Source organism: Mercurialis annua, linkage group LG5 (assembly GCF_937616625.2).
Source record: "Mercurialis annua linkage group LG5, ddMerAnnu1.2, whole genome shotgun sequence".
Lineage (NCBI taxonomy): Eukaryota > Viridiplantae > Streptophyta > Magnoliopsida > Malpighiales > Euphorbiaceae > Mercurialis > Mercurialis annua.
In genome coordinates this window covers 1,556,177-1,678,479 of record NC_065574.1, presented here as the reverse complement: position 1 = coordinate 1,678,479, position 122,303 = coordinate 1,556,177, and the positions used below count along the sequence as shown (strand labels likewise).

General features: G+C 31.4%; 14 protein-coding genes across 17 annotated transcripts; 7 read left to right on the top strand and 7 right to left on the bottom strand.

Moving 5' to 3' along the window:
- Positions 1–14,420: 14,420 nt before the first annotated feature.
- LOC126681096 (V-type proton ATPase 16 kDa proteolipid subunit) lies at positions 14,421–16,718 on the bottom strand. The gene is made up of 3 exons (XM_050376475.1): positions 16,486–16,718; positions 15,599–15,884; positions 14,421–14,885 (listed from the first exon to the last, which is right to left on the bottom strand). Exons 1-3 carry the CDS (start codon positions 16,562–16,564, stop codon positions 14,753–14,755), a joined length of 498 nt encoding a protein of 165 aa, XP_050232432.1. The 5' UTR covers positions 16,565–16,718; the 3' UTR covers positions 14,421–14,752.
- A 993-nt stretch (positions 16,719–17,711) lies between these two features.
- Positions 17,712–20,532, top strand: LOC126681092 (NADP-dependent D-sorbitol-6-phosphate dehydrogenase). Its single transcript, XM_050376471.2, has 6 exons — positions 17,712–17,956; positions 18,260–18,354; positions 18,466–18,583; positions 19,055–19,187; positions 19,542–19,761; positions 19,857–20,532. Exons 1-6 carry the CDS (start codon positions 17,821–17,823, stop codon positions 20,085–20,087), a joined length of 933 nt encoding a protein of 310 aa, XP_050232428.1. The 5' UTR covers positions 17,712–17,820; the 3' UTR covers positions 20,088–20,532.
- A 535-nt stretch (positions 20,533–21,067) lies between these two features.
- On the top strand, positions 21,068–24,056 carry LOC126681091 (protein BASIC PENTACYSTEINE5-like). Its single transcript, XM_050376470.2, has 3 exons — positions 21,068–21,274; positions 22,760–22,919; positions 23,014–24,056. The coding sequence occupies exons 2-3, from the start codon at positions 22,848–22,850 to the stop codon at positions 23,890–23,892; spliced, it is 951 nt and encodes a 316-aa protein (XP_050232427.1). The 5' UTR covers positions 21,068–21,274; positions 22,760–22,847; the 3' UTR covers positions 23,893–24,056.
- Positions 24,057–31,320: 7,264 nt separating this feature from the next.
- On the top strand, positions 31,321–34,647 carry LOC126681086 (bZIP transcription factor 29-like). Its single transcript, XM_050376466.2, has 5 exons — positions 31,321–31,527; positions 31,618–33,013; positions 33,089–33,221; positions 33,308–33,392; positions 34,071–34,647. The coding sequence occupies exons 2-5, from the start codon at positions 31,725–31,727 to the stop codon at positions 34,301–34,303; spliced, it is 1,740 nt and encodes a 579-aa protein (XP_050232423.1). The 5' UTR covers positions 31,321–31,527; positions 31,618–31,724; the 3' UTR covers positions 34,304–34,647.
- A 594-nt stretch (positions 34,648–35,241) lies between these two features.
- LOC126681084 (tRNA-dihydrouridine(47) synthase [NAD(P)(+)]-like) lies at positions 35,242–39,034 on the top strand. The gene is made up of 9 exons (XM_050376464.2): positions 35,242–35,692; positions 35,788–36,036; positions 36,166–36,463; positions 36,545–36,801; positions 37,049–37,321; positions 37,519–37,800; positions 37,940–38,060; positions 38,338–38,507; positions 38,601–39,034. Exons 1-9 carry the CDS (start codon positions 35,357–35,359, stop codon positions 38,697–38,699), a joined length of 2,085 nt encoding a protein of 694 aa, XP_050232421.1. The 5' UTR covers positions 35,242–35,356; the 3' UTR covers positions 38,700–39,034.
- Positions 39,035–39,801: 767 nt separating this feature from the next.
- Positions 39,802–41,935, bottom strand: LOC126681085 (amidophosphoribosyltransferase, chloroplastic). Its single transcript, XM_050376465.2, has one exon. It carries the CDS (start codon positions 41,787–41,789, stop codon positions 40,044–40,046), a length of 1,746 nt encoding a protein of 581 aa, XP_050232422.1. The 5' UTR covers positions 41,790–41,935; the 3' UTR covers positions 39,802–40,043.
- Positions 41,936–44,133: 2,198 nt separating this feature from the next.
- LOC126681095 (uncharacterized) lies at positions 44,134–45,925 on the top strand. The gene is made up of 3 exons (XM_050376474.2): positions 44,134–44,294; positions 44,392–44,457; positions 45,557–45,925. Exons 1-3 carry the CDS (start codon positions 44,247–44,249, stop codon positions 45,605–45,607), a joined length of 165 nt encoding a protein of 54 aa, XP_050232431.1. The 5' UTR covers positions 44,134–44,246; the 3' UTR covers positions 45,608–45,925.
- Positions 45,926–46,464: 539 nt separating this feature from the next.
- Positions 46,465–49,292, bottom strand: LOC126681093 (probable ribosome-binding factor A, chloroplastic). Of its 2 annotated transcripts, none has more exons than XM_050376472.2 (4): positions 48,879–49,292; positions 48,518–48,691; positions 47,429–47,637; positions 46,465–46,695 (listed from the first exon to the last, which is right to left on the bottom strand). In XM_050376472.2, exons 1-3 carry the CDS (start codon positions 49,197–49,199, stop codon positions 47,494–47,496), a joined length of 639 nt encoding a protein of 212 aa, XP_050232429.1. In that variant the 5' UTR covers positions 49,200–49,292; the 3' UTR covers positions 46,465–46,695; positions 47,429–47,493. The 2 variants fall into 2 exon arrangements, with proteins under 2 accessions (XP_050232429.1, XP_050232430.1); XM_050376473.2 differs by having other exon boundaries at positions 46,465–46,692.
- An 8,261-nt stretch (positions 49,293–57,553) lies between these two features.
- LOC126681088 (purple acid phosphatase 2) lies at positions 57,554–60,817 on the top strand. The gene is made up of 8 exons (XM_050376467.2): positions 57,554–57,885; positions 58,040–58,240; positions 58,514–58,625; positions 58,902–59,131; positions 59,326–59,464; positions 59,655–59,875; positions 60,162–60,283; positions 60,369–60,817. The coding sequence occupies exons 1-8, from the start codon at positions 57,706–57,708 to the stop codon at positions 60,565–60,567; spliced, it is 1,404 nt and encodes a 467-aa protein (XP_050232424.1). The 5' UTR covers positions 57,554–57,705; the 3' UTR covers positions 60,568–60,817.
- A 620-nt stretch (positions 60,818–61,437) lies between these two features.
- Positions 61,438–67,973, top strand: LOC126682551 (uncharacterized). Its single transcript, XM_050378268.2, has 12 exons — positions 61,438–61,761; positions 62,496–62,605; positions 63,504–63,573; positions 64,450–64,594; positions 64,703–64,840; positions 65,597–65,736; positions 66,423–66,470; positions 66,706–66,816; positions 66,886–67,067; positions 67,150–67,271; positions 67,382–67,458; positions 67,545–67,973. Exons 1-12 carry the CDS (start codon positions 61,579–61,581, stop codon positions 67,671–67,673), a joined length of 1,455 nt encoding a protein of 484 aa, XP_050234225.1. The 5' UTR covers positions 61,438–61,578; the 3' UTR covers positions 67,674–67,973.
- Positions 67,974–70,361: 2,388 nt separating this feature from the next.
- On the bottom strand, positions 70,362–73,326 carry LOC126681004 (chromatin remodeling protein SHL-like). The gene is made up of 5 exons (XM_050376353.2): positions 73,202–73,326; positions 72,768–73,113; positions 72,608–72,676; positions 71,176–71,311; positions 70,362–70,711 (listed from the first exon to the last, which is right to left on the bottom strand). Exons 1-5 carry the CDS (start codon positions 73,272–73,274, stop codon positions 70,685–70,687), a joined length of 651 nt encoding a protein of 216 aa, XP_050232310.1. The 5' UTR covers positions 73,275–73,326; the 3' UTR covers positions 70,362–70,684.
- Positions 73,327–76,144: 2,818 nt separating this feature from the next.
- LOC126681001 (beta-galactosidase 3-like) lies at positions 76,145–83,053 on the bottom strand. 2 transcript variants are annotated; one of them, XM_050376351.2, is made up of 18 exons: positions 82,780–83,053; positions 82,596–82,691; positions 81,836–81,948; positions 81,671–81,737; positions 81,495–81,587; positions 81,011–81,154; positions 80,826–80,914; positions 80,643–80,748; positions 80,198–80,285; positions 79,993–80,111; positions 79,638–79,802; positions 79,374–79,552; positions 78,497–78,609; positions 78,138–78,250; positions 77,632–77,742; positions 77,123–77,236; positions 76,819–77,021; positions 76,145–76,287 (listed from the first exon to the last, which is right to left on the bottom strand). In XM_050376351.2, exons 1-18 carry the CDS (start codon positions 82,951–82,953, stop codon positions 76,176–76,178), a joined length of 2,199 nt encoding a protein of 732 aa, XP_050232308.1. In that variant the 5' UTR covers positions 82,954–83,053; the 3' UTR covers positions 76,145–76,175. The 2 variants fall into 2 exon arrangements, with proteins under 2 accessions (XP_050232308.1, XP_050232309.1); XM_050376352.2 differs by lacking the exon at positions 82,780–83,053 and having other exon boundaries at positions 81,671–81,726; positions 82,596–82,686.
- A 16,261-nt stretch (positions 83,054–99,314) lies between these two features.
- LOC126681245 (uncharacterized) lies at positions 99,315–105,872 on the bottom strand. 2 transcript variants are annotated; one of them, XM_050376738.2, is made up of 18 exons: positions 105,706–105,872; positions 105,546–105,606; positions 105,024–105,060; positions 104,698–104,828; positions 104,438–104,521; positions 104,260–104,338; positions 103,527–103,660; positions 103,114–103,253; positions 102,807–102,857; positions 102,635–102,717; positions 102,496–102,550; positions 102,291–102,405; positions 101,662–102,172; positions 101,370–101,583; positions 101,185–101,255; positions 100,413–100,581; positions 100,203–100,326; positions 99,315–100,120 (listed from the first exon to the last, which is right to left on the bottom strand). In XM_050376738.2, exons 1-18 carry the CDS (start codon positions 105,823–105,825, stop codon positions 99,411–99,413), a joined length of 2,889 nt encoding a protein of 962 aa, XP_050232695.1. In that variant the 5' UTR covers positions 105,826–105,872; the 3' UTR covers positions 99,315–99,410. The 2 variants fall into 2 exon arrangements, with proteins under 2 accessions (XP_050232695.1, XP_050232696.1); XM_050376739.2 differs by having other exon boundaries at positions 104,438–104,509.
- A 6,315-nt stretch (positions 105,873–112,187) lies between these two features.
- LOC126680661 (uncharacterized) lies at positions 112,188–113,795 on the bottom strand. Its single transcript, XM_050375818.1, has one exon. It carries the CDS (start codon positions 113,793–113,795, stop codon positions 112,188–112,190), a length of 1,608 nt encoding a protein of 535 aa, XP_050231775.1.
- Positions 113,796–122,303: the final 8,508 nt, after the last annotated feature.

Genomic DNA, 122,303 nt, shown 5'->3' with positions numbered 1-122,303 from the left:
AACTAGCAGTTATAATTTCATCGTTAAAGTCCCTGATCGCATCTTCTGTCAAATATCTTTTCTATTGAACATTAAAGACATCGTCTATATTGATGCAAAACATATCTATATTTGGTGAAATCCGTCGTAAGATGGTGACTCTAATTGTTTTAGGGATCCAAGTCGCGTGGACCGCAAAAAACAATTTCATCTCCAAAGATAAAAAAATAGACTATTCTTAATTTTGATTAGATCAGATCTAATAAATGAAGATAATAGGGAAGAAAATAATTTATAGATCTAGACCAAAAATAGCCAAGAAATAAACTGTATTCAAAATTAAAGACATAAACTATGAAAAAACTAAAAAAAATTAAAAAAAAACTGAATTTAAGAGATTGGTGAGATGATTTATGGCAAATTAACCAAAACCACCTCTCAAATGAACAAGGAAAAAAACTTACTAGAGTTTGAAAGATTGCTCAAAGCGAGAGACTGCTAGGATTTTTTTATTTTTTGTCTATCACACGATTTCTTTTAAGTGTGTGAATGTACTCTATTAGAGAAAAATGAAATGATATAAAATGAAAAGTATTGAAATTTTGTGATCGATTTTTTTAAAATAATTTTCATTATATTTCATATTAAGTTGAGGGGTGAATTGATACTTTGTTCCACAAGAAACAAAGTTGGAACGAAAGTATAAAAAAAAGAGGATATGTAAAAGAAGCGGCGGAATCTGAGGTGGCGTGATATGATAGGTCCGAAGGAATCTAAAAACACATATCTCGTTGTTGCTTTTGGCTAGGTGTTGGGACCAGAGAAGCGAAGCGGTTAATCCGGGTTTATGTAATGAATCAAGATGATGATGGACCCCATCTTTAGAACAGATTGTCTACTCTATGAATAGTCTCATTATAATAACGTACACTCATTTTTCATATAATAGTACAACTATTTCAACACCTAACCACTCTTGGTAGACCACTAATTTTGAACACTTGACTATAAAATACTAACACTTCTAAATTTTTCACGTTTTTAATTTTAAAAGTAGAATTATAGCTTAAATTTTGAATGGCTACATAAATAATCTAACTTTTAGATTACAAGAGCATTTTATCGATTTATTTGTGCCTCACAAATAAATACTAATCAATTTTAATATATGTAAAACTATTTTCCCCCTCCTAAAATAATAGTTCACTTTCTTATTTTTACACGGTTCAAAAAATACAATTAATACTATAATTTTTTATAATTTTTATTTTATTTTTTTTGCCATACCCTTATTAAATGCTATGACCAATTTACTTTTTAAACTAATAACAATAAAGACCTAATGCCTCAAAAAACCCCGACTTTTAGTCCTTTTTCAATCCTACATGACGTTGAAAACTGGTCAATTTTACTCTATTTTGCATTTTTATGTTTCAATTGTACTTAAAATATTAAATTGACGTTTTTTTGTTTGGAAAAAAATTAAAAAACGTTCTCCATGTCTAGCATATATTAATTGTATATGTTGAAAATTTATTTAAATTTAGTTAAATTAATTAAGAATTTAAATTAGTTTTAATTTGATTATGATTTTTAGTTAGTTTTTAAAAATAAAAGACTTATTTGCACTTTTTTGAATGAAAATAAATTTAATTTTTTCTTCAAATTTAGTTAATTAAATGATTTTATTATTTAAATAAAAAAATTGTAAAAATTTTAAAAATTATGGTACAATTAAAACAAAAAAATGTAAAATAGAATAAAATTAATTAGTTTTTAATATCAAAGTAGAATTGAAAAGGGGATAAAAGGTCGTGATTTTGTGAGGTATTAGGCCAGCAATTAGTTGCAATCTATTATTAGTCACTAAAACAAGTTGGACCAAAGTTAATATATATTTAATACTACGACTCCTTTTTCAAGCGCCGAACTATATACTTATAATTTAACATAAGACAGCGCCCTCTGTAGAAAAAGAAAAAGAACACCCATTAATTCAATGTTGATATTCATCAAAAAAAAAAGAATATCAATGTTGATGGCCATTCGTTTACTTTTAGACCCTTTAAGATTTTGAAATTGTCAGTTTAATTTTTTAAAAACAAGATAATACGAAAATGACATAAAGTTACAATAAAAATGTACATCTTACATTAGTTTATAAGAAAAACGTATTATTCACATCGTCTTATATTAATATTGGTAAGATAATATTTCACGCTGATATCTGAATTACTGTTTTTTTTCAGTGCGATACTTAAACTTTAATTCGTAATTATAATAAATTTGAACTACAGTTTGTAGCAATACCAAGGAGTTATAACTTAAATAATATAAGTGTTAGTAGCAGTGGCGAAGCCACATAAAGCAGAAAGTGGTCAATTGACTATCTTTTGCAAAAATAATTATATATACTAAAATTTTATATAATTGATTAGGAGTATTTTTTTAGATGTCACTTTAGGTAAATTTATTTTTTCAACAATAGTTGTCTTTTTAGGAATTTAAGATAACATTGTGCCTCCCCTAATAAATGACTTTATGACACAATTTCAAAAGAATTTATTTATAGTAGGGTTATCTTAGTATTTATTTTCATAATTTAAGGCGAAAATCTTACGTTCTTAATATGTACAATTTTAGTTAAATGGATAAAAAAAATGAGGCAGTATATTTCTTTTTAATGCAAAATGATTCCCTTATCTTTTTATTTTATGCTAAAGTATAAAATTTAACCCTCTTTAAAATAATTTATGGCTTCGCCCCTGGTTGGTAGCATTCTGCCGAAGTCGTCGGTTTATTTTTTCCAAAAACATTTTTTTCCTGATTGTAAAAAAATTATAGCAATAAAATAACTCTTATTAGTAAATATATATATTTGAACAAAGGATCAATGCGTCTCTGAACTTGTGACACATGGTCAGTTTTTATTTTTTTAATCAATTAACCCAAAATTCTTTATTTTTGGATCAGATTATTCCATAATTGTATTTTAAAAACGCGTGAAATACAAATCGGAGTTGAGAGATGCGAGAAAAAAATTAGAATGTTCCCTAATTGTTGCGATAAAATTATCCTAAACCTATTTTTGCAATAAAAATATAAATTATGTGATAATTTGACCTAAAAATAAAGATTTTTTTTGGGATAAATCGCTTAAAAAAGTAAAAACTGAATTAAAAGACCCTATAACATAAATTCAGGAGGCCTGTTGCCCCTTTATAAAACACATACAGATCTCTAAGTAATGCTAGTTTATCTAATATTTATGTATCAATCTAAAATGGATCTCCATTTTATTAATGAATCAAAATTATTATCATATTGTAAAAATATACTTAAAAGTTTAGAATTTTAGTTTTTGCAGCTTTTTATGGCTTTTAATATACATATTATTTATAAAAAAAATTGCTGTAAAAATAAAAAAGTACTCAAAGACCTAGACATATTACTATATTAGGTTACGTCGTATAATTATTCTACGTCGTACTATGTAGATAAAGATGCTCAGACATGCATCAACCATTTCCAATGCAATAATTAATTATTATGACAACTGTATATTAGGTCATGTCATATTTTTATTTTTATTTTTTTATTATTATCTAAAATTCTTGAAATATATGTGCATTTTTTATAAAAAATATAAATATATAATCTATTTAATAAATTATTAAGAGCGGGGACGGATGATGAATTTTCTGATGAAAAAGATAAAACAATTGAAGTGGCTCGATTCATAAAAAAGAATTGCAAATTATCAATCATTATTTAATCATGTGTATTATTAATAATCGAATTTTAGATAATCGTCATTTATTATGACATCTTAACTAGTTGACACCCTTTTTTATATATCTGTGTGTCCTTTCCTTGATGAAACTAAAAGTAGAATACACACACCAAATTCTGTTGTCAAAAACTAAACAACAATTTAAGAGATGTCAAGCTATTTTATCGACTGAGCTCAAACCTTAAAAATTAAACATTTTGATGGGTACTTTGCATTTGCAAGCAAATAAAACAAGAAGAGAATATGTACATACCAAATGCAAGTAAAAAATATATAAAAAATAATAATCGATCATTAATATGAGAAACATAAGTTTCTTTTAAATAATTTCAATGCATACAATACAACATTAACATGGTCGACCCTTTTTTTTTTAATATAAGAAAAATAAGTTCTGAGAAATTGCTTTTGTATAATGTTTTATTATATGTGGCATATAATCTTGACCTTTGGATGAGGCAAAGCTTGTTTATAGTTGTGGCCTTAAATTGTGTGTGTATATATGTAGTCAAGTGGTAATTAAAAGTTTTGATAAAAATGAGTGGTAATTAAAAGAGATAATAATTGTATTACAAAGTTAAATTATCTCCGTCCCATTTAAGAAGGGACATATCCCATTTTTACTTGTCCCACTTAAAAAGGTCATATCGTGTTTTTTGTGCCAATTTATATGGATTTTCTTTTTTTACCCCCTTTTCTCTTTCCATAATTAATGACCATTAATCTATACACAAAATACAACACTATCATAAATAGGGATAAAATAAGAAAACACTATAATAATTAATGCTTTCTTAATATATGTGAAAAAGTCATTTGTCCCTTCTTAAACGGGACGGAGGGAGTACATGATAATTGTTATCCCTTCTTTAACTAGCATTACTTGCTCTTAGATTTTAGATTATACTCCCTCCGTCCCAATAGAGTTGTCCACTTTTATAAAAAAAATTTGTCCCAAAACTCTTGTCCACTTTCAAAAAGTAACTAACTTTTACACTCAATTTTTCTATATTACCCCTATTTAAAATCCACTAATAAATAAAGTGAAGTAAATTGCATGTGGACCCTATATTAAATAGGGGTATTACAAGAAAAGTAAGTAAAATTTTATAAACCCTATATTCAATAATTGTTTTTCTTAAACTGTGTGATAAAGGCAAAGTGGACAACTCTATTGGGACGGAGGGAGTACAATTCTTCTAAAAAGGTTAGTTTCGTCCATGAACACATGATATTAGTTAGGAAAATGAACTATCCACCCACAATATTAAGTTTTTTTTTTTCAAATATAACGCTATCTCTAAATCTTATCAGTTAGATCTATCATCTTTAAAATCTTGCCAAATATATGCACAACTTTGAGCTGATGTGGTAGAAGATTATATACCATATAGGATAAATTTTATACATGTAAACTAACAAATATGGTGTCATATTGAAAAATTAAAATAAAAGATAATAGATTAAATTGATAAGATTTAAAAATCGTGATATATTTAACAAAAACACTAAATTGAGGATAGATAAATTTATGCCTGGTAATTATTTTTAGTATGCATACATTACATATTGATATGCAGGCATGGAGCTAAGTGACAGGACGAATGTCATCTTCTGCAGACTACTAATCACCGGCTGTTTTCAATTATTAATTATTTTTTATAATTCTTCTCTATTATTATTATTTTCTCGTTAAATATCACATTTTTCACTTCAAATCACACAGTTGTTTTACTTATTTTTTACTTTATTTTATTTCCATATTCAGTATTTCATATATAAATTTTATAGGAATTAAGTGATCTATATCCATTGAAACAATTGCATAAGGTGTTATTGTCATCTAGATGTTGTAATATTGGTTTCCAACGTAAGAGCTCTTTAAGTCTTATCTTCATATCCTTGCATTACATGTCGTATTGTGCTATACTTTTAACTTTTAATACGCTGCTTAGAAGTACCTTAAAATTTTCAAAATACGTTGCATGGTATTACTTTTGTACAATTTAACATTAATTATATTATTTTAAATCTTCAAGAAATTATTGCTGATGAATTTTTTTTTTGAACGAATTGCTGATGAAATTTGTAGCATATAATTTACAAATTACGAACCTGTAAAATAAATATGTAACCTAATTTAACGTGAAAAAACAAGGTTATCCAAGTGCACATACTGCATGGTGACCAGAAAGATGACGACGCTTCTCACTCACAGAAGAAAAATAAGACAGTGATACTTGTTGGATTATATATATCACATCATTTGTAGATAGAAATAATTTTTTCCTATAACATTATTGTATTACATCATATATAAAATTATGATTTGGTGGAACTCATATCACTGCGTACTTTCGAACCCCGACTTTCGTTCAGGCCGTGATTTGCCTAGTTAAAAATGAATTTAGTACCAATTAATTCCGCTAACTCTGCTAATAAATAACATAATATAATTCCACCTCTGCTAAAAAAAATATATTACTACGTACTTAATTTCATAATAATAACAATAATAATGGTAAAATAAATCAATATATTTAAAATTAAAACAAAATGGTAAAGTGTTTTATAAATAAAAAAATTGTCACTTTGATCTAGAAACACTATAATTTATACAGATAATATCCAAACATTAAAAAATAAAAATTTAGTTGATATATATAAAATATTTTTCAATTTTTCATTTTACTTTTATGGCAAATTAGTTTATAAATAAAATTCATAAGAGTTAAGAAATCATCAATAATTAGTTGAATTCTTTTAAATAGAATTGAAATATCAAATGATATATAGAAGAGTTAATTACACCAAAAATCATGACCTTTACATCTTTTCACGAAAATAACATAATTTCTAAAACGTGGCAAATAAAGGCAACACCTTTCATTTTGTTGCAATTTCAACATTTGAGAGCGTTTTCACTGACGTGGCAGGACACACGGCACACCCATCAAGTGTCCAAGTCAGTGAAATTCCACCGAAAAATGTGCCAATGTTGAATTTGAACATAAACGAAAGGTTGTACCTTTATTTGCATGCAACGTTTGAAAGTCATGTTATTTTCGTGAAAAAGTGTAAAGTTCATGATTTTTGGTGTAATTAATCCTATATAGACACAATATCCTTCACATAGCAAAAGAAATAGAGATAGAGATTTCCTCAAATTCACTTTAATTTGAGAAGTTATGTTTAATAAATCTACTATCATTCATTGTAAAATGATTGGTGTAGATCAAAAAATCAAATTTAATTAAATTTTTCTGCACTATTCCTTTTACAATGAATGGTGTAAATTCGTCAATATGACCCTTCAAGTTGAAGCGAAATTGAGAGAATTTTAATCAAAAAAATAGCAGCCACTTTCTTTATTTTTTTGTCCCAAATTTTTTGTCCATTTCGACTAAATAATAATTTTTTAAATTAATTTTATCATGTTGTTTATATTTAAAATTTAATAATAGGCTAATCTTTATTGTTATCTATAAATAAAAGGGGACAAATACACTGGGACGGAAAAAACTATCCCAAAATGAAGTTCATAGTGAATGGAGAAGCTCAAAGCTAAGTAAAGTGGCACAAATCGCAACTCACATTTGCACAATCAACTCATTCATGACATAATTAAGATTTTCAAATTATTAAAAGCAGGTTTTTCTAAAATTTAAAATCTATCTAAACCCTTTAAATAAATTAAATTACATCATCTTTTTTCCCACTTGAAACAACATTAACCACTAAACACAAAAGTGCATAAAAGTTTCGGTATTAAATAATAACTGCCATAAAGTTTTAATAAATTAAAAAAGAAGAAGAACAAAAGCATGTGGAGAAGAGGCAATATAACAATAATGTCACAAAACACTACGTATAATTGAGGTCACTTTATTTGCAATTAAAAACAAAGAAGGATAATTGGACTTATAAGATTCCAAAAAACAGACCTAATTTTTTCAGGTAACCTACTACTCTCTCTATCAGTATTTGTGTTGTGTTGATCTATCTTTTAAATAATCATGTGGGTAAGAACACGATACGAAAATTAAACAGATTATGCATATCACTCGGTGTAATAACTTGTTTAATACCGATATCAATAACAACATGATTTGTTTTTAAAAATACGAATTCATTTATTAATAAAAAAAGTTGACTATATGAGTTTCAACTTTAACCACACGAACCGAGTTAGATATTATAGCAGATCAGAGATTTCTGACAATATAATATGTCATCCAATATAAAATTTATGTGTTTAAAAATTACAATAACAATTATAGATCTATAACAAATATAAAATACAATATTTACATTGTAAAAATTAAATCTGTAAACTAATCTTCCAAATAGAAATGCGAGATAATTCAAAATTTGACAATACGCCTGTTCTGTTTGATTTATTAAGTTAATCCTAGTTTGAAATTTGTTGATATTAATGACCACTATTTTTATTTGTATATTTGTATCATTTCAATAAATTAATAGGAGGTATATTTGAAAAATATAATTAATGTTTTTTTAATATTCTAAAATGACAAATATTAATGGAATAATTTTTTTTTTCCAGAAGTGATAAATATTATGAACCGGAGACAAATATTATGGAGAAGTATTTTTTTTAAAAGATTAGTAGTAGTTGATTAATTTAATCAATGTATTTAATCAATGTATAAGTCATAAGGGTTTAGTGCAAAGTCATGAATGAATGTTTGCATTGATGAAGATAATGTAATAAAGTTGGTTAATAGATCACAGAATTTGAGAACTACGTCAACAACTTGGGAATTTCATATGATGACCTTTTTGCTGTTCCAATGTTTGTCATCCACACACATATACATACAACAAATTAGTGATAGCATTAAATTTTTGGAGAAATGCAAAAATCCTTGGACCATTTCTCAATACCTAACCCAAAAAGATTTTACAATACTACTATATCCTAGTGAAAAATGCTTTATATTATTCTCACATAGTGTTAAAAGAAAAAACAAATCGAGTTAACTCGACCTGAAATGCTGATCTCATATAACTGGTACATCGCGTCATTTTCACAAAATGATAATATACATTTGCGATATTTTTTTAAATTTTTTTTTATCATTTAATTTTCCACATGACTAACACACTATTAATTTGTTATATGAATGACATGAAGCAACAATTATATTGTATAATTAAAATGAAATATATCGAAAAAATTATTACACAAACTCGTGTAAGCATATAAATTATATTAGTCAATTTAGCTAACAACTAACAATAAAACTATTTCTTTTCTTGAGGAGTGAAAGAGCTTGCGGAAAAAATAAACCCGCATTATTAATACAATATTATCTAATACTCACCGTTTGAACTATGGCTACCTGTAATACAAATAATATAAAAAAATATTGGAAGGCAAAAATTTCACTGCAATAAACAAGGTTGAATGTGATACTCCCTCGTTTTATTTATTGTCCATCTAGCAAAATATATTTGTTTCTAGTTACTTGTCTTTTTAGGATTTTGATTTTAACTATTATCTTTCAAATTTATCCCTTCTTAATGATTCTATGAGTCAATTTACAATGTATTTATTAACTAATCGGCTTATATTAGTATTTACTCTTATAATTTTACTAGAATTGGAACAGAGTGACGAAACTTTACTGAAACTTGTAGATTACAAACTTAGTTTAAACAATTAAGCTTCAAACTGTATTTATAGAAGAAAAAGCTAACACAAATGGAATGTTATCCAGATGTTCATGAGCTGATTACAGTTGTATATAATTATATTCTACCTGGCATGACATATCATCAGGGAGCTTCAACTTGGAGTAGCAAATGCATACCCAGATACTCTAATGGCCCGCTCAAGCTGGATATATGTATTGAATATGCCAGCTTGATAAGAGAGCATCTTCAGCAATTCAAGCGCATACTGATGCAAGCTTGATAAAGGAGCATCTCCAGCAATTTATTGGCAACAACAACGGTTTGCAGTTCACAACAATATGTATCAAAAAATTTGCATCATAAAAATCAGTTTGGGCACGTCAATACGCTTTCGTTAATCATAACAGAATATCCTTCAATTTTTTTTCTTCAAATTAAAGCCAATTTAACTTGTAGTAGTCTTGAAAATCAATACCAGCAGCAGTCATCAACATCAAAGAAACCAAAACTTCTCATTTGAGGACTTTTTATCGAACATAAAGTGTGCGAAATTAGGTATCAATTATTTCAACAAATAGCAGAACTAATCCACTCCGAAAATAAGATTCAATCAAATCTCAATACTAAAACGAAGAGATATAATCTCAACAAATATCAAACACAGAGAATGACAATTGGTATAAAACTCACAATCTGAAAACAAAGTCTCAAAACATAGATTGAGATTATGATAAAGGAAAATTTAAAATTTTGAGAATCAAAGACAAATCGAATAAGATAATAATCAAATCAAACATTGATTTGATTACAGAACTAGGATAAAAAGAGAAATTTGAATAGTCGAATATAAAAAATTTGAGAGAAGTTGAGATTACATGTGAATGAGATTTTAATATTATAAAAAAAGAGGAAAAATGAATTAGAGAATAAGAGAACTGATCTCCACCGATGAACTGATTTTGCTTAACAAATAAGAATTAATACCGATAACGGTTTCACTGAAAGTATAAACTTCAAAAGAAAATCATATGATCAAGGAGTTGAAATCAATGAATTTGAGATTGTAGGAAGTGAAACTGAATAATAGCTATAAATTTATTAAAAAACGATCAGAAACAACCTGAAATTGAAGCCGAAAGTAATTGATAGCAATGATAAGAATCAGAAATTGAACTTCGAGTCACCGATAGCGATGCTCATACGCCAAAATTAAGCTCAACCCGGATCGCTGGGGCTGGACTTCCAGATCGATACAATAGAGAAGAAAATCATCAAATTTGAAATCACGGAACTGCTGGGACTGGACTTCCAGAACAGTTAACCGGAGAAGAAACTAATAACGCGGCGGCAACTCCGGCAGCAATGCTTGATCCCGGGCTCGGACCCGCTTTGATACCGTATCAGAATTTGAACAGAGTAACAGAACTTTACTGAAGCTTGTAGATTACAAATTTGGTCTAAACAATTAAACTTTATATTTATAGAAGAAAAAGCTAATCTGTTCCTAGATATTAATCCTCACACAAATGGCATGTTATCCAGCTGTTCATGAGCTAGATTACAGCTGTATGCTGTATATTCTAGCTGGCATTACACATCAGCAAGAAGCTTCAGCTTGGAGCAGCAGATGCATACCCATATACTCTAATAAATTTAAGACAAAACACCCATTATTTTAATATATAAAATTTTGATTAAATAGTCCATTAAAAAAACGGAGGGAGCATTCTTTTAGAAATTGACTCATTTGACCTAGATAAATTAATTTTTTTTAGTATTTATGTTTGTCTTAAACTTTAAATGTAAACAGCCGGAAGTCTTTTCATTTTAATTTTAAAGTTTATCCTTTTCTCTTTAATTATTTGTTTTTACATTTTTTCTATACATAACTCTTTATTTTCTCTTCATTTATTTTAACAATTTTTAAAAAATCGATCAAATTTCATGGTCTTTTTTAAAAGACTATGCTATATGAAATAGTATTATTTTAGCAGAATTTGAAAAATAATATATATTGACTATATTTAATATTGTTTGATAATTTTTTCATATTTCTATTTGTTCTTAATTGATCATTCAAATGATGGTTTATTTGTTCTCAATTGACCATTCACGTGGTCCAGGAGTGACCATTCAATTAGTTTGATTCAGAACTAATTCTTATAAAATGATCGAATCAGAAACCGACAAACTCAAAATTAAAACTGGACGACATTACACTTAAATTGATTGAATCCAAACCGATCGAAAAATTAAAATCAAACCGAATCAAATATCATTTTTTTTGGAATTTTATTATGTTCTGTTAAAATCGACATGAACACATAAAATTGTATACATCCGAAAAGTAATCGGTTCGATTGGTTGAACCGAACGGCCGGGCATTTTGCCTACCCATGGTGTGCTCTCATTTCTATAGTAGGAGCTTTGGCGAGAGACTACTTGATTGGAATAAAATGAAAAGCAACAAACTCACATACACGGTGACGTATGAGGCATTATTAGCACTATTTTTGATACATTTAATGCATAGAAACAAATTGTATAATGGAATATATCTCCTTCTCCTATTATGATTAAAGGTTTATATCCTTATAAGTTCTTATTTAATTAGAACTATTGTAGTTATATATATATATATATGCTTGTAATCAACCTATCATCATTCGATTCAATAATATATTTTCTCTTCTCTAATTATTTCACATGGTATCGAAGCCAAATCGATCCTTCATCTAAACACAAACCTTAAACTATCACTTTTAGGGAGGTGATTTTGGCTATTTTTATGGCCAAAATCACCTCCCATCCCTTTTATATTTTCGTACATAACTCTAAATAGATGATTTATACTACTTTATTGTTATTTCCGCCGCCATATCCGAAGCCGCCGCCGCCATTATCCGCCGCCGCCGCCGCCATTATCCGCCGCCGCCGCCGCCGTACCACACTTCTAATTTATCATATGGACAAGGAAGATGTCGCCGCCGCCATACTCGCCGCTGCCGCACTTCAAGTCTACAATGATTTTTTTTCATATGTTATCAGTCTGTTTTTTTTTCTTTTCAATTTTTCTACTCTATATGGAAAGGGAAGATGTCGCCGCCGCCATACTCGCCGCCGCCGCACTTCAAGTTTCCATGAAAATTATTGATGGAGACCATCAAGTCTTAAAACTGAGTATTATTTATTGGACCGACGCAAGTCCTTAAACTGCAAATATTAAAGGAGACCATCAAGTCTTAAAACTGAAAATTATTGATTTGGACCGACGTAAGTCCTTAAACCTGCCAATTTTGAAGGAGACCATCAAGTCTTAAAACTGAAAATTATCGATTGGCTTAAACACAAGTTTAGTCTTATTGATGGTCGAATTGTTACTATGTTATTGTCCAAGTTGGGCATGATCGATCCTCATGCTCCAACTTGAGGGGGAGTATTGGAATATATCTCCTTCTCCTATTATGATTAAAGGTTTATATCCTTAGAAGTTCTTATTTGATTAGAACTATTCTAGTTATATATATATATGCTTGTAATCAACCTATCATCATTCGATTTAATAATATATTTTTTCTTCTCTAATTATTTCACATTGTATTAATTTGGATAAAATATTACAAATCATATCTAAAATGGATTTTATAGTCATATAATTTATTCATTTGAATTATTAGAAATTATTGGTTCAGCAGAATGTGATTTCCTTTATCATTTCTATTAATTGAATCATTGTAGTTGAAAAATCTTATTGATTATATTGAAGATAAAGTTGTAAAATTTTTTATTGCATCAGTATATCATCATAAGGCATAAGTCTCTATCTACTGAGCTAAGCTTGGGCTACTGAGGCAAGCAAATGTTGTACATTTTCTAGGCTTAAAGTTATTTGGGTTGTGATTCTTAATGTACTCTTTACAAATATCAAACTCTTCAGTTTGATAAAAAAAATTAAGAATTCAATAAGAAATTTATAATTTAAATTTAGAGTATAAAGTGAATTTAACTATGCACATGTAGTGAATGTAGTGAGACAAATTCACTTTCTATTTCATATCTCATCAACTAAATTTCAAATTTTAGAATAATTACAATTACTTTTGCTCTTAAAAATATGATGATATTTCCTTTTATTAAAAATCTTATCCATTTATCTTCGTGCCGTATCATGACACTCGTTTAAAATTCGTGTCATTGTTAGGGTGAACATTTTAACGTGATTAGTTATAAAGGCATGTTCGTATTAACCTTGGTAGTATTAACAAAGTGGCTGGGCACGATCCGCCAACCCATTTTGACAACACTAGTCTAAAGGTAATAAATTTGTATTTAAACAATTGCGATTCAGCTCAAAGAAACTTGTAGAGGGCGAAAACTCCCCATAGGAGAAACTGGAAGCTTCCTATCAAGCCTGTGGTCCTAAAATTCATGTCTCACATTCATGTCTCACATGGTTAGAGGTCTTTGACAAAAAAAAAACATATGGTAAAAGGTAGATCCAAAATAAATACTACTCTCCGTTCTAGAGTTGTTCACTTTATCTTTATCACACAGTTTAAGAAAAATAATTATTATTTATGGAGTTTATTAAAAAAAAATTACTTTTTTTATTATACCCCTATTTAATATAAGGTCTACTTGCAATTTACTGTCAACTTACTAATTAATGAATTTTAAATAAGAATAATATAGAAAAAATTAAATGTAAAAAATTATTTTTTGAAAGTGTACAAGAGTTTTGGAATACATTTTTTTTTTTTAAAGTGGACAACTCTATTGGGACGGAAGGTGTATTACTTTATCCATTCATTACTGATGAGTTACTGAATGAATTACAATCATTTTCAACCAATAACAAAATAACCCTAAAAAAGCTAATGACCCGACGCATAAATGGCCAAGAGAAACACCATTTAATACCCATATCAATGGTAATTCATTTTTCTGAATTGTTCTATCCCAACAAATAATCCTACAAAATCAAATCTTAAAAAATAACCGTTCATTCAGCATATTCAATAAATAAGAAATCCATGGATGAATTAATTAGAATTACAACTAAAGTTTCTATACCAGTTTCCAGCAAAAACACATTGATACATAAAAAAAATAAACCAAAAGTTTAACAGCTTCACAAACTTTTATTCCGCAGATAAACTCGATCCTATTTCAGCAAACAGTACAAAGAAACCACCCACTAAATGCATGGCAGAGCAGGCACTTCCATAACGAGAATTTTTCAAAATCCTGCAAGTGCTTCCCCTGCAGTCACACATTCGGAAGCCATAAAAGAATAATGAAAGGTATTAACCTCCCCGCTTATTCAGCCCTAGACTGGCCAGCTCGGGAAGACAAGATGATGCCAACAATAAGCCCGTACAGTGCCAAGGCTTCAGCAAAAATGAGGATAAGGATCATACCAACAAAGAGTTTTGGTTGTTGTGCATTAGCTCTGCAGAATAAACAGATAAAAGATCAAGACAAGATGCAATATATTTTCATGAAACAACGTATTCTACAATCAAATTGTCCCAAAACAGATTTATAACTATGGCTTCCTATTCAAATTATCACAAAACATTTTAGTAATTTTTGCTACACATAATCTCAATCCAAATGTCCTGACATTGCATTAGAAACAAAAAACAGAGTGACAACTAGAGCTGCATGTCAACCATGCATAGCACGGATACGGAGAAACAAGTTTCATGTTCAAAACGCCAACTTTCCGACACGTTTCCGAAACGGGAAACATTGATTGAATGAAGTGTCCGTACTACTTAGCATGTCGATAGCCAACAGCAGAGAACTACTGCTGACCATTGAGTTACAGATGAAAAAGCATATTGACATGACACCCCAAAGAGTAAACTTAATTGAGCTAGGAAGATTAATATCAAAATAAAGTCTAAAAATTTCTACAATCATATGTTTGAGAATTAATATAGAGTTAAATGTTCATATGTATGTTCAAGCAAAATTCAGATTACAGAGAGCAAAATTTCAGCCATTACATTCAAAAAATTCAAATCACGAAACTGCAAGTAAATGTCATTGAGACACAATTATTAATCCAAATTCACAGCACAAATTGATTGATAAAATAATATAATCATATGATATCAAAAATTATATACGACACATCCATGTATAGAGCAAATATACCTGACACCAGCGTCACCAACAATTCCAATAGCCATACCAGCAGAAAGACCAGCAAGGCCACAGGAAAGACCGGAAGAGAGATGTGCGTAGCCATCGAAAAGGTAATACGACTTAGCCTTAGGGTTAATACCAGTACTAATAATAACTGCAATAATCAAACCATATATACCCAACACACCAGCCATAACAACTGGCACAATTGACTTCATTACAAGCTCAGGCCTCATCACACCCATAGACGCCACTCCAACACCACTCTTGGCTGTTCCATACGCAGCTCCCATACCTGAGCATCCAATACAAGATCAGCAATTCAGCACTCAGCTCATAAACCTAAACTTCTGCTCGTTCGTATTAAAACTCGATCTCTATTTTATGCTTCTAAACCGCTACACCACAATATTTTAATCACAAAACTGGTTCTGTTTTCCATTCAACCTAGTTTCAAACAGGTTAGGTTTTTGATTCGACATAATTTTAAACTAAGTACAATCAAAGGATAACCTAATTTTCATAGGATCTTAAAATGTAAGCAAACCAGCGTAAGCAACAACATATTAACATCATTAATTCAGATCAACAAACTGCTAAGTTATCTAATTCGTTTCATTAATTATTATCAAGCGTAAACAGCATATTAAAATCATTACCAAGATAAATAAACTGCCAGGTCATCTAATTCGTTTAATTAATTGTTATCAAAAATCAAATGCGATCATTAACAAAAACACATAACTGAATCAGATCGATCTAAATTCAAACAATCAAAAACCAAAACACATTTAAAAAACATTTAATTAACGGATTTCAACAGCGAGATCTTCAAATTAAAAGAAAAAATACAAATAAATTGCAAAATTAAAAGTGTAAAGAGAAGAGAATGATACAGGAGAAGACGAGAGCAGCGGCGGCGCCGAGGAAGCCGAAGAACGGAGCAGTTTCATCGCCGCTAAAGGTAGAAGACATGATTAATTGATGAGATGTTGAGTTGAGAACGGTGTCGTTTTTTTTAGATCTGAGAGGTTCTTTGAGTTTGGATGTCTCTCTCCTCTCTGAATAATTTTGATTGTGTCGTGAGATGACGGAAGGGAAGTAGGAAGGAACGTGTGGAAGATAATAAATTGTTTCGTTGTCTTTTTTTCGTACCAATTATAAAATAAAAATATCTCAGCCCTATGTTTTTTCAGGTTTTATTGGGCCTTTCTAACATATTTTAATTGGGCTTAGTCTGAGAAATAAAGTGATTCAGCTCAAACCCATTCAAGCCCACATGTGAGCTTATTTTTCGGAATAATTCTTAAATTTATATTGGCTAAACCCTTCTTTAGACCCTTCTACTTTCAGAATTTTCATTATCTGGTCTGTTTTTTTATTTAATCTTTATTTAGCCTTTTATACTTTATTCATTTTGAAGTTTTAGGCCTCTTTTTTGGACGGAAAAAGAGCGTACGTTACGCTTACTCTGAAACTCACATGAGACCATATCTAACTGTCCAATAAATTTGATACGTTGGCAAAATATATCACATTATTATACTTCAATAGAGATCTAATAAATAAAAATTTAAAAGTATTACGATTTGTTGAATAATATTTTTTAAAAATGACTAATTAAATACAAATTTAAAAGTACGGTTAATTGCAAATTAATTCACGAATTTCACCTTAATTTATATTTAAAACACGAACTTAAAAACTTGGTAGTTACCATATTAACTTTCATTTATTCGGTACAACGACCAATCATACAGCAACACGTGGCTATATATTACAATTTATACGTTAGTGTTTTTCTAGTTCAGTGTACCAAATTACTAAAAAATGAAAGTTGGCGTGGTAATTATAAATCAGGGTTAAAGTTCATGTATTAATTTACAATTAACCTTTAAAAGTATAAAAAGTTTTTATCATTCTCGACGTGAAGATTACTTAACGCAATTGAACCACTTGCTCACAACTTCCGCAAAAAAAGACCTATTTAACAAAAAATAAATAATATACGAATTTTTTGAATAACAAACTTTTAATAGGAGTGGATGAAAAATTATAAAACGCAACTATTGTGCCATGTCATTTATATAACAAACAAATAGTGGGTTAAGCATCTTTTTGCCATCAATACGACAAAAACAAAACGAAAATATCATTTGTCATTTGCTGATTGAGTAGAGAGACCAACTCCATAGCTTTGGAGTAGCAGAAGCTAAAGAAAATTGAAAAAAATGGCAGCAATAACACTTAACAACGGAATCAAAATGCCAATCATCGGACTGGGCGTATGGCGTATGGACGGCAAAGCTATTAGAGATCTCATCATTAACGCCATCCAAATTGGCTACCGCCATTTTGACTGTGCCGGTAATTTCTTCTCTTCTCAGTTCTCTCTGTTTTAATTGATTTACTGTTGCTGTGTGTTTACTATAATTCATAATAGATTATGAAAATGTTTATCGATCTGGTCCGTGATTTTGATGTTGAATTTGTTTATTAGGTGTTTTAAATACTAAAATTTAAGATTCAATTGGAATATTTTTTTTCAAAGAGGATTTAGTTTTGCCTTGTTATAACTATTAGGGGGTATTTGTAATAGTTGTTGCTTGTAAAGAATTTTGTAGAGAGATTTAGTTAGCTGGTTTTTGACAATTTGGTGTTTGTTTGCAGCTGATTACCAGAATGAGAAAGAAGTAGGGGAAGCACTTGCAGAAGCTTTTCAGAGTGGGCTTGTTAAAAGGGAGGATCTTTTTATCACTACTAAGGTTTGTTTGTTTGTTCTTTCGCGTATATCCTCCAGTTCGATGATTCTGATTTTAGGTATTGATATTTTGGTGACAATTGGAAGTTGTTTATTCCCATATATTTGTTTGCAGCTGTGGAATTCAGACCATGGACATGTCATTGAGGCTTGTAAAGATAGTTTAAAGAAGCTTCAGCTTGAGTATCTCGATCTCTACCTTGTTCATTTCCCTGTAGCCACGAAGCATACTGGTGCGTACTCTTTTCATAATAATGTTCTTTCTCTGTAATTTACTCTAGATTTTTCGATTTGTTCTTTGATCCTTAGAAATTATGGCATGCAAGCTGCATATTTTTGTTTGGAAGGCCTTATAATTAAAACGCGAGATATTATAAGGAAATATATGATAGAATGTTATCTGTTTTACTACTAGAGTGATGCACATGATCATTAAGTCCCTTTTTTCTAATTTGCAATAGTTGGTTATCATCTCCGCTGCATAATAATTGCGACAGAGCTAACTTAGTTTCTCGTGATAGACAATAATAGACGTAGAAGCTCATCCGGGAATAATTGTATAGCATTTCGATCTAATTTACAGTTTCCTATAGCATTTCGGGGTACTAGGGAAAAAAAGATCTGTAGCATTGGATGAATTTGTGAAACTCGAAACAGCATTCTCATTTTCTGAAATATTTTATTGTATTTACATGTTCATACAGGAGTGGGTACAACTAGCAGTGCTTTGGATGAAGATGGAGTGCTTGACATTGACACAACCATTTCATTGGAAACTACCTGGCATGCTATGGAAGATTTGGTTTCCATGGGTTTAGTTCGTAGTATTGGAATCAGGTATGAAGTCAGCTCAAAATTTCCTAATTCACCTTTTCGTATATCCTGTAATTGAAAACTTATGCAATGATCATAACGATTCTTCCTGTTGCTTCCAATTGGAAGCAAATAATCTCTTACATTAGTATTGGTTATGGGAATGACATCTTTTTAGCTCTAATATTTTTGATAAAGGTTTCTAATTTAGAAAATTTATGCTCCTTCACTAGAGTAAGTGGACAAATTGCTAAAGCAATATCATGTTCTTTTTCACATACGATCCTCATTAATAAAAATAAAACTATGTTCCTACGGATAGCTAGAGTGTTGTATTCTAAAGTAGGAATGTGGTTCTAAAGGGAAGTTTATTTGCAGCAACTATGACATCTTCCTAACCAGAGATTGCCTAGCATACTCAAAGGTGAAACCTGCTGTGAATCAAATTGAAACACACCCATACTTCCAGCGCGAATCTCTTGTCAAATTTTGTCAAAAGCACGGCATCTGCGTTACAGCGCACACTCCTCTTGGTGGCTCTGTGGCTAATACAGAATGGTTTGGTTCAGTATCATGTCTGGATGACCCTGTTCTTAAAGTAAGCTTATCTTACATCGGTTTTTCTTCTTCTTAAGATTTCTCAGACAATAACTTATTCACATGTATTCCCGTGTCATTGTTTTTTCGTGCAAGGGTTTGGCCGAGAAATACAAAAAAACTGTGGCGCAAGTCGTTCTTCGGTGGGGCATCCAGCGAAACACGGTGATCATTCCCAAATCATCAAAGATTGAGAGACTGAAGGAGAATTTTCAAGTTTTTGAGTTTGAGTTGAGCAAAGAGGACATGGAGCTGATCAAAAGTGTCGACCGGAGCTATCGGACCAACCAACCTGCCAAGTTTTGGGGAATTAATCTATATGCTTAAGCATGTTCGGACAACTCCAATCTTCTTGGAATGTTTCTGCAGAAATTGAGGGGAAAATAGACATTTATTCTCCCTCTTTGCAATGGCTTTAAGCAACCATCTCAACTGTGGAATGATTGACATTATTCACCAAAAAAAGCTAATTCTCTTATGAAAAAAATGTGTTGAATTTCAAGTACTACAACAGCTAATGCCATAACCGTGGTATGATTGGACTAACCGCCGCACCGGATGTCAGTCAGGCACGCCGGGCGAAAGGGCCGGATGTCAGTCAGGCACACTGGGCGAAAGGGGATAACAGCAAGTACTGAATTCAAATCCCAATCTATTTTTTTCTACATCTGAATTTTCAACCTAATATTTCTCTGACTAAAATTAAATTTGTGAATATAATCATATTTTCAACATAATATTATTATTTTTAATATATTTTTCATGATTTGTATTCCTTGTTTGTGCATTTTTAATGAGATTCCCATTAATTATTTACTTCAAATTTACTACTATGACAAATTAAAAGAACCTATTAAATCCCTCTCTTTTCCTTTTCCAAAGTTTTGCTTATCTCACATGTGTATTGTACCTATCCTGAATTATTGGAGTTATGTTCTACTTTGTAAGATAATGTTTGGATTGAGAAATATTAAATGAATAAATTCATAAATTTTGTAAAATTTATACATTTAAATAAATAAATTATTTAACAATACAAAAACCATAAAAATTAATTAAATTTTTAAATTTTTAAATATTTTTTTAAAAGCCATCATTTAGAATCTCACCTCTTAATTAAAAAAGTTTAAATCATTTGTATAAAAATAAATTATTTTCATATTTTATTACTTCAAATTTATTCTTCCATACATGAATTTTAATTATAAAATTTGGACTATGGTCTTCAACTTCAAAACAGAACTCATGTTGAGCTTTCCCTTGACCCGATTCGTGCTAGCCCACCCGTTAAGAAAAAGCAAAGCAGAGAACACGTCGTTTAGCCAAAAACCTAAACATAAAACGACATCTCAAAGAAACAAACATAATCCGACTCGCTTAACGGAGCATCAGTTATAGCCCGTCTATCAACACGCACCAATCCTTAATTTCTCAGTCTCTCTTTTAGTGTTTGTTTCCCAAGAAAATCAAAGCAGGAAAGAAAGCTCTTCTTCACTTCAAATAAAAACAGATCAGTAAGTTCATTAAATTCCTTCTTTGATCTCTTTATGATCTTCTGTATTATCTTTAGCTCAAGAATTTACTGTGACAGTTAAAAAAAATTAAACTTTAACTGTTTAATTTGATGATTACCCATCTGGGTTTTGCTTTTGTAACGTAATTGATGAAAAAAGTTTAACTTTACTTAAATTTAAGTCCTTTAATTTGACTTATGTTACTACTTGTGTTGTGTTAAAGTTGTATGCTTTAAGTTGTTAACTTATCTGGGTTATTTGGTAGCTATTACTAATCTAAAAAAATGTTATTAGAAAAGTTTGAAATATAGTTGAGTTAGGTCAACTTGAGTTGAAATTAGTCTAGATTATCTGCATAAGTTCTGTTTAGGGTTCAAAATGTTTTGCATTGCTGTAGGGATCAATGCTTGGTTTGACTTTACGGGTGTGTCCGATTAGTGCTTATTGGCCATCTACGTAGCACGGACATGGTGAAACGGTGTTATTTAAGGTTTTTTATGTAAAAAATGAAGTTTTGTGTCCGAAACATCAAGTGTCTGACATGTTTCTGAAACAGGACACGTTGATTGAATGAAGCGTCTGTGCTACCTAGTTGGCCATTGAGTGTACAATTTGCTAACTGGGGCAGCTTGGTGTATGTTGATTAAGAATTGCATTTGCAATTTCAAATTAGCTGAATGTTCTTGGCGATGGCCTAATGCCTGCATACTCTTACTCAGTTAATTACTTATGAAACAGATTGTAGGCTTTTGTTTGCAGGACACCTAAACTTAAGAGAGCCGTTTCTAATAGGAAAGCAGTTCTTAGTGATTATTGTAACATTGAACACTTATATGATATTTTCTGTTGTTAATTTTTTTTATTTAAAATGAATTCATATACCTACGCATGTATAAGTTTCGCAAAGTTCATTTAGTTGCAGAGCGTTTTGTGTGATTTAGATTTTGATAAGAAAATTGTTTGATTAAGGCATCTATTCATGTACGTTCTCCATGCCAAACTTCATACCATTTTAATGAAAATAGTTAAATATGACCGATGTGAAATACGGCATTAATATGAAATGTAAAAATACACTGGCTGTGCTGAGAAATAGAATTCATCTATATTTTTGTATAGAAAGGCATGAAAGCTTTCAGGGAGAAACAAAATGTTATCCATGTCTCTTATAATTCCAGTGCCCTATTGAGGTAGAAAGTGGCTCATATTTATGTGGCTATTGTAACCTCAACTCCCATGATGCAGTTGAGGCCTTATAGCTAAGGTTGTTTTTTATTTTTGATAGTTTTGTTTAGTTCTCGAGTTTAATTTCTAAACTATTTTTTTTTTCAGAACATTATTATTAGGTTTGTTGTCTTCTTGCAATCGTTAACAATCTTGATTTCATATTTATGTTTATGAGGCTCCTAAACTTCTTTTGCTTGCTAAGAGATCCAAGCTCTTGTTCGTCTTTTTTCAAAACTGAAGACTGTCTTCTCTTTTCAGAGAAGTTGCTGTCTATGATCTTAAATAATCATCGTTTGAGATTTTCTTCAACCTGATTTCTACTGCATTATCTGTAACTGGATATAAAATGGATGAAAGTGGACAACACCATAATGGGAGATATAATAAGATCGACTATTACAAGGCACCAAATTCTCCGGTGAGAAGCTCTTTTCTGAAACTTTTTGCATTCAGTCACTTTTGTGTCGTGCAATTTTAGAGCAATCTAACCTCGATACTCGCCATATCTGCAGTGGAGCATGGGGCCCTCACATCCAACGAAGGAACACAATAATGCGCTGGTAATGAATAAGAAGATTATGGCCATCCTTGCCGAGAGGGATGCTGCCATTTACGAACGGGACAAAGCATTAGCTGAACAAAGGGAAGCTATTGCTGCACGAGATGAAGCTCTTCAGCAGCGAGAAAAAGCTCTTGCTGAGCGGGATAATGCCTTGATGGAGCGAGACAATGCTCTGGAAGCTATTCAATACCGGGAAAACACTTTGAATTTTCCTTTAGGCAATGGAAATCAACGTGGATCAAAGCGTATTCCGCACCCTGTATACAATTCAAATGATGTGGCCGAAGCTCTTGATGATGCAGGGGAGATGAACATCACTGACGCCTTCCCTATAACAACTGTTTCAGGCGAATATTTCAAGTCGCACCCGACGAAGCGGTTAAAGGATAATAAGTCGATGTCGATGAAGGCAGCTAAGTCACCAAGGAAGGGAATTAGAGTAGGTGAAGATTTGAACGGACAAGGCGCTTCTGAAGGGAAGAAGTTTAAGGTTGAATGGGACGGTCAGGATGGCTTGAACATGGTTAATTTTGACGAGTCTACAATGCCGGTACCCATTTGCTCGTGTACCGGCATTCCTCATCAATGCTACAAATGGGGAAATGGCGGGTGGCAGTCATCCTGTTGCACCACCACCATGTCATCATATCCATTACCGCAGATGCCTAATAAACGCCATGCTCGAGTTGGTGGTCGCAAAATGAGTGGTAGTGTCTTCACAAAATTGCTCAGTCGGTTGGCATCAGAAGGCCACGATCTAGCAGCCCCCCTCGACCTCAAAGACTTCTGGTCCAGACATGGCACAAATCGCTACATCACCATAAAGTAGAGATACTCGAGTCTCTTGTCGTAGATTTAATTAATGTATGGTGTACAATATTTACTGGATTGTCTTGTAGCAAAATGTGGAGCTTCCTGTGCTCGCATTTACGCCTTTGTAGGGATGAAATGCCAGATTTTTACTATTTGCTACTTTCCGGTAGCAATTTTACAGCCAAGGCAACTGCAGCTGTAGAGGCTGCCATGAAAAAAAAAAAGAACGAATGTCATCGCTGTCGCTGAATCTGTGCTTTAGAGTCGATTAACTCAAACTTAACAATTTTAATCAATTCGGGACAATACTTTCTAATTTTAGGTTTGAAGGTCATCGCGGTCTGTGAATATGTTCATTTTGTGCAATTTGGGGGTAATTGACCTATAACTAGAGAATGTCATCCCTCATTGATTAAAATCGCTAAGTGTGACTTAATTAATTACGGCGCTTAAGTACCACGATGATCCTTTGCTTTGAAAAAAATGGTAATTGAAATCTGATCATTTGATCAACCAAGTCCTCGTCTGTTTGTTTAACAAAAGTCTGATAGATGTGATTTTGAAATCGAAAAACCACATTTTCAGTACTTTTGAAATCAAATTAGAAAATTGGTAATGCTTGTTAGCCTTAATTCGGTTTGATTTCATGCTATAAAAAAATGATTTTCTGTTATGTTTGGTTTTAGAAGTAAAACAAATTCATCTCATTTTCAATACAAACTGAACTGATTGGTTTGGTTTTATTCGATTTTAACTTTTTAAAAAATTAATTTTAGTTTATTTGGTTTGAATATGATGTTAAAGTATAAATAATTATTAAACGCAACCGTTATGTCGCATCTTTCTTGCAACAAAATGAGATATTTTGCAATGTTAAGATATTTAAGTAAATAATAATTAAATATTTTAATATGTCAAATATTCATTCGCTTGTTATAAAAGTGACGTGCCACAACTGTCTTTGTAGGCATAGAGGATTCATCAATAATAATAAGAACAAATTACTATGAGACCTCCACATTTGTCATAGTTCACATTTTAATTTTTTCTGTTTCAAAATCAAACGGTATGATTCTTCATTTTTGTTTCAATCAACAATTTAGTCCTTCCGTCCATAACCGAGTTAACGAAACTATATGGTCTCCAACTTTAGTTTCTCTCAACGATTTTGTCCCACTTTTATTTTTGTCAACGATTTTGTCCCTCATGTTTGAAAATTGATATACCCAAATTTTTTGACTCTGTTGACTAACACTAAAAATTGACTGTTGACGGAAATAAAAATAAGGAAACATATCGTTTGATTTTTCAATATAATGGATTAAAGTGTGAATTATGACAAATATGAAGGATTTTATAGTAATTTGCTCTCATGATAATCATCATAATTTGACATGTTATAATACCTAATTTATTGACATGTTTCAATTCCAAATTTGCAATAGCTTGAAACACAAACTAAACATGATGCCCCCATCAATGGTTAAATATAAAAGTGGGTCCTTTTGTTCCTTTTACTTTTTGTATTGGAGATATGTTGGAATATAAGATTTTTCTTATTTTTTCTTGATGTTACATTACAATGGTGCATTTCCCATACCTTGTCTACAACCACACAAGCATCAATTTACTTTTTATTAAGTGATCAGTAAATTTTGTAATTGCAATAATTTTCTTTAAAAAAACATTGATCCATGTTAGTCAGGTAAGTGGCACAAATTAGAGAGTACTCTAATGCAGTATTTTAAAATGGTAGACGAACTGATAAGATTATCGACTTTCGGTTCAACTAGATTAGTAAATTAGTAAATGTGGTTTATCATATAATCGGTTCAACCGTTAGTTCTATTAGGTCAACCACTGGTTCAATCCAATTAGACATAATTTTTGATGTTAAGAGTCTATTATCGAGCAGCCGGCCAGTTCTCGATTTAACCAGTCCAATTCGGTTTGGTAAAGATTCTAGCCATATATCCTAGGTCATGAGTTCAAACTCTAATCTCCGGATAACAATAATCAAGTTGGATCGAGTAACAATTGTTTGATTTATCGATCTTTTATTTTATTTTTTAAATAAAAAATGTGTTTTATATAGTAAAGTGACTTTTCAATATTGATATAGAAGTTATGAAGGTATGGATAAGAGATGATTGATCCTTTTCTTTAAGTGCCACGTTTCATGAAAACACAATATTATGAGTTATTTTGAGGGCCCATTTCTTCTGCTAAACTTTATGAACGTGCATTATATTTAATGTATGGCCAATACTTATCCTCGTCTACATCATTGAAGCCTAACGGGAGTTAGTACGGCCAATTTTTGAACAAAGCTAAGACTAGCTTGGATGTGTATTCGATTCAAATTTAAAATTTAAATTCAATTCATTTTTTTAAAATATATTTTAAAATCAAACCGAGCAGAATTAGTTATTTTAATTGATTTTTTTAGTTCAAAACGAATCAAAGTATATTTGTTTAATTATATATGACTAGATTAGAGTTTTATACGTTTCTGCTTGTAAGCCGCGTGGCTTTGATGATTTCGTTTTTGTTAATGATACGATGACTATATTAAATATTGCTTAATTGAAACTTTAATGTGATAAAATTATTTTTACTAATATATGGTTACTCCTTTTTATACATTTATATATGCTTCAAATTTGAATGTAACAAAATTATTATTTTATTTTTTGCTTTTGCTTTTTGGCGTGATACATATGATAAACCAAATTTATTTTTAAGCCAGAATACTAAAACAAATAAGACAAAATCAGGAGGCTCCTTATGCAATCGCTAGCGAGCCGTGCGTCTGCCCTGATCAGAATTTGTCAGAAATGCAAGTTTTATTTAAAGAAATAGTTGTGATTTTGAACTTTGTCCTAGTTGGTATGAAAAATCATCGATTAAATATGTTGTTTCTTTACGGTTAGCTTCCGAGTAAATTGTTTATATGCCACTTCATGCAATGGATGAAAATAAAAGAGGGAGACTATTACTAAAGTATGATCAGCATCAAAGCTTGATATATAGGCTTAAGTTTATCTTAAACTCCTAATTACATGCACCACACATTAATTTAAGAGATTAAATATATGTACTATAATAATATCATAACTTTAAGTCAGCTTCTAAAAACTATACATACTATGTACAATATAAAAACTATACAAGTTTCAAAAAAAATATAAAAACTATACTACTTCATCTTGAATATAATCTCACATTTAATTTCTGTAACCTTTTGAGTATAGTTGATTTGATTGTTTGGAATTTGGATAGACATTGCTTAAAGATAAATGCCAATCCGTTCATAAGCAATCATGTAGACAACGTATAATTAATAGCATAATATACACGTATTCATCTTTTTTCTTTATACCTTTTTCTTACCTATAAGAGAATAATTTGTTTAATTTGTAAAAGATGGATATTATTCTCTAAAAAAAGAGATGGATATTATATTTTTTTTGAATCGAATTGATAATTTTTTTTAAAATAAATAAATAAATATCATTTTCTATCATTTGAGAAGGGAGATTTTTGTCATTTATATAAAAATTGATCTCATAATTTTAACAGAATGACGTAGCTCATAAGGCTATCCATGAAGGTAACCCTAGCAACACATATGTGATTTGAACAAGCAATGCATGTAGCAAAAATTCAAGTAAACTTTGATGGGTAAATAAAATATGTATCATATAACCTAAAATGCAGCTAACCGATAAAATGTAATAATTTGATTAGATAAACTAAATAACTCATATGAGATAATGTTCATATATGTGTGTAGAACAAGTTGAGATTTTAAATAGGTAATAAAAAGTAATGTACTTACATGTAATGTTGTAATTAATTATGTCTTCTTGTGGTTATCAAGTTTAGAGCCATTGAACGAGAAGGGATGTGCAATGTACAAATAATACAAAGCTTACAGTAATTAAAGGCTTCATGCATCTTTTAACCCCTGAAATCGTATCCAATAACTTATTTGACATTTTATTTTTTCAGTTTAATTAATCTATCTGACAAGTGACATCTAAGCTATTTAACTTCTAATAATGTCATTTTTATAATTATTTGACCTCTTTTGTCCATTTTGAACGAGACGTTTTGGTTACAACCCAAAAAAAACACGTGCACATATGTTTTTAGCTGGTATGTTATATGGTTATGTTATATTTTTGACCTGTATTTTATAGGTTAACCCATTTAATCCTTTTTTTTTGTGATGGGTCGAGTTAGGTGGCTGACCTACTCAACATTTTTTTGCCACCCCACTCTCCATTTCAAAGGTTATTTAACAAACAAAATTTACAAATTAAGACGTTAGATAGATTAAACTGATGGGTACAAGTTTAGAGGTTAAAATATACATTAAGTCAAAATTATAAATCTGGACCAAATATTGTATTTAATTTAAAACTCTGTAATAATGAATTCTTTTTATTAATATATTTTGCCGTTTTTTTTTTGATTTTTTTTTTGAATTTTATGTTAGTTTCTTTGACTTGCCCAATATTACGAGTTAATTGAAGGATGGAGATTATTTTATATTTAAATAAAACTTTTAGATGTTATTTTGCATTCACACATTTATTGAAAAATTGATCAAATGACTATAAACCACAACAAATCAAGCCGTACGACAACCTGCTCTAGCAAGATCATGAATCAAGCTCTTCGTTCAAATTAAATTTTATTTGTTATTATGAGTCTATGACCCTAATGAAATTTCGCAAGATTCATAATTTAATTTGTTTTATTGTGATTAATTTTTTATATTTTTATATTTACTTATTAGATTTTAATTTGAAAAATCATAATAAAAACTTTTATGTAGACCTCATAATTTTATTTTATCACTTTTTAATGTGTTTTATTTAATTTTGATAAAAAAATATAAAAGATTACAAACAAATACATAAATAAATTTATAGCTATAATCAAGGCATAATTGAGGGTATAAAAAGGACATGTGTCATTTATCAAATTTACAAGGCCACTTGTGACAGATTAGTCAATCAGTTGAGTAAGATTTCTTAACGAATGATTCTATTAAGGCTAAATGTTGTAAAAAGGCCAAACCTTTCAAAAAAATTTCACAAAAGTCCTGACCTTTCAATTTTGTCGATTTTGGCCAAAAACTGATTATTTGGTTTCACAAAAGTCCTCACCTTTCAATTTTGTCAATTTTGGCCAAAAATGGATTATTTGACTTCACAAAAGTCCTGACCTTTTAATATTTGACATGCCACATAGGTGCCACATAGGCGCCACATAGGTAAATTGAAATCAAATCGAGAGTTGGCCACAATTGAAACCAAATAATTTATTTTTGGCCAAAATCGACAAAATTGAAAGATCAAGACTTTTGTGAAACTTTTATGAAAGATTTGGCCTTTTTACAACATTTGGTCTTCTATTAACCCAGACGTAGATGAGTTGTTAAAGCCTCTTCTAACTTAAATGAGGTCACGGGTTCGAATCGTATTTATATATACAGCCGTTTAAAATTTAGAGTCAGAATTTTGCCTTCCGCAAGGGACCTACCCGGCTCGAGTGGAGATTAATTTGAATATAGAAGGTTTAAAGGTGTTGTTTCATAGTTGGAATCCGTTTCAGGACACCTCATGATCAGATAAAAAAAAGAATGATTCTACGGATAGTTATAAGTATAAATTTCAAGTTCATTTGAACTTGTAAAGTCAAATATATTAAATCCACACCATTTATTATAAATCGATATTATAGATAAAAAAATATAATTTTAATTAAATTAATATACACCGTTTATTTTATAAAGAATGGTGTAAATCGTAAATATGGCTCCCTCAACCAAACCATATATTTTTTGTTCGAATCCTAGTTTCATACTATTTATTTTTTATTTTAATAATTTTTATAACAAATATAATAAGAATTAGTTATAAAATAATTACAACTTTAACATGTTTTGAAATTATAAAGCATATTTTAAATACTAATAAAGGCAAACACGAATTATCAGTTTTATAATTCAGAATATATAATAAATTTCTTGAAAAAAAATGTAATAATATAAATGTCTGATTATAAAATATTGTGGCATTTACATCTGAATTATAAAATAATAATAATAATTTGTATCGGACATATAACAACGACATACATTATAAATATTTCATTTTTTTTTGACAATTGCGAGGGGAGCGTTTGTAGAAGAAAATGAACGTACAATCCGACAGTTTGCTACCAATATTTATATTATTTGAATTATAGTTTAATAATATAAAAATCTATTTTTTTAGTATTTGTAAAAGGCTTAAAATATACCATAAATAGAAATGGTTGAAAACAAATAAAAGAAGTTGTTTTTTTGTGGATTCAATAATTTGGAGTGTGGGATTAAATTTCTCCAAATAAGGAATGATTAGTGAAATTGAGAGTGACTAGAAAGAGCGTGAGATTAAGAAAAAAATTACCAAATAAATACGAAAGAAATCAAAATTTATTCCTAAATAAGCTGCGGAGACAAAGGAAAGAAAAGAGGGAAATGAAGTCGGAATGAAATTCAAATTCGTCCGAAATTCACATCTTCCGAAATTAAAAATATTAAACAAACACAAATTTTCTTTATTAAATTCACGCGTTTCTCTCCGTCATGAAATCCGTGTCGTAGTCTTCGTCTTTCTCATTATTATTTTTCCTTTTATTTCATTTTTAAAAAAGTAGTATAAAAATTAATATACTCAAAATAATAGGCAAAACTTAAATACCTATACTATTACACTTTTCCCAACTGACTCCATATACTTTTATTATTGGCTCAATTACTTTTATAATCATGGATTTTAGCGCGGTTTGCTATATAATACGAACTCTATATTTTTCAACGTCAAACACCACCTTTTATGTTTTTACAATTTCAAACATCTGAGCAGTTTTCGTTGAAAATTGTTGATGTGAACACTAGAACAGTGTATATTCCAGTGTCAATAATATCATTTTTAATAAAAAATTACTCAGTGTTGTGAATTGCTAAAAATGATAGTTCATATTTAGAATTGTGCAATTAAAAATTTGTGTTAAAATTCAAAACACGCTAAATTTTGTGATTTTTAAAACAATTAAGCTTTTAATTATTAAATTTAAGTTTTATAATATGAATATATTTCACACACATTTAGTGAGATTGATATATTATAGTATTTTTTAAACTGGATCCTATTTTTATTTTAGTTAAAAGTAATCCGCAATAATTTTTTAGCCGACTTGACATTGCTATTATTTTTGTGATAAAAGGTTTTAATGTGTATAAATTAATGAAGTAGCCCGATTCAAATAAAATACAAATATACAAGGACTCAAATGTATATTTTACCAAAAAAAAGATACACACACTTCAATTTTTAATGTTAAACTTTAATTCTAGATTGATGTATAGATATTCTAGATCAAAGTGAAATTCTAGAGCGAGAAAAACAAAGTTACAAGCAAACAGTAGTAAAAAATAAAAAATTTAGAGAGAGAAACCGCCTGCTCTGCTCTGCTTTGATTTGATTTGCTTTCAATTTTTATTTATTCCTCTGCCATTTCACTCACCATAGCCAACAAAAGAAGCTTAATTTCGGAGAAATTACTGAAATGCCGGTGCTTGCTCACAAAGGTAGCTCCTTAATCAATAATCAGTAAGAAAATTTACTACTAATAGTTCCATTATTACTCATGCTGGTGTTTTTAATTTTTGTTTTTGCAGATTTTAGGGTTTTGTTTTAGTTCATTGATTGTGATTTAGTGTAAATTGAACTGGGTTGATCTTAAATTTGAATTTTGGGAGTGTTTTTTTAAGGGTTTTGAAAAAAAATGGGGGACACTGAACAAGCTAATAGTGAAATGATGCAGAGGCTTCATTCATCATTTGGAACAACACATTCTTCTAAATATCAGCAGCCTTTTTCATCTTTGAATCAGCTTGAAATACCTCAATTGAATCAAACCCAAATGAGAGCTAGGCATTTTGCTCAATTTGCACACAATTTTAACACTAGTAATACTAGTTTGGCTGATACTAATAACAAAAGAGTAGGGATTCCACCTTCTCATCCCAATCAGATCCCCCCCATTTCGCCATATTCTCAGATCCCGGTGTCTCGGCCGGGGAATCAGCAATTGGGTTCTCCGAATTTCGCCTCGGGACCGAGCCATTCGCGATCTTTGTCGCAGCCATCGTCGTTTTTTTCACTTGATTCGCTGCCGCCTTTGAGCTCGGCCTCTTTTCGTGACTCGTCGTCAAATTCTGATCCTGTGTCGACTGATGTGTCGATGGAAGAGAGGGATGGGAATTCTCATTCGTTGTTACCGCCTTCCCCATTTAGTAGGGTTAATGGTGTGAGAGTTGGCGAGAGCTTGCCTCCGAGAAAAGCGCATAGGAGGTCTAATAGTGATATTCCATTTGGGTTTTCTAATGTGATGCAATCTTCGCCACCGCTTGTTCCGCTGAGGTCTTCGGGTGTTTTAGAGCGGTCAGTGTCTGCAAAAGAAAATGTAACTGTGGCTAAGCCGGCTCAGTTGGTGAAAAAGGAATGGGAGAGAGGTAACGATGGGAATGCGGAGGGTATGGGTGAAAGGAAATCTGAAGGTGAAGTTGTGGATGATTTGTTTTCTGCGTATATGAATTTGGATAATATTGATGCGTTGAACTCGTCTGGAACTGATGATAGGAATGGTAATGAGAATCGCGAGGACTTAGATAGCAGAGCTAGCGGGACGAAGACCAATAATAGCAGTGATAATGAGGCAGAAAGCAGTGTTAATGAGAGTGGGAGTAGCTCGTTGAGGGCAGGATCTTCGACAGAGAAGAGAGAGGGGATCAAACGAAATGCTGCAGGGGATATTGCTCCAACTGGCAGACACTACAGAAGTGTTTCAATGGATAGTTTTATGGGCAAATTGAACTTTGGTGACGAGTCTCCGAAACTGCCACCTTCGCCTGGTAACCGCCCAGGTCAACTATCACCTACCAATTCAATTGATGGGAATGCCTTTAGTTTGGAGTTTGGAAATGGCGAGTTTAGTGGTGCTGAGCTGAAAAAAATTATGGCTAATGAGAAACTTGCTGAAATTGCATTATCTGATCCAAAGCGCGCAAAAAGGTATCATTTTGTTCTGCTTTAGTGTTTGAATAATTATTTAGATGACTTATCTAATGGCCTTTCGTTGATTTTTAGGATTTTAGCAAATCGTCAATCAGCTGCCCGTTCTAAAGAAAGGAAGATGAGATATATTTCAGAATTGGAACACAAGGTTCAGACTCTGCAGACTGAAGCGACCACATTGTCTGCTCAGCTGACTCTTCTTCAGGTAGCAATTTGGAATGCTTTGGTCTTGTTTCCTATACATCCTACTTTTTATCTTCTAAGTCACTGATTATTTCTTTCTTTGCTCAGAGAGATTCTGTTGGGCTTACAAGCCAGAATAATGAACTGAAGTTCCGGCTACAAGCCATGGAACAACAGGCACAACTCCGAGATGGTACACTTTTTTTCTTGATCCATCTTTACTTCAATATCTACCATTTTACTTTTTACACGTGTATATTTTTCTTATCTGCATATCTACGACTTCTCATGTTAACCCGATATCTTGAAAATGTAACTTAAAAAGTAAAAATTCCGAACTTCAGAATGTCTCAGAAATCAGAGTTATGTACTTCAACATCTTGAACTAGTGCTTATTTGGTACCCCTTTTGGTCCATATCTAACTTCTTTTCTGCAATTTTTTCTAGCCATGAAGCCATTTACCATTCACAGTATTTTAGAAGGTTTCTTTGATTGATCTGACTGTAATACAATTATTTGTGAAGTATTTATGGAATGATAGTGGCATGCTACTTTAACTCTCTATCTCTCAGATTCCACATAGTACTCAAAACACCTAAACTTCTTCTGACATCATTAATTTTTTTTTTCTAAGATTACATTTTCGCAACCAAGTAATGCATTCAGTGAGTTAGTGCTGTAAATATGCAACAGCAGTAATCCTCTTTTACAATATTGTTAAGTTATTAGTTAGACCATTAACTTGTAAGTTGGTTGTTGAGTAAACCGGTGCATAGTATTTTATTATGAATTCTTATTCAATGCTATTCTTTTGCTTGCGAGAACTGTGTGCGGACATTTCTATGCTTATCTGTGTTGATTTTTTTACAGCTTTGAATGAAGCATTGACCGGTGAGGTCCGGAGGTTGAAGGTCGCCACTGCAGAGCTTAGCGGGGATTCTGACCCAACAAACGGTATGGTTCAGCAGCTGTCCATCAACCCTCAGATGTTTCAGCGGCAGCAACCACAACCCTCTCGGGTCAACATTCATCAGTTGCAGCAGCAACAGCCACAGTCTCAACAAGAAGGGAATACAGCCTCGAATTCGGAATCCAATCAATAGTTTGTGAATGATGAGATTATTGCTTATCAAAATAGGTCCTTTGAATTTGTTTCCTCAGTAAATTCATTCATTAGTTATTCAACTCCAACAAAAGCCCCCAAGGCGTGGTTGTTATGAGTTCAACCTGCATTGCGTTTCCAACTCGGAACGATATTTAAAGTGATATACAAGCCTTTATACATATTTATGATCATAGTATTTGTTAATATCTGGTAGATATATATATATATGACTTATAATCTTAAGATTGATGGTTTGTTGTGATTTTGAATGGTTGAACATAAGCTTTACTTTGTCTTTTATTTTTTCTCAGTGATTGGTTAATCTTGTATTCTCATTGTTTATCATCTACGTGCAGCTTGCCTTGGCAACAAGTTTGGTATATACTATAACTTTTTGGACTTTTTTTTTATAATTTTGAATATTTCAAATCTAATTAGTAAACTAAATTAAAGTGATATATTTTAGTTGGGTTTGATCTTATTTTCTGAAATCAATCTATTTTGTTGTTTGCTAGATACGTATAAAAAACTAGAGCTAGTAATTCGTATTACCATGTAATGATTAGCTCAAGCATGACATGTTTAACGAGTTACACAAATCGAACTGTTTATTCCATTTACTAAGAAAATTACAATATATCGTCATATACAAAAATATTATTTGACCTATTCTTTTATAAAAATGTGTTTAACATGTTTATTAATAATATACTAATATATTTTCTGAAATGACACATTATGTGTGACAGTTACAAAAAAATGTGATTCTAATTTATTTTTCATTTTTTGAATGTAAATTGTAACGATATTTTTGAAAAATTTAAAATGTCGTATGATGCTGGATTATTTGGAGGGCAAATTCTCAATTAGCATGTGGCATATCCGTAATTTAGAAAACGGTATAATCTTGCGTCGTTTTATTAACCACCCAGTAAGTAAGCAGTCACCACTCACCAGTTATCACTTGTCACCTTTTACAATCAAAACCCTAATAAACCCCATAACGAACTAAAAAAACAGTAAACTGAGTTACTGAAGGAACTCGCTAACCATGACCGAGTCAGCTACTGAACTCGCTGACGTTAGCAATAACGGAACTTACCAAACGCCGGAACAGCTAGTCGCCAAATCAATAGCTCCGGTGAAAAAAGAATTCCTCCGTCCTCGTCCCTCTGCTAGAACCGACCAAAACGATACCGTTTCCGATACTAAAAGCGCCGTCGCCAAAGAGAAGAAATCCAAACGACAACTCAAACGCGAACGCCTACAGGAGAAGAAATCAGGACTCCATCTCTGTCCTCAAGTAGCTAAAACTGAAGACGTTAGTTCGTGTCGTTATGGTGATAAGTGTCGTCTTAGCCATGACCTAGAAGCTTATAATGCTCAGGTATATACATTAATTTGTATTAATTTTATTTAGTTTTAGTTTTTTAATTATTAATTTTTTGATTGGTTATAGATTATGATTAATTGATTATGCAGAAACCTGATGATTTGGAAGGACAATGTCCGTTTAAGAATGGCGAAGGAGAGTGGTGTCCTTATGGATTGGCTTGTAGATTTTACGGTACGCATGATGTTAAGGGAGGTAATACTACTGATACTGTGAATAACTCGCGAGATAGAAATTCGGAGATGAATGTATTTAATAAGGATGTGCAGAAGCTTTTGTGGAAGAATAAAATGAAGTTTCCTAAAGCTGATGCTGTACTTAAGTCTCTTGGCCTCCTGGTAATAGAATTTTTATAGCATTTAGTTGTAACTTAGATTCTGTTATGGCTATGCTGATGTTGCGTCGTTGTTAGTGATTTTGTATGGCTGATTTTTGTTGCATTGGTTTTGTTTACGAATTTTGATTAGGGACCTAACAGTTTCAAAAAGAAGGGTGACGATGAGGATGTTGATAAGGCTTGTGAGAATGATTCTCATGCTACTAATGAGAATGGTTGTGATGGTGAAGTTGCCACTGATTCTCACGCTACTAATGGGAATGGTTGCGATGGTGAAGTGGTCATTGATGCGGCTAATAAATTGGATTGCACTTCAGAAATGTCAACCGAGGATAATACAGATGGGACAACGACTGATGAAAACAGACCCGTGAAAAAAGCGAAGTCATATGTTGAAGAGAAGTGTTGCTCTGGAGAAGATGCTAATGGTCATTTAGCTTTTTAATCTATTTTATACTTTTGTTTCTGCTAGTGCATTTTATTGATGCCGTGCATTTGATTCACTATAGGTACAAGTATTCCTGATAAAGACCTGGAAGCTGGTTGTCCAGAAACTGAATCAAAAGCTATAGCTGATGATACGCTGACAGAAAGAGACGAATGTTTAAAAACACATCCACGAGAAAAAAAGCTTATTGACTTCAGAGGAAAGCTGTATCTTGCACCCTTGACCACTGTTGGAAATCTTCCCTTCCGAAGGGTTTGCAAAGTATTAGGAGCCGATATAACTTGTGGTGAAATGGCAATGTGCACAAATCTTTTGCAGGTCAGTGTTTTCTGCAAATTATCTCATTCTATTGATTTTAGTTGTCATGACATGGTATACTAGATTTGTCTTAGTGATTCAGATTCTGAGGCTGAAGAGTTATTATACAATCTAATTCTTAAAAGTCTGAAGATTAGCTAGTATTACTAAATTTATTCGTTATTTTGGGAATATTTCCATGTGATTATTTTTCTCTATTGCACATTCCATGGGACACTTCTGAATAACAATTTTCTCATGAGGTCAGGGTCAAGCTTCAGAATGGGCACTGCTAAGGCGCCATTCGTCCGAAGATCTGTTTGGTGTTCAAATATGTGGGGCATATAGTGATACTGTGGCACGCACAGTTGAGCTTATAGATCAGGAATGCACAGTTGACTTCATTGACATAAATATGGGTTGTCCAATTGATATTGTTGTCACCAAGGGTGCTGGGTCAGCTCTTCTTAACAAACCAATGCGGATGAAAAGTATTGTAAATTCTTCCAGTAGTATAGTGGATACGCCTATTACTGTCAAGGTAGTAATTTATAACCGTGCATCACTTTGTAGTTTACCATGCTCTCGAATGTCAAGTACTTTATACTTTTGTGTTTCTATTTTAAAGCTTGATATTACTTCCATCATATGTTTTACTGCTTGTGTTTCTGTTCTATTTTTTTTTCCCTTCTTTTTATGCTTGGTTTAAATCGTTTCTTCTGTGTTTTATTGCTCTAGGTACGAACAGGATTCCTTGAAGGGAGAAATCGTATTCATTCCTTAATTGCTGATATTGGCAGCTGGGGAGCCAATGCTGTCACAATTCATGGTAGATCACGTCAGCAACGTTATAGTAAGCTTGCTGATTGGGACTACATTAACCAGTGTGCCAGACAGGCCCCAGAATCTTTTCAAGTACTAGGAAATGGCGATATCTTTTCATATACAGACTGGAATAAGCAAAAGTCTGACTGCCCTGAGCTTTCTACATGCATGATAGCTAGAGGAGCATTAATCAAGGTTAGTATTTTTAACATTGAACTGTCCCGCTGCTATTTTATAAAGTTGGTCAATTTTCTTGCATGCCGCAGAACTGTGTGCTTGTTTTCTCAACGGGGAACTTTAAATTCCTATGAATAACATGAATTGGATTTTCCAGCCTTGGATATTTACTGAAATCAAGGAACAGAGACATTGGGACATCAGGTCTGGAGAACGATTGGATATTTTGAAAGAATATGTTCAGTTTGGCTTTGAACATTGGGGTTCTGATACAAAAGGTATTAATCGTTTACATGAAATATAACAAATTCTCTTTTATTTTCTCTGTTTAACTGGGCGTGAAGGTACAATGTTGGTCTTGTTTATATTTTGGCCTGAATACATGAGAAAAATAAAAGTGGGAAGGCATATGATGCATTATCCACTGTAGTGTGGCGCAAACAAGATTGTGTTGCGCCTTAAGTAACCTTTATGCTTGGAGCTAATGATGATATAGCTAGTTGGACTTGAGGGACAAATAAACTGATGTAATTCTTTGCTTATTGCAATTTTCAGGAGTGGAGGCAATTAGGCATTTCTTGTTGGAATGGCTTAGCTACACATGTAGGTACATACCTGTTGGTCTTTTGGACGTCATTCCACAAAAGATTAACTGGCGTTCACCATCCTACTATGGTCGTGACGACCTTGAAACACTTATGGCTTCTGATTCTGCTGCTGACTGGGTATGTGATTGATTGCCTTGTAGATTGTTGATAAACACTTACCATAAACCTACGAGCTAATAAATTCTCATTACTTCTTTTTCCTTTTTGCAGATTCGAATATCTGAAATGTTGCTTGGTAAAGTTCCAGACGGCTTTACGTTCTCACCAAAGCACAAGTCCAACGCGTATGACCGAGCAGAAAATGGCTAATTGGAGCTACTTGCATATTGTCATGAAATAGCTCTGCAATACTGTTTCTCCAGGCCTTTTGGTGCACTTAGTCCCAAGATTTTAATGAAGTGGGAATGAGAACGAGGGCATTACCCATTTTTTGGGGGGTTCATGATGAGCACAATGATGGTTATAATGCCACATTAGCGGAATCTACAACCAATTTGGCTACCTGCATGGATTAAGTTTTGTATTTATTTCTTTATCATGCCAAAACACTGTATTTTAAATAATTTAAGAATTATAATAATACTGAATGCGGAAACTCAAATTTGGGTTTTTCAGTGATAAAATATAACGAGTTGATGATTTTAGACGTGGTTTACCAAAGAAACAGGAAATATAAATCATATAAAATTTGTAGGGTGGCTCTATTTTCAGAGCAAGAATTGATAGGGACATAGAAAATCTTCATATTTTTAAAAAATTATCCTTCTTTTGTAAATAAAAGAGAGATGGATTCATCATAAATAAGGGTGAATTTGTCATAACAAAAGATTTGCTCTGAAAATAGCACCACCCAAATTTGTATGCAAGTGACAATTTTTCAGTTCCTGCGACTGGATCATTTAAAACCTTGGCATCTTAACATTGCATATTTGATTAAAAGTTTCTCTTTATCAGGTTGACTGACCGATTTTAATTTATTTTAAATATTCTTCTTTGGAATGTTGACTGTTCTTACTATTAAATATGATGTTAGGTAAACGGATTGAAGTAGAAAATGAACCGATCTCTTTTATCGTCGTGCAGGATTGGAGTGGGGAACAAATCAGCTACACATGAAGGCCTTAAAAACACTTGGTGATTAATTTAAAGTCTCTGGTCAATTGATGCAAAAATAAGATGATTGCAATTGAGTAGAAGAAATCAGAACAAAACCCAGAAAGAACATCATAACTACAATTGCATTTACATAATCCTATGAATAATAGTAGAGACTTCTAATTATTTGAAAGCAGCTTCTTTTGATAATATTGAAAAATAAATTTTGCTGACAGCCGTTACACTTCTTTAGTATAAATTTGAATCCTATCGCTATAAGTGAAGCAGCATTTTTTCCTGCATATAAATCGTAAAATAAATAAAAAATAATATGCTTATAGCAAAATTTATGAATCCTTAAAAATTGGCAAGCCATATCACTTATGGTTTAAATCTAGCAAAATGTAAACACCTACTGTTCTGGTTTCGGAGCCTCAATAAATCCAAGGAACATAATAAAAGTTATATTAATATTCATTGAAAACGTCTGCATACCCTCGTTACTTCTGCGTATAAAACCTTTCAATTCGGCGAATAGGAGAAAACATAAAGTACACATCAGGAAAACGATGACAGCTTCTGCGCTCCACTAACTTTCTCCAGATTCTGACTTCCGGGTCCTTGAACCCAACCCCCATCAAGAGACTCAATACTTCCGTACAACCCATCATCCATAAAGTCACCGACCTTTTTCACTTTAAGTTCCGTCGGCTCAACGGGGTATTTCCCAGAGAAGCAAGCATAGCAAAAATTTGGGGACTCATTCCCTAACAAATGCTTCAAGCTATTCAATGGAAGAAAGGCGAGCGAATCACAACCAATAAACTCCCTAATTTCCTCCACATTCATTCTATTAGATATCAATTCCTCAGAACTTGGTGTGTCAACTCCGTAGTAACAAGATGCGATAATTGGAGGACTGGCAATCCTCATATGAACTTCCTTAGCTCCGGCCTCCTTGAGCATCCTAACAATTTTTGACGATGTAGTTCCTCTCACGATTGAGTCATCAACAACGACAACTCTTTTCCCTTCCAACACCCCTCTCACCGGGGATAACTTAAGCTTAACACCGAAATCTCTAATTTTCTGAGATGGCTCGATAAAAGTCCGACCTACATAGTGTGACCTGATCAATCCCTGCTGAAACGGCACACCTGCCTTGGCTGCATAACCAAGTGCAGCCACCACCCCCGAATCCGGGACAGCAATCACAACATCACAATCAACAGGAGCCTCAGTAGCAAGTATTTCCCCGAAAAGATGCCTTGATTCATAAACAGACCGACCAAACACAATTGAATTAGGCAAAGAAAAGTAAATATGCTCGAATATGCATTGCTTCGGTTCCGGATGGGGCATTAAACAAAGCGATTGAACCCCGTCTTTGTCCACAATCAAAACCTCACCAGGACTAACCTCTCTCTCATACGTCGCCTCAATCAAATCAAGAGCGCAAGTCTCGGAAGCAAACACAACAGCACCATTACTCCTCCTACCCATAACCAAAGGCCGAAACCCATAAGGGTCTCTCACCGCAACCAATTTATCCTCGGTAACAAACACCATCGAATAAGCGCCGACTAACTTCTCACAAGCATCAACAATCCTAAGAAGAAAAGGTCTAGCTTTCGAAGTAGCAATCAAATGCAAAACAACCTCAGTATCCGAACTAGTATTAAAAATCGAACCGTTATCCTCAAGCATAGCTCTCAACTTCTGATAATTAACTAAATTCCCATTATGAGCAACACCAACAGACCCAAACCTATACCCAGCAACAAAAGGCTGAACATTTTTAAGCATAGAAGACCCAGCAGTAGAGTATCTAACATGACCAATAGCTAAATCTCCAGGTAACTGATCAAGTTTAGACTCATTAAAAACCTCAGAAACTAACCCAACACCAGTAACAGATTGCAAAACATTATTATTATTAACAGCAACAATACCAGCGCCTTCTTGGCCGCGGTGCTGTAAAGCATGGAGAGCCAAATAACAGAGCCGGGCGGCTTCCGAGTCGCCGTAAATACCCACCACACCACACTCTTCACGGGGTTTATCGTCATCATCAGCTTCGTATTCTACAAAAACATCATCTGGGTACTTTTTATTGGCCGAGATAACGTCGGAGATGGGGTTTTTAGAGGCGAAAACGAGGTGGGATTTGTGGGTGCGGGAGATATTTGAAGAGAAAATTGAGGGTTTTGGGAGGGTTTTTGGGAGGAGGGTTTTGTGGGGTTTCTGAGAGTTTGATAGCGGTGGTTTTGAGAGAGGGGAGAGATTTGAGGCTGTGGCCGCCATGGGAGGGCTGAGAAAAGGTTGGGGAAGAAGAAGGGCTGCGAAAGAGACAGTAAATTGAAGGAATCTAATAAGAAAATTTGAAAGAGAGAAGGGGTTTGGTTCTAGGTTTTTAGAGAATCTTTAAGTATAAGATATTTGAAAAGAAATAAAAGTTCTGTTTTTTTCTCTCAAATCTTTGTTAAATTCTTAATTGGAGGTAAAACTTTGTCCTCTTTTTATAATTTTTTTAATGGAGTAGTGGTAGAATATCGCACGACTGACTTTACTAATTAAGAATATTTTTGTGAAAAAGTATGATTGTTTTATCCAGAACAAGAAAGATAAAATATTTCTTAAAAAAATATAACTAGTAAAAAAATTAAATACAAATTAAAAAGTGTGTTGTATAATTACAATATAAATATTAAATTTTGACAATATTAGCCATATGTTAATTATTATTTTACAATCCAAACGGATAATTTTTGATTAATAAATAACTGATGTAAACACCAAAATTTACATTATATTAATATCTATATCAATATACTTTTATTATAAATTATAAAATACCTGATATTATAAAAAAAATAGTTCATATCCGACATGATCGAAAATCAAAATTCATATAAATAACCGTAAATGAAATTGCAGTGTTGCATTTATTATCCAAACTAATACACATTTATATTTTTTTTTTAGAAAGTACACATTTATAATTAAGTAATGTAAATTTTACATATTTTAATTTTTAAATTAAACACTTCATTTTTACATACACAAACTTATGGCTCAAACTCTAGATTCAATACGCTATAGCATTACATTTCTCCCCTCCTAACTTAATACTATGTTATTTTATTATTCTCATCGTTTTAAATTATACATTACTTTTTATATTTGGTAAATAATTTCAATTTGTATCGCGTATTTATAATTGGATAGTCTGTTTGGTGGTTAAAAAGCCCCTTATCGATGACTGTTTTTGCATAATTTATCATTTCAATCTGGAATGGCCCACTCGCCTTTGTCGAGGAGTCATTTATATTCGTCATTATATTAATTATATTAATATAATAAAGATTAACCTTTAATGAAAAAAATAATAACTTAACTACGAAGGTGTCAAAATTGAGAATGTATACTTAAGAAAAAGATAAGCAAGCATGTATAATGATTAGAGCATATAAACATAGTCAAACCGGAATTTGATAGTTAGTTAGTCAAAAATTAGAGAATATTAAATATATATAGAGCATAGATGAGGCGGTCGGGCCGTTCCCCATACGTTTGACTAACTATCTATCCCAAGCGCGGAGAAGGCGCGTGCTCTTCAAAGGACCCATGGATCACAACAAGAAGCTGGACTTCCTGTTCGGTAGATTATGGCCTTGATTGGCATTAGCTTATTCTAATTTTGTTAGTCTAAATAAGAAAATAGATCTCACTTTTATTTTCTCATTGTGGTACAAAATTTATTATTTTTATCGTTATTAGTTTAGTTTGATTATAAATTTTAAAATAAAAATAGAATTTATTTAGAATAAATTAGTTTTTAAATATATACAAAAACTCTTCAAAGATATTTTGTGATATTTATTTTTGAAAAATTAAACGATTCCTTCGAGTAGTAGGACCAATTGCAATTGGGTAGTTATTTTATGTGAAATTGAAAGTGAGTCTTAAATTTGTAAGAGCCAAGGGAAGTGGCTAACAAATGTAAGGACAATGAAAAAGATACTATATCTTAGTGTTATTTTCAATCTTTTGTTTTATGATATTTTATTATAGTAATAATTAAATAAAACATTTCAAATTTTAATTATATATCTCTGTAAATGTTTTTCGAGTTGATGTCACAAAAATTAACTATCTTTATATGTTTTTCAATTTAATCACGTTTTTTAAAATTTGTTATACAAATACATCAACTTTCATTTTTTTCTTCTAAATACATACACGATGTTGACGTGACATTCATTTATTAGTGAAAAATAACCTACACCTCATCAAATTACATTAATAAATGAGTACCAACTCAATATTGTGTATGAAATTGGAAAAAATTAAAAATTTGTGTATATTTATGATAAATTTTAAAAGACGTGATTAAATTAAAAAAAAACGTGTAAAATTAGTGAAATTTTAAAATATTACCCCATGTTTCTCAAGTTAGAGAACGGATGCTGTGTTTTTATAGAAAATACAAGGGTGATAATGGATATTTATTAGGAAAAAAAACAAAAATATAGAAAGTGCTGTACGACGACGTTTGGCATGATCAAATTCAAATCAGATACACAATCACATGATCTGCTAGAGTCGGGTGTACTGAAACATAGCCATCATATATAATGCTTAAAAAAATATTCAGTCGAAGCTGAGTCCAAAATCAACAAGAACGAAAATTAAAGCTTTTGAAAGGTCTGATCGGAAACCCTAATTTTCTTCTTCCGCCTCCTCGACAGCAACCGGAAAATGACGCCGCCACCTGGACTATACTCCGGCACCAGCACCTTAGCGTTGGTAATTTTTCTGATCGATTGCTTAAATTTTTAAAAAAATCGATCTAAATTAGATTTCTGCAATTGACACTGTTTTTTTAATGTTTGAAATTGTGTAGGTGGCTCGTGCGTCAGCCTTCTCTTTTGGTCTTGTTTATGGTAGCATGAAGCTCAAGTATCTCAAGGTATACATACTACAGTCATAGTCTCATAGACGCATTATAATTTGCTTGATTCAATTTTAATTTTATTGATTTTTTAAAGTCAAGTTTATTGAATTGCTGCTGTCTCTTTAAAATGCCATACATTTCTTGATTTGATTTTGAGTGGCTAGCTGATTTGATGAATTTGATTTGATTTAATAGTAATAGCAAGCAATGTATCAACTTATCTAGTTCCAAGTTCCAACTGCCAATTAACTGTTGGATTCGTAATTTTATAGATGATTAAGGTAGGGAGAGACACATTGTTATAGTGTTTTTTTTCTTTTTTCGAAAGTGTAGAAATGTTTAGTTTATAGTAAGATCCTTGCTGAAACAAGCAAAATTGAAAGAAAAAAAAATCTTCTATATAATGCATTAGCAAGAATGATGCCGATGGCAAGCCCATTCTCAACTAATCTAGTTCCAGCTGTCAATTAACTGTTGGATTTGTAATGACATAGATGATAAAAGTGGGGCGGGATACATTGCTATATCATTTTTTTTTTCTTTTTAGGGAAGAAATGTTTAGTTCATAGTAAGGTTCTTGCTGAAATAAGCAAAATAAAAAAGAAATGAGTTTTGCAAGGATTCATTTCTTGTATATATTGCAATTGCAAGAATGCCGATGCCCTATGGAAAAGGAGCATCTTGACCTGAGAAGAAAATATAGTCCTGTGTGTGTGTGTGTTTTGTTGGCGTTTTGCTTTGTGCTTATATACTTTATCAGCTTCTTTTCTCTGTTTGTTGGTGTGGGCTTTGCTTATTAACTTGTTTATCTTCTGTCTTTTTAACTTTCTGTATATATCTATGTATATATGGATGGTAGAAAGTAGAAATGCCTAGTGTTTAGGGCACTTCAGAGCAAATTCTTTTTTATTTTTCATTCTCAATTAATCATGCATTTCTTTGTTACTTATTCTGTTATTATGTTAATTAAACCATCATTTGCTTTAATAATCCTTCTTTTTGTTTGACAAAACCACAATACTTTGCTCACACTCACTTTGATAAAGAACATCTATGAACTTCATATGTAAATTGAATGCTTATTTGAAGTATTTTTTTGTTGGTTCAATTACAGGGTAAAGTAAAATCGCAAAAGAAAGCTGAAGAAAAGGCCGCTCATCACTAAGATATAAGCTTTGTTGAGTTAGATGACTTGATTTTTGATGGCATGGAATAATGCATAGCAATGGCAATGTAGCCAGATTTTCATTTTAATGCAAAGCCTTGTTCAGCCTTGGCGCCCTGATTATGTATTTTTGTTGCTGTTTTTTTAGTGAAGGCTATTGAGTATTGAATCAGTCTGTTAAGCACACTCGCTCTGCGGGCGCCACTACAAAACATCTTTATTTTGCATTGCTTAACTGACTTTAACAATGCTTAAACGCTGAAAGATTGAATCTTCCGTTGATTGATATAAGACTCCTTTGTGAGTTTAGTTCTTCCATCTCCATTTTTTATATGCATAACAAATTGTTTGGTTGATCTTATAGTTGACCTATTGGTATCACTTGTTGAAATCCTACTTTTACATGCATATTCCATTACCCCGTGTAATTTCTCCATTCTTTTATCCTTTTCTTGTCATTGTTTGAATTAGTCTAATCTACAGTCGTTTAATCTATGTTTTCCGAATGATTTTCAATAAGAGTACCCGACTGGAAATCAATAAGAGTACCCGACTGGTTTCATGGCATAAGGTTTCTGGACCTCAAGTTTCAGCTATGCCGAATGATTTTCAATATATTCTTGGTTTTATATGCTGACCGTTATGTCAATTTAACCAATCAATCAACCAGTTCAGTTTGGTTCCAAAATTACTGGTTCATAATGTACTTGTCCATCTCCATACATGATGAAGTCACCATTCATTTGTTATCTTTTCCTTTTCAAACATCTTCTTCCACAAAATTTGGAAGGCAAAATTCAAAATTTGGTTGGCTTATTTCCTCTGTTCAATAGCAATATTTAAAGTTGATAACAGGAAGATCCGAAGATGGTTGGCTTCCACTGAAAAACATATACATATAGTAATTCAAATGAATCTAATTCTCACCCAAAAGCAATTGAAAGATCGTATCATACATGCATAGGATACCAAAAACTCAAAATGATGATCACCTTCGTACAGGATGGTGCGCCAGTCTAGGTAGATGAGCACCCGTTGACATACTTGCTTCTGCTTTTATATCAGCCATATGCTTAAGCTCTTTTCTACTGATGAATAAAGTATAAACAAATTTAGTGCAAGTTCTAGACCACACATATCAAAACTAATAATGCATAACATTGCTCTCTTGTATCAATGATACTCGATACACATCCTCATGCCTCCCGTATTGTCCACACACAAGTAGCATGATTCTTATTATACACGAAAATAATAATTAAAACGGTAGTTAAGAAACATATTCAAAACAATAGTTAAAAAAGAAGTATAAACAGATACCAAATTGATGGAGCATATGCATGATAGTTTAGGTAATAGACAGGATTCAAACAAAGATACAATGTCCTTTTCGTCTAAAATCTCGGTACAGGTTTCATCGTAAAGATCCAATGTAAAAAGAAAAAGACAGCACCAAAAATTCCAATTGTGAATTTATGATTTTACTTTTGGAACTTCATTGAATGTTCAAAATCACATACCGGGACATGATTTTACTTCATTATGTATTTGTATGCATCTCGATTCTTAGACCATGTACTTAATTCAATTTAATCTCAAAATAATCCAAATGTTAATAATTAATTATATGTGCAAGTTTTGCTCATCTCTATGTTACAAGAGATTCTTAAATTAGAGTCTTAAACTTTAGACAATTAATAGACGAGGCTAAAAAATTAGTACGCTAAAATTAATCAGTACATATGGAGAAAACAATTGAACAAATATAAACAACTAAAAGCATCACTAATTAGAGAGCATGAAGCCATGAGTAATACTAACCTGATACAAATGTTTGTTTATGCCTAAACTAAGAAATCGGTGAAGTCAGGCAATTGTGCAAGCATCTAATTTACATAAATAATCTCTTCATCAGGGTCATCGCCTTCCCAATCTCTATCATCTTGAGGTGAATCAGATGAGTCCGAAAGCTCATCTTCGCTCAAGTCATCCTCTTTCCCGGCTTTAAGTTTATCTAATATCGCAATTACCTGAAAAGGTTGATCAAACATATCACTATCTAAGAATCGAGATTCATACAAATCCATATTGAAGTAAAATCTATTTGCAGCAGCACAGCTGATCCTCAACAGATACAATTTGGATGAAATTGAAAAACAAATAGAGTTTAGAACCCAATCGCTCACAAAAAAAGTTTCCGAAAGAAATAATACATTGGTGGAATGCGTTCTTCATCACCCTCAAAGCTTTAATTTAATTCACTATAACGTACAAGATGAGGTTGGCAAAAGCAGAGCTTTTTATTTTTGTGGAAATGCCTATGAGTAGATTAAGGAGCCATCAAAGTGAAAAAGCAGCCATGAGTTATTTAAGCAGTTCTCTACACGAAATGAACTTTATAGATACTATAATATCGGTGTTTTTCTAATCTAAAAAGAGAAATCCCTCGGTAAAACAACTGAAATGCTAATAGGCATAACAAGGATAAAACTCTCTGCAAACACTGCAACCAAAACACAACAGAATCTTGAATATTATAGCATATTCAAACTTCATAAAAAATATACCAGGATCTTCATTTTCTCGCCAATTTATCTGTAATACATACTTAGTTTACATACGCAGATCTGTCAAAAAGAACTTAGAGAGATGCACATACATAAAAAACCAACACTTGAGCTAATGTGATAAAGATATAAGATTTGCAGACCACTTTCATCTTCCGGTAAACAATTTTACAATAGATAACCTTATGCCACAATTAAACCTACAAGTTACAGCATTAGAACTTAAACTTCATGACTTAGTGCAATTCCACCAGAAAAGACATCATCTTTTCGATGCAAAAACTAAACATATGCTTAAAGGTAATAATTCAAACCAGAAACCAAAGATAGTAAAAGGACTTACCCTACTTCCTCTCTCAAATGATTCATCTTCCACAAACCGTATCTCAGGAGTCAATCTCAGCTTCATACGCCTCCCTAGTTCGCTCCTAACATACTTAGCTTTCGCCTTTAACCCGGCAAGTGCAACTTCCTTTCCTCTATCATCTCCAAAAACAGACACATACACTTTAACAACCTACAAATTACAACATGAAAACAAAAACAAAAAACAAATTCCTTCATTACTAAACAAATAAATAACCCAATTAACGAAAATCAACAACATCAACAACAAAGAACACAACTTTCCTTAATAACTCAACAAACAAACAACAACCCACCAAATAAAATCGAATTTAACTACAATTAAACCAGATGGGTACCTGCAAATCACCAGAAACTTCAACATCACTGATGGTAGTGAGTGAAGACAAATATTTGTCAGCACCCAAAGCAGCCTCAGGCAAAATAGCATACTGTAATACTTTATCAGTTAAAAGCATATCAGAAAGCTCTCTCTGTATCTGCTTGGCCACCATTTTTACTCTTCTGGGATTAGCCATACATTTTATGGTGTTAATCAGAGACTTTTTTTGTGGAAATTGGACATGGGTAGCTGATTTTGGAGTCCAAATTGGAAACGGGTTGTGAGAGATTGGGTGATAATTGGGGAGGGGATGATGGTGTAATTGTAAATGAAGCATTTCTGTTAAGATTTAAAGCTCTTCTCTGTGCTTTCTTGTTCCTTGGTAATTTTTGTTTCTGGTTTCTAATAAGAATATCCAAAGTTATTTTTGAGCGCTAATGTAATAATGAATTTCTATTATTTTGGAGCAAATTATTTTAAGGCCCTTCATGTTTATTATAATTTATAGTTTGGTATCCCTTGTTCGAAAATCAAACGATTTGGTACATCAGTTTTGATTTCGTCAACAATTAGGGGCTTCTGTTCGTTCCATTAATAATTTGATATTCACTTTCAAATGATTTCGTACCTCACCTTCAATTATGTTAACGATTTGGTACCTCACTTTTAATTATGTTAACAATTTGGTAATTCATTTTCAAACGATTTGGTATCTCACATTTCATTTCATTAACGATTTGATACTTATATTTAACAAAAGATTGTAAGTGTTTGCAAAATCGAAATTGAGATATTAAAATTGAATTTCAAACAAGGGGTACCAAACTTCGAGACCTTAGAGTAATTTGCTCTTATTTTTATAGGCTTAATCACTAAAAAATGCCAAATCTATACGTCTTGTGTCAGTTATAGCCAAACCTTTAAAAATCACCAGATTGAGCCAAACATTATATGTTCTATTTTTTAGCCATTTTTGAATCGAACAGGTTTTTTTTTTACATTATGTCGTCCATATCACTGCCAACTAAGCAATTGGTTGGCATGACAGCTAACATATTTAAATTAGATTTGGCTATAACTGATACAAAATGCATAGTTTTGGTATTTTAAAGTGAATAGAGCTAATTTAAATCAAATTAATTTTTAAATTCATTAATTAATAAATAAATTCTATCATAATAAAATTCATATATATCTTGAAAGATAAAATTTTTTATTTAACGCCAGTTAAACTTAATCTAATTTTTTTACTAAACTTCTAATAAATGTGTTTTATAATATTTGATAAATATATAATTAACTTAAATTTTATTAAAAATATAAAATGTGATATTCATCGTAAAATGTATGTTATTCTCCGATCCGTCGACACCGCCACCGTTGAGACCCAATTGTTCGTCTTCTGACAAACAATCTGAGAGTAATATACACAACAAACATACGACTGTGTTCATAATTCAACTACACACACATAAACAGAAAAAAAATTACTCAATAGACTGCTTATTTAAAAGACGAGTGTAATTTTTTTTTCTTTTTTCTTTTTTATAAAGTGAAGCTCATGGATTAGTTCATTTGAATTTGAGGAGTTCATGTTCACGATCTACACCATTTATTATAAAATAAACTGTATAGATTAATTTGGAGGAAATTACACAGTATGACTCATTTTCTATAAAGTTATACATTAGTGACTCACTATTTTTTTAATGCAGAAATCTCTCACTATTTTTTAAATGTTTTCATTTATACCTTATTATAATTTTAGTCCCTTTTTACCCTCCCTCTTTAATAACTGAGCTGAATAAGAGTTTCTCCAACCTCAGAAACAAATATAAAACGACACCATATCACGTCATCATTATCTCTGGAATTGTTTCACGGTGGCCGGAAGTTTCATGATTCCGCCGAAGAAGATCGTGGAAGAGCAATTGGAAACAACACTGGCAAAAGAAAGAGTCATCAATTAAGAATCGGACGATCAATAAACTAACCCGTTTATGGTCCAACAACCCGTCGTCGACTGCTGCAAATGGGACGACGCGTGAAGGCTTGTTATTTGTTTCCCGATAAGGACTAGGAATGGTCACTGAAACTCAAAGTTGAAACAACAATACTAATTGCAGATGTTTGAACAGTTGAAATTGATTACACTGATATAACAATTATTAATGTAATTATAGTTTTTATTAATTTCTCCTACTTCTAAATCAGGTTATTGTTATTGTTGCAGTCTTTTGATTTGCTGAGATTTGTGTTGGTATTGCACAGTGGGTTTTTACAATACATTGGCAATTAAGTATATTGTTTTTATTATACAAGAATTATTTTACAGGAATGCATTAGCTAGTGATGATAGATTTCTCTATTATATTTATGGTCACCGACTTTAAATTTTATATGCTCTGGTTTAGTTTTGTACAGGCCAAAAGTAACAAGTTTCTATACTTCATCCTTGAGTGAAGAGAGAACTTAACTTGAGATAATTGTTTGGTGTTGTCATAGTATTGATAAGGGGGTTTCTTTTTTTCCTGTTTGAATTAATCTCTTGTTCCATTCAAGTTCAACTCTGGTGAACAAAAATCTGAAACCACACTAGTTTTTTTGGGGTTATGTGGTAGAGTTGAATTATGATTATACATGATTTAACTTCTACTGAGCTTAATAATGATATGGAGTTTCCTCCTACTTATTTTTTTAATGTAAAATTATTTTAAATTTAATTTTAATTAAATATAAACTCAATGTTAATTTAGTTTAAATTTAATAAAAATGCAATATTAACTCAATATCAACTCAAATTAAATAAATCTAGTCAAATTTATTTATTTAAGATTAACACTATTAAAAATAAATTTATTTTTCCGTTTACATCAAACACTATTAAAGAATTTTTTCTATAATATGTTAAATGTATAGTCTAATAAAAATATAAACTTAAAGTTAAGTAGAAGTCAACTCAATCTAAACTAAATATCAATTGCATTTTTTTTTTTTTTTTGTGAATTTTGTTGTGATAAATTTGTGATTCATTTTTAAGTTAAATTGGTATTTTTTTTTAACATTTCAAATATTTCCTTTATTAGAAAAGAATCTACTAATATTATGAAATTTATTTTAAAATGTTATCCACTTTCTCTATTTCTTTATTGATACTTTTGGGCCTGGGCTTAATCACATACCTGGATCTTAATCTACAACACCCAGGTTCATCGAACTTGGTTACAAAGTTAATCTGGGCTGAAGTTGATATACAGTTCGATAAAATACTCGACTAGTTTCATTGCGATTTTGATTAATATGGTTTTACACTTTTACTCAAGTTTATAATGTTGCTGAAAACTTTGACAAAGTTGTGTATCCCGTTTTGAAAATGTCTTGAAAATCGAAAATTCTCAGAAATTCATAAGGAAATATTTTGGGCCATTTTAGTAAATAAAAAAAATTAGGCAGTTATAAAGATAAACTAAAAAATTCTCCACATGTAATTCTTTTTAATCAATTATCCATAAGTTTATTAATCACATTATCTAAAATAATTTTTATCTGCTTATTTTTGTTGGTTTTCATTATATTTTGTTTATTTTATTAATTTGTGTAAATGTATAAATAAAATTTAATATATATAGTATTTTATAATTTTTAATATTTATAAATATATTCCTATGTATTTATTATTTATATGTCTCTTTCACGTTTTGTGTCCTTCATCTTATAAAACTGCCGTTTTTTCGTGTCCGTTTCACGTCGTTTCCGTTTTCTTTCCGTGTTACATTGCATATTATGTTATTATATTTTCATCATAATTTCAACACATTTTAACATCATAGTGGATTATTAGTTTATAGATTTCAGTATAATTTCATAACTATATTGTATATCTATAATATTATTTTATTAGTATTTAAGTTTTTTTAGTTATTTATAAGTCTTTTGATGTTTGATATTATATGACTTTAAAATATGCATATATAGTTCAATGGTATCAAGTTATCTCAGTATGGTTTTATTATTGTTTAAAACATAGTTTTGTGAGATTTTATATGATTTTACAGTACTTGATATCTCTGATGATTACCTTACTTATTACGACCATTTTATCAGAATCAATGAACCATAAAATGGTTAGTCGTATCAATCATGGAATAATACTACCACGTTGTCCATAATTCTTCATCCCCAGTATGCATGGTTTGGGTGTCTATAGTTCAGTTTTTATTTTATTAAACTTACTATATCTATAGAATTCTAACAACATCAAATTTTCCCTTACAAAATGGCTAACCTACTTCCTTTTCTAAATGAAACTCTTTTTCACAACAAAAGAAGAAATAGGAATAAGAAGAACTCCTAAATTTAAATTTAGAAAGCCATCTTTCAATTTTCTATATGCATCATTATATGCAAAAAAAAGAAAAGAAAAAAATTGGTTCTCGTTTTAGCTCTATGTCACTTATATATCTCTATAGAGATATCTTCCTCCGCTAACAAAATATTCAAAGAATTCCATTTATTCCGATGTGAATAACAAACATGTCTATATTTCTTGGTTTGTCAGGCTATGAATAATTTAACTATTTTAAAATAATAGTAGATAGATGAAATTACTAGAAAATAATTTTTTAGCAATAGATTTTTCCGTGGCTAAAAGGTTGAAATCCGTATGTTTTTACAAACAAACTTATTATTTTGTTGTTTCTTCAAACATTTCCAATACGTTTTATTGGATTGTTTTATAAATGCGCGTAAGTTTGTATGATTAGTTTGAAAAAAAAATAGATTTTAAGATTTTTTATTTGATATTAATTTATTTTTGATATGAATGGCATCGACTAAAGCATATGCGATAGCATGAAAAGAGCCTTTAACCTTCAACATTATTGGCTATTGACCGACCTTTTTCTCTCCACGCAAATGAACTAAAGGCAAACAAATCAACCAAATTTTTTAGTCCAATTTTCATTAAAAACGTTTGTTAATGCTATTCAATAATTTCTGTTAACAGTTCCGGTCAAACTAAACCCCTTTCTGTCAATAATTAATACTCCCTCCGTCCCGCAAAAATAAATCATTTAGACAAACACAAAATTTAAGAAAAATATAATTAAATTTATTAAAATTAGTTTTTTTTTATTCAACTTTCCAATTTTATCCTTCTATAATTATTAGATATATAAATAATATATTAATGACTAACTTGTTTATTGGTGAGTCTTGTATTGGAATATGAAATCATTAATTCATTTGAGGATAACTAGACATATTTATGAGGAATATATAAGACTTTGAGTTGTTAAGTTGTTTACCAAATATAGAAGGTAGCCTATAATTTGAGATGCTAAAAATAAAATGATGGTCTATATTTGTGAGACGGAGAGTACATAATTATTAAGTTGTGCTCCTAATTTTATAAATAGAATAATTATACAAAGCAACAATTGTGCCACGTTATTTGTGCAACAAACCAATGAGGCGTTAGCATGTATAAATATTTAATGATAAAAAAATAAGCAATAAATAAAGATTCTCTATCGCAAATATTTATTGGCTTATTGTAAAAATAACGTGGCACATCCGTTGTGTGAGATAAATATGACTATGGGTGTAATTGGTAACTATAGTTAAAAAAATATCATTTAACCTTTTTTAAGACTAATTATTTTTTAAAAATGTACACTTTTGTAATTTCTATCATTTATAATCAAACTTTTTAATTTTTACAATTATGTCAATTTGAATTTCTTTTGCAATTATAATCAAAAATTTAAATTTAATTTTTTAAATCTAATTTGTGTTTTTTTATCAATTGCGACTAAACATTCATATTAACTCATTTTAAAAATTAGACAATTTATTTAAAATTGGCCAAACCATCAAAAAATATCAAACCTTGCAATTTTTATCAGTTATGACCAAATCTTTTAAAATTTGCAAACATTATCCGTTTTGGCAAAAAATATGTTCCTTTAATAGCGAAATCCGAATCAAACTGATTTTCTTGGCAACATGACAACCATGTATATAAGATTTAATCATAATAAAATATCAAACATTTGCATGTTGTGTCATAATAAAAAGTTTGATCACAATAAAAAAACCAAGTCGATTCAAGAATGGCTATAAAAAAAACATAATACATAAAAATGGGTTATATTAGCAAATTTTGAAAGCTATGGTCATAGCTGATAAAAATTGCAAAGCTTTTGGTATTTTTTGAGGGTTTGATTGTTAAGATTTAATCATAGTTGATAAAGGAAGCAAAAGTTTGGATTTAAAAATTAAAACTCAATTTTTTTGTCATAATTGCAAAACAAAAATTAAATTAAACTTAATTATTAAAATTAAATTATTTGGTCGTCATAGATAAAAATATAAAATTTTGGATTCAAAAAATTGTTGAGCCGTTTTTTATATGGTGAGATACAATCAATAAGAAAATATATTATTCGCTATCTTTTAAAACCTATTTATAAAAGAAATTAAAATTACACTTCATAGTTGGCCATTTGAATATATTTTTCTTTTAATCTTTATTTATAAAAATATTGCATTTAAAAAAAAATCAAAAAACATCAAAATGTATGATTGGAGTCTGTGGCTGGAATTTAGTCGAGAAGATATACGGTCAGTAGCAGTGAAGCTACAGTCAACAACGTGGTGTGGTCAATGCGTAATATGTTCACTATTAACCAATAGACTGTTGATTCTTTTTGACGTTTTATTATGGATGTTTTTAAGTGTTTTTTAGTATATATTTTTTAATTTTTATAATATAGTTAAAATAAAATATTATACATAACTTTGTTTTATTTATTACTTTATCTTATTTTCATAAGATTTATCAAACATCAATAATAATTTAAAATGACTCTAAATTTTTATACTTATTTAAAGTATTAATATATTACTTTCCCTGCTTTAACACAACAGCTCTGTTATTAGAATGATGTGTTTTTATTACAATGTTTTCAATTAATTTTGAATGATTTTTAAATTTTTAATATTTTATTTACAATAAAAAGTAGTACCTTATGTTAAACGAATACTAACAAAAATGTCATTATCAGAATTGCCGTCCCAGGCCTCTATCTACAAGTAAGTCAAGGAATCTTGTTACGTTTTAGTCCTCATAATTGCTACACCACTAGCCTGTCCCCGACTCCTTTTTCGACTTTTACTAATTTTAATTATTTTTTCTTGATTTTCTCAATGTACATTACTTTTCGTGTTTGGATTTTTTTTGGGGGGGACATGTGGTGTCAGCATTTAAGAGAGCTTAAATTTATAGTATTAGGCACGTTTGGGCCTGGCATCACATTTTAGAAAGGAAATTCAATTTCGATTTCAATTATTTAATCTAGCATCTAAAATCTAAATAAAAAAAAACAAATTTTAAATTAGAATTTCATCAGAATATTCTTTTTTTTTTTTCAAAAAGTAGGTGAAATTTTAATCTCTAGAAAACGATTTTATATGTAAATGTTTGTAGTTATGCTTAAAGAATAGTGTTAATTTGAATGAAGCTTTTGTTTCTTAAATATATTTAAGAAGAGGAGATAATATAATACTTAAACCTTTATTCAATAGGAAGTTAAAATTAGAAGAATCTGACTCCCTATTTTAAGAAAAGAGTGTAATTTAGAGGACCGTTAAAACAGCTTTTACCTGTCATGTTAATTTATATACTAAGTTATAAAACATCAATTTGTTTATTTATTTCATTATAGTGTAGAACATCTTGATGTTACTGATTTATACCTATTTTGACATTTTAATATTGTTGTAAAAATTTTATTTATTGAGTTATTTATTAAGTTACATTTTGAAGATAATACAAAATTTTTTTGACTTTTACTAAATAAATTACATAAAATTATCTCGTCTGTCTCTTTCAAAAAGGGACAATTTTTTATATACAAATTTGTGTCTCGGGATCAAAGAAATCACTCTTGATTTTTTTTAGTCAATTAGATCACAAACTTGTGTTTTGGAGTCAAATGAATCATTTTTAATTTTTTCAGTCAATTAAATCCCAAGATTTCTTAATTTAGGTCAAGTAGTCCCTAATAAGTATAACTCAAACGCGTGACTTTTTTTTATCCCGCCACAAATTTGATAATTTAATTGAAGTAATCTATTTGATCCCGAAACACATAGTTGATGATCTAATTGATTAAAAAATTAAAAATGACTTATTTGATCCGAAAACACAAATTCGATAGCCGGATTGACCTTTTACTCGATTAAAACGGCAATTATTAGTACTGATTTTCCCATTTTACCGTATCAACGATGGTCTCGTAAATTGTGTTTAGAATTATAATCATTAATTTAAAAAGAGAAAAATTAGTGAAAGCAGAAATTAATGACACTTAAAATATAATACCAACTTTGTAAACGGGACATACAAAAATAAGATATACACGTTCTTAAACGGGACAAGAAATGTATTTTTATTCAACAGAACAATTTTTACAACTAAAATGTTTGGTATTTATTTAATCGTATATTTGTCCTAAATATAACTTGTCTTAAAACTAAAAAACTAATGATTTCAACTTAGAAATAAGCATTGATTCAATCATAATCACATAAGAGAGTAGCTAAATACGGCATTTCTTGTTCAGACAGATATAGTCATAAACTATTCCATTATTTATTTGTTTCCTAATCCATTGACTTACTATCTATATCTTCGGCATAAATCGTTGAATATTCGCCGTAACCCAAGGTGGGCGCATGGCCCTTCGTTCTCAACACCAAATATCTAGTACATTATATAATAAGATCATCTCCAGCTAAATACAAGGACTTGCGTCGGTTCTTGAGCTCAAAATTTGAACATGGCTTCCTTTTCATTTTCATTTTTATTTGTTGTTTTTTTGGGTTTGTCTTTGAATGTTGCACTGTTCTGCAATGGAGGTAAAACCAGTAGCTTCACTAGGAAAGTTGAGAAAACCATCGATATGCCTCTTGATAGCGATGTTTTTCGTGTTCCTCCCGGTTATAATGCTCCTCAACAGGTTTGTTCTTTGGTCCGACACTTAACGTTTCAGACACGAAACTTGTTTTTTACATAGGAAAGCTTAAAATAACATTGTTTTGCCGTGTTTGTGTTCGTGCTGCCTGTGTTTTTTAACAGGAGAAATGATTTTTGTTTTTTATTTGTTGTTTAAGGTTCATATAACACAAGGAGATCTTGATGGGAAGGCAATGATTGTGTCATGGGTGACTGAGGATGAACCAGGTTCTAGTAAAGTGCTTTATTGGAGTGAAAAAAGCAAGCATAAAAGGGAGGCTACAGGCAAACATGTAACTTATAAATTTTACAATTATACCTCTGGCTATATTCATCACTGCACCATCAGAAATTTGGAGGTAAACATTCTTGTTTATATCAAAATTTTGTTACAATCTGGATTGATCTAGTATTGTGATGCACGGAAACAAAATGAAAAACGCTCAAACGGGCAACGAAAAAACAGCCAAAACAACCGAAATGACATTTTTTAGTAATAGGTTATAATATAGAGTTTCACAGTTTTAGAAAATGAAAACGAAATACGGAAATGTAGGATTCGATAGGTTTTTGTGCAACATAGATCCAGTATTTAGTTGTGTTGGTTAATACCTGAAATTTGATTTTTGCAGTACAACACAAAGTATTATTATGTAGTTGGGATTGGTAAAACTACAAGGCAATTCTGGTTTATAACACCTCCTGCTGTTGGTCCTGATGTGCCCTATACATTTGGTCTCATAGGTATGCTTAAGCTTTGCTGCAACTCTATTATCAATGGCTCTGCTTTGTTAGTAAGTTAATTTGTTTTCCTTATAGAAGTTTAGTTAACGAGTTAGGCCTAACATGTAAATGTTCAAGCATAATCAAGAGCACATTAGAAATTACAAAGACTTCTCGATGTGAAAACACAGAGAGTAGAGGCTGATCTTTGAATTGAATGTATGATATGAGGTGTTGAGAGGGGTTTTAGATGTTTACATGTGTGCTTATTTCCTCATAATTGGGCATTATTTGCAGGGGATCTTGGTCAGAGTTATGATTCAAACATAACACTTACTCACTACGAAAAGAACCCGCAAAAGGGACAGGCAGTATTGTTTGTTGGAGATCTCTCGTACGCAGATAACTATCCCAATCACGACAACGTGAGATGGGATACATGGGGAAGGTTTGCAGAGAGAAGTGTTGCTTATCAACCTTGGATATGGACAGTTGGAAATCATGAGATCGACTTTGCCCCCGAAATTGTAAGCAAATTGTTCGCATAGTTTATCATCTAATCTATAATAATTTTTGATAATGGAACTCGGAATTACTTCGGAAATTTGATACTTTATCTTGTGTCGTTTATAGTCTAGATATTTGTTCGAATCTTATCTTCGAAATCAGTGCAAGTTATTGGAACAAGTGATTACTAACAACACACTACGCCTTGTTGCAGGGTGAGACTAAACCTTTTAAGCCTTTTACTCGTCGATATCGTGTCCCGTATAAAGCATCAGGCAGCACTGCTCCTTTTTGGTACTCGATCAAGAGAGCTTCAGCATATATTATTGTCTTGTCTACATATTCAGCATATGGTAAGAATTATATTTTTCTTGACATTTGAACTATGTAACAATTTATAGTGCTATTTTTGCCAAAAAAAAAAAACAATTTATAGTGCTATCATTTTGTTCAGTATTGGAAAACTAAGGAAGAGTTAATCGATTAATGGAATGCTAAACTATAGCATTTTGGTATTTACTTCTGTTATCTGTCATGTTTTAGGTAAATACACTCCTCAATATAAATGGATAGAAGAAGAGTTCCCGAAAGTTAACAGGACCGAGACACCATGGTTGATCGTTCTTATGCATGCCCCATGGTATAACAGCTATAACTATCATTACATGGAAGGCGAGACCATGAGAGTGATGTACGAGCCATGGTTTGTTCAGTACAAAGTTGATGTCGTTTTTGCAGGGCATGTGCACGCCTATGAACGATCTGTAAGTGCTCCTCGAACATGATTGTTTCGAAATGTACATTAACCTTCTCTACAGTTCTTGCAGTTTGCCTTTCATTTTAAATATGTTGACATTAAAATCTCTTACAAGTTAAGTTATGATTTAATAGAAACAAATGAAAACCGAATATTTTGAAATGTAGAATTGCAGCAATATATTGTTTTTGGCCAGAGATACTGCAGAACTTTGATTCTGAAACCAGTTGGTTATAGCCTTATAGGTCTCTACGGTGATCACCTGACGATGTTTACCTTTGTTGTCTCCTCAGGAACGTATATCTAACGTCGCATACAACATTGTAAACGGGAAGTGCGATCCAGTAGACGATAAATCTGCCCCAGTTTACATTACCATTGGCGATGGCGGAAATCTTGAAGGCTTGGCAACTAAGTAAGATCATCACCCTGTATTATTTTTCTCGATAACTTTTCCTATACGTCGGCACATTTCAAATGTCTTTCTTTTCGCAATGCAGCATGACATATCCGCAGCCATCGTACTCAGCATTTCGTGAGGCCAGTTTCGGACACGCCATCTTCGATATAAAAAACCGGACGCACGCTTATTACGCTTGGCACAGAAATCAGGATGGATACGCTGTACAGGCAGATAAAATGTGGTTCAACAATAGATACTGGCATCCAGTTGACGATTCTACGAGCGCCGAATCATAGTGAAAAAACAGTTGTTTGTTTTTTCTTGAATTTTACGGAATAAATTAGCCATTGATTAAAAAAATTCCACTGTTTGGATTCCATGATCATTAATTTGATTCTTGGTTATTTCTATTGCTTTGTGGAGACAAAAGTCCCTTAAAAATAATCAGGAAATGGCTGGAATTGGCGGCAAATTCCAAAGCGCTTTGAATGTACCATTGATACAATGCTTGATGACTCGCAATAAATTAGATTTAATTTCATCTAATCAAGTATATTTAGAAGTTTACAATTTCATATCAAATGAATTCAGTTTTTGTTATTATTCCATTTCTATCGAATCAATTTAATCCGATTCTAGAAAATTTTGCATCATCTGGTTTTCTGATGCAAAGTCTCTTGACTGGCTTTATAATTTTTAGGATCTAAGTGTGTTTAAAATACTATTAAATATGTAAATGGACTAGCTCGTATCTTGTAGCACCAAAATAAATGAGTTTTAGCTCGGCTCGTTTAGCATTTAAATAAACTACATGAACGAGATCAAACTTGACTCATTTAGCATCTACATGAACGAGATCGAGTTCGAGTCATGAACCAATACGAGTTGAAGGCGATCCGAATATGAATATCATAAAATTTAAATAAACCCAATTTGAGTTTAGTATTCAAAGCTCAAACTACATTCGAACCGAATATAAATACAATATTCATATAATAAAATAAATAACTAAATATAAACACCTCAAAATTCGATTCGGTTCTCGGCATTGGTAGCTACTAATAAAAATGTACCTAATCAAAGGACCAAAAGAAGAAATCTAAGGTCAACAGCTGCAATTTTTTTTATTTTTTTTATGAAAACCGCTGCAATTTTTAATCCCAACGGTCTTTTATCGGCTTTTTCTCTCATCAAAAACATTTCCATTTTTCACTTCGCATCGCATACAGAAATTAAAAAAAAAAAAACAATCACTCAACACAGTTTTATTTTCTCTAATGAAAATTCCGAAGCAAGCTTCATAAAAAATGGCAGAAGAAGAAACTACCGGTAACAACACTGAGAACACCGCCTCAAAAAAGCAGGTAATAGATCCGGAGCTGTTTAGCTGCTTGCTTCAACCGGTAACCGCCGATTCCGATCCTGAATACATCGGCATTCGCCGCCTTCTCCTTCACCGCAAAGCTGAATCCGGTGTTAATCGTCGACTGGTAATCTCTATCTCTCTAATTCAATGCTATAGAGTTAGTCGGCGTTTTTCTTACAGGTTTTATTGATCTGCTTGATAGATCTGCGTTAATTTCGCTCGGTTCCTCATCTGTGAGAAATGCTATGCTATTATTATTACTATTGATCATTATTGAAGTTGTTACATTTTTTTTGCTTGATATTGGAATTATTTGAGTGTTAGTATGTTGATGATTTAGATTTAAAACAAAAATTCATATTAGAATTTGTGCTTTAGAGTAGATAATTATTATCTCAGCTGAGTGATTCATAGTGATAGGTATTATATAACAGCTAAAATAACATACGAAAGAGCAGCTTGTAGCTAATTGAGAGCTTATTACAGTCATCGTCATCTTCTGCAATATGTTGTTTGTTACACTTTTGCTGAAATTGATTCGTTGTAATTGAATATAGTTAGAATTTTTGGAGAAAAGAATGATGTATCGGTAATATGATTGAAAATTAATTTATTGTTGCATCCGAGTGGAATGATTTTCTCTGTCGTATTATTTTTGGCTGAAGTTTAGTCGCTTGCATTACATGAGTGATCAATTTGGTTAGTTTATTAATAAAGTGTTTGGAATGCTTGATTGATGCATTTCTTATAAGTAACTGTGGTTTGTTTGAATCTTATATTTAAAGAAGAATCAAGTTAAGAGTAGATAGATGTTCAAAACTTTTGATAATTGACTTGTTTCATCAATATGTGCTGAAGGATTGGAGATGCAATGGAAAAGGTTATGTTAGCTATAGAAATTATATTCGCAGACCGAGAAATTGGGAAAATCAGCAAATACCAAGCCTCCAAAGTACTCCAGATAACAGGTAGATTTTACATGAGTGATTAAAACTATTCTTACTTGATTACTATGAATTCACATTGTTCGGCATCTTTTGGTGCTCTTATTTTATTTTATTACCAAAAAGCTTGTGGATACAGTAAGTTGAGTGAAGGAATTTCTCTCACCTTTTGCTCAGACAATTGTAGTGTAACAGATATTGATATTTTCCTTGTTCAAATGGACACTACCCTATTCTGCATATGTGCTAGAAAAGAGTGGATGGCTCATTTGATCGGTAGCGTCTATCAAACTACTTAAGATTGAATTTATGACAATCTTGGTTTAGTCCTTAAGTATAGATTTGCTAGTAAAAGATCTTGAAGATTAAAACATAATCACTTTAAGTTGTCACCTAGACAATGCATGATGTTATAGGTTTGGAAAAACTTGACATTTCAGTGGTTTCAATTTTGTATGAAAATCCAAAGTATAATAAAACGTTGACCAGCAATTTAGTTTTAGATATTTATCCAGGAATTTATATGACTATATTTAAATCAAATTGTCGCTTTCTTGGCACTGAAAGGCTGTGCTGCTGTAGTTAAAGCGTGCTGCAAAAATTGCTTTGAACATTTCTAAATTGATTCATCCATAAATGTCGGTATGCCCCTCAGTACGGTGAGAACCCTGGGATTGACATCTATAACTAAACGTTGTAAGCATCGCTAGTGGCACGAATGCTAGTAAGACATTTTTGTTACTGCAAGAAACTTTTGTTTATATATTCTGTTGGATTCTTAATTTTTATTTTTCTCGTCTGTTTCTTTTTATTTTAACCATTTTGAGATCTTTTATATTTCACTTTTAATTTTGAGTACTATTTTGAATTTAAGTTTCTATACAATTCTGACATCAGGGTAATTTACTGGTTGATACTTCAGTGGGCGATGGCTTCAATCTCCAAGTCCGCTGTCCCAATTTTTTGAAGTGGAAAGCTGGAGTTCTAGTAGGGTAAGACTCATTGTATTGTGATTTTCCTTTTAAAATTCATAAAAAGATTATAGTTGGTCACCTGGAGATATTTTCTTAGAAGAATGTTGTATGTGTAACGAAGTACTTTTCCATTCCACTGCCACCTTCTCCAACCCTCCAAACTTCAATGCATCTGATATTGCTCTTTTCTAAAATTCTCCATATATAAAAACAAAGTTAAAGCTTTTGCCAAAAAGAAAAGAAAAAGTTAGGTTTATGAAAGTCTTATATTAGTTTTATTGATACCTCAAGACATCTTTTATCATTTGGCTGTTGTGCAAGTCTTATGTGCTCTAAATACTATCAAAAGTAATTGGTTTATAATGTTAATATTGACTGAACTGCCATTATGTATGTTCAATGCTCCATTTGCAGTGAAGTGAAAAGGGATTGAATCCATGTGTCATTTTATTACGGTTACTTTGTCGCATTGTATTTAACACATATATATCATATGATAAGGAAAAGGAAGGGAATTTATTTTGTTTCAAAAGCTAGGAAAAAAGAAAGATTGGTTGTTTAAACCTCAAAGTTAAAAGAAATTTAGGCTTGTTTTGCTGATGGAATTAATTTACGCTTTATAAACCATCATCTTTAAATGAATTTTATTCCAATTGTGGAAAAGAAAATTATAAACAATGTAAAGCACAAAATAAAATTAATGTAAAACCCCTAAAGCATAGTATGAATCGCACAGCTGAAATTTTAAGAGTTGTCTTATTTTTGTCTCTGTATTTGTTGTTTTTAGTCCCCATTAAATGACTTCTACTATTATTAAGAATAGTTGCATGACAATGGTGAGATAAATTTACATATTTAGCTAATTTTTGATGTCATTTTGAACCTCATTTGCAGAACTTTACTGGAAATCCAGCTTCAACTCACAGAACAAGTTTTGGCTCAAGTATGAGTGATAATGATCGTCCTCGTCACCGAGGGGTTGAACCGGCATATTCTTTTGTTGGAATGCACTGCATCTTTGATCAATGCAAATCTGCTGGTAAAATTTTTCCTGCTTTTGAATCTGCCACTGCCGTTTGATATTTTTGGGTGATTGAGTAAACAGTTATTCAGTGTTTTGAATCAGAATGACTCGTTTTCTATGCAGTCACAGTTTTGAAATTCGGGCACACAAGTTCTGATCTGCTCGCTTATGGGGCAGCAGATGGGACCCTGACAGTATGCACGGTCTCTGATCCACCTTCAGTTCTCAAACAATTAAAGGGGCATTCAAAAGATGTCACAGGTTGGATAAACTGGTATCGTTCTGAGTACTTGCATTGCTTGTGTATATGTTACAAATGTGATAGGCATGCCAATGTGAATTGAAATAGTGGTACATGGAAGTGCTGCACATATGCAGCAAGCACTGTCTGTATGCGTGAGTGACACGCATTGCTTTCAACATGCCGTCTTGTAGTAATTGAATGAAAATTAATACTGCTCTAATATAATTGAATGGAAATGGAAATTGATTAAAAATTAACCTTAAAAGTGTAAAAATTAACCATAAATGTGTTCTTCTGCAGTATTATAATTAGAAATGTAAATCCAAACATGATTATGAGAAGCATCAAAGGATACATGTAAATTTATTGAATTTTGTGAGTGAATCATTAATCAAGATTCTTAAGTGTTCTCATCTTCCATAGAATGGTTAACACATATGCTTGGAATTAGCCTGCTACCTGGAGAATGAGATGATTGTGATATTATGCCGGTGCTTTTCTGCTTCCATCGTTGAGCTTTTCTCCAAGTGTGGGATTTTTGATGTCATTTAGGGGATTCTTGTTTCTTGAATCAGTTAGGATACATGTTGAATGATGATATGAACTACGTGTTGCTATCATTGTGGTATTTCTAGCTACTGTTAAATGTTAATAGTATTTATCCAAGTCAAACGAGGACTATATTTACTGTACTTGATGCATTCTCAATCTTAATTATTTGAAGTATGTATGGTTGCCATAATTTCGTTTCTAAATCATAAATGTACTTTCAGATTTTGACTTCTCATCCAACAATCAGTATATTGCATCGTCTTCCATGGACAAAACTGTGAGAGTGTGGGAGTTATCACAAGGTCTCTGCATCCGAGTAATATATGGGGTCTCTTCACAAATGTGTATTCGATTTCACCCTGTACGTATACTTTAAGTTTCACATTCTTAGTCAGTTGAGCTGCTGGATTAGTTTTCATTATTAATTCGCTCATTGGGAAGTTATTTCTCATTTACACATTAAACTTAAAATGCTGTTATGTATAACAAGCTTGGTTCACATCTTATGTAAGTTTCATATTCTTAGTCAGTTGAGCTGCTGGATTAGTTTTTCATTATTAATTCGCTCATCGGGAAGTTACTTCTCATTTACACGTTAAACTTAAAATCTGTTATGCAGAACAAGTTTGGTTCACATCTTATGTGTTGGCATTTAGGAATATAATTATCAGCAAGAAGAAGAATTGGATAATGAAAACTGGAGAAACATATGAGGAATCCTGGGAATCTGTTATTATTTTCGACCACACTTAATACATGAGCAACCACACTTAATACATGAGCTCATGACATATAACTAACCTCTATTTATCAGTATTAAGAAAAAACAAGTAAAATGACATCCACAATAGCTAACGAGATCCAACTGAATTGTCCATATATCAGTTTGTTATTGTGTGAGATGTTTGTCTCTTTTCTATTCACGTGTGTGTCCGGTAAATCAATACGATTCATCACTGGAAAAATTGCGTCTTTGTATGTTTAATATTGTCTTGTGGTGTAATTGATCACTCAAAATTACAATTTCTTTGTTTTTCTTTGATGCAGGTAAATAACAATTTCCTGTCTGTTGGAAATGAAAACAAAGAAGTTACTGTAATTGCCTCTTAACTTCACTTTCCATGTCATATTGACATGATCAACTTCTTCTTTCTTTGAGTTGTTCTTTATAAAAAATATAATAAAATCTTCTACAATCTTTTGATGATCTGAAGTCTGAACTGAAGTAAAGAAATATTTCGAACTTGTCAACCTGATTTGTTTTTTGGGTTTTGCTCTTGTTTTTTACACTTCAAATTATCACCAATGATGGGCAAACGTTGATATTCAGGTATATAATTTCAGCACTGGTAGACTGATTCATAAAGCCTTTTTTGATGCTAAGGTTACCGCTATGGACCATGATCACACTGGTCATCTCATTTTCTGCGGGGATGCACAGGTTAGTTGCCTTGTTTGTGCTGCCTGATGACTCCTATTTTAACATTGGCTGATGGAGCAACACATTCAGGGATCGGTATACTGTGTAAGCATGAACTCTCACACAGGCGCCCTATCACGTACTCATCGCCATCGAAGTAGTGGCAAGAGCAAATCTCCAGTGACAACTGTGCAGTACCGAAGTTTCTCTCTGCTGGCAGGAGGCCCTGTGTTGCTGACATGCAATCAAGACGGAAGTCTCTCTTTCTACAGGTTTGTTCATGAGAACATTAATTTTTTCCCTACCTTAAGAGTTGTTTATGTGAACATCGGTAATTTTGTGCCGGTTTTGCAGTGTGGCTTTGGAAATACAAGGTTATTTGTCGCTTCGCTGCTCACTTAAATTGGCGCCGAGAGTATATAGCATTCGGGCGTCTTTTTGTCCCCTGCTTTCCCTTGAAAAAGGAGAATACATAGGTTATCTTACAACCAAGTGTTAGCTTACTGTTTTTAAAATTTAATCATTGAACTTTGGAGGAGACATGACATTTGGTTTTAACTGTTTCATGCTGTAATCTTATATACAGTGGTCGGAAGTGAAGATTCTAACGTCTACTTCTACGATTTAACTCGTCCAAGGAATACATGCGTGAACAAGCTACAGGTTTTTCTTTTTGTGTGTTACGTTTTGTCAGTTGATGATTTGTCAAATATGTTCGTGTAATGAAGAACCATCTGTTACGACTGCAGGGCCATCGTTTTCCAGTTATTTGTGTTGCGTGGAACCATGGAGAAAATCTGTTGGCTTCATCTGATCTATACGGCATTGTTATAGTATGGAAGAGAGCAAAGTCGAATTCAAGCAAATATACACGGTAATAAATCTTGAGCGCACAGATTTCATGAATAAGGAAAGAATTTAGCTTAATTCTTTGTTTAAACCTTCTCTGGCTGTTGTATACTTGTCCGAATCACTAGCGGCTGATCACATGCGAAAATTATTTTAGTCTCCGATTCATTAGAAAACCGGGTCATAGTGTTTGTATTAAATTCTGTAATATCAATTCATTATCTGGATGGGTACATTTTTGAAATGTAAAGTGACTGCAACAATTTTTTTGAAAAATACTTGCAAATGAACGTACGATACTGATCGCTTAGGCGAATCTTTAGCGTTGATATTGTTCTTTTAAGGATGCACAAGCCGTTTGCGGTGGAGAGCCGGATCACTCGATTTAACCTTGCAGAGGTAAGCTACAAGTTTTACAATGCTAATTTAAGAACTAAGAACATTGAGTGGCGTGAATTTTGATTTTTATTGTTCTGAACTGAAGTGGGTTAGATTTAATTTAGTTACAACTATTCTGAACTTAATAAATTATTTGATAAATTTCATCTTTATTAAAAATAATTTACTACAACGGCAAAAAAAATATAAAACTATAAATGTTCATCACTTTTCTATCTGTGTATTAACTAAGTGTCTATACATGCTTGCAATTGTGTGTTTGAACCGTTCTTCTCTTTTCTCTGCCAAACCTTTCTCTCTATATTCCCTACGCACTTTGCCACATATTTAGAATTATGGCTGTGCATTATTTTTCTTGAATCTCCACAATTGATCGCCCCATCTTCTTCACAATTATCTCCGACAATCATACCTGTTAACACTGCAGGCTTGTCCAATTCTGGACAATCATCCCATCCAGTCGGGATGATATCTTCTAAACGAGTGACAACTTCTTCCGGTTCTTGATACTCTAAAGCTTTTTCCAACCCCAAGTACAATTCAGGATTAACTTTTGCGTTCCAGTTAATTTGATCAATGTATTTGTCTGGATTTGGTGGTGGAGTTATACTTGGAGACTTGAAAAATTCTGAATAGAATCTCTTCTTGGCATTGTCGAATGACTCTTTTCCTGCCGAATCGTCCCACTCTAGAATGTCCCGATAATAATCTGCTGTGTACTGCTTCCGATTTAAGAAATTTTTCCACTTCATTCCGCCAACTTTCCGACAGAATTCCATCTCCCAATTAGGAACCGTACTTGTGAAGTGATTATTGTTGTTTTGATTGTGGTATCTTCCGTTTGGCATTGTTTCTCAGTTCTGTGTGTTGGCAAAAAATCAAAGAGAAAAATGGTTTTAAGATAGGTGTGTATAGATGCTCTATAATTGAAGTGAATAAACAAGAAGGCTGTAATTGTTTATTTATAAGATTTTTTTTATCTAATCTTGTTGGGATTTGGATCGTCACCTTCAAAAGGTATAAGGTAATATTAATAATAATTACTGATTTAATTAAAAGAGTTTTCCAGAAATGAAAAGGATTTGTGTTTGTCTTAATGACTTTTAATTTTTTAGGACTTAAAACATTCGAGAGATAACTTATAATCTTTTTAGTATATTTTAGTTATTCTGAAATAACTTGATTTAATGAAATTTCCAATATATTGTCAAAATCCGATTTCAAGAACTAAATTTAAAAGTGAAAGAAAAGTTAAAATTAGTGCCAAACTGACCAGTATATCTCTCCTTATTATCGGTATTTTGAAGAATGAAAAAAAAAGTTGATTAATGATAAAAATAAGGCTTAATTCCTTAAAAAAACCCCACCTTACATTTTTTCTTCGTTTATACCCTGATTTTATAAAAACACCATTTGTACCCAATTTTGGATTTTTATGTTTCATACCCACCCAAAAGCATTAAATTGTATTTTTTTTCATTTGAAAAAGAATTTAAAACATACTTTTTTCTATTTTTAAAAATACAAATAAATTCTTAAATTTAAAAAATAATCAAATACATCCAAATAATTAATTATTATTTTTTAATTTTATAAAATAAAAAAAATAAAAAATATATATTATTTTTAATTTTTTGTCGGAAATATTTTTAAAAAAATAAAAAAAAAATAAAAAAATTCAGAAATACTTTTTAAAAAAACTAAAAAAAATTATTATTATTTTTAATTTTTTTGAAGAAGATGGTATTTTTATACTATTAATTACATTAATATCTCATTAGTATATAAGTTAAAAATGAAGGATTGTTTTAAACTTTTATTCAAATGAAAAAAATACAATTTAATGCTTTTGGGTAGGGATGAAACATAAAAACTCAAAATTGGGTACAAATGGTGTTTTTATAAGGTCAGGGTATAAACAAAAAAAAAATACAAGATGAGGTTTTTTTAAGGAATTAAGCCTAAAAATAAAGCTATTCATCAAGTCAATCACCACAAGGATTATAACTGGAATTTTTTTGAGACAAAATTCAATCAAATTATGCCTGAGAAATAAGACGTCCCATCGAAGATTTTGATTGAACTCAAAAGAGTGGAATATAAAGATATATATTTTCTTATGATTTTGAGAAATATATAAAACAAAAAAATAAGTTAAAATTTCATATCAATAATTTTACTTAAACATTAATAGTTATAAAAAAATTAAAATTTATAAGGTTGACAAATGACTTTGTCCAATCATGCAATCCTTCATCCACCAAAAATCTTAAAGAAGTGCAGTTTGAACAATGTCGCCAACAGAAGAGGCGTAGAACTAGAAAACCCTCTGTATCAATTCACTTTTTTCAATAAGCAGTTCTATTATTATACACAATCCTAGGTTATAATTTATAAACAAGAAAAAAAATAACTATAGCAACAAAACACATCCTCGACTTCGAAAGGAAAACAAGTTAATTACCCTCAAACCATATATACATACATTAAGGTTCTCAAACCAGTTTCCTTCTCCGATGGACTCGCAAATACTAAAGGTCGTCGTTAAAATATCATCGCCTCCGTGTTTGCTCTAAGCCAAGAGAAACTCCAGTTCCTCTATTATCGTTCTATATCGACATTTTCTGTTTATTTACGATTATCACCTCCGACGCCTCTTCGTTTCCACCTAAAAGAATATTGTAAAAATATATCAATAGTACATCCATAGTAGCTTCATAGTTGTTGTAATATTTCGTTATTCCTCATACGACTTCTGACACCCAACAATGTTGTATTTCATAATTGAACCACAGAAAATACCAAATTCAGAATGTATAAAGCTAAATTGCTGCAGTTAAGGGTGTGCATTCAGTTTGAATCTAACTAGTTTTAAAAAAAATACGAGCAGAATTTCCAAAAAAAAATAAAAAAATCAAACTGAACCAAACCATACTAATCGGTTTGGTTTGCACTAAACTTAAATGAAATTTTTTTATGTCTACAGCTGAACCGAATTAAAACCCAATTTTTCTAAAATATCAAACAAAACCGAATCAAATTCGCATTCGGTTCAGTTTTTGCACACCCTTAGCAGCAGTAGTTAAGGAGTATGAAATGAATAAACGGTGCAAGAGTTTGCAGAATACTTACCTTTATATCTGGTTGTCTGGAAGTAGCATGGGAATTCTGCAGCTTCTTCTGACCTTCAGATGAGCAATTCTCACAGAAGAAGTGATCGAGTCTTTCAGCTTCCTCTGCAGTCATTTCTATACAAGTAGGATGAAACCTGGATAAAAGACGGAATATTACATAACAATTTCTTTCATTTACATAAATCTGAAATCTAAATGCACACTGTGAAAACAACACGTATAAGTGGTTTTTATGAGCGAGGCCTTTGATTTCATTTAATAATGAAGAAATTTAAGGCAATTAATTACCGTGTTTGCTTTTCATGATTGTGGATTTAAGAACAAGATTTTCATACTGCTACATAATAATATACTTTCTTTCAAAAACATTGACTACATGTATGCACAAATTTCAAACTGCCAATAAATCCTCACATCCTCAGTGGTTTTTATTAACCAATAATTTATAGAATTAATGCGAATTTTAGCTAAAAGGAGCACTGTGAATCTTAAGGTCAAATATTTGACTTTTTAAACTACAAGGAAAATAGATGTTTATGAAACATCCAAAGCAACCAGAAATAAAATCCCTTATCTATGAACATGGACTCTAAAAAATAAGAATTCCCTTGAATTTTAGTAAGCTGCAACATCAGCAAGTTCCGCATATATACAACTATAAAATAGAAGCATAAAATGCCACAGATGAGTAAGGATACCATTAAAGTGAATTTTATAAATTTTTCCATTGGTTAAATTAAGAAGACCACTAAGGCACCGCAAAATCAGATAAAATATTACACTGGTATTGGTCATTAGCGCCTCGCCTTTGAGCCTAGACTCGCAAGGCGAGCGCTTTTACTACCCTACTTTAACCTATTCCCATCCCTTTACATGTGATATTTGAACAATTGTTCGGCCTTAAATGAGATTGAATGCATCTTTCTAATCGAATATAGTGAAACAGAGGAAAAATGCCAATCCACTGGTCACATGTATCAAAAACAACATGAACTTTTGTAAAACAACCACAAGTAGGAATAAGACTATAGTTCAGACAAAACTAGTTAATCTAAGCAAAGCATTGCCCCAGTCATGTACTAGACCACATAATCAACTACATAGCTGCACTAATTCTTGACTAACATGTTTTTCGTCATTTTGAGGTGCCAAAAGCTAGGTAGCACAGACATTTCAATCAATTAACGTGTCCCATTTCAGAAACGTATCATTGGACACGAAACTTCACTTGATAACCTTGATATAACACTGTTTCGCCATGTCGGTGCTACCTAGGCCAGAAGATTACATCTTCGTCGTGTTATACTATATTTCCTCACACAACAAGTCCAAATTCTTGTCTAAAACCGACACATCGAGCCATAATATACTAAGCATTATCATGAATAAATTACACAAAAAGCATAGCATAAACAAAAACCAGAACTCACCAGTCACTGCAGTCTTCACATTGAACCATTAAGTCATCAGGATTATAAGGCATCTCACATTTGCAATACCTAAATTAATTAAACAAATCAACTCAACATTACAATTCAATCAATAAAAACACACAAATTAAAAAAATTAAAAATAAGCCAAAACACATACACGGCAACTCTATCGGGATTAAAAGCGCCGGTGGAGGAATTATACTCAAAACGACAGAAGAAGTCGTCGTTTCCAACGGCGTCAAGTTTAGAGTAATTCTTAAAGCTATGAACCGTACACTTCCCTTCAATTGTATCGGCGCTTTGCGTATCATAATGATCGGACAAAAACAGCTCCTTCGATCCGTGAAACTGCCGCCGTCCGCCGATCGATTCCTCCGGTCTATAATACCACCGCACGTGTACTCTCACGTTTAAGCCTCTACCGTCCGATTCAATCCGCTCGATTCTCGCCACGTAGGATGGCTTTGACGGATCAGACGGTCGCATCAACACGCAGTCGCCAGCTGTAAAACAAAACAAGAGATCAGAAGGAGCAGCAGCTAAGGGAGTGTTTGTTTCTCGAGAAAATGAAAAATTAGAGAATTGAATTACGTTTAACAGTTTTGTTGATGTGCTTGACTGAGTAGGAGTCAAGAGTGCGGCGTGGTGCTTTGGGTTTAGCCATGGAAGTTTTAAAGAGTGTCTCTGTTGCAAATGACACGCATGAAGACAAGGTGATAGATATGTGTAGATCCAATTTTTTTTAAAAAAAAAATCTTTTATCTCATATCTTTTCACAAACATTAAAATAATTTTTAAATTTTTATGGCATCTTATAATTAAACAAAAAAAATGTAATCATCATTTAAAAAAGCTAAATAAAATAAAAATACAAACTTTTAATGAAAATTTCACAAAAGATCAAAACTTTCAATTTTATCTAATTTCTCATAAAATACACAATTTCATTTCAACTATATCCTACTACATGATTTTGCTCATGTGGTGTCTATGTGGCGCTTATGTAACATGCCACACATCAGCGCCATACACATAAAATTGTGTAGTTAGACATGATTGAAATGAAATTATATCATAAAAATATACTAACCTTACACATTTTTTAATTTAATCACACATTTTAAAAAATATTATACGTGGACACCAACTTTTACTTTATTTCTAAATTGCTATATAACCGTAATTTGTTGAAATAACAACTGAAAAATGGCTTTCACCTCATCAAAATTCACTAAAGAATAGGTAACATCTAAGACATTAATTTTTTTTGAAAAATAGATTTATATATTTACTTGATTTCTTATTGTCCATTAAATAAACAAATACATACAGCTGTTATATAATTAATATACTCCAGTTAATTGAAAAATTATTAAATCTAAAAAATACGTCATTCGTTTATTAAATCCAGAAAATTAAAATTAAAATTATATTTAAAGTAGTAGTATAGACAAAGTACACAATAAAAGTAAAAAAAAAAATTAGACGTCAGTGGCACATAGGGAAATGAGAAATGAAGGATAGGCAAGGATCCACGTCAGCACAATTTAGATTTTTAAGAAGGAACATAGCTTTATTTGAGTCAGCTGGAGAGTTCTGAAGGAGTTATAATAGCGTGTAGCAAGTTCTAATTTAAGGTTGATAGAACTTAGCCTTCTCTGGCTTTGCCACGTTAAGTATCCAGATCCTGCTTCACTGGTGTTCTGCCACGTCAAGTTTAGGTCCTTTCTTTGCTGCTACCTGGGGTGTGCACTATTTAATTTGATTTTTAGTTAATTCAGTTCGGTTGCGAGTATTTAGAAATTTTGATTATTTATTTTAATTTAACCGAGAAAAATTGTTTGTGTTTTCACGGATAAACCCATCTGAAAAGACGAATTCAGGCAGGTTCATCCTCCAAAGAGGACGGTAGCGGTCGGGAAACAGTGGAGGCCGGATGTAGCGAGGTGACCTAAAAATTATTTAATTAATTTTATTTTTAATAATTATTTTAATTTAACCGGAAAAAATAGTTTTTAGTTCTAATTATAACAGCAAGAACTATTTAAAATATATGTTAAAATATAAAATATCGATTTGAAATTTTTTAAAATGAAAAGAGGTCAATTTGATGTTGTAGTGTGAATTTGAAAATTAAAGATGGTAATTTGGATGAAGTCGCCGATTTTATAATTAGAGAGTGAAATTGAAAAAAAAATTAAAAATAGAGAGATTTTAAAATATTAAGCCTTAAATTAAAAAAAAAAAGACTTTACCTCTCAAAAATAAACGTTAACATGGATGAGGATGCAGTGGATGGAAACCTCTGTAAACAAGGATAAGGACAGTGTATTGGAATGTTTTTAAAAGTGTTTTGCGCGTATCGTGTTGGCAGCGAGTCACGTCAGCGTACCATTTGTTTTGCTGACTCAGATTTTTAAATTAAGAAGGCCAAATGTTGTAAAACGGCCAAACCTTTCACAAAAGTTTCATAAAAGTCCTGACCTTTCAATTTTGTCGATTTTGGCCAAAAACTGATTATTTGGTTTCACAAAAGTCCCGACCTTTTAATTTTGTCAATTTTGGCCAAAAATGGATTATTTGGTTTCACAAAAGTCCCGACCTTTTAATATTTGGCATGCCACATAAGCGTCACATAGGCTCCACATAGGCAAATTGCAATCAAATTGAGAGTTGGCCACAATTGAAACCAAATAATTTGTTTTTGGCCAAAATCGACAAAATTAAAAGGTCGGAACTTTTGTGAAACTTTTATGAAAGGTTTGGCCTTTTTAAGACATTTGGCCAATTAAGAATAATATCATAAATATATTAGATCAAATCTTTTTTATTATTACAAAAACAAATGAAAAAACAAAAGTTAACTTAAGTCTTAAGGTGACTATAGTATAAATTTGGGATAATTCTCATTAATTCCTTTTGCTTGCAAACACATTCATTGAAAATCTTAATTAAATACATTCAAACAAACTTGATTAAATTATACAAAAATATATAATAATATGCAAACTCACTTTAAAATTATTTCATTTGATCTAATTCTATAAAATTTAATAAGGTCTAAAGTCGAAAATCAGCTAACTATGAGTATTTGATGAATTGCAAAGAAATATGCTATTGAATTGGGAAATTTTACTACTTTTTCCAAACTATTTGATTTTAATATTTATTAAATAGAATTTAATTATTGGAACTTTTTTTAAAATGGGGGCTTTCATTTCTTCTATATTTTTCAACTTTGAAAGAATTTTTGTAAATCGAACATCGATCCCTTTATGAAAATGATTGACCCTTTTAAATAATTTTTTTATTTTAGTAGTAAAAGATGTACGAACTAAAATCTATTTAAATAATATATATTTTATTCTAATATATATATATATATATATATATATATATATCACTCGACTTGTAATATTTTAAATAATATATTTTATAAATAACCAAAAAATAAATTATTTATCTAGCTGAGCTATGCTTTTTCTAAATAGTGAATATAATTAATTAGGCTCCTATAGATGGGCATACTGCAAGTAAATGGGAATAAATATTTTCAAAATTAATATTATGTGACTAATCTTTTCACAAGAGAAATCATTGACACATCTCCTCCAATTTCTTCAAAAACTACCAATAGATTTTGAGTTGGTTTCAACCAGGATCTAGGAACATGGTACCTGAAGAAGATAAAAAAATATTAGAAGAAAACAAATTAAGTGTTTACCTTAGATCTTGTTCATATTTTATTCAAATATTCAACTAGTTAAATATCAAAAAACAAATTTACATTGTGTTGTTGTTTTTGTTTTTTTAACATCTAATTAGTTCGGTTTCATGTATTAAACATGGATGTGGAACACTCAGTCTAGATAAGAATTTTTCCATAAAATTGTTTTATTTAGACTCGATGAATATTTTATTCAATCAAATGACTGAAAATCTTACACATTTTTCATAATTTTATTTTTTTTTATTTTTTAACATTCTATTGGTTTGATTCATGAATTAAGTACAAACCAAGTTTATAAAAAAAATCATAAAAAAATTTAACTAGATTTGGCTCGTGTTTTATACCTGAATCCAACCAATCACATGTTAAAAAAATCTTACATATTTTTCACCAGTTCATTATTTTAAACATTTTATCGGTTAGAGTCGATAAATAAAATATGAATCCGATCTAAATAAGAATAGTATAAAGATGGTACCATTTTTGACTCGGTTGACCACAACCAAATTGGCAAGCAGAAGGGCGAAATGTTGCAGAATAGGCACATCCACTGCAATTCCCATTAGCAACAATTGTCCAATATCTCCCAATATTATTCCCATTTATCCATATTTGTCCCTTCACCATGCTACTCATATCCAAAGCCAATGGATCGTCTCCTTTTGGTGCATCAAACATTGTCTGCAATTTTGAATTATATTTTAGTTTTAGGATTAGAGGTGTAATGTTGTACAATATTGAGGACCAAAGGTGATATTTTGTTTGGTGAAATATTATTGTACCCTATGCCATGTCAATGGTTGTGATTCTGCCACGAGTGATGACTTTTGCATCCATTCAAGCGATGGAAAAGAATTTGGAGATCCAAGATTCATGTCTTCTCCTTTAAGCCCAACCTACATTAGTATTACAATAATCGAATAAAAAACCATAAATTTCATTTATAGATTTTATTATTATGATAAACTCTATGAAGTTTGTTTGAAGCATGCAAAATAATTAAAAAAATTCAAGCATTTTTAGTTGTATTTTTTAAAATATGTTTTTATAAAATGAAGAGTATTAAAAAAATCGCAATTTAATGTCTTATTTTCCTATGTTAAAAAATAAAAAAAGAAAGTTGTGTAATAAAGATGTAAATAATCGAATCATTTTAAAATTGAAATATCATTAGCTTTTATTTTTGGCACGAAAATATCATTTGTTAAATATGTGGCACATAGTGAAATTTATTTTTTGTTTTAAATTTGTATAATTAAAGTATAATAACATTGAGTAAAAATTGAAGGACCTTATATGACCATTTGTGGGATGTCAAGTCCTTCTCCCCTTGATCTAGGCCATGGATGACCACAGGCCCTTGGATTCCTATGTTGGATGTCTCAAAACGGGGACCATTGTTCTGCAATATAAATTAAAAATTAGCTCACTTCCAAATTTGCCTGACAGACTTAATATGGCTAAATTCAGGATGCCAAACTAAGAATACGCAAACCAAACGGTCGTAATCGAAAAAGTCAAAAGATCGTCAAATTTACACTTGAATCCGACTTTAAAATCTCAAACTTGACTGAGTTTTATTTTATAAATTGGGTTCGTAATTCGAAAACTTGATCACACTCACGAGCATGTCAAGTTGAATTCGCAATTTGATAGTTGACTCTAATACCTTAAATTGGAGTCGGTTCAATTATTTTGAATGAAATTAAATATTTTTCGAGTTAATTCCGAACACCTCATTAGTTGGTTCCGACACAACTCGAGTCTCTACAAAAATTGAGAGTTAGAAGTACTAACCGGCAATCCAATAGCTATACTGAGTAAGGAAATTCGATTTCTTCCGGCATGAAACTGCTTTACTTCTCCTGTAAATTTGATTTTTCTGTTTCCTCTACTTCCAGCGACAGATCCTACCATTACACCACCACTCAAACATCAATAAATCATTACCAAATCATCCATAATTACAGTAACCCTCTAATAACTAATATACATATTCAATTAAAAATTTATTAATTATTAAAATTATTTATTTATTAAATATTACGTTGGTTTCCTTAATTTTTATAATTATTAGAAATATTAATTTATTAAATATTAAATATTAGCGGGTTGACTGTATGTTTGTCATAAGAAATTCAACGATTAATATATACCAGAAAGCTGTCCGTTGACAAAAATATGCATTGCATCGCCTGCTGAATTCACCGTCAGAGTTGGAAAATTGCCTCCTCCGTGTAGAAATGATTCTGATGAACTTATATGAACACTGCAATATTTTTGTTTTGCTGTCAAATTAATTACAAGTTCACTTAATCAAAAAGAAAAAAAAATTACATTCATGGCATCTTAACTTTTTATAATATACAGTTTTAGTATCTCGACTTTTAATTTTTAAAATTAAATGTTTTAACATTTTAATATATCAAATAAGTACTTCTGACCATATTCGGTTACCAGTGCGATCATGTTAGCAAAAAACGATGGTAGTACCGTGGTAAAATGCAAATAATACACCTGCCTATGTTGAATTAAAATAACAAACTATATCAGCAAATTAAATTTGTTGGTTTTATTAGTAGGCAAGTGATCCAAAAATGGCTAAAATAAAATAATTTTTAAAAAGTTAAAACACTAATTTATAAAAAAATAAAAGTTCAACCACTAAAATAATGTATTAAAAAAATGCTTAGATACTATTTATATAGTAATATTGAACAAATGGTCATTGCATCCTTGGATTTACGAATCAATAGTCATTTAACTCATATTTGGTCATTTTGATCAATTAGAGACAACATTTTACAATTTTAGGTCGATTTCCCCTCAAATTGGATCATTAAAGTCAGTTAACGTATTGATTTTGTACAATTTGAAGAGTTAATTGACCTAAACTAGAAAATAATGTCCCCGATCAGCCGAAATTACTAAATCTGAATTAATTAATTTGGACGCATAAATTTAGAAATCGTGATGATCCTTTGCTCATATAATTTTTCCTGAAAAATAATGGTAAAGAAAAGAAACTCTTACCCTGTAGTGTACCATAGATAATCACTGGAATCTCTAGTGAGATTGAGTTGGTCCAATAAGGCAGCAACAGTACCAATTTTATCGTCATCAACTGATGTTATATCTTCACTTAAAGCTTCCCATGACACAAATTTTGTTTCTGTTGCCAACATTTGTACTTTTGATGCTTCAATTTCAACCTGAACCAAACCGAACCGAATACGTTTTGACATTTTAAAATCGAGCCATACCGAAAAACCGAATGCACGGGTCACTTTTACTTACTTTGGCAGTGTTGTAAACAACATTTTTACAGTCAGGAAGAATACTGATGGACCAGGGTGGCACATTGTAACGCATGTTTCTAAATGTAATAGTTGCTGTAGCTTTTGTATTGAAATTTGCAATAAAAGCTGCACAATCTCCTGAATCTGAATCAAACACATGTGCCTGCAAATCAATTTATTCACTCAATCAGATTTTTAAAAGGCCTAATAACTCATTTAACTATTTAATGACTATTTAATGACTACTATATGGGTGAAATAAAATTCAATTCACGAGCGCACATAAAATACTTTAAATCAGATAAAATTGAAAGATTTAGTTAGAATTCATAAGAACGGTAAATGTTACGGACCTGCTGATAACTTCCCATGGTTGCAGTAACAGGATCAGCATTGAGCAAAGCTTTTTCACATAACTTAATAGCTTTGTGAAGATTCTTTAAATGACTATATTTTGGCTCCCTAATCAACCCTGCCAAATCGTAATGTATGAGTTTGTATGTTTTAATTAAAAAAAGTTAAATAATTTAACTATTTGGTTAAACTTTTAAAGTTCACCATATTCATCAATTGGTGCATCATAGTCATAGCTGGTAGTAATAAAAGGACCTCCAGCAGTTCTTCCAAAGTTGGTTCCTCCGTGATACTGCAAAATAAATATAAAACGCTTATAAAATTCTAAAACTTTATATTTATAAAAAATTTATAAAAAATACCGTTGTACTATTTTTTATTTGAGGCATTTCTCGCTCTACTTTTCCATTTTTGTGCAACACAAGCTATAACTCTATTTATAGCTGTCCTGTATGTTGCACAGAAACTTGTCGAGTCTCATATTTTAGCGCATTTTTGAGAATGCCTCTAGAACCCTGAAAATTTTGAAGTATTTTGATAAAAAAAAATAGCATTTCACCGTTTTTTCATTTCCGTTTGAAGCGTTTTCCACATTTTCCGTTTTCCGTGCAAGATAGATTAAATACAACAGAAAGATTAGAATACTGACCATGTAATAGTTAACAAAAGAACCTCCTTTTTGAATAAATCTAGCAACTGCAAAGGCTAAATCCTCTACTGGACGCTGGTGGATTGGACCACCAAAATCTGTAAACCTTTTAGATAAATTACAAAATTAATTAAATAAAATATAGTTAATATATATATTCATACAAAAATCAAAATAAAATACCAGCCAGTCCAAGCCTCAGTCCACATTGTTGGTTTATAAGGTTTATTAGGAGAAAAATAGTCACAGTAAAAACCATTGCATGTGTTTATCTGTCAAAAAAATATGCAATAAAATTTAGTCGTTTTTATCAATTACGACTAATTTTATTAATTATAATTATATTTCGATTGTAATTAAGTCCGTACCACAGGGTCAGGAGCGTCAAATTGCTTGCACATAACCCAGGGAACACCAGTGTTCATTGAAACAGCCATGCTTGCAGCCCAAGTCATATAAGCATACCCTGCTGATCCAAATGCCTTGTCTTCTGGTTCATACTCATTTTCAATCTTCAAATCAATAATTACACATTGCGTAAAATAACTTATCAGAAACTTAATTTAATTATGTTAAGCCTAATAATCTAAAAACTCTAAATTTTATTGATTTTTATCAATTCTAATCAAAAAATTTAATTCCTTAATTTTAGTCTGCTTTAAATAATTAAATTTCAATTATAGTCAAAGTTTTCATTTGAGTAAATAACACGTGGTTTTTTACGCATATGTGACTGAGCGATACTCATTTAATTAGGGAATTTGATTATAATTAAAATAAAATTATTCAAATTAAGCTAAAATTGACGATGTTAAAAAATTGGATTAGGGTTGATTAAATTATTTGAAATACCTGAGAGAGAATAATAGGACCACCCTGAGATTGAAACAAGTTTTCATCCTTCATCATTTGAACAATTTTTTGAGTGAATTTTTGCATTTCCAACTGCAAAAATTACAATTATAAATAGCAGGGTCATAATAATAAAATCAACAAAAGAATTTTACATGGAGAAGCAGAAAAAAAACCTTGAAAGGTTTATTATCTGTTCTAAAGGTCATGCCTGGAATGTACTTCAACCAAACTGGAAACCCACTAAAATAAACATTAGTATTAAAATTAAAAATACAATATTATATGAAAAATTATATTTGAAATCAAGTTTAAATAATGTAAAATATTTTTTTTGTTACCCAAAATTCCACTCTGCACATATATATGGCCCAATGCGAAGATGAACATATAATCCAGCTTTGTGGACTAACTTGATGAACTTAACTAAATCACATCTACCCTCAAAATTGTACTGCAAAATTCATATAAAAAGACTAAAATCAATATAAAACAGAGATGAAACAGAGTTGAAAATGTTGATCATGAGAAAAACAATTGCCATCAACCCCTCAAATTAAGTCAACATTATTATTTTTCTACTGCATTTTAAAAAGTTATTATTGTTTCTTAACATTAAGATATTAGATAACTAAACCCCTCGTGTCGGAAAAAGAATTGTGATTTTTTATCGCAACTCAGGGGCCAAATGATCCAAAAATTCTAAACCTTTAACAACAGTTTCCGTTCTAATCAAACTTTTAAAAAGTCTCGATTATAGCTAAAATCACATTATTTAGTTTCAATTTTATCCGTTCCTAAAACTTGATAAAAGATGAGACATTTATTCAATACATGGATCGATCTGGTTAAATGTTATATCTTGCGACTTTGACTATAAAGATTTTTTTACTCTATACATCAGCGTCACCTCATCATAAACACACATTTTAAATTCAATTTGCGGGAGTTGAATAAAATTGAAACCATAGACTTTATATAGTTTTTGTTAAAACAGACTTTTACTAAAGGTTTGAATTTTTTAAATTATTAAGCCAAACTCGGGGGAATAATAGTAATTATCGCGAAAAAAAAAATAAAAAAAAATAGAAAAATAAGTACAATGCCAGGAGAAGGCTCGTGAAGATTCCAAAAAACATAAGTGTCAATAACATCCAAACCACCATCTTTAGCTTTCTGTATGAGACCTTCCCACATCTGCATTATTATGCAAGTTTCATCACAGTTTCATAACCAAAAATGCAATTAAAAACACTAATAAACTATAATGAAACAACATATATACCTGAGGAGTGCTTCTTGGATAATGAATGGAGCCAGATAAAAGAATTCTTTTTTGGCCATTGATTATTAGAGATTTCTTATCATAAGTAACATTGGACTCTGAAAACTGCAAATTCAGAGATAATAAAAAAATCATACAAAAACAAAACCAATTGGTAGCTGAATTAGCTACCATTTTTCTAGTTTGTATGAAAGAGTTAGAGAGAGAAAGTGAGTTAGAGAGAGAATAGAAGTGTTATGAAATGTGAGAAAATAAACAAATAATGTGACTACTATCTTCCAAAAGGAAGAGGTACATTTGTCTTAAAGCTATTGTTACTAGTTATTGGTTTGGACAAGAAAAAAATTTAGTAATTATTTCATAAAACAGAGGTGTCACGTTATTTTATAGCACACGATTTTTATATAAAAATATTTTTTTATTTAAACAATCAACACGTGTCTTAATCTATATTTTTATAAATGTGAGAGATATATTATAAAATGTCTTAATCTATATTTTTATAAATGTGAGAGATATATTATAAAATGACGTGGCATATGAATTGCATGAAATATTTCGTTTTGCTCGGTTACCTTCTTCATAAACCCAACACAGTTGCATATTTAAACTTGAAAATATTTACATTATGCAATAAAAAAAACAACAACATTAAGATGAATATATAAGGGGATTAATCTAGTCCTCATAAGACTATTTTCTTTATCAATATAAGAAAAAATTGAACCTAAAACTTTTCAGTCGAGTTATAACGTTTAGAATTAGTTTTCTTTTAAATGGTAATTTTTAAATTTAATTATATGTTTTCTAAAAACTATAATAAATAAAATAATAATACATCAATTTTAATAAAAAATAGTACAAAAGTAATGAGTTTCTTTTTATAATAATGGAATAGATAATGATGATAGTTGAATTATTTGAAAAGGTATACAAATTAGAGTCCCTACCTTATCTTAAAATAGAAGATAATTAGAATTCAATAGAAAAAGCAAAAAACAGGAAAAAGTTAGGCACATGTCATATGATCAATTTGTTCTTGATCTATATCCTTCATAACCAATTATGCATGTTCAATCCACCCTCCATTTTTTCCAAAATATAGTTATCCTTTCCACATATTATATAATAATGAGAAAATAACAAGAAAATCATAAATCACAATTTTTTTCACCAATTACCATCTTAGGTAGAGTTATTTCTTTGTTACTATTATTATATCAATTAATACCACAAAACCTATTTAGTTTTCATTTAATGCCATCTTTGTCACGACCCGATTCCCGGATCGAGACCGGCGCTAGGGAATGGGAGTGGTTGCTCCGAAACCCGTAGCAAGCCTTAAAATAAAATCCATTTTTCTCATTAAAACAATTTAACTTTTCTTTAAAAAGTTTTCTCATATAAATTTGTTTCGAAATTCACTATAAATTTTTCGCGGAATAAAATCATACATTTTAGATTCCGAAACGTAAATACTAGGTCAACCATTTCACGGGACCTCTTTTCCATTTTTCACAACATGTCAACTTTTATAACCCTTTTTCAAAACGTTTTTAGGGTGAGACATGTAAATCACATTTATGCCACGTCGGGCCCACATACACATTTTTCTGTTTTGATGCCAACAGTTTCATTTACTGTTTTCCACATTTATCTCGGTATCTCAAATACCCGAGAGGCATCACAAAATTCCATAATAAGCATGCATACATATCATAATATTAAAGCGATGAAAATAAAACAGAGTATAACGTGGCAGTTCATCGCAAAGTAAAAAGCATGCTAAAGTACGTCCGTCTAAACAGTTCTACTGCAGCACTAAGATAGGTAAATATATATACAAGATACCACATCGTCCAAAACAGAGACTTCATGAACAAGAATATGAAGCCTCACCAAAAATGACAGTCTACGTACCTGAAAAATTGGTACAACAACGGGGTCAGATATACTGGTGAGTTGACATCTTACAAACACACATTAAATACTTAACTCGTCATAAAATAGATATATTTAAATATATACTACCGGTTCAATCGCAGAAACGTTAAAACTTTTGAAATGAAATGCATTTTCTAATCCATATTCCTCTAAGTCTCCTTTCAGACTTAGATTAATAAACTAGTCGGCTAAACCCGTAGATTCACTCGACTCTAGTTTATTTTCCACTATCCTTTACAGTTCTAAACCTTTCTTTAGACTGTTCCCAACTTTTCTCATGAACTCAACGACCGATAACATTAAGTGTTCCATGACGCCGTTAGTTCTTAAATCAATCGGCCGAACTCTAACGTTCCGTCACCGTTAACTTGTTCGGGGTTCTAGACCGTCGTCTTAGAAGCTCTCCCGCAATGTCTGGACCGTCGTCTCAGACTTCTAGACCGTCGTCTAGATTCACACAGTACATTCCTCTTTACGTAAAAATAAATATGCATGCAATAACTAGTGATCACATAGTCCTATTATAGCCCAAATAGGATGGTACGTTTCATAGACTCATTCCATAATAATTTTATTTACTCAAAATAAATATACGATATATTTAAAATGCTTTATGATATTAATTTTCCACATTAAAGTAATAATAGTAATTTTATTACTTTAATGTATGCATGTAATAATGCAAACTCACAGACTGTCGTTCCACAATTATTTACGCACGCTAATCCACATTTAGCTCCTCGGCAATTATTGCCCCGTGAATGCCTCGCATTCCGAGATTGACCTTTTGTCGAATCTCTAAACGTTTGTTAATCAAAACGTTTCCCACTAATCATCACGATCGACATCGTGGCCCGTACACATACTACGTATCGGGTTCAATCTTAGGAATCCAATTAAATTCATAATTTGGTCCATCTAAATCTTAGGTAAATTTTACCATTTTACCCTTTCGGAAAAATTCTCATATTTTAAAAATACTATTCGGTCCTTATACATTTTCATATTCCAAAATACCTTTATTCAAAATCCTCTTTTAATAAAAATATAATATACATACATACATCCTTTAATTAAAATTTTCCAATTTTAATTAAATAAAACATTAATTAGTTTATATCTAACTAATTAATTCCAATTTATTTTAAAATATAAATCTTTTGGGTCCAAGCCCAAATTAAAAGTTCAAAATCTTAAAAACTTTTAATTTAAACAAATTCAAGGTTTCACTTACCTTTTAAGTCCACCAAAATCCATTTAGGACATATTAGTCCTTATACTTTCAAATCTTGCATTTTAGTCCTTTTACCAAATTTTAAATTATTACTTACCTTTTTAACTTTTTTAACTTTGGGTCCAAATTATTTAGTTAAGTCTAAATAAAAGTCCAAAGTTCTAGTCCGGGATCTAATTACGGTTTTCGGCCCCCTCTTGGCCTTGGTCCATTTTTTTTTTGGTTCGGTTTCAACCCGACCAAATCTTGGCTCGGTTAAACAGAGATACCGTGCTCCGTTTACCGGCCGGTAGTGGTTCGCCGACCACCACCCCACTCTCTAAACCACCTATACCAAAATTAGCCAATCAATATCAAATTGAATGAATTTTAATTCTAACAAAATATTTAATCACACTTGATTAAATATTACAACTCCAATCACAATCACAACAATTTACACAACTAAACATTAATAGCCAACTATTCGGCCAACATACCAAAATCACCAACTAACACAATTTTTTAACAATTAAGTATTTCCATGGCATACTTATTAACTCAACAATTAACCAAGAGATTTAAAAATATAATTTCTTTTAAATCAAGGATCTATTCGGCTTTTAGCCAAAATTTATCATTTCAAGTATTTAACCTCCATAACATATAAACATGATTTCAATCTCATCTAATTACCAACTAACATGCCAATTAAACAATACAAATCATTTATTAGCATTTTTCATATAATCGGTTAACAACTATTTATTGTTCAAAATTATCATGTAAATCCCATACATACAATTTCAACAATTACCCATAATCAAATTTTGTATACATTAATCATGCAATTCCAAAGACATATTCGGCCAACCAAGAAATTTTACAAACAACATCTATAATTCTTACTATCAACATATAACATGGCAACTCCCATAAATCATCATAAAATCACACACATATAAACATTTCGGCATACCCACTAAATAATTTTCATAATATTTTCATGCCATCATAGAATTATATTCGGCCATAACAAAATTTCCACTATTAAATCTTGTCAAAAACTAAATCATGCATCACATTTAAATTGATCTTTTAACAATCTAATTAATCATGCAAACTATAATAAATACAACAAATTATCAAAGAATGGAAAATCATAACACCATTCGGCAATTACAATTAAATTACCCACAAATTTTTATTTCAAAATCTTGAACATATTTCACACATGATCACCCATTTTAACAATTTTTAAACTCAAAACAATCTAACCCATAAATTTTCCTTTTTAATCTCATTATTTTCGGTTTTAAAGAAAATTATTAAATTTTCACACTTTGATCTTTGAAACCACCAAATTTTCTTAAGAAATTTAAAACATTTTAAATCATAAGATTTCAAACTCCATTTCATGAAAAATCTTGAAAATATTCGGCTCATTATGCCATAAACTTAACCCTTTAAATTTTCTTTTTTGAAACCCTTAATTTTTCTAAAAAAACAACCTTTTAACACTCAAATATAAATTTCCAGCATTTTTTAAAGCTTAGTTCAAACATTTGTTCAAGTTAAAATTTAACACTTAACTACTAGAAAAACTTTGAATCTTTTAAAACCAACTCTTACCCATGTTTAATCTCACTCATTAAAGCCATAATCCAAGATTGCATGTAGGTTTTAAACCCTTGAACTAAAATTTTATCAAAACCGAAATTTTCAAAAACAAATAACAACCAATTAGTTGATCCTCTTAATAACCCACATTTTAAAAGAAAGATCATAAAAAAAACTTTGATTAAAACCTCCCATTAAGCTTGAAACCGAAGAAGAAGGAGAAGAATAAGAACTCACAAAACAACAATCATATAACACCCATTAAAAGCTTTTAATCTTACCTTAACAAAAAGCTTGAGTTAAGAATTAATGGGGTTTGTTATTTTCTTAGGGTTGGTTCGGCAAAGACAAAGAAAAATATGAGTGACTTTTGGTTTCTCTACAATCTTACTTTTTCTCCTAAGAAAGTGGGGAAGAAAAGAGATTTTCCCCTTATAGCATTTTAGTTTAAAAAGTTGTGGGGTCTAATTTACCTTTTTTAATTGCAATCATTAGCTCAACTCTTAGGCTACATGCATGTTGACAAGTGTCCCAATATGTGTCACCTCACACACACTTGCTTTCTCCCCAAGTTAAGCCAATCTTAGCTTATTTAGATTATTTTTACGGTTTTCGAGGTTCCGTAAAATCTTTCTCGAAAAACGTTTCCGAACTAAATTAATTTCTTATATGATCAAATCTTGAGCAAATATATTTATAACTTAATTTTTTAACGTTTTTAATTATTTACATCGGTTTTACCAATTAATGACCGAAAATTACGAAAATGCCACCCATGCACAATAATTAATTTTCGTAGCCATGCACACGTAAACATTTAAATAATTAATCACATATCACAAATAAATCAATCACATGCATTTAAACACCGAAAAATTAATTTCTAAGCCGGTACTCTACCGCCGTTAATTTCCAATTCACCGCATTTTCAAAAATTCCATATTTTGAAAATTAGGGGTATTACATTCACTCCCCCTTATAAAAATTCGTCCTCGAATTTTCATAATCCTTTTTCCTTTCAATTTCATTCCTTTTCCTTTCCATTTCCGTAACTCGGAACTTTTCCGACTCAAAGGTAACTCTACCTTTCTTATCACGACTTTGCCTTTACGGAAATTCTCACATACTAAACACACTTGCTAAGGCTATACTTAATCATAACTTAAGCATACCACCAAAATAACATCTACTCCAAAACTTAATGTTTTCATGGGATTTCTATAGTCAAGTTTAACTAGTTTCTAGTTATCACTTAACTACCCAATTATCCTATATTCAATTTGGATAACCATATAATGGCTATATCACTTTATCTTCTATTACTTCTTTATTTATTTTAAATATTTTTCTATAGACTTTCCAACTCATACATATATTTTCTTTAGAAATAACTCATTCACATAATTCTAAAGATTTTAGAATGTGACACACTTATCAAAAATAAAAATTTTAGTTATACAAAATTTTCATTATTTCCGGGAGTACTTACCCGTTTTTGGCTCACTTTAAAATTCTCCAAAATTTTTTTTTTTTTATAAACTTTTGATCGACACAACTTTTTCTTGAAAACATAAAATTTTCATTCATTACTTCTCATATAACCATAGCTCGGGATAATGACGGCTCTCACTATCAAAGAGTTGCATTTTTCTTTTAAAATTTATTTTCATGATGAATGTAAATATTACCTTTATGCATTTTCAACATTTTACATGCATGCTAAATGTTTTATGTTGGGTCCGAGCTTGCTATATCGTTTTTAAATACAAACTTTAAAATTTCATAGAAAAATTTTCGTAAGTTACTTTTGGATTTGTACTCCGAGAATAATTAAGATTTTATTAATCCTAAATTTCTCTTATGATTTCTATTGCCCCTTTTTTTTTTTTATCTTACTCCACTATTTTATTTATTTACCGTAAAATACACATTCCATTCTACAACCGAATTATACTCCATTTTTATACACTATATTATTCCAATTACTAATTCATTGAGTGAATTTATTTTACTAATCCCATTTTACCTTTTTCATTCATGCTTCATTCTTATTATTTTGTTTTCTACTCATTTTATCATACTATTATTTCTATTTACCAATAATCTAACTTTTAGACTTAAAACGAAACTTAATCTTAAAGAATACCTGTCGCTACTCCCGAGATCTAAATCTCACTCCTAATCCAACGGAACATACTCCTCGGGATCCTCCTCCGGGTCTTCTTCCGGATCCTCCTCTTGCTCCTCATCATCGGGTATCATCGCTCCAAAGATAGGATTCTCGGTATAGGGATAAAAATAAGCTTGCGGTGGTGTTCCTCGGGCTAACATATACTCCTCTAATGCTAATGCTCGTCCGTATAAGTACGGAAGTGGTCTCGCCCTCTCATTCAACAATCCGTAAAACTCATCACCTAAACCGTAAATGAAACGGGAATGAACATCCTCCGTATTCATCATCAAATCCGGTACCGCCGAATTAAACCTCATGAATTCCTCCATATACTCTCGAACCGACTTGCTTCCCCTAGTCAAAGTATCGAGATAACCTCCCAACAACACATACCTATACCTCTCACGGCTCTCGGTTCTAGCCACATCATCTAAGGCTTCGGCAACCCTTTCCTTAGCCTCTATAGCATTCATCTTAGCCTCCTTAAACTTGTCCACTCCCTTGGTGAACCAATCGGCTCTAAAGCTAGGGTTCGGTGGTTGCAACCCAACCGATTCCGATTGAAAGCCATTTCCAATAGCATTACTACCATTTTCAGCATTTGCGGTTTCCGGGGTCACGCTCCTCAAAAACTGCTCTACATTCACGTTGACCGATCCGGCATCCGCAACATACCGATTCCCTTGTGACATGTTATCCGAAAATCTAGACATACTGTCACAAAATAAAACCCACGTGAATCCCGTGCACATTATACACACAATAATCACAATTATCACAATTTTCACATTATCACCGAACACATTTCGGTTCAACCAACACACCATGCAAAAATTAAATCACATACTCACTTTACACATTTTTCACATAGCAATTACACCATAAATTTTCGGTTTCAATAACCCAATCAAATCTCAATTATCAATCACGTTATTGCAAATATTCACAAAATCATATTCCCAATTATCACATCAAACAATTGCAATTAATCACCAAATCACATTTTCAAGCATTAAATCACATAATTGCAATCAATCACAAAATCACATTATCGTTTAATCACAACAACACAAATTCAATTCCTAGGGAACACTACGGAATAGAATTTTGAAAAACGATAACTTAGTCAAGACATGACATCGATTTCCTATTTTGCTGCAGTAGATTTCCTAGGGATACTCATTCCTTCCTAGGAACTCAATAAACAACTCAACTTTTCACATAACACCACATCATCAAAAATTTCGATTCGCACATCGAAATAAAATCACCATTTTTTTTTTTCATTTTCTCAAAAATTTTCGATTCTCTTTTCGAAAATAAAATCACTTTTTCACGCAATGGCCCAATTAATCAACCATTGCTCTGATACCACCTTTGTCACGACCCGATTCCCGGATCGAGACCGGCGCTAGGGAATGGGAGTGGTTGCTCCGAAACCCGTAGCAAGCCTTAAAATAAAATCCATTTTTCTCATTAAAACAATTTAACTTTTCTTTAAAAAGTTTTCTCATATAAATTTGTTTCGAAATTCACTATAAATTTTTCGCGGAATAAAATCATACATTTTAGATTCCGAAACGTAAATACTAGGTCAACCATTTCACGGGACCTCTTTTCCATTTTTCACAACATGTCAACTTTTATAACCCTTTTTCAAAACGTTTTTAGGGTGAGACATGTAAATCACATTTATGCCACGTCGGGCCCACATACACATTTTTCTGTTTTGATGCCAACAGTTTCATTTACTGTTTTCCACATTTATCTCGGTATCTCAAATACCCGAGAGGCATCACAAAATTCCATAATAAGCATGCATACATATCATAATATTAAAGCGATGAAAATAAAACAGAGTATAACGTGGCAGTTCATCGCAAAGTAAAAAGCATGCTAAAGTACGTCCGTCTAAACAGTTCTACTGCAGCACTAAGATAGGTAAATATATATACAAGATACCACATCGTCCAAAACAGAGACTTCATGAACAAGAATATGAAGCCTCACCAAAAATGACAGTCTACGTACCTGAAAAATTGGTACAACAACGGGGTCAGATATACTGGTGAGTTGACATCTTACAAACACACATTAAATACTTAACTCGTCATAAAATAGATATATTTAAATATATACTACCGGTTCAATCGCAGAAACGTTAAAACTTTTGAAATGAAATGCATTTTCTAATCCATATTCCTCTAAGTCTCCTTTCAGACTTAGATTAATAAACTAGTCGGCTAAACCCGTAGATTCACTCGACTCTAGTTTATTTTCCACTATCCTTTACAGTTCTAAACCTTTCTTTAGACTGTTCCCAACTTTTCTCATGAACTCAACGACCGATAACATTAAGTGTTCCATGACGCCGTTAGTTCTTAAATCAATCGGCCGAACTCTAACGTTCCGTCACCGTTAACTTGTTCGGGGTTCTAGACCGTCGTCTTAGAAGCTCTCCCGCAATGTCTGGACCGTCGTCTCAGACTTCTAGACCGTCGTCTAGATTCACACAGTACATTCCTCTTTACGTAAAAATAAATATGCATGCAATAACTAGTGATCACATAGTCCTATTATAGCCCAAATAGGATGGTACGTTTCATAGACTCATTCCATAATAATTTTATTTACTCAAAATAAATATACGATATATTTAAAATGCTTTATGATATTAATTTTCCACATTAAAGTAATAATAGTAATTTTATTACTTTAATGTATGCATGTAATAATGCAAACTCACAGACTGTCGTTCCACAATTATTTACGCACGCTAATCCACATTTAGCTCCTCGGCAATTATTGCCCCGTGAATGCCTCGCATTCCGAGATTGACCTTTTGTCGAATCTCTAAACGTTTGTTAATCAAAACGTTTCCCACTAATCATCACGATCGACATCGTGGCCCGTACACATACTACGTATCGGGTTCAATCTTAGGAATCCAATTAAATTCATAATTTGGTCCATCTAAATCTTAGGTAAATTTTACCATTTTACCCTTTCGGAAAAATTCTCATATTTTAAAAATACTATTCGGTCCTTATACATTTTCATATTCCAAAATACCTTTATTCAAAATCCTCTTTTAATAAAAATATAATATACATACATACATCCTTTAATTAAAATTTTCCAATTTTAATTAAATAAAACATTAATTAGTTTATATCTAACTAATTAATTCCAATTTATTTTAAAATATAAATCTTTTGGGTCCAAGCCCAAATTAAAAGTTCAAAATCTTAAAAACTTTTAATTTAAACAAATTCAAGGTTTCACTTACCTTTTAAGTCCACCAAAATCCATTTAGGACATATTAGTCCTTATACTTTCAAATCTTGCATTTTAGTCCTTTTACCAAATTTTAAATTATTACTTACCTTTTTAACTTTTTTAACTTTGGGTCCAAATTATTTAGTTAAGTCTAAATAAAAGTCCAAAGTTCTAGTCCGGGATCTAATTACGGTTTTCGGCCCCCTCTTGGCCTTGGTCCATTTTTTTTTTGGTTCGGTTTCAACCCGACCAAATCTTGGCTCGGTTAAACAGAGATACCGTGCTCCGTTTACCGGCCGGTAGTGGTTCGCCGACCACCACCCCACTCTCTAAACCACCTATACCAAAATTAGCCAATCAATATCAAATTGAATGAATTTTAATTCTAACAAAATATTTAATCACACTTGATTAAATATTACAACTCCAATCACAATCACAACAATTTACACAACTAAACATTAATAGCCAACTATTCGGCCAACATACCAAAATCACCAACTAACACAATTTTTTAACAATTAAGTATTTCCATGGCATACTTATTAACTCAACAATTAACCAAGAGATTTAAAAATATAATTTCTTTTAAATCAAGGATCTATTCGGCTTTTAGCCAAAATTTATCATTTCAAGTATTTAACCTCCATAACATATAAACATGATTTCAATCTCATCTAATTACCAACTAACATGCCAATTAAACAATACAAATCATTTATTAGCATTTTTCATATAATCGGTTAACAACTATTTATTGTTCAAAATTATCATGTAAATCCCATACATACAATTTCAACAATTACCCATAATCAAATTTTGTATACATTAATCATGCAATTCCAAAGACATATTCGGCCAACCAAGAAATTTTACAAACAACATCTATAATTCTTACTATCAACATATAACATGGCAACTCCCATAAATCATCATAAAATCACACACATATAAACATTTCGGCATACCCACTAAATAATTTTCATAATATTTTCATGCCATCATAGAATTATATTCGGCCATAACAAAATTTCCACTATTAAATCTTGTCAAAAACTAAATCATGCATCACATTTAAATTGATCTTTTAACAATCTAATTAATCATGCAAACTATAATAAATACAACAAATTATCAAAGAATGGAAAATCATAACACCATTCGGCAATTACAATTAAATTACCCACAAATTTTTATTTCAAAATCTTGAACATATTTCACACATGATCACCCATTTTAACAATTTTTAAACTCAAAACAATCTAACCCATAAATTTTCCTTTTTAATCTCATTATTTTCGGTTTTAAAGAAAATTATTAAATTTTCACACTTTGATCTTTGAAACCACCAAATTTTCTTAAGAAATTTAAAACATTTTAAATCATAAGATTTCAAACTCCATTTCATGAAAAATCTTGAAAATATTCGGCTCATTATGCCATAAACTTAACCCTTTAAATTTTCTTTTTTGAAACCCTTAATTTTTCTAAAAAAACAACCTTTTAACACTCAAATATAAATTTCCAGCATTTTTTAAAGCTTAGTTCAAACATTTGTTCAAGTTAAAATTTAACACTTAACTACTAGAAAAACTTTGAATCTTTTAAAACCAACTCTTACCCATGTTTAATCTCACTCATTAAAGCCATAATCCAAGATTGCATGTAGGTTTTAAACCCTTGAACTAAAATTTTATCAAAACCGAAATTTTCAAAAACAAATAACAACCAATTAGTTGATCCTCTTAATAACCCACATTTTAAAAGAAAGATCATAAAAAAAACTTTGATTAAAACCTCCCATTAAGCTTGAAACCGAAGAAGAAGGAGAAGAATAAGAACTCACAAAACAACAATCATATAACACCCATTAAAAGCTTTTAATCTTACCTTAACAAAAAGCTTGAGTTAAGAATTAATGGGGTTTGTTATTTTCTTAGGGTTGGTTCGGCAAAGACAAAGAAAAATATGAGTGACTTTTGGTTTCTCTACAATCTTACTTTTTCTCCTAAGAAAGTGGGGAAGAAAAGAGATTTTCCCCTTATAGCATTTTAGTTTAAAAAGTTGTGGGGTCTAATTTACCTTTTTTAATTGCAATCATTAGCTCAACTCTTAGGCTACATGCATGTTGACAAGTGTCCCAATATGTGTCACCTCACACACACTTGCTTTCTCCCCAAGTTAAGCCAATCTTAGCTTATTTAGATTATTTTTACGGTTTTCGAGGTTCCGTAAAATCTTTCTCGAAAAACGTTTCCGAACTAAATTAATTTCTTATATGATCAAATCTTGAGCAAATATATTTATAACTTAATTTTTTAACGTTTTTAATTATTTACATCGGTTTTACCAATTAATGACCGAAAATTACGAAAATGCCACCCATGCACAATAATTAATTTTCGTAGCCATGCACACGTAAACATTTAAATAATTAATCACATATCACAAATAAATCAATCACATGCATTTAAACACCGAAAAATTAATTTCTAAGCCGGTACTCTACCGCCGTTAATTTCCAATTCACCGCATTTTCAAAAATTCCATATTTTGAAAATTAGGGGTATTACAATCTTCCACAAACTGACACTTGTCCAAATCTCTACCCTTATTAACTGATTTGCTCAATTTTTCTTGGATGGGCCACCACGTCATATGGCACGTATGGCCATATCTCTGCTCTTTTACCTGTCTGATATGCCACGCGGGATATCATCTTGGAGGGGTCCACATATCCACCTACTGTGACCTTATTTGCTTTCTAATCTACGCCTATTTGTTTTACACTTTTCATTCCCTCAACTGCTCTTTTTATTTTGTGTTATAGATGGCTCAAGCTTAGATTAATTCTTTTTTTATTATTATTGAGATGGGAGATATAAAAACAGAGTTTATGTTACTAAGTTTTAATCATTTTTGAGGGATGAATATAACATCAAATATAAATAATTTTATTACCTCGTGTAAAAGGGGACAAAAGATCTCTTAAAAGGTGTTATCTATTTATCTATTTATAAATAAATACATTTCTTTAAAATAAATTAAAAGTAGCGAAGAGGGTGATTACTTTTAAAATATACTAGAATTGCTTTACGTGTTACGCACATGACTCGTAATATGATAAGTATCATTACATATATTTAATACATTTGCGATACATATGTGATACATCTTTTATACATATTTGATACAACTCTGATATATATTTAATAAATATTCGACTGTTCAAACTCTTTTTTCTATTTTTTATCGATTTCATTAAATCAACCGACTAATTCGATCGGCTCTTTTTTATTTTTCAATGTTTTATCTATTTAATTTATGTTTAAAAATCTGAAATATGTTACTTTATTTTTTAAATATAATTCAGATCTCGTAATTAAAAAATGAATACATCGGCGATACATTTTTGATACATTTCCGATACATATTTGATACATCTCCAATAAATATTTGATACATATATGATACATCTTTGATCGTCAAAACTCTTTTTAAGTAATATTGCATATATTTTCATACATGTTAATTTAATACAATTCCGGTACATCTCTGATACATATATAATACATATTCAATCGTCAAAATGTTTTTTCTTATTTTTTGTACGTCTTCTTTTTAAGTAATGTTGCATATATTTTTATACACGTTTAATACATTTTTGATACATATATGATACATATGTGATCGTCAAAACCTTATTTTCTTGTTTTTTGTACGTCTTATTTTTAAGTAATATTGCATATATTTTTATACATGTTTGACACATATTTAATACATAGTTTGTAGTTAATAATTATACATGATAAATAAATTATTTATACATGATAGATACATCTTTAATATATACTTATATATGATAAATAAATTATTTATGCATAACACCCGTGTTCGGAATGTATCAACAATATATCCTCTAAATAATTTATAAAATTATATTTTAAAAAATTGTATCGTTTAGTATATATGTATATTTTATATTGTTAATATTTAATATATTTATATTTTTAAAATTTAAAATTTAAAATTAAATTTCAATATTTATATATTAAATAAATATATAAATAGATTATTAGTTTTATTAAAAAAAGAAATTAAATCCAATCCAATTCAGTTTATACTGAATTGGATATGCATATTGAATTGGACCCAGTTATGGGTACAATTCAGTAACTGACCCGCGCGTCATGCGCGGGTCATTTCAGTTGGTGGACCATCAAAATGGTAGTATTGAAAAGTTTTGGGGAAAGATGGCAAGGTTTGTAATAAATGCTAAAACAATTGTATATGGTGAAAAGGAAAGGTTTTTTTATGGTATTCTGTGAATTTTTCTATAATAATTAATACATTAAATCTCCACTTGATATTGTCTTTTCTTGTTCATTATTTATTGTTTTTGTTCAACTAGTTCTTGATAAGGGAAGATTTTAATTCAACAAATATAGATTTGGAGGGTCAAATTTTTGCCATATTTTCAACATTATTTGTATAGTTTGTTGCAATTGCAACCTCTTTGTTTACAACATTTTGGGCAGTTGTATCTCAAAAGAATAATTTCAGTAACAACCATTTTATTCTCTCTTTTTTTCTTTTTTTAAAAATCGCTAAGAAATAATTAAGGTAATGGCTAGAAAGATAAAAGGGACATAGGATGCTCTCATTATGTTTATGAAAGCAAATAAAAAAATTTAAGCAAGAGTGAGTGATTTTGTTTGAAAATAATGAGCCTTTTATATGACTTCTGCAGTACTACACATGTTAATACACGCTTTTCTTTTAGTGGTAGAACTGCAACAAATAATTAAAAATAAAACAATTAAACAAATAATTAAAAATAAAACAATGGAAAATTTTTACATCTTACCAAAATTTTCTTCTCTCTTTCAAAATAGTATATGCATTTCAATTTACAGCTAAAATATACATAAATTATAGTTTTATAACAGTTAAATATATTTTTTATATCTATATCTCCGGTAAAATAAAATGATGCGTGGTCATGTGCATGTCTACTTAAAAATAGTTTTTTCATCTTACTAAGGAAAAAGGGTCATTTATACCCCTAATGTTTGTCTATAGGATCAACAAAGCCCCTAACGTGCGAAAAGGTTCAAATATGCCCTTAACGTCTTAAAAGATGTACAATCACGCCCTAATTTTGACTCATAAATGAGATGTTAGGGGGCTGGTTGTCAAAATCGGAGGGCATGATTGTTCACTTTTTAAGACGTTAGGGGCATATTTGAACCTTTCCGGACGTTCAGGGTTTACTTGATCCTCGAGACAAATCTTAAGGGCATAAATGACCATTTTCCCTCTCACTAAACACACATCTTAATTATTACTTCCTTGGAGTTAATACAAAGTAGCATTGAAATCACTAAGCTTTAGATTAATTAATGATTAACTAAAAGTATGAAAATGCAAGAATCCTTTAAAGGGACATACTTACAAGGGATTAAGAAAAGAATAAAGGGGATGAATCTTTCAACAGGAAAAAGTTTGAAAAATGTGTTTAATTATATGATTTTATACCATAAAAAAAAAGAACATATTGAGAATATCATTTTTTAAGTTCTTTTTATTCTTCACTTGTAAAAATGGTCATCTCTAAGGCTAAAAATGGCTCTAATGAACTAATTATCTCTATCCAATAATAATGAAATATGATTTTTTTTTATGAATAAATAGAAATATGAATTGATTTTTTCTTTTATATTCAAACCACTACTAATAATAATAATAATGATCATAATATAAATAGAATAGTCTTTTGCTTTAGGCTAGCAGTAGCAAACACTATCTCCAGAACATGGTGGAGCATATAATGTGATGTAATCAACCCATATAAGTCATTGTTTGACAAAGACCTTAAAAATAATATGTGCAAAACTTAGAATGGAAAATGGCAAAAGTAAAAAACTCAATGTGAATTTTCTAAATTGGGTTTATTTTATGGAGATTTTACATAATTTTACATTAAGAGGTAAAATTGAAACAACAAAAACCAAAGTTGAAATGTACAATAGATAAAAAAAGAAGTTGAAGAGTGCTATTGATAAAACCTATAAAGTTCAAGGGTGAGATAATGCTTTAAGCCATTACTGAGTTGTACTATGCATTACAGAATTCCTTCATTTAGGCCAAATGTGTTGCTTCTGAATCCTGCTAACAGAGATCACATGATTACTAAGAGTCTAAGATGCAGTAAAAATGTGATCTTAAATCTCTCAGAACTACAAATTTGAGATGAACTAGCAAAGCAAAATTTATAAGTTCTAACAAAAATGTTGAACTTAAACATGAGACAAAATTAAGTATGACATTTAAGTTAGATTCCTCATCAAAGTTTACACAAAAATTCCGGCAAGGAGAGATACAACGCATGGAAACATAAAACTATGATTGAAACCATCTCTTGGTTGGTTTATTAGCTTGCTTTTCACCATCAAGTTTCTCTGGCCTTTGATTTGAGAACTTGGATCTGTATTGTTCTATAAGCATGTCAAGTTTGTCGACAACATCCCGTCCTACGGGTTCTTTGTTCCTTTTCGACCTTTTCTCTCGCTCTTGTTGTTCGCCTTGGTTTGATAGTTTCCTTTTCTGCAGCTTCAATCCTGCTTCCTCCGAAGGTTTGGCAAATTTGCCAGTACTTTTGGTTATCCTTTCACCTTTGATGGAACTTGGCAGACTGGGATTCCCAACTCGATGATCGGTCTGCTTCTCTACAGAGCCTTTTCCCTTCCGTCTTGGCCCCTCAGAAGTTCCTTCACGAGCAGGTTTTCTTTCCGCATTTTCTGAAATCCTCTTGCGTTTCTTTTCACTTACAGTGGGAGAAGCTCCCCCAGAAACCAAATTGTCCCCTTCATTTTTATTCGGTTCTGAATCCTTTGTTGCTCTGTTAAAGTCTCTGGAATTCCGCTTTATAGAATTTTCCTTTTGGCTTGTTACATCATTTGGTGCATTCGATGCATTAGTACCCCGCATGCCCTTCAAATTACCATTGTTTCCTTGCATGTGACCTTGTAACTTAGCATTCCGGATCTTCAACTTGCGGACATCATCAACTGCAAACTCCACGATTGGACGGTTCTCAGGGCCAAAAGTTTCTACAAGTAGCCAACGTCGCACTCGAGTTAGAAAAGAGAAGTGTCAATAGTGTATGCACCGTAAATATGAGAACCCAATTACCAGGATTATTATTAAGAACCCTCAGGGCCACAAGTGCATGTTGATGCTCGGTGAACTCGAGAAAGGCGACCTTGCGCGATTGGTTCTTTACCTTCCCTTTCTTTAAACTTTCCAAGAATTTTATCTGTTTCACCAAAAGATATATAAATATATGTAGAGAGATAACAGAATATATCCCAGAACAAGAATGAACTGCTAACTGTAGCCAACCTGTCGAATAACTGGTTTTTGCTTTGTGGCACGGGAGACAACGGCATCAATGCAAAGTTTTTTGAGTTTCAATTCTGTCATTGAATGGGGTATGTTATACATAACAAGCCTGGTCCTTGAAATATGAAAATTTGGAGATCGAAGCTTAATCGTTTTCTTTTCGTGTAGCCTGCAAAATTTAAAAAGCATTGCAAAATGTTGATTTAAAGCAGCAGCATCATTAAGAAACATAATCAAACTCTAGATGGCAGGGTTTGCAAATGAATAATTTACAGCATCAATTGTCACTTTCTTAACCTAAATATATACTACAAGATGGGCGTGTGAGCTCAGTTCAGAATGGAGAGAACTCTATCAAATTAGTTCCGAGTACTAAATCATGTTTTCACAAAAACTACAAGATGTTATGTACTCCCTCCGTCCCAAATTAATAGGCTATTTAGGACAAACACAAGTATTCAAAAAATTTGTTTATCTAGGTAAGATGAGTTAATTTATGAAAAATATCACACTAGTATAGTTGTAATATTATATTTTATAGCATCTTTTGTTTTCTTTTAAATGAATTCTACCACAATTAATCATATAAGTAATAATTGAAGGTCTATAATGTGGGATGAAGTAACTTTGAGTAGTGCCTATTAATTTGGGACAAATGGAGTACTAAACAATGCCTGTATGCACCATGTGTGCGCTGCGGTCGAGAATCGTCCTATTTGCTGATCTTAAGAAATTTGAAGGGCTGAGAGGGAGCCGGGAAGAATGTACTTACGATTTCCGCTTAGCCATATCACTTGCTGAAACACCTTGAGAAGCTGGAGTCCCCTCGAGAATAGATCCTTCCTATTATTAATTCACAGATGGGGAATAAAGAAAAAAAAGAGGTCAAAATAATAATCTAAACAAAGCAGTAATTAAAAGGTATCGAGTGTTTAGAACGAGTTGATGAAAACCAACCTTTGCCAGGTAAAGATTACGGTGATCCGTATCCTCAGTTTTCGCCTTCTCCATCTCCTTATCCTGAGCTGATTTCTTATCCAAAGCCTTCAAGACTGTCAATTGCCTACCCATTAACGAAATCCCCAAGCCGGAAGTAGTATTGGCTGCAGAAACTGCTGCAGTAGCTGCCTCGTCTGTTTTAAACTTGAGGAAACCAGTACCCCTTGGTCGCCTACAATTAGCACAAGTATCACATTAGTTTCGTTAAAACAAAATCGAGGGCAGATGGATGTATAACTTTAATTCATACTTGGTCACCGGGTGGAGGACTGGAGCGAAGAATATCACTTGTCCAAATACAGAAAATCGTTGTTTCACTTCTTCATTATCAATGTCAAATGGGAGGTTGTTTATGAAAACTGTTTTCTGCAAATCATCATCTTCTCCCTTGGTCTTTTTACCATCAGCTAAATTGTTTTCAGGTGAAGTTTCAGGCACAGTAACACCAGAGACACTTTCTTGCATACTGGACTTCTTTGGAATGTTAACAATTTCATCTAAATTTATCTTCCGGCTTTCCTTAGGTAATACAGAATCATCCACATCAGAAGTAACGGAATCTTTAGATGCAAATGTGATTGAATTGAGAATTTTTCTAGCCATGTCTGCCTCTGCATCAAAATCAGCGTCAGCAGGCATGTCTTTTTTCCCCTCAAATGAATCTGGGTTTTCTGGGGTAGAACCATGCTCATCCTCATCCTCATCCTCGTCCTCATCTTCCTCTAGGTCATCATCGTTACTGTCACTTTCATTCTGATTCCCTGTATATCAATGCTTAGCTAAAATCAATGACCATATCCATTAAAGAAGATATATTGAACTACAAGTAGAAATTAACAATGATTAAAGAAATAGAAGACGGTTAACAGTTGAAATTACCATCTTCTGAAACAGCAGAATCATTGGCACCACTGCTATAAAGTTTTTTGGAAACAGCCCAATCAACAGCCATAGGTCTTTTTCCAAACTTTTGCAAATTGAATTTTTGAATGGCCTGTCAGGAAATATATATACATATAACAGCAAATTTTACAGAATCTAAGTACTTTAAACTTTAAAGATAAAGAATCAAATCAAGCCATACATTTTCGGCATCTCGTTTGCATGTAAATTTGACAAATGCAAAACCTTTGGATAACCTGCATAAAAAAAATTGAAAACAAAAAAATATAAATATTTCATTCTATAAGGAATTAATTATTCTGGGTAGCATGTTAATTTACCCTGTTTCTGTATTATGCGGGATTATTGCATCCCAAACAAAACCTGCTGATGAAAACAGGTCCTCTATTTCACTAGCTTTAGCCTGCATTCATGTTCATTGAGCTAGTTTACACATAAAGTTCCTCCAATGATAATTATGATCAAAAGTGATGAAGATGAATATAGACACACCTTGAATGGAAGGTTTCTGACAATAATTTTCCATTTTTGAGTCTTGGAACCCTGGCTCATACACAGAGCAGAAGTGAGTAGATTATCCAGATCAATACTAGCCCCGATTCCTCGGTTTAATCATAAATTTTCATCACTACAACTCATCTTTGGTTTATCTACACTAAGTGGTAAAAGATGTAGAAATCTAACTATGCAGAATCAAAACCATGAAACTAACTAACTATAAAGGAAATGTTACTAGGCTCAAACCTTGAAAAAACATGAGCAATTATATTAGACACATAGAAACTTACTTCTCACTTACCTCCCCTCCCAGCTGGCGTGCCCAAACAATCCCGCCATTAATTTCTTTTTGGTGTAACTTTCTCACAGCTAAACGTGCTTCCTTCACACTAGCATATAGAACAGCTGATGCATTTGATTGACATCCATCTTGTGCAAGACCTGGAACATTTTGGATTCAGCACATTTACCATCATAATTGAGCAAATTATCACACATAAAAATAAACATCAAACTGAGCATAATATATCTTCAAATGAGTGAATCGTCGTTTCTAGTTTATTTTTAAAGCAAACAAATGGATGACTAAAAAATTAAGCTCATTATGTGAATAATTCTGAAACTTACAACACCATCATTTCCAACTGCAAATCCTGAACCTGAACCAAACTAAATGAAAAGGTATAAACTCTCGGCCCTAATACATGCTCTTACCATTTTGCTCAACATCTTCCTTGGGAAGAGGATATGTTACAGAACAGGCATTCCCAATATCTCTGGCATGACGATGAACCTCTTCAGCCATAGCATCATTAAGAAGGCCACCAAATATTACAGTCCTCGCAACCCTTCATGGCAACCAAAAATTGAACAATAGGATAAATCAAAGTATTTTGAAAAATGAAATAGATAGTATCACTCAGTTACATAAACCTTCTATCATGAAAATATGGTATAGTATACCTCAGAACTACAAAGCATTGTAAGGAGCAACATTGTCAATTGCTACATTTCTAATTGAAACTCGGGAAAACCTATCCAATTAATAGTCCAATACATAACCCAGTATTTTGGAGTTATCAAGAGATCTTATTTCACCATATGCTTACTGAAGGCCTTAAAATTCATTTAAAAAAGCAAGAGTGTGAAGCTTGAAGTTAAGCAGTAACTCCTCAAAGTACTTCTCCCAACCAAAAGCTTTGGTCCCAACATGGATATAGATTGTTCTTTTCAAAAAAAACGCCACCCCGAGCTCTTCAAAGTGGAGGATTTGAACAAACATACACCAAATGGTAAATATTAATGGAGGATTGAACATTACATACAACAAATGGTAAATTTTTGGGGCAATTAATCATATATAATATTCATGTCAAAGTTTTCACAACAAAATTTCGAACACCTAATTGATAGAAGAAAAAAAAAAGATCAAGATGAAAATAAGTACCTTTGCTTTCCAGAACAATTCTCTTTATCTGCCAGATCACTGACAAGTTTCACTGGTTTTTTCCGTCTCAGATGTTTCACTGCATTTAAGCTCAAAATATTAAATTCGGATATAAAGCTGAATACTGAACTTGAATGAACACAGTTGCACAGTTACAAAATATAGTAGAGCCTCAAACCTGAATCCTGTAATTTTGTAGCATCCTCATCTACCTTAGATGTAGTCTCATCTTTTATCTTTGGTGCACCGTCTGAGTCAGCCATTGATGGGAAATGTAAAAGACAATAAAGAATCAAATTCAGCCTACTTATCAACTGTTTTATCAACAAGTTTAATAATGCCATTGCCTAAGCATATCAAAATAGCTATTAAATAAACAAAAAAAGGAAGAAGAAAAAACAGAAATAGAACTCTTGAAGATGAAAACTATCTACCAACCTTGAGCTGCCTTAGCTCTACGCTGGTCTAGGGGAGCACGGCTCATAGCAAGTTTAACAGTAATTTTCTGATTGCCAACAGATGAACCATTTTTTTGCTCAATTGCACGATCAGCATCTTCTTTGATAGCACTGAAAAATGCAAAAAAAAAAAAAAGAAATATCATAAGGAAAACTAAGCATTCCATTGAATAACGCCCCATAGAGAAAAATAATTACCAAAGAGAGAAAAAAAACAAGTAAAATTCTAAGCAGAGAAACCAGCAATTGACAAAGCAAAACTAAAGAAAACAACATGTAATCGAAAAAAGTAGCAACACAACTTACAATTGAACAAAGCCGAAACCACGGTGTCCAGTTGATCCTGTAAAGATGAAACGAAACAAAAGTTAAACAAACTTTAGAACAAATTAAAGGTAAACAAAAAAAGCTAACAATACCAATGAACTATAGCTCAAATAGTATGTACAATGGGAAGCATTCTGCTAAGATCATGGGATCAAATCCTCCCACAAGCGCCAAAAATTCGCCCTCCCCAAATGATAAAAAGAAATCTAACAATTAATTCTCTAGCAATACCTAACTTTTTTTTAAAAAAAAACGTGTTGTTTGGAACAAAATCATGTGTTGGACTTTAAACTAAATTCTAAACTCTGTAAGCTAATATTCAAACAGAGGTTAATACATGGATTTCATTTATTTTTTTACTTTCATAAACTATAATATAAGCTCTACTGTACTTCAATTAGAATTCAACTTAATCTACAAAAAAAAAAACCCTCCAAATCTTCAAGAACTTCAAAACACACACACTTAATTCTATTTAACTCAAAAACAAATGTTAATTACCTTTCTGAGTAACCAAAAAACAGCGCCGGATTGGTCCGACATCACCGAAAGTCTCTTCAAGCTAATAACAGCAAATAAAACGAAGAATATTAATAAATTATGAAAAATCAGTAATAGAAATAGCAGTTACATTGAATTTATGTACAAGAAAATAGGAAACCTGAGAGTTAGTGAAGGAGCGAGGAATGTTGGAGATGAAGACTGTGTTAGGACTGTGTTTAGTTACAGATCCTTCTTCTTCCTTGCTTTCCTTTATATTTTGCCTCTGTTTCTTCCCCATTTTTGCTGCTTAACGACCTAAAATCTCTTAAACCTCCACCACTGCTAGTAACTGTAGGAGGTTATATATTTCAGAGATTGAAATGGTGGGCTGGGTTTGGGCTGGAAGATGGGCTTTTTAGTAGGAATGAATTATCTCATTCGGGCCTCCAGCCCAATTTACTTTCTTTGCTATTGTGGGGTTACACCTAGACCTGTTCATGGGTCTGGGTAGCTCTACGGCCTGTCTAGGCATGTCTGCTTTGAGCCGGATTTGAATTGTTAATTTTGTCTCAAGTCCGGATTTGGATTGTTAATTTTGTCTCGGGCATTCATTTTTATATAATTCTCGATGTAAACCTGAAAGATCGATCCGAATTTGCAAATATAAAGTGTAATGGTCGGGTTTGAATAGTTGATCAAAATGGGTCCGGGTTTAAAAGAATAATGAAACTCGACTGAATCTGACCTATAATGGGTGCATCTAAACCTGACCGTGGACTTAAATGTCCGACCAAGCCGTTCGCGTTTACTTGAGCTTGGCAGTTATGTTTTATCTCAAATCGGATTCGTAATAAGTTTCATTGGTAGGACTAAATTTTTATAATTGTTTGAATTTTAATGGAAGTTTGAAAAACTTGTTGGATCGGTATAAATACAATGTGTGATACGCATTTGAATAGTATATGTCTGAAGTTTGAGACGTGTTCGAACTGAATTTCAACATGTTGTTAAATACCGCCGTAATTTATCTACTTACCGCACAAATTATTACAATTTCGACCTTTTACTAAAAACTGAAAAAAAAAACACATTCTCTCAACTTATTCGAATCTCAAAAAACGCAATGACAGATAAGACTTCAAAATCATCGGAATATGAATATCAAGTACCGGAAACAAATTTCACGGCTTCTCCTGAGGTATTTTTTAAGTTTTTATCGTTTTTTTTTTCGGACTGTTCATCTTCCGGACGTCCCGAGGAAACGTCCGGGAAGTGTGGGACGTCCACGAAGGACGTCCCGCACGGTTAAGGACGTCCTACGTGGACGTCTTTATAAGAGTTGAGAGACTTTGATTACTAAAATTTAAAAAAAAAACTAAAATACCTACTTAAAAATCTACAAAAACTAAAAACGATTACTAACCGGTTGTTGTTGTCCACTTTCCCGGTTAGAATCCGACATTTGAACTTGATATAATGATTGTTGTTCTTCGGATTTGAATAGAGTTGAGAGAGTTTGATTTTCAGTTTTTTTAGCTAAAGGATAGAAAGGTAATATTTAAGGCGGTATGTAGTTAAGTACGGGCGGTATTTAGCAGTCCACTATTTAAAAGGGTCAAGTTTAGTTGTTTTTGGTTCGAGTCTGACTCATGAATAGATCTTGCACTCAATATATGAGTCTATGGCGTCCCTGGCTCGCCTCAATATATGCAAAACGCGAATCTAATCAAATCAATAAATTTAATTTAAAATTAAAATTAAAATATTTTCAATTCAGTTTGATTTTTAAAATAAAAAAATTAATTTATCTTTAATGTAAACCAAATTGAAATAACCGAAATGCACACCTGATCCATATTTGTATCAAACAAATAAAGTTGAAGTACTTTAACATAACCGAATTTTTAAAAATTGAATGAAACAAATGTAGGAAATGAACATTCGAAACTGAAGAATTTAATACTGAAGCAGATAACTTATTTGAGGCTGTCAATTTTCTTGTAGGACAAGGGCTTGTCTTTAGAACAAGAACTTAGCTCCAGTTTGAAACAAATAGAAACATAAATTATAGCACATGCCAACCTTCAATGAAACCAGAAATTTAACAGGGGCAACATTAATTATGCGGAATTGCAATTTGTTCAAGTTTATCTGAATTTGAGGGGTTCATGTTCCCGATATACACCGATTATTGTAAAATAAACGGCGTAAATTAATTTACTCTTTAATTTTAACTTCATTAAAACTTATATTCCTTTTAACAATAAATCAAAAGCTGTTTGAACTAGAGTTTATCCTACGTTCTATGTAATATTGTCCTTGGGCCGAACTGAGAGTAGGGTCGATTTTCAGTTGTTTTTTATTATTATTATTTTTTGTCAGCAATATATTTTGATTTTAATTAATCGTCAGTCAGTTGTCGTATTTATTTTTTTCTTATCCTCTTATTTTATTTTTTTTTTTTTCGGTACAGGGGGTGGAGGCATAAGCCTAGAAACTTAGCTCAACAAAACAGATCTACTGTATGAAACACCATGCTTGTCATGCTCAAGCCAATGGATTAAACTAGGAGGGGGAGCTGTGTGTCTAATGACTCCCAAACAATGATCATCCCCTAGAGAAGCCAAATGGTCAGCGGCATAATTAGCCTCTCTATAAACATGCTTGAACTTCACAACCCAAGTTCTCGATAACAGCGATCGGATCGCATTCAACACATTCAAGTAATGACCAATAGAACTATCATTATGCAGGTGATCTACAACAGTGCTATTATCCACCTCAAGCTCAAGCTTCTTCACTCCTAAAAACCAGCATAATTCTAACCCATGGAGAACCCCTCTCAATTCTGCACTAAGGACTGTACCCATACCAGTATTAGCCGAGAAACTGCCTAGCCAGTTACCGTTGGAGTCTCGCAAAAGACCGCCAGCTTTAGTGATTCCCGTTGAAGTATTAAATGCCCCATCAGTATTAACCTTCACCCAAGTTGGAGGAGGACAACACCAGGAGATATCAATGGTACTATAATCATCTTTAGGGATCCTAGTGTTCATACACTCCAATTGAGACTTTGAAATGTAGATAACGTTTCTTTTAACATCATTAACAATGTCATTTAAAGATACGATAACATCACTAAATATAGTTTGATTTCTCCAATTCCAAAGATTCCAAATAGCCACACCAAAGAATAAATTCCAATTACCAACTTGACCCATGCTTTGCTTCCCTGAAATGTTTTGCATAATCCAGTCATTACAAGACAGGTTGAAAAAATGAACATGATCTTGAGGCGGAATAAAACGAACCCAGAAAGCCCGAGCTTGGAAACAATCACGCAGAACGTGAATTGCTGATTCTATCTCAGACTTACAGCGCATGCAAATGGCCTCGCTAGAGATATGACGACGCATTCTCTCGGCGTTAGTAAGTAGCCTGTCATGAATCACTAGCCAAAGGAAATGCTTAATCTTCTCAGGTCCCTTCCAATTCCAGATTTGCTTCCAACAGTTAGCTTCAATGTTCCTCTCATCTTTAGTAATCTCATGGTACGCGGATTTGGTAGTGAAAGACCCAGAAGTAGAATGACCCCAATACATGACGTCAGCTCCGTTGTCAACACTCGGAGGAATAATACTCCCAATTCTACTAAGCCAATTAATAGGAAGAAAATGCTCAAACCTCTCCCAATCCCACTGTCCATCCTCTTTGACATATTGCTTAGCCTTTTCATTGATAATACTATCAGGAATCTGAGTAGTAACCACCTGGCAAAGAGTAAGATTATCTCCAAGCCAAGCATCAAGCCAAAATCTCACACAATCTCCATCACCGAGAGCCCATCTGATCCCATCAACCACCTGCTGCCAAACACCATTAAGAGAGCGCCAGACAAGAGAAGCACCATGCGTTCTATTCAGGGACTGGTAATTCAAATTATTCAGATTGTATTTGGTTCTAAGGACTTTGACCCAAAGAAAGTTTTCATTAGAAATGATATTCCAGCCAATTTTCATGAGCAAAGCTTGATTCATCTTGAACATATTTTTGAAACCCAAACCACCACAAAGCTTTGGTTGCCTAACATCCGGCCACTTAACCAAACTGATCTTCGTCTTGTTCAGATGAGACCCCCAAAGAAACTTACGACAATTCTTCTCCACCTCCAAGCAAATACTCTTCGGGATTGCCATAGTTTGCATGGCGTAAATGGGAATTGCCTGAATAACAGAGTTAGCCAAAGTAGAACGACCAGCTCTAGACAAAAATTTGTTATGCCACCCTTCTAACCGCTGCGTCATTTTATCAACCACCATTCTCGAATGCCTTTTGGAAACTCTCCCATGGATGAGAGGAACTCCTAGGTATTTACCTAGGTCCAAAGTTTTTGTGAATCCCAAACTGGTTGCCATTGCAAGACTATCATAAGCAGAGACATTCGACGAGAAACAAACTCTTGTCTTTTCATTATTCACTCGTTGGCCCGAGGCTCTGCAAAAAACATCAAGCACTCTTTTCACCACCTCCACTTGATCAAAAGTAGCTTCACAGAAGAGCATGAGGTCATCGGCAAAAAACAAGTAGGAAAGAGGAGTCCCTCCTCTGCTCAGCTTTATAGGCTTCCAGGAGTTATTAGAACATTCAATATTGATGAGATGAGCTAGCCTCTCCATACAAAGAACAAACAGATAAGGGGATAACGGGTCTCCTTGTCTGACTCCACACGACGGCTCAAAAGTGGAAGTAGGGCTACCATTCCAAAGAATATTCATTGACGGAGTGGAAACACATTGCATAATAACTCTTGACAAAGAGCTAGGGATACCAAGAACATCCAGAGTATCCAAAATGAAGTCCCACGACAGCCTATCGTATGCTTTCGCAAGATCAATTTTGATGGCCATGAAACCTTTCTTTCCTTTCTTTTTCCGTAGGGAATGAACAACTTCTTGAGCAATTATAATATTATCCGTTATATGCCTGCCTTTCACAAAACTTGTCTGAGCCGGGCCGATAATCTTAGGCATAATACCTTTAAGCTTATTAGCAATAATCTTAGTAATAATCTTATATGAGACATTACAAAGACTAATCGGACGGAATTGGCTGATGTGCTCAGGGTTTTCGCACTTCGGAATAAGAGTAATCAGGGTCCGATTAATAGCTCGTGGGAGATCTGAACCATTAAAAATGTTTTTAACAAAAAGGCACAGTTTATTCTTGACTATACCCCATTTATTTTGATAAAACATAGCTGGAATCCCGTCAATACCCGGGGCTTTCAGGGGTTGCATATCCCACAAAGCTTGTCTAATGTCATCATCAGAAACATTAGCATTAATAAGATCAAGAGAGTAAGCGTCAAGCTCCGGGAACATACCAGGTAAGGATATTTGCGTAGCGCAATCGTGAGACTTGGTAAACAGAGATTGAAAGTAATCCACAGCCATAGACTGAAGTAAGTCTTGATCATCTATGAAGGCACCTGTATCATCCTTCAAAACAAGGATCTTATTTCTTCTTCTCCTTTGGGTAAGCTTTTTATGAAAAAATGAAGTATTTTTGTCCCCATCCATGATCCACTGACTTCTAGATTTTTGCATCATCAACAAATTTTCTTGAAACAACACTTCATCGAGCTCTTGACGGAGACAATTTTCAAGGTTAGTCAGTTTTTGGGTGAAATACTGATCATTACACCGTTGAACACCCTTAATACGAGCCATAAGGATATTTTTACGCTTAAAAATGTTCCCGAACACATTAACATTCCAGTCCGATGCTTGAGAAGTGAACCTCTCAATAGAATCGATCAAGTCATTTGAGCTGTCCCAAGAATGCTTGACCACCTCATCGAATCTACTATCTCCTAACCAAGCAGCTAGAAACCGAAAAGGCTTGGGCTTATTATTGCTCCTCAGGCCACTAGAGCATTGAAGAACAATAGGACTGTGATCAGACTGAATGCGAGGAAGATGAGTCACAAAATGCTGAGAAAACTTCTGACTCCACTCATTATTACAGAGAAAACGATCAAGACGCTTAGAAAGGGAACCTCTCCTCCAAGTAAAAGGGTTACCACAAAAGCCTAAATCCTCCATATTAAGCGATGAAATCCAGTCACGAAAAAGTCTACACCCTCCAGTGCAATTAGCAGCTCCACCCCTCCTCTCGTTGTCAAACAAAGCTGCATTAAAATCTCCTCCAAGTAACCAAGGACTCTGAATGGTACCCGAAAGTTGGGTAAGGTCAGTCCAAATCAATTTGCGCAAGCTTGCATTAGGATGAGCATAGACCATTGTGAATAAGAAATGATCTCTGCCCATACCAACTTCCATATGAACAAACTGCATATTATTTTCAATAATGGAAATATTAATACCAGATTTCCAGAGGATCCAAATACCCCCCGAGAACCCATGAGCTTCGATTCGATGAGAGAAATCAAACCCGCTCTTACGAATAAAATTATCCGCCTTAGAACCACTAATTCTTGGCTCTAAAATTCCACAAATATCATAGTTGTATTTATTAGTTAAACTATGAAAATATCTAGCAAAGGCCTTGGACCCAGCACCTTGCACATTCCAAACACAAATCTTATAGTTGTAATACATAATAATGATGGTAGAAAGACACCATAACCACTCAGCAAAACTAAACATGAGAAACATCCTCCATGTTCTCCTCATTTCCATTAGGACAAAGATCCACAAACGAAGCCTCCATAGAGCTATTACCATTTAAATCACAAAGTTTCATATTAGGCTTAATATTCCCATTCAGGTCTGCTATATCTGGTGGCGCAGGTTCCAAGTACTCTGATTCCATGTCCATTCCTTCTAACTCCACTGTTTCAGTTTGAGGATTATGGTTGGAGGAGCTTGAGGGATGATTAAAAGTAACAGAGACAACAGAATGATGTTTAGGGTCCAAGTTAGTGGGGGCCTTATTAATTATGAATCTTGTATTTTCAGACCTAGCTGGCATGGTGGGCTTTGGGACTTGGGCCTGTTTGGAGCTAGCCATCACTGATCCATTAGGGTTAATATTGACATTAGCTGCATGGGATTTGATAGGAACCCTGGGTGAAGAATTTCCATGACCCGCCACAGTCTTCAAATTGGTAATATCTTTCAAAACAGAAATATTAGCTTTATTTGGCAGTTGCTCAATCACCTCAATCACTTCATTTTCCAAACTTTGAAATCTAGATCCACTAGATTCTTTCTCGCTAACTGATTTGCCAGGATTGTTGTGATTAGATTTGTTGCTATCAAATCTTGGCTTCCCTCTTCGACCCACTATCATCCACGGGCCGTACTTCGGGTTAGCCACCGGGTCAGACGAGACCGGATCCCGATCAGGTATGGGAACATCCGTCTTCTCACTGATGATCTCTTTAGCTGCCACCGGAGTAATAGTTTCTGGGCAATGCTCTTTAGTATGGCCAAATTTACCACATGAGAAGCAAATTCTAGGGAGACACTCATATTCAACACTTTGAACCCTACCATCCAGGCTGAAATGGGAAACCAAAGGTTTCATTAGGTCAATCTCAACAGCAATGCGTGCAAACTTTCCCCGTTCCGCAGATTCAGTGCAGTAATCAATCCTTATGACCTTCCCTACCATTTGCCCAATGAAACGAAGAACTTTCTTGTTATAGTACTGAATGGACATACCAGGGAGTCTAATCCAGGCAACAATGGATTGAATATTCGCATCAAAACAATCAAAGCTAGGTTTCCACGATTGAACAGATAGGTAATGTCCCAGTATAACCCAGGGACCTCCGGTGATCACTGCTTCCACATCACCACCACTACGGAATTTGACTAGAAAGAAATCATTCTCAAGATCTATAATATCAAAACCCTGTGTAAAATTCCACAAAACATCAAGCCTGTTACACAGGTTTTTATATCCAATAGGACGACCCAAGAGTTTGACAACAACTGTAGTACGCCATGGCTTAGCCAGTTCATCACGAACTCTAGGAGAGAAATCAATAGCAGGCAGGATTCCATCTTTCACAATACTCACATCATCATCATATAGTTCGAATTCTTCTAAATTCCCAGCTACATAATCCTCGCGTGCTTTATCCGCTTGCAAAACTTTGTCTCTGAAAGACATAATCCCAACAGGACTGTCAGGTTGTTCAACATTCCTGAATTTTGCTTTCTTCGTCGACCGATCAGACTCCGGAGGAGGATGATCTGAGTCCGTGGACAAAACCTCTAACGGTGTTTCAGAGAGCATTTTGCAAAAAAATAAAAAAGAATTTCAGAGAGAATTTTTACCAGATTTTTAGTTTCAATCAAATATTGATTAAGACTATTAGTGAAGTTTTAATAAGTTTCAATCAATTTGTTAAGTTCTAAACCAATACCCGTTTCAGTCCCTCTTATTTTATTTTTTGATTTTGCTATTAAATATATATGACATATTTTAAAATTGTACTGCATATCTTGCATAAATTTAAATTCTACATATTAAATATTAAATTGCTTGATAATAAATGTGGTCCTGAACAAGCATTTGTTTGTAGGGCATGACTGGGGGTGCAGAAATTGCATGCCAATCTTTGCCTCTTCAGGCCAGAGAGAGTCGAGACACCCGTTCCCCTACAATTCCACAATTTTGAGAAAGCTTCTATATTGAATCGGTGATTTTAAATTTCATAAAACAATAAATTTTAAATTTTTATAAAAAATAAATTTAAATTTGAATTATAACAATTGAATTGAATACACAATTTGTAAATATGTAAAGATAATTTTAAAATAATAAAATATCATTAAAATCAATCATTCATTAAAAAATTGATGGATATGAATTTTAATTTAAAAAATGTGAAATTTTAAAGGATTAAAAAATATTATATTAAAAAAATAGCATATTTTGTAATTACACTTTAATTTTAAAATTTTAGCAAAGTTATCAATGTTTTACAACCTGGAATATCAATCAATTTAAAAAAATAACGTGAACACCAAAATTGACATTCTTTCTACATCTACATCTTTTTGATCCAATATGTTTGGTGTTGTGATTTGCAATATAATGATAGTCTTGTTTGACATTATCAAAATTTAAAGTTCATGTTATAGAACACGATAAATTTATAATTTACGTCACAAGTAATCCAATTTTAAATCAAAGATTTTGAAATATTTCTTTTTTGATAATTAGGGGATGGGGGAGCGCTTGTGGGAGGAATCGATCCCACGACCTAGCAGATTGCTGCCTAGCGCTTATACCGTTTGAGCTATAGCTCATTGGTGGTTTTGAAATATTTTATATTGTTTAAAAAATAGAATCACATTATTTTTTTAATTTACCATTCATTATATCTAAACTTATGATTTTCTTAGAATCCATAGACCAAAAATCATCCAATTCAAAGAGTATCTTAATTAAACATTTTGGAAATATCTTTAAAATAGCATTATTAATTTGAGAATTATAGTCAAAAAATTACTTAAAGTAATAAGTATATATCTTTATATGGTCTAGTAAATTTAATGTACATTTAATATCTTTCTTCAAATTATATAGTTAAAAGGAATTAATTTATATTGTACTTTTAATTGGAATTTTGACAGGCATATTTAGCCAGAGTAGAATTTAAAGTACTTATAGTTATTTAAAAAAATGGTAGGACAAAATTGATAGTTGATGACAAGGATGTTAGGTTTATTTAATTTGAAACAAAGGACTAAAATATTAATGGAGATTATTGAAGAGTCCTGTACCTAACTTTGAAGTAGTTGTGATTGATGATGCTCACCATTTTATCCATCAGGAGATAGCTCAACAGATTTTTCAATCAATTTTATCCCTTTTAAGCAAGAAACAAGTGCTATAATCAATAATATTTTTTTTTTCTGAATTAGTTAGCTTTCAATTACTGCTTGCCACTGGATAAAATAAATTGTTGTACTAAACAATTATTTGTCCAAGACAGCACATTCTTAAATGGGAAAAGGGTCATTTATACCCTAAAGGTTTGCCTACAGGATCAAGCAAGCCCTCAACGTCCGGAAAGGTTCAAATATGCCCTCAACGTCTTGAAAAATGAACAATCAGGCCCTCCAATTTTAACAAGCAGGGCCCGAACGTTTCATTTATAAGTCAAAATGGGGGCCTGGTTGTTCTCTTTTTAAGACGTTAGGGACATATTTGAACCTTTATAAACGTTGAGGGTTTGCTTGATCCTTGAGGCAAACGTTAGAGGCATAAATGACCCTTTTCCCTTCTTAAATTGAAGGTTGTAACTATTTTAAAAAAATAAAACTAAATGTAATTCATAAAATGAAATATCTTGAAATGGAGTTACAATTCCATAAAAAAATGAAATAGTCATTTTTTTGTTGAGAAATACTTATTTTATAAAATCATGAATAACAATTTCAAGTAAAAAAACCATTCCATGAATCAAAACAAAAAAAATAATTATCTTATACGGAATAAATATTTTATTTCGAACATATTCCATAAATCGAACCTAGCCTAAATTGTTATAAATTTAAGTATTGAAAAATGTGAACTGTTGTATATTTTAGATTATGAATGATACAAAAAATTGTTTATTTGTTTAGAACTAGATTATGATTTATATGGTTTGTAATGGCGAAGACTTACTTTCATCATATGTTCCGCCTATATCCAATTGGAAAAAAAAATATAATATTAAAGTTTCATTCTATTTTTGTTTAGAGGCTAAAACCTACACAGTTTTATAGCCTATTAATATCATTAATATCATTTTTTAAGAATTAAAATACTCCCTCTATCTCATAATAGTAAAATTATTGTCTTTAATATTCTTCTCAAAATATTTATTACTTATTTCTTCTAATGCTCATATCAACAAAATATTAGAACATCTTTTATAGACTCGATAATAAAGTTTAATTTTTTAAATAATTTTTTTATTATAAATTAAGAGTGCATTGTGCTAGTACATATTATGGAAATCAAAGTTAGATTTATTTTATATATTTGAAGAGTTAAACTTTGTCAAGATTTCATGTCCAATTTATAACCATTTAAGTTTCAAAATAAATTTATTCCTTATTTGAGAAAATATTTGTTTTCCAACAAATGAAAATAAAGGAAATTAGTTGAAAATGAGGAAGAAAAATAAATGAATGCTACTTACTAATAAAAAATAAAAAATTAAGAGTTTATTAAATTTAAATACAATTTTTATTTTTTAGATATAAATTTTTAACATATAAAATTTTATAAAAAAATCTTTCTTAGAGAGCTATATTCTAGATGTTTTTAAATGTTTAGGAGATTTGTTAAATATTAATTGAAATATCCTAGTAAAATATACTATCTAATCACATATATATATATATATATATATATATATATATATATTTAATTTATGTAAATTTGATTATAAATTTGTTATTTTATGTTAGAGGGATAATTAATAGTAGAACATACAATTATTGTGTTTAAATCTCATTTTTAATCATTCTAGATAATAATAAAAAAATAGAGCGTACGCAGGTCACAATACATTATTTTAAAGGTGACCCCACCATCCATGTCACAGCTACGTCATCAAATGAGATGGAAACCATTTAATTTTGGAATCAGTTTCCTTTTTTCATAGTTTGATTCTAAAAGCTAACAGTGGACCCACTCCACAAACCTAATTAAATTAATATTATAAATTACATAATCAATATGCCAAGTGTCAAACTTCAATTAATCATCAATCAACAAATTTCACTAATCTTGTTTTTTTGATAAATAATTTCACTAATCATGTCAAATCAATTTTTACTTGTCTCGATATCACCTCAAATTTCAACAAATAGAAAAAAGTAAACGTTTTTATCTACTTAATTGTATTACTAGTAGATTATAGAATTGACTTAATTGTTTTAAAAATTATAAAGTTTAACGTGTTTTATAATTTTAATATGACATTTAAATTTTGATAATGCCATATATCAATCTTGAATTTTGCAATTTGAAACGCCTAAGCAATTTTCAACAAAAAAATATTGATGTAGACAACAGAACAGTATTTATTCATGTGTCCACATCCATACTGCTTTGATGGAAATTTTTCTGGTGCTTTAAATTGCAAAAAAAAAATATAATTCATGTATTAAATTGTCTAAATTGAAAATCCACATTAAATACGTGTATTAAATCGCTATTAAAATTTATGTTGAAGTTGCAAAATAGATTAAAATGCATAATATTTAAAACAGTTCGACCTGTTGAATTTGTAAACTTCATTTTAATATGTTGAATTTATATTTAAAACAGTTCAACTTGTTGAATTTGTAAACTTTATTTTATTATGTTGAGTTTATATTTAAAACAGTTCAACTTGTTTAATTTATGTAAACAGTGAGATGATTTTGAAAATATGATTGTCAAATTGATTTTTATGAAAGTATATAATTTGGGATGGTTGAATAAGAACAAATATAAATGAAAGTTTATTCATGTATAGAATAAATTTTTAATATGTTTTTGATTAATGTAAGGTCCCATGCCGGTCCAAATTTGCCTAATGGTTCCAATTATATTATATTAAATTGAAATTTGGTGCAAAAAGCTAACCTAACACATACATATATACATAAAATGTTTATAGTTTTTTTTTAAATCAAATGTTTATATAGTTGTAACACAATAAGTTTGATTGATTTCATTCATCTGAGTCCATGCTTTCAAATAATTAGACTGTATTATGTGCTCTAGATAAATATGATCAAAGCTAAATACACAAGTGAAACTGATTTAATAAAAGATATTTTTTAAGAACAATATTGTTTGTTTGTTTATTATAAATTTTCAATCATTCTTCAAAACTAAAGTAAGGAAATTTCAAGAATAATTGAAAATGGTAATTGTTGAAGAGAATGTTATCTAACTAGATATCATATTGAACATTATTTTAGTATTCATGTGTTTTCTTTCACTTTATAACTCAATCACTACTTAAGATTTACATCAATCATTTTTCAATCTAATTTAAAATTAAAATTTAATAGTAAGAAAATATAATGGAGAACTTGGTTAAAATATAATTTACAAATTGGTCATTAACAAACCGCTATAGTTCCTATTTTATTGATTGTACCACAATCTCATTTATTAAGACTTTTTTTACGTATAACTTGTTTTTGATGTATGAAACGCAATAAACTGCCGCGTAATTTAGCAAGATGATAGAGTAACTATAAAAGATGTTACAAGTTGCATATGATCGTGTATTAGCTTATACTTTATTGAAGGGAAAAAACTTACGTTGCTATCTAATACTTAAAACTATTTTTGTAAAAACAGCGTTGCGTACGCATACTAAAATGTATTAAAAAAACCAAGTAGCACTGAGTGGCTATTTTTAAATAAGCTATGGGCTAATTTCGCCCTTTACCCCTGTTGCACTTTCGTAAAAATTATCCATAATTTTTTTTCATTTTTCTCCAATCTTCTCAATCAGCTAGCAAATTCTCGATTTTGAGCTATAAGCTACAACCGGTTGTTAGCAATTGTGGATTTGCAAGTCACAATTATTACATTTGTTTTATCTTTTAAGCTAATCAAAGTTTGTAAATTGGTCAGTTGTTCTTAGTCAGTAGTTGCATTAATTTAATAATTAGTATATATTTAATTATCTCATCTAATCTCAATTACAAAATTTATGCTGCTCCATAATTTTAAATGTTTTTTTTATAATACTACTACTGAATTTGGTCGTAATTATAGTTCTATTACATCTAATGTATATAATTATATTAATTAGATGTAATAAAGTCCAACTATATATTTAATTGTGTTAATTATAGTCCGATTTGAAAAAAAAAATTGTGTTGATAATAATAAAAAATATCTAATTCAATAAATTAAACATGATCCCACTCATTCGATGGCTATAATATGACTAAAGTTAAATTTAATTAATTTAATTCAGTGAACTTGGTTATAATAAAATACGTTAAACTATAATTAAAAATAAATAAAAATTTGATCAAAATTGATGAAAGCAATAAACATTTTATTTTGGTTCATTACTCCAATTAAAAATGTTAGGCAACAATTAGAATAAGAGCATAAATTAGTATGATTTAGATTAATTTGTGAAATGGACCTACGTTTCTCTTAATCACTATCCAATAACAATATGATGGATACAAAATCCAATTTCGGGTCATACACTATGTCAGCATAGCAAAGCATGAACTATATAATATAACATTAATATTTGAAGATATATATTGGTCATTGAATAACAATTAATTTTCCAACTAAAAAATGGGTCCACAAGACCAATACCAAAATTTAAAATCACATTTAAATATCATAGGACCCATTTCATTCTCAATAGTTGCTCTATTTTTTTTAGGGTTAATGTCAAAAAAAATCACGAACTTTACACGTTTTTTCATTTTAATTACGAAATTTAAATTTTCTCATCTACATGCACGAACTACCACTTTTTCTCAAATTCATACACGGTACTGAGGTGACATTCATTCATTGGTGTAAAATGACCTCCACCTCAGCGAATTACACCAATGGAGCCGTGACACCTCAGCACCGTGCATGAATTTGAAAAAAAGTGGTAGTTCGTGCATAAAAATAAGAAACTTTAAACTTCGTGATTAAAATGAAAAAACGTAAAGTTCGTGAATTTTTATGACATTACCCTTTTATTTATTTATAATATTATTGGCAAGGAGTATGGCTCTATTTTTCCCTTTTATTCATTTAGAAAATAAAATTGCATATTTAGTTTACACTATCGTAGATAAAATAATTAATTATAATTATAATTTTTAGAGTGTATTTCATCTACCAAATACATTTTAAATTTTAATAATCTTAAACACAAATTATTAATAGTTAACCATGAGTACACATAAAATTTCTATAAAAAGTACTCATTTGAATTTAGAATGATATATATTACAATTTTTGTTTAGTATTATTATAAAAAATTGTCCAGTGTCCAATAAAACAATGACAATATGCATTTAACATTGTCAATATTTTAAAAAATATGTTATAATTGTAAAATATGCTAAGATTTATAATTTAATTTGCAGTTAATTTAAAAGAAAATGACTTGCATGACATTCAAGCAGTATAAATATTATGATTTGGTTTAAAAATTTTGATTTTGAGTTTTTATTTTTATTTTTCTATGATAGTCTAGTGATACAAATATTATAATTGATAAGAAAATACAATTTTTTCTTCCTTCATTGTAATTTTTGATAGTTGATGCAATTTAATGTTGATAAAAATAAGAAGGATTATTAGGAAGTTTTGGATATTTTTCCATGAAAGTCCAAGCATATAATCATTTTCTTTGCTCATTGCATATCATATGGGGCATCCTTTCTCAAAAAGGCCAAGGAGAGAGCTACCCAAGAATGAGTTTGATTGGTCCAATATTGATATTTTTTTCAAAAATAATATAAATTAAAACTTACATCACTTGTTCAGTGTGATTGGTACAATGTTATCCTAAAAATTAATTGGAAAATGATATTTTTGGGTGAAATTTAATTATGTTTTAACACAATCTATTCACAATCGGCTATAGCAATAAAATACAAAAATAAATTACTGATATTAGCATGAGAATATTTTCCTTCCCATTTTACAAATGAAGATTTATTTTTATTATGACAAGCTTTTATGAAGACAGACTGTCAAAAAAGTACTCAAAATTCTTAAAATATATTTCTAGTTATATAAAGTTAGTTACAATAAAAGTTTTTTTTTTATATTTACAAAATTACTAAATTTTCTAGTTACACAAAGATTTTTTTTTTAAAATAATTATACAAAGTAATCATACTTATTTCAGTTATAGTTTATATCTTTTTAAATAAAATAATATTTTAAGTAAAATTAAATAAATATTATGTAATTATGCTCTTTGGCATTTTATGTGAATTTACTTATTATCATGTGAATTAAGTTGTAGACTTTGTGTATTATCATATATTATTAATTTTATGTTACAAGAATGTATAACAAAAAAAACTCTGATAAAGTACTAAAGTGAAAAGTTACAGAGTATAAATCAACTTTTTTATTTTTTTCGATATAATTAAACTCTCTTTGTTTTCAAATAAAACAAATAATCCCTTTCGTCCAACACCATTATAAACACTCGTTAATGACTGACATGTCTCCCATAATCATATAGGAAAAAAGTTCAAAAATAATTTTAATGTTTATAATGTTTACCGAAGTGTCCCAAAAGTAAACTAAAAGGTTTTATTCGTTTGATTTTAAAATAACGAGGGTTTAATTGTTCATTTTTAAAAACACGAGGGTTTAATTGTGCCCAAAAAAAGTAAAATTGATGATTTGTACTTTTGAAAAAAATCGAAGGTTTTTTTGTACTTTTTGCCTTAAATTTAATTCCACATGAATTACTTGCCCTTCATATTTTACGATTGAAACATATTTTTGTTACTAAAATATTGTCAAAACATTATGCATTTCTAAAATTCAGCTTTAAACTTTTTATATTGATTTTAATGTTACTTTTTACGTTTTGATTTCGATGTTATTTAGTTTTTTGATAATTTGAAGATGGAGAACGTTTGCGGGAAAAATCGAACACACGACCTAACAGTTTGCTATTCAGAGTTTATAGTATTTGAACTATAACTTATTGGTGTGATGTTACTTAGTTAGATGACAATTGCTTAACTAGGTTTGAATTCTATTTTATTTGTGAATCAAATAAATTAAATATTA

Coding starts and splice junctions, on each gene's coding strand:
- LOC126681093 (XM_050376472.2), bottom strand. CDS start 49,199: ATGCTTCATTTACAATTACACCATCATCCCCTCCCCAATTATCACCCA. Junction 48,692..48,878: donor AAGTTTCTGGTGATTTGCAG/GTACCCATCTGG, acceptor TGTAATTTGTAG/GTTGTTAAAGTGTATGTGTC. Junction 47,638..48,517: donor CATTTGAGAGAGGAAGTAGG/GTAAGTCCTTTT, acceptor CAACCTTTTCAG/GTAATTGCGATATTAGATAA.
- LOC126680661 (XM_050375818.1), bottom strand. CDS start 113,795: ATGCTCTCTGAAACACCGTTAGAGGTTTTGTCCACGGACTCAGATCAT.
- LOC126681004 (XM_050376353.2), bottom strand. CDS start 73,274: ATGGCTAAACCCAAAGCACCACGCCGCACTCTTGACTCCTACTCAGTC. Junction 71,312..72,607: donor TGTGAAGACTGCAGTGACTG/GTGAGTTCTGGT, acceptor TCTTTTATCCAG/GTTTCATCCTACTTGTATAG. Junction 70,712..71,175: donor CCAGACAACCAGATATAAAG/GTAAGTATTCTG, acceptor ATATTCTTTTAG/GTGGAAACGAAGAGGCGTCG.
- LOC126682551 (XM_050378268.2), top strand. CDS start 61,579: ATGGCAGAAGAAGAAACTACCGGTAACAACACTGAGAACACCGCCTCA. Junction 63,574..64,449: donor AAAGCTGGAGTTCTAGTAGG/GTAAGACTCATT, acceptor CCTCATTTGCAG/AACTTTACTGGAAATCCAGC. Junction 66,817..66,885: donor TTTTCTGCGGGGATGCACAG/GTTAGTTGCCTT, acceptor CAACACATTCAG/GGATCGGTATACTGTGTAAG.
- LOC126681001 (XM_050376351.2), bottom strand. CDS start 82,953: ATGGTAGCTAATTCAGCTACCAATTGGTTTTGTTTTTGTATGATTTTT. Junction 81,588..81,670: donor CAGATAATAAACCTTTCAAG/GTTTTTTTTCTG, acceptor TAATTTTTGCAG/TTGGAAATGCAAAAATTCAC. Junction 80,112..80,197: donor TGCACCAATTGATGAATATG/GTGAACTTTAAA, acceptor ACGATTTGGCAG/GGTTGATTAGGGAGCCAAAA.
- LOC126681088 (XM_050376467.2), top strand. CDS start 57,706: ATGGCTTCCTTTTCATTTTCATTTTTATTTGTTGTTTTTTTGGGTTTG. Junction 57,886..58,039: donor GTTATAATGCTCCTCAACAG/GTTTGTTCTTTG, acceptor TTGTTGTTTAAG/GTTCATATAACACAAGGAGA. Junction 58,241..58,513: donor GCACCATCAGAAATTTGGAG/GTAAACATTCTT, acceptor TGATTTTTGCAG/TACAACACAAAGTATTATTA.
- LOC126681096 (XM_050376475.1), bottom strand. CDS start 16,564: ATGTCTTCTACCTTTAGCGGCGATGAAACTGCTCCGTTCTTCGGCTTC. Junction 15,885..16,485: donor CGCTGCTCTCGTCTTCTCCT/GTATCATTCTCT, acceptor TTGGATGCTCAG/GTATGGGAGCTGCGTATGGA. Junction 14,886..15,598: donor GTTGGTGACGCTGGTGTCAG/GTATATTTGCTC, acceptor TTTATTCTGCAG/AGCTAATGCACAACAACCAA.
- LOC126681245 (XM_050376738.2), bottom strand. CDS start 105,825: ATGGGGAAGAAACAGAGGCAAAATATAAAGGAAAGCAAGGAAGAAGAA. Junction 104,829..105,023: donor GGTTTCGGCTTTGTTCAATT/GTAAGTTGTGTT, acceptor TGCATTTTTCAG/TGCTATCAAAGAAGATGCTG. Junction 101,256..101,369: donor GTAATCTTTACCTGGCAAAG/GTTGGTTTTCAT, acceptor AATTAATAATAG/GAAGGATCTATTCTCGAGGG.
- LOC126681091 (XM_050376470.2), top strand. CDS start 22,848: ATGGATGAAAGTGGACAACACCATAATGGGAGATATAATAAGATCGAC. Junction 22,920..23,013: donor ACAAGGCACCAAATTCTCCG/GTGAGAAGCTCT, acceptor CCATATCTGCAG/TGGAGCATGGGGCCCTCACA.
- LOC126681086 (XM_050376466.2), top strand. CDS start 31,725: ATGGGGGACACTGAACAAGCTAATAGTGAAATGATGCAGAGGCTTCAT. Junction 33,222..33,307: donor CTCAGCTGACTCTTCTTCAG/GTAGCAATTTGG, acceptor TTCTTTGCTCAG/AGAGATTCTGTTGGGCTTAC. Junction 33,393..34,070: donor ACAGGCACAACTCCGAGATG/GTACACTTTTTT, acceptor ATTTTTTTACAG/CTTTGAATGAAGCATTGACC.
- LOC126681092 (XM_050376471.2), top strand. CDS start 17,821: ATGGCAGCAATAACACTTAACAACGGAATCAAAATGCCAATCATCGGA. Junction 19,188..19,541: donor GTTCGTAGTATTGGAATCAG/GTATGAAGTCAG, acceptor GTTTATTTGCAG/CAACTATGACATCTTCCTAA. Junction 19,762..19,856: donor TGGATGACCCTGTTCTTAAA/GTAAGCTTATCT, acceptor TTTTCGTGCAAG/GGTTTGGCCGAGAAATACAA.
- LOC126681084 (XM_050376464.2), top strand. CDS start 35,357: ATGACCGAGTCAGCTACTGAACTCGCTGACGTTAGCAATAACGGAACT. Junction 35,693..35,787: donor TAGAAGCTTATAATGCTCAG/GTATATACATTA, acceptor TTGATTATGCAG/AAACCTGATGATTTGGAAGG. Junction 38,061..38,337: donor TTGGGGTTCTGATACAAAAG/GTATTAATCGTT, acceptor TGCAATTTTCAG/GAGTGGAGGCAATTAGGCAT.
- LOC126681085 (XM_050376465.2), bottom strand. CDS start 41,789: ATGGCGGCCACAGCCTCAAATCTCTCCCCTCTCTCAAAACCACCGCTA.
- LOC126681095 (XM_050376474.2), top strand. CDS start 44,247: ATGACGCCGCCACCTGGACTATACTCCGGCACCAGCACCTTAGCGTTG. Junction 44,295..44,391: donor GCACCAGCACCTTAGCGTTG/GTAATTTTTCTG, acceptor GAAATTGTGTAG/GTGGCTCGTGCGTCAGCCTT. Junction 44,458..45,556: donor TGAAGCTCAAGTATCTCAAG/GTATACATACTA, acceptor GTTCAATTACAG/GGTAAAGTAAAATCGCAAAA.